Here is a 140,565-nt window from a genome sequence, read left to right on the forward strand (position 1 = left end):
GGAACAAAAAGGAGGAGTTCATACATGTGGTAGGGATTAACCACAGCCAGTAAGGAGGAAAGGAAGGGAGCGAGAAAAGGAGATGAAAGGGAGCTAGTAATGGAGAAAAGGACGCAAGGAAAGGTAGAAAGGAATCTAAGAAAGAAAAGGAGTTCACAAATGTGTTAGGGATTAAACACGGCCAGTAGATGGCGATAGTATTGCTTTTAGTGACTGGCTAGTTTCGTCACAGGCTGCTGCAGGGCTGCAGCTCCATACTATTGGTCATACCAGCTAAACTTGTGTTGTATGAAGCTTGCTGAACACGCACCAGTTCAAAATATCTTCTTAAACAAAAGATAGGACAATGTGTGCCTTCAATATCAAATGCCATACGGAAACAATTTATTATAAAACCGTTTGGAGAAACATCAAGTAAAAACACAAAATAGATCAATCTTGACACTTGTACCAAGGATGGCCGGCATCCCTACTCAAACAAAAGCAGACAGATGTTAAAACAAGGCAAAGTGATGTGAGCCCCCAAAATTGTTAGGATTCTCAGGTACACAAGCACTTCTCGGCAAATACATTCAATAGTCCAACCCAACCATAGGCATATTCACATCCTAGCCATCTATTTATTCAACATTTGCTTTTGTTTGAATAGGGCGCTAGGCCACACAGTTAGAACCACAAAAAGAAAAACTAGTCAGACAAAACTGGTTCCAAATAAAACATATGAACACCACCATATTCTCCACATTCACATAAAATGGACATTAGCACTGTCGCTCCAGTATTTCTAACCCAATCACAGAACTAAACGAAGGGAAAGAATGAATGTGGACATGTTTTTGCATATGTGTCCATTTGACCCTGTAAGTGTGTGACAATGTGTACAGGTACCCTGCCTTGTCTACAACTAAGTCAGCATAGAGGTGTTCGATAGCAGACAAAATGGAAAATGCATTAAAATGCGGGTTAAATGCAAGAGAGACAAACCACTGTAGACTAGTGGACTATGCGTAGCCTAACCGCCTTCACTCCCAGCCCTTGATGAACCACATGCATCCCTTATGGCGTAGATGACTAAAGAGATTCTTTACCGCGCAGTGGTGAGAAAGTGAAAAACATTAGACGTACACATCCCGAGAGTGGAAGATTTCATCCCAGTACACACAGAAAAAAGACCTACAACTATTAGGAAAACAGACCAGTTGTCTATTTGTGGTTCAGGGTATGAAGAGTAGAGGAGTCAGAGGAAAGTGCAAAAGTTGACTTTGCACACAAATGCTCTATTAGACACACTGTAGAAACCCCAGCATGGGCTATATAAACCCAGAGTACCATGCAATCAAGTATTATGTGTCCTTGTCTCATGCAGCATGCATCTAACAAAGGCGTAAACAAGAGAAAATGCATCATACTGTATTCTTATAGAACAGTTCGGAAGTTTTACAGTTCCAAAAAGACTAAAGCCTTTAAAAACAGTGTAGTGTTGAAATGCACAGACTGCAATACAATACCTACACAAGTACATAGAAATACAGGATTACAAAATACCATTTGTTGAAATTGTACATAGCATGTTCATTGTAAACAATTCTGACCGGCTTTGCGAGATAGCATGTCCTGGGTATAATTTCCTTTCACCACCGCTGACATCTGAGTAGTTCATCAAATCTGAAAATATAGACCTCTTTTGAGGATCTGTTGAGACTTCGAAAGAACCCCCTCCCACCGCCAACTTTTGATATATACAGACAGTTACATAACAGCAAGTACAATTTGACACAATATCAACCTTCAGAACTACTGTAGTGTATAAAAGGCCCAAAATGATGGTGTTCAACATATCTAATTGTACAATATGCATCGCAATACTGATGTGATTTCCCCAACAAGCTTCATCCTTGAGGCACATTTTTACAGCCATTGTTGTTCACACCACTTGTGCAACTGGTATGTTGGTATACTCCAAAATATAATAATAATGCATATGGCATTAACAGACTCCGATATCAAAATACATACATAAATACATGTACAGTACAAAGACCATGAAACTATCATCTGTTCCTAATATCTAAGCCCTGGGTTCTGACTGAAGGTATGTGACGCTCCTCCATTGTTGCCTCTTCCTTATGTCGTTTACAAAATTCATGTCAAAATATACATTTTCCTTAGTGCACTTTACCCCAATGTAAACATCAACACACAGAAGATGAAAGAGGAATGGGTTTCTTACGCATGGGCATTTTCACACGCACACTGGTCATTGTGCTCAGATATGAGTATAATATGTAGATAAAGGTCAAAGGCTGCATTGAGGATCATTTGAAAATATGCAAGCGGATCTTGTGGAAAGCTTAAACTGTTTATCTTTAGCTTGGCGGCGTCACCTGGACAGCTGAATTCTAGGATGTAGCCTAAAACAGGTTTGAGAGCAAAACTATCTATCTGTGTCTCATCAAAACAATATCCTGTCAACAATTGCCTCTGTGACAGAGATTAGGTGACAGCATTTGATAGGATTAAAGTTCCATGCTTTACTAGTACAAGCATTGGCAGCAAGCTCAAATTGCCATGCTACCATGATTTCAGCGAAATCAAGTGGTATAAACCCGGTTGTCCATGAGAATCAGCACAGAGGAACCAGGAAACCCAGAAGTGGATGAGGTCAGGATGAACGAACATAATGATGAGGTTAGGACAAAATATTGTGCAGTATAATCAACAGGTTTCAAAACGAACTAAACCTGGCTTTAATTTATATGTTAAATAAGATTGGAAGAAATACCCTCTTTGTGAGTTGGGTAAAAATGCTTAGAAATATAAACTAGCAAAATAATTGAAGCATTCGTAAAGGGGACTGCATTTTCCTGCTACTATCAAGCCTGCAAACAAGGGAATAAGAGCTATTTGGCAAACAAGAAAGGCCCTCATTCCATAAGATATGGGTTAAGAGAACAAAAACAAAACAAATCTGTTTCATGGCAGCTAATACCATTTGTTAGTAATACAATGTCTTCACATCAACCAAAACCTGACCTAGCCACAGTGCATTCGGAAAGTATTCAGACCCCTTGACCTTTTCCACATTTTGTTACGTTACAGCCTTATTCTAAAATGAATTAAATAGTTCAATCTACACACAATACCCCTTAATGACAATGCAAAAACAGGTTTTTAGATTTTTTTGCAAATATATAAAAAATAACAAAACTGATATATTTTACATAAGTATTCAGATCTCAGTACTTTGTCGAAACATCTTTGGCAGCGATTATAGCCTCGATTCTTCTTGGGTATGACGCTACAAGCTTGGCACACCTGTATTTGGGGAGTTTCTCCAATTCTTCTCTGCAGATCCTCTCGAGCTCTGTGAAGTTGGATGGGGGGGGGGGGGGGGCGTCGCTGCACAGCTATTTTCTCTCCAGAGATGTTAGATCGGGTCCAAGTCTGGGCTCTGGCTGGGCCACTCAAGGACATTCAAAGACTTGTCCTGAAGCCACTCCTGCGTTGTCTTGGCTATGTGCTTAGGGTCATTGGAGCAGGTTATCATCAAGGATTTCTCTGTACTTTGCTCTGTTCATCTTTCCCTCGATCCTGACTAGTCTCCCACTCCCTGCCGCTGAAAAACATCCCCATAGCATGATGCTGCCACCACTATGCTTCACCATAGGGATGGTGCCAGGTTTCCTCCAGACGTGACACTTGGCATTCAGGCCAAAGAGTTCAATCTTGGTTTCATCAGACCAGAGAATATTGTTTCTCATGGTCGGAGAGTCCTTTAGGTGCCTTTTGGCAAACACCAAGCGGGCTGTCATGTGCCTTTTACTGAGGAGTGGCTTCTGTCTGGCCGCTCTACCATAAAGGCCTGATCGGTGGAGTGCTACAGAGATGGTTGTCCTTCTGGAAGGTTCTCCCATCTCCACAGAGGAACTCTGGAGCTCTGTCAGAGTGACCATCGGGTTCTTGGTCACCTCCCTGACCAAGGCCCTTCTCCCCCGATTGCTCAGGAAGAGTCTTGGTGGTTCCAAACTTATTCCATTTAAGAATGATGGAGGCCACTGTGTTCTTGGGGACCTTCAATGCTGCAGACATTTTTTGGTATCCTTCCCCAGATCTGTGCCTAGACACAATTCTGTGTCGGAGCTCTTAGGGCAATTCCTTCGACATCATGGCTTGGTTTTTGCTCTGACATGCACTGTCAACCGTGGGGCCTTATATAGACAGGTGTGTGCCTTTCCAAATCATGTCCAATCAATTTAATTTATCACAGGTGGACTCCAATCAAGCTGTAGAAACATCTCAAGGATGATCAATGGAAACAGGATGCACCTGAACTCAATTTCGAGTCTCATAGCAAAGGGTTTTAATACTTATGTAAATAAAGTATCGTTTTTTAAAATTTTTTAATACATTTGCAAAAGAAAATCTAAAACACTGTTTTTGCTTTGTCATTATGAGGTATTGTGTGTAGATTGATGAGGGGAAAAAACGATTAAATACGTTTTTGAATAAGTGTGTAACATAACAAAATGTGGAAAAAGTCAAGGGGTCTGAATACTTTACGAATGCACTGTAATTAGTTCAAATAAGAATTGCCCTGCAGTTTTATATGATTCAAAATATACTTCAAACTGTTCAAGATGCAGTCGGGGATCTTAAGCACAACAAATTCGTAACATATTGTTTGAATTGGATTCGTAACATATCATACGAATTGGAAAAAAAAAAAAATAATGTAATGGATGGCGTTGTACCCAATTGGATGATGTAGTACACAAAAAAAGGGACCCGTTTTGGCTCTTTAGCACCACTGTCAAAACTACTGGCTGAGATTATACAAAAGCATCACTAAGTCTCAGCGTACGAGCCTAAATCAAAACATGAATGTGTAAAAAATGAATTCCTCTCAAACTACTCACTTCTTTGAACTACTATTAGCAACTACTATGTACCATGTTTAAAAATAGACATAACAACAAAATATATGGACACAAAACATGATTTAACCTTGGCTAGCCACTATCAATTTAACATTTTCCTTTTTTGGCCCCAAAAATCCACTTAGCTTATAAAAGTAATAAATAAGCCCAGGAAATAAAGTGCAATCTATTTCCTAGTGTTACATATTTACAAAACAATATCCTGGATCAAGTGAAATCTACAAAACAAAATCAATGTCGCAATTTGTTTGAGTTCCTTCGCAGGGGAAACACACTTTTGCCCAAACATTTCCTTCCTTCAACAGTGAGAGTGTCAAGGTGCATCCTTGGAAGATATGTGCTGCATGAAATGATTCAAGGAAATGTCACTTCCTTAGCTTCCCTTTCTGGGGGCTAGAGTCTACTGCGGTATCCCCAACCTTATCAGAGGCAGTTTTGTGCAAAGCAGCTGTCACTTCTGGTGCCTTACTGGAGCCGTTCACCGTGAGAGAGACATCCTTAACAAGCTGCTGTGTGCCAATGTTGTTATCGGTAGAGTCGGGCTCCTGTCTCTTGCCGTCCTCCTCCTCTCCGTCTGAGCACGGCTCCCAGTCATCCTGCTCTTCGCTCTCCGTCGAGCCCTGCACAGCAATCTGAGGCACCAGGGTGAAGCGTTTCACCTCCGTCACCTCCTCGCTGGGTTGGGACATGGGCGTCCAGGAGGCTGCCCTCTGCTGGAGCCGGTTGGCTCCAGGGGCAGTGAGCATCACGGTGAACGTGGGGTTTGTCTTCTGGTCGTCAGACTCGTCAAAGCTCACCTCCTGCACCGCCTCCTGCTTCTTGAAGGAGTCACGGCGCTCCGAAAGGTTGAGCTTCCTCATCACCACCAATTGCTCTGAACGCTCCGCCGCCCAGTCCCTCAGCCTCTGGCAGCCCCCGTAACCCCCCAGCAGCCTCCCGTGGTCCCCGAGGTAGGAGACCCCCCCGCCGCAGACCCCCTCCGCCTCCACGTCCTCCCCCTTGCCCTGGAAAGGCACCTCCAACGTGTGCCTGCGGTGGGGGTATGACTTCTTGTCAACGTGGTAGGCGCTGGAGAGCCTCTCAGCCGACTGCACCCTCTTTAGGAGGGGAGAGCGGGGCGGCTCTGCGCTGCGGGGGCGCACACAATGGCGGACAATGGTTGGGGGGGACAGAGTCTTGCCACGGACTGTGTGGAAGGTCTTGGTGATGCCAGGGAGGGGAGAAGGGGAGCGCTGGGGCGACAGAGGCTGGGGAGAGGAGTTGCAGGCCAGGGGGGACGGGGGGATGCTGCTGGTGGACTTGCGGCGACCCACCTTGGTGTAACGCTGGATACTCAGCTTGGAGCCCAGGCCGTGCAGGGAGCTGGGCCGGATGTGTGCAGCCGGGGAGCTGGGAGAGCTGGAGCAGGGAGAAGTGCTCTGTGGAGAGTTTGTGTCTGAGGGAGAGGTGAATACAGAGTAAGTTTACAGTCCACCTCAAAAGGGGCTATTGCATTGTCATGGACTAAGCGATATTGCAAGCAAAATGGGGAGATAAAAGCTTAAGTTAGTGGTAACAGTAGCGTAGTAATACAGTTGTGACTGTAGCCATAGTAGTAGTAACAGTAGTATTAGTAGTCCTAGTTAGTGTCAGTAGCAACATTGCTGCAGAAGCGTGGGCCTTGTCTTACCTGCAGCCTGGTGGTCGGGGGCAGGACTGCGGCAGGGGGTGGAGGGGCCAGGTGACAGGCTGTGTGTGGGGGAGCCTGGCAGGCTCTCGCTGGACGACACAGAGTGGTGCTGCAGTCCAGAGTTGAAGCTGCGGCTGCTGTGAATCACCGTGCTCTGCTTGGACAGCTTCTTCAGGATGCTCCGCCGCCTAGCTCAGTCAGTGGTTACAAAAAGTTATGAAGGGCTAGCGAAGTGCTTGCGAAGGGTTTTGAAGGGTAAATAGAGCCATAACATTATTATTATAGTATGTGATTCACAGCCTGGGAGTTTTTTTTTCTGTATATGTATGCTGTAAAAAAAATTCTCATTGAGTATAATTTTGTTTTCTAATTGATCAGGGTTAGGTCAACTTGTTTCACGATGATGACAGTAGAGTTATAGAAATGAGAAGGAATACTCTGTGCATTAAGGAGGTCTTCTACAGTATACCTTACGTTTCTTAACCTAAAGTCAAGGCTTAGATTTATTAACTCCATTTTGAAAAAAGGCAACACTGGTGAGGTATGCAGTTTGTTGTCATCCATGCGGTAGTGTGTAGTGATCTCGATTGAACACTGGGGGTAGATTCATGTCGACGGGCGTCAAGTTCCTCTGTGTCCACATCACTAAGGATCTATCATGGTCCACACACCAACACATGCCTCTTCCCCCTCAGGAGACTGAAAAGATTTGGCATGGGCCCTAAGATCCTCATAAATGTTATACAGCTGCACCATTGAGAGCATCTTGACCGGCTGCGTCACCGCTTGGTATGGCAACCGCTTGGCATCCGACCGCAGGGCGATACAGAGGGTAGTGCGTATGGCCCAGTACATCACTTGGGTTGAGCTTCCTGTCATCCAGGACCTCTATACTAGGCAATGTCAGAGGAAGGCCCTAAAGACTCCAGCCAATCAATTCATAGTCTGTTCTCTCTGTTACCGTACGGCAAGCGGTACCGATGCACCAAGTCTGGAACCAACAGGACCCTGAACAGCTTCTACCCCCCAAGCCATAAGACTGCTAAATAGTTAGTTGAAAAGTTAGTCCAGTAGCAATTTGGTTATCTGCATTGACCCTTTTTGCATGAACTTTTTGGACTCGTCGTATACACTGCTGCTACTGTTTATTATCTGTCACTTTATTCCTAGTTAAATGTACATATATTGCTCAATTACTTTGTACCCCTGCATATTGACTCGGTACTGGTACCTCGTGTATATAGCAAAGTTCGTTACTCATTGTGTATTTATTATTACTTTTATTGTTACGCAAATACTTTTCTATTATTTCTCTATTTTATTTCTCTCAGCATTGTTGGTAAGGGCCCGTGGGTAAGCATTTTTTCTGTTAGACTACACCTGTTGCTTACGAAGCATGTAACAAATACAATCTGACTCGATTTGTAATAGTGCCTTTTGCAGTACGACTCTTGCTGGATGTATTTATATAAATGTTTTGAAACAGTATCAACCCCCGCCAGGTTAATATTTCATAACAATACGGCAGCGATATTCCATCAAATTAAATGAGCACAAAAAACAAATCAAAATATTTTCCCCTCACCTGTCCTGATTGTCCCTTCTTTTGCTTTTCTTGCTGCGTCTTGCCATCTTTCCCTTGTGGCTGGTCTTTCGAGCTGGCCCGACCTTGATTGACGTGTTCTCCAATGCAGTAGTCTGAAGGGCCACCTTGCCGCCACTCTGTTGGTGTTTCACAAAAAACTATGAAGGATTGGATCCTCTAATATCACCAACAGTGTTGTTATAGGTTGACAGTAGGTATAGGCTCTAGGGTGTGTATTGTTTTATGTACCTTCAGAAGCAGCTCCATCATCTCTGTGTGGACCAGACCCTGCACGGACTCTCCATTCACGTGAGTGATGAGGTCACCAGCCCTCAGTCCTGCCTCGTGGGCTGGGCTGCCATCTTCCACACTCTGTAAAACAAAAGTTTTTTTTTTTTATTATCACAATTCCTCAGTCTTTGTGGGGTGATGCCGCCTTTTATTATGTAACTATTGGCTAATTCTGGAGCAGGATAGCAAAGGGGCACTCACCGAGACCATGTGGTGCACAGTGTAAACGTCGCTGTCGCCCATGTAGACGCGGATGGCCTGCATGGTGAAGCCGTATTTCTTCCCTGAGCTGTGGATGATGATGGGTGGCCGCAGGCTTCTGAGGCTAAGCGACAGGTCGCGGCTGGGGGACGAATCGCGGGATGAATGATTGGAGGAGAGCGAGCGCGAAGAGATGGGGCTGGGCTGGAGGCCGCCGGGCATATCATCTGGAATGGTACACAAAGGATGAGTTCAAGTTCAGGAAATGAGAAAAGGGATGGGGCAATGGTTGAATTTAGAACAAGCGCCTGCTCTTGTTTAGCATTTACAATCAACTTAACAGCCATTAGCTCTGTGCAAACACACCTGCCATACCACACCCTATTCAGCAATATTTGCCTGCTGGGCACTAGTAACCCTGTATGACTAACTTACACTATATATACAAAAGCATGTGGACACCCCTTCAAATTAGTGTATTCGGCTATTTCAGCCACACCTGTTGCTGACAGCTGCATAAAATCGAACACACAGCCATGTAATCTCCATAGACAAACATTAGCAGTATAATGGCCTTACTGAAGAGCTCAGTGACTTTCAACGTGGCACCGTCATAGGATGCCACCTTCCAACAAGTCAGTTCGTCAATGTTCTGCCCTGCTAGAGCTGCCACGGTCGACTGTAAGCGCTGTTATTTTGAAGTGGATACCTCTAGGAGCAACAACGGCTCAGCCGTGAAGTGGTAGGCCACACAAGCTCACAGAACGGGACCACAGAGTGCTGAACCGCAAAAGTCAACGTTACGATTGACTTTTGTAATGCATTACCCCCAACACAGACCTGCAGTGATGATGAGAGACAGGGCGGAGATGGAGGCAGACTTGGGGACTTTGCCCCCAAGCCTCGGTCTGTCTGGTGTCTGTCTATCTGGTGTCTCCAGCTGGTTTCCAAAGCGTTGGGGGGCTCTGTGGTTCCTGGGGGAAGAGTGTTTGGCCCCAGTGCTGTTGCTACGAATCCTGATCCGATGCAGGTTTGACACTACCACCTCAGCTGTAATACACAGGAATAAGGGTTCAAATCAAATTTGTTTGACCAAAACAGGCAATGTCCAAAGTATCTTTGCAAATAATTTGGTCTGGATGGAAGCTCACTCTAAAGAGAAATTTCATACACTTGAACTCTGTGTTTGTGCCTAGACTGCTTTTTGTTTTGACTGTTTGCCCTTTGATCAGTCTGCACCTGGCTTGGTCATGAATCCTCCTATCAACAAAAAGCAATATCACACAAATCTGTTTGTTTTTATGAAGAATGTTTCATGAGAAATTAAATATCTTATGTGATATTTGAATTTCTGTTGGTTTCCATGAGGCTGTGCAGACTTGAAGAAGAGTGGAGGGGCTTGGGACTGAGCTCACCTTCGTCGTCTGTGGAGAAGGCGAAGCGGGGCATGGTCTCCAGACTGTGGGTGCTGCTCATCACCAGGGGGCTGGTGCCCCTCTCAGAATGGAAGGAATTGGACGAGGCCCGAGGGCGCAGGCTGCAACACATCAACGGCAGTGTCAGTTAGGAGTAGAAGGGGCAATGGTGACATCCTATCTACAGCTAAAATAGTAATTTATGATGTGTGCAGCCATTGGTTAATGCACACCCTATTCAGCAAACATTTCTTGACTTTTCGGAACTAATCATCATTTTATGCACTTTCACCCAATGTTTTGGAGCGCGTCCAATAAAGACGTGTTTTAACTCTTACACAGGGAATCCTAACAGAAACATAGAGCTACAAACTCATCTTGGCTCTGCTCACCTGCCCCTGCGATCTTGGTGCTGGCGTTCCTGTCTCTGGATGTCTCCTCCCAGGGAGGGTGTGAAACGCCCATCCCAGCCCTCCTTGTCCTCACTGTGGCTGCGGTCCGATGAGAAGCTCAGGTTGGACGGTGTGGCCAGATGTTCTGTGCTGCTGTACACCTGAAAGCATGGAGTAGCCACATTAGCTAGGGTGGTCAAGTTTGGTGAACTTGGCACCAACAAAACCTTTTTTTCTCTTTCACAGATTTAAGGAGTTTTCCATTATATTGTATTTACAAAGAATTGCTCAACAAACGACTAATATTATTGACATTTGTAATATTTTAAAAAGGTACGTTCCGAACCTTGCTGAAGCGGTTTGACCAGGAGGAAAACTGACGGATTTCCAGGGAAGACTCTTCATCGTTGGTTTCGTCATCCTCATCTGAGGCCAAATGGTGGTAACGCTCTAAGCGAGCTGCAAACATGACAACACAAAATGAGTGGAACTCAGGAACAAGGACCGTACCGTAAAATCCGAACCAGGACATTTAGTGTATTTCAGGAAAACATATAGTTTTCATTAAACACAATTGACTAGTGAAAATATCAATAAGCATTAGACCGGCATGAAGAGCAAATATCACTACATCTGTGGAGATATACTGGCAATAGAAAGAATGGATCTTTGTCTTTAATGAGAGAACTTATGAAGGACTGCCCGTACTGTCAAAGTAGCTGGTGTCGTCCTCCGCTTCCAGCTGAGGGATGAATTCGGCTTTCAGTCGCAGTAGTCCGTTCCAGTCCAGACGTAAGAAAAAGGGGTGTTGTTTTACCTCAGGTGCTCCTCCTAGAACAATATTTAGTTTTCCGATTACGGTCGTGTGCAAATCTCAGAAAAATAGCCAACAGCAACACGTCAGACTAGGATGATGTGGAATGAAAGACGAGGCCTCGGGTTCCAATATCTAGACTAGCCCACCACTTAGAATGAAGCAATAGGGCATGCATTCTAAGTGGGATGCTAGTATGGACGTTGGAACGTAGTTTTGTTGTCTACGAACCTGTCCCCAGTCGCTCCAGAGGGCTCTGCCTCAGCAGCCGTGTGATCATGTCCTGGGCGTCTGCAGGTAAAGCATCATCCCCATCGGGCCAGATGATGTCATCTGTACATCGAGCAAGCAAACGTTAATGAGAGGATCTCCACATTAAACACAATTAAAGAAAGCCTACATACTGTACATATTCCATCAACGGAATACTTACCACTGACAACCTGCCCAAAGAGTTCCTCGGGAGTGTCCCCAAAGAAGGGCACACATCCAACCAGGAACTCATACAGGATGACTCCCATGGCCCACCAGTCTACTGGCTTCCCATAGCCCTGTCTCAGTATCACCTCTGGGGCTATGTACTCTGGGGTGCCACACACCTAGAGAACCACACCAATAATATTCAGTTATACCGTAACATTTGCATTCAGATTTTTGTAACACAATGGAGTTTAGTTACACAGTAGTTATGAGATGGTACACCTATACTGGGTTGAGTATTTGAAAGTATTTGAAAGTATTTGTATTCCAAAAAAAATTGTCTGGCATTTCGGTATATTGTTTTCCTATGCCTTATTATGGAGCTGAATGTATTTATAGTGAAAGGACAAATAAAGGGTTAAGTGGTTGACAAGACTCTCACCTGTTTGTCGATGAACTCCCTGGTGTCTTTCTCCATGTGACCCTCGTAAAGGTTAGTGGTCATGTTCATCAGGCCAATTCTGGACAGGCCAAAGTCGGTCAATTTGATGTGGCCCATAGAAGTGATCAACAAGCTGCAGGTGGCATAGAGAGAAATGTTAAAGCTACATTTTCTTCGACTTGAGGTACGGTACCTTCAGAAAGTATTCACACCCATTTTTCCACATTTTGATGTGTTACAGCATGAATTTAAAATGTATTACATTTAGATTTTGTGTCACTGGCCTACAAACAATAACCCATAATGTCAAAGTGGAATTATGTTTTTATAAATAGCTATATATTTTCTAAAAATTAAAAGGTGTAATGTCTTTTGTAAATAAGTATTCAACCCCTTCGTTATGGCAAGCCTAAATAAATTCAGGAGTAAAAATTTGCTTAACAAGTCACATAAGTTGCATGGATTCACTCTGTGTGCAATAATAGTGGTTAACATGATTTTTGAATGGCAACCTCATCTCTGTACCCCACACATAACATGATCTGTAAGGTCCCTGAGTCGAGCAGTGAATTTCAAACACAGATTCAATCACAAAGACCAGGGAGATTTTCCAATGCCTTGCAAAGAAGGGCACCTATTGGTAGAAAAAAAAGACATTGAATACCCCTTTGAGCAGGATGAAGTTATTAATCACTCTTTGGATGGTGTATCAATACACCCAGTCACTACAAAGATACAGGCGTCCTTCCTAGCGCCTAAGTTGCCAGAGAGGAAGGAAACCGCTCAGGGATTTCACCATGAGGCCAATGGTGACTTTAAAATAGTTACAGCGTTTAATGGCTGTGATAGAAGAAAACTGAAGACGGATGAACAACATTGTAGTTGCTCCACAATACTAACCTAAATGACAGAGTGAAAAGAAGGGAGCCTGTAGAGAATAAAAATATTCCAAAACATGCATCTTGTTTGCAATAAGGCATTTAAGTAAAACTGAAAAAAATGTGGCCTGAAAACAAAGCATTATGTTTAGGGAAAATCCAATGCAACACATCACTGAGTACCACTCTTTATATTTGTGGCTACATCATGTTATGGGTATGCTTGTCATCGGCAAAGACTAGGGAGTTCTTTTTTTAATGTACGGAATAGAGCTAAGCACATGCAAAATCCTAAAGGTAAACCTGTTTCAGTCTGCTTTCCAACAGACACTGGGAGACAAATTCACCTTTCAGCAGGACAACTACCTAAAACACAAGGCCAAATATACATCTATACTGAAGTTGCTTACCAAGACGACACTGAGTGTTCTTTAGCTCCTAGTTACAGTTTTGACCTAAATTGTCTTGAAAACTTATGGCAAGACTTGAAAATGGCTGTCTAGAAATGATCAACAACCAACTTGAAAGAGCTGAAGAATAAAATAAATAAATAAATGTGCCGATATTATACAATCCTGCTGTGCAAAGCTCTTAGAGACTTGCCCAGAAAGACAGCTGTAATCGCTGCCAAAGGTGATTCTAACATGTATTGACTCAGGGGTGTGACAAATTTGCAAAAATGTAGATGTTTTTATTTTCTTCACTTTGTCATTATGGGGTATTGTGTGTAGATGGGTGAGGGGGGAAAAAACGATTTAATCCATTTTGAATTCAGGCTGTAACACAACAAAATGTGGAGTAAGTCAAGGGGTATGAATACTTTCTGAAGGCACTGCTTGTAAAGAGGTTTAAAGCTTATTGTGGACTCACTTGTCAGGTTTGAGGTCTCTATGAACAATGCCGTAGTTGTGAAGGTACTCCAAGGCCAGCACAGTCTCAGCAAAGTACATCCGGGTCATGTCCACGGGAAGGGGGCCCATGTTCTTCAGCAGGTTAGCACAGTCCCCACCTGCAAGAGATAATCAACAGTTATGCTAAAGCTAGGAGAAATCATGGGTGGATCAAATTTGCCTTTCCAACTATACTGAACAAAAATATTATATATAAATGCAACATGTAAAGTGTTGGTCCCATGTTTCATGAGCTGAAATAAAAGATCCCAGAAATGTTTCATACCCACAGAAAAGCTTATTTCTCAAAAAAATTGGTGCACAAATTTGTTTACATCCCTGTTAGTGAGCATTTCTCCTTTGCCAAGATAATCCATCCACCTGACAGGTGTGGCATATCAAGAATTTGATTAAACAGCACGATCATTACACAATAAAAGGCCACTCTATAATGTGCAGTTTTGTCACACAACACAATGCCACAGATGTCTCAAGTTGTGAGGGAGCGTCATTTGGCATGCTGACTGCAGGAATGTCCACCAGAGCTGTTGCCAGAGAATTGAATGTTAATTTCTCTACCATAAGCCGCCTCCAACGTCGTTTTAGAGAATTTGGAAGTACGTCCAACCAGCCTCACAACCACAGACCACATGTAACCACGCCAGCCCAGGAGCTCCACATCCGGCTTCTTCACCTGCGGGATCGTCTGAGACCAGCTACCCGGACAGCTGATGAAAATGATGAGTATTTCTGTCTGCAATAAAGCCCCTTGTGTGGAAAAACTCATCCTGATTGGCTGCGCCCTTACCCAGTCATGTAAAATCCATAGATTAGAGCCTAATTAATTCATTTCAATTGACTGACTTCCTTATATGCACTGTAACTCAGCAAAATCGTTAATTGTTGCGTTTATATTTTTGTTCAGTATATTTCCATTCCAACATGACAGAGTCATGATAAACATATCGCTTTTGGGTTAGAATATCATATGACATTACCTTCCACATACTCCATCACCATGCACAGGTGGCGTCGTGTCTCAAAGGAGCAGAACATGGAGACCACAAATGGGTTCTCGGCGAAGGTTAGGATGTCCCGCTCCACAAACACCTGCTGGATCTGGTTCCTCAGGACAAGGTTTTGCCTGTTGATCTTCTTCATGGCGAAACGTTGCCGAGTGTCTCTGTGTCGGACCAGGTATACAGCCCTGCCAACCACCACAGGACAGGAGCCATGTCATACAAGACCTCCACATTGATAATCCATGACTACAGGGACAGTTCAATCCATAAAAGTGGAATTGTAGTTAATATTCAATAGTTTTCTAAATGTTTACTAACCATGACAGAAGTCTACAGTTGGCATTTTACTGTTAACCTTTAACTGACTATAACTGAAGTGACAGAGTGCACTGATTTCAAATCAACATGATAATAGCTAATTGGGAGTCCATGTTTTCAGTGATCAGCGTGGTTAACCACTTGCCTGTTTAGCGCTTACCCATAGGCTCCATTACTGATGAGCTTGATGGTTTCAAAGTCACTCTCCAGTGGTTTCCTTCGCGTCGGGGTGAGTGCCTGGGGACACTTGTTCTGCTGCAAACAGTGCAAACAATAAGAGAATTAAGAGGCAGCCATTATTCAAAAGGTGCCAGGGGACCCATTAACCCACTGGTGCCAGTATGATTACATAGCCGGTCTACCAAATAACGTCATGTAAATAAAGCTGCTTATTATGTTGTTAACTGAAAGTCCAGTTTATGTGATTCTGTTGGCAATCTCATGCTAAAAACCTAGTACATCACAGGCAAGCTAATGCCCAATTCACATTCGTGACATTTTTCATTACGCGGTAAGTCCTCTTAACGTAATCTCGTTCTGCTACTGGACGGAGAGCATAGGGTTTCACAATGCAAGGCAAAATGGAGGAGAGCCTAGTTTCTCGTCCGAGAAGGCATTTATTTTGGGAGATTGTAAAATAGGCCCTTTTCATTCAAGACAGGAGAAACGTACTGTTTCAGGTGATAATAAAACATGTTTCGTTGAGTTACTTTTTCCTCAACTTCTTTCTCTAACTTTCTATCAAGTCAAGCTAGCTTACAGAGCAGCTAGCTAGCTAACTAAAAGCAAGGCTAGGTTGAAAATACTGTAGCTCGTGATCTCCACCTAAAAATGATCAAAAACAAAAGTCCTTACCATCACAAAAACAGACATATAATATAATTGGCTTAACAGACAACATTTCTATTAAAATAGTACTCAATTATAGGAATGAGTAATTGTTTACAAGTTGCTAGTTATCCCATAAAGCCATCACCGAAAACCACATATATTTTCATCTTGTTCTGTGGTTTGGTAACTTCCTATTCTATTGACAGACTCTGGCTGCACTGAAGACGTTGCATAGTTTGGAAAAGTGTGCGTCACCCGTTTCGCAATGGAGCCTTCAACCGCAGGGGGGGGTGCTGCGATACCACTCCGTTAAGGAAAATTTCCCATTGAAATGAATGACATCTGGTGCAACGCAACGGACTGCTCAGGCGGAATGTGAATGAGGCATAACTCCTTACCTCCACAGACTCATCAGACTCCAATGTCATCGACGGAGCGGACTCATACTGCTCAAGCTGTACCATATCTAAAAGAGCAGGGAAGAAAGATATGATTTAACAGCAATGCAATGATATTGATTGGTACTGGATATCTGTCTCAAGTGCGGGAAATTCAGGTCAGTGTTATGGCAAAAGATATACCAATACCTTCGAGGGGGTCGCGAGTCAAGCCCAGTTGGTTGATGATGTAACGTGGAATATCGGTCTTGATGCCCTGGCCCTCCTTGGCATGACCCTCGGCTGCCTCCAGCAGATGATAGAACTCTTCCGGGTCAAATTCCTGCCAATGACATCCAAGGGCCATTAGATTAGATTGGATTAAAGTGAATAAAATCACTTAGTCATGAAAGAGCTTATTGGCAATACAGTGGCTTAAAAACCAGCGACAAAACAGATTAAGAGAGACGGCTTTCCAACGCTCTCAACAGAATCAATCGCATTTTCAATCGGAATGAGATTTTCTCTCCGTCTCACCAGGCACTCGAGCAGCCTCGCCGGTCGGGATATGATGATGAGAATCTTCTTCACCAGCTGGGTGATGACAGATACCTCCTCGCTCTCCGAGCGATCATACGCCTGAAATGCAAAGCCAAAATGTTATCAGCTTCTGAACAGAGCACAACATGGAGATGATCAACTGTGTTGAAGACTCAGAGAGCTCAAAAACAGAGGAGCCTTTATATCTCTTTCACCATAGCAAGACCGCAACCACATAGCATTAAAGCCAACATACTACGTCCAAATCAACCTAGCTACCTGCAGCATGACCACAGAATGCATTACTTGCAGACATAGGCCCTGTCTAGAAAGAAACCCTAGCCCCTAGGCACTTCTGTAGATCTGAGAGGACTGAATAAGTAAAACGGCGATAATTCCACCCAGGTGCCTAGGGGGAAGGGGCAACGGGTTGTTCTTTGTTCTTCCGTGGATAATCAATTCCAGAGAATAATTTGTTCTACAGAACACAAAATCAGGAAGCAAATGGATCTTAAGCCCTCGCACTATGCATCATTATTGGCTACCCCAAGCATCACAATCAGGTACCTGGGCGGCAGGTAGCCAAGCGGTTAGAGTGTTGGCCCAGTAACCGAAAGGTCGCTAGTTTGAATCACAGAGCCGACTATTTGAAAAATCTGTTGATGTGCCCTTGAGCAAGGCACTTAACCCTTATTGCTCCAGGGATGCCGTTGATAATGGCTGGCCATGACCCCACTCTCTGAGGTTATCTCAGGGGCAGTTGGATTATGCAAAAAACACTGTGATGGAAAATTTGATCATGTGAAGAGACAGCCTTGAAAATGTTCATAAATAATCCTTGGTTCCTGCCTGTGCTTGGTAAAGATATGAGGGGTGGCGACATGACCCCCTCCTTAGGACCATCTGGCAGAATGCCAAGAATATGGTCTATAAGTAAAGATAGGAGACGGTGCCTGACAAATGCCCGGAATCAACCCAATGAACTATGCCTATGTAAGCAGTATATAAGAGATCTAACGGGACTGCCCCGGGGGAGCTCACTTCAAACCGGTACTTTATGCATCTAAGTTTGACTGTGACCTCTCCAGCCTGCTGTTAATAAACAATGATTCATTTAAGATTGACTTCGAGTGTCCTTGTGTAGAATTTCCACGACAACACATTTGAAATAAGACAAATATAAGCACCCACCAAATTATTATTATGTTTTAGTTTGATTCACTTTTGATTCGCTGTCCTTCTGAGGCCAGTTGCAAGTGACTGGACAGCTGGGTCACAATGTACAGACACCAGACCTGGGTTCAAATACATGTGTATTTGAGTATTTTCAAATAGTGTGGCCGAAATCTACTACTGCTATTTGAAGTATTTTCAAATAATTTCCTATTTAGCCTAATACTTATTAGGGTCAAATGCATTGGAGTATTTATTTGTATTCGAAAATACACTGTGTATTTGAGTATTTTCAAATACATGCCAAAACTTTCCTAGTGTATTTCAAAATACGTTCCAATATTCAACTACTTGTATTTTCCAAAGAAATTATCTGAATACTTACTTTTAAATGTATGTGAAAGTAATCGAAATAATTGAAATAGTATTTGAACTCAGGTCTGATACACACACACACAAAGAGGACGATTAACTACACTGAACAAAAATATAAACGCAAAATGTAAAGTGTTGGTCCCATTTTTCATGAGCTGAAATAAGATCCCACAAATATTCAATATGCACAAAAATATTATTTTTCTAAAATTTTGGCCACAAATTTGTTTACATCCCTGTAAGTGAGCATTTGTCCTTTGCCAAGATAATCCATCCACTTGACAGGTGTGGCATATCAAGAAGCTGATTTAACCACATGATCATTACACAGGTGCACCTTGAGCTGGGGACAATAGAAGGTCACTCTAAAATGCGCAGTTTTGTCACACAACACAATGCTACAGATGTCTCAAGTTGAGGGAGCGTGCCATTGGCATGCTGACTGCAGGAATGTCCACCAGAGCTGTTGCCAAATAATTGAATGTTCATTTCTCTACAATAAGCCACCTCCAACATCATTTTAGAGAATATTTCAGTATGCCCAACTGTCCTCACAACCACAGACCACGTGCATGACGTCGTGTGGGCGAGTGGTTTGCTGATGTCAACGTTATGAACACGGTGCCCCATGAATGCACAGAGATACCGTGACGAGATCTTGAGGCCCATTGTCGTGCCATTCATCCGCCGCCATCACCTTATATTTCAGCATGATAATGCATGGCCCCATGTCGCAAGGACTTGTACACAATTCCTGGAAGCTGAAAATGTTCCAGTCATTCCATGGTCTGCATACTCACCAGACATGTCACCCATTGAGCAAGCTTGGGACGCTCTGGATCGACGTGTACGACAGCGTGTTCCAGTTCCCGGCAATATACAGTAACTTCACACAGCCATTGAAGAGGAGTGGGACAACATTCCACAGGCCACAATCAACAGCCTGATCAACTCTATGCGAAGGAGATTTTGCGCTGCATGATGCAAATGGTGGTCACACCAGATACTGACTGGTTTTCTGATCCACGCCCCTACCTTTTTTTTAAAAAAGGTATCTGTGACCAACAGATATATCTACATTCCCAGTCATGTAAAATCCATAGGTTAGGGCCAAATACATTTATTTCAATTGACTGATTTCCTTATATGAACTGTAACTCAGTAAGATATTTGAAATTGTTCCATGTTGCGTTTATGTTTTTGTTCACTACATTTACCACCCGTTACATAAAGTGAGTTTGCCTTCAAGGAAAACTGTCTGCTTGGGTTAGAGTGGTGAGAGCAAGACTGAGTTTCGATATAAGGGGAACTCTGGGGAAGAGAATGCACGCTGCTCTGGATAGAGGAGCTCTGGATAGAGGAGCAACCCCACGGAGCCACATGAGAAAGCCTCAGTCATGCTGTGGCCTCCGTGAGGGCAAATTTGATCCCTTAATAACAAAACAAGCCAAGGCAATGAGGACGAACGTCTGAAAAGGGAGGAGAAAAGCGATGTGTCCTTAACAGATGTGTGAAATGTGGGCAGAAATATTACACACACACACACACACACACACACACACACACACACACACACACACACACACACACACACACACACACACACACACACACACACACACACACACACACACACACACGTATCCCCAAGAAAATGCATCAGACAGGACGTTACATCAACAAAGGAGAATATTCCTTGGCTGTATTCTGAGGGCCTCCTGATTCAAACGGTGAGTCCTCATCCTTGGCTGCACTAGCTAAACCATACAAATAACATGCCATCCAAAAACAACTTATTTATTCCTCAGGGGGTTGACATATCATATGCAAATCATAAAACAACTGGATGCCCAAGGGTAGTCTGAGGAAACACATTTTAGACTCAAGTGCTGGCAGTTATTGTCCGATCACACTGATAAACCTAGACGCAAAAGATATTTGTGGATATCCCACCTCGTGGAGCAGCTTCTCCAGTTTCTCCTGCAGCTCCACAAAGTAGCGTGAAGTGACCACGCCCGTGTGGGACTTGTCCAGGCAGTCTCGGACCAGCTCCACCAGCTGGTGCTGGATGAAGCCCAGCACGCCATCGGACAGTGGGAGGGTGCTGTCTGGGGAGCAGGCGGTGACGATATCCAGCAAGCGCTCTTCCATCTGTGCTGTGGCCTAAAGGGACAGCAAACACACACAACATTATACCCCAAAAAAACACACCTAAGCATTAGTTTAGTAAGATCAGAAATAGTGAAAATGCATTCAATCAAAGTCTGGAACCAAGTGCAATCCTCAGTAGCACCCAAAACAGGGTAGCCATGGTTAAGTGATCCTTCTGGAGCGCCCAATACTGCTAATTATCTTCAGACATGTTATGGCGACCATGGTTAGTCCAAGTGCAACGTTCAGAAAGTCAGATAAGTCAGAGTAATCACATTCCCCAGAAGCAGAGGGGAAATTAGCTTTCTGATTATGGCAAATACAAACAGACATTGCTTCCTGTACAACAAAAGGGGGAGGAGACAACATGACGTACCTTAGGGAACCGTTCTTTGTAAACATGGTTCATCATGACGACCTCATTGTCGAATGAACCCATTGTTCTTCCGGGGCTAAAACAGAAAAGGACACAGATCTTGTCAATGTTTATTATTCCAATCCAACCAAATGGACTGGCAGAGCTCGCAAAAATCTGTGAAGCAGTCGGCATTGACAGTTCTTATTGGGTGGTTGCAATATTTTGAATAACGGCTAAGATGATCATCCCAAGTGAAGATTCATTGTGGAATAGTGAATGTGCAACATTCAGACAAAGATACAAATCTAATCCCTTCAAAACATCTAATCGACACATTTTATTTTGCTTCCAAACTCATTTCCTGTTTCACTTTGCTGCTTTAGATTATTTTTTTGAACTCTTCAGTATTAGGTAAGAGAACAGCTGGTGTAAGACACGGACCACATCTACACTGTCTGTCTGGCCCATGTAACAGACCAACAGGCCCTTCCCTCTCACGTTGTCCCGCCTAATCTCATTGTCCAAGAGTTAGGGGTACGGTGCAGAAATGCATCCCAGCCACAGACCCATTCAGCGCAATGAAAGAGGCTTCTGTTGCAGCAGATGGCAGCCTGACCACCACACACTGCAGCCCGCCCCCTCCCCCTAACTCACCCCCTGAGAACCTCCAGCCTAGCTGGTCCCCGCAGTGCTCTGCACCCACCCACCTACGCACTGCACGCCATGCCACGACAACACAGGGAGCTCGGGCGGAACATGGTACACAACACTGCTCGCCTTAAGCCACGCAGCTGCACCACCTCTGCGTCCTAACCTATGCTTAATCTGACCCTACGAGAGTCCCACAAATTGGTGCAGTATGTTACTTATTACAAAACAGGCTCATTTTCTACAATATTATACCACACTAGAACAGTGAAGGTGGGAACTGCAATCCCACTGTGTAGTGAGTTTAGCTAGAGGTCAAATTGAGTCTTACTGAACATTAGCAACTGCAAAATACTTTAGCTTTACTTTGTTACAGGACTGAATACATTTTGACTGACCACACTGTCAGAACTAGTAGCAGGGTTGGATTGTATGAAGCAGGATCAATAACTAGCTAACGCATTGATTCTGCTTTGTGAAACAGCCCCCAGGTAAGGGGATGTAGATGAATACATTGTCTCCATTCGTCAGTTCACTGTGTAAATACTCCACTGACTCATGCTCTCGGCCACACCTAAGTTCTATATCGCAACACAAAGGGAGGCGAGTTAATTAAGAACCAGGCAAAACAATGAGATCCTGGTACGGTACAGTCAAATCTAGGTTTGACTTAATACATTGTTTTTGAAGATGTTCCAATTTGCATGTAATACATTTCCAGGTCTGATAAAACATTTTAAAAATCCACAAAAATGTACGTAAGGGTGATGATGCATTAAATCTCATTTTGATGATATGGCACATTAAAGTTAAGGCGAGGGTTAACGGACGGCTACCTGAGGCTGCGGGACCGAGGGCGCATGATCGGTGAGGGTCGCACTTCCTCGTCGGTCACGCTCTCTGAGCTGCGGAAGTGCTTGAACAGGAAGTGGAGCTCGTCTTGAGTGGGCTGGTAGGGGAGCTGGTGCAGGCGCTCCTGGGAAGAGGAGGAGGACTGGAGGAAAATTAGTACTTTTAACATTCAAACGCCAACACTTATTCCTGAAGGATGGAGGATCAGTATCATAATTAGGACAAGAGAATGGTTATTTTTTGTGGCTTTTGAGGCTGAGTACATTATTTTCCTGATTATTTTTATGAGATGAAAGGCAATCTGGCAATCTGTCAGATGTTTTGCCCCATGGGTCCTGAATAGCAGTAGATCATGGTGACTTGGCCTGCTGCATCTGTGATGCCCCTTTTCTGCCTGCTCATACAGAGGTCACTGAGGATCACTGAAAGGCCTATTGTCCCAGTCTGACCTTGCCGCATATGCCGACCTTTCCCTTATAAAACTACTCACAAATGGAAGAACACATGGCCTGTTCTCATCTTAGACCCTCATCTAATTTTTGCACCACCACCCTTCTCCTTCAGAATGGAGACCTTTGATTTTCAGTTTTTTTTCAACCTAATTCAGCCTTGAGACAATTTTTTTCTTGAGCGGATGGTCAGGGGGCCGGAACATAATTACAAATAATCTGAAGACTGCAAATCGAAAGCAATAAGTCCAAACATACAGTGCACTCGGAAAGTATTCAGACCCCTTGACTTTTTCCCGCTTTTTGTTACGCTACAACATTATTCTAAAATGGATTAAAATGTTTTTTTAACTCATCAATCTACACACAATACTGCATAATGACAAAGTAAAAACAGGTTTTTAGAAATGTTTGCTAATTTATTACAAATAAAAAATGTAAATAACACATTTACATAAGTATTCAGACCCTTTACTCAGTACTTTGTTGAAGCACCTTTGGCAGCGATTACAGCCTCGAGTCTTCTTGGTTATGACATTACAAGCTTGGCACACCTGTATTTGGGGAGTTTCTCCCATTCTACTCAGCAGATCCTCTCAAGCTCTGTCAGGTTGGATAGGGAGCGTCGCTGCACAGCTATATTCAGGTCTCTCCAGAGATGTTCGAGGTCCTGAGCACTCTGGAGCAGGTTTTCATCAAGGATCTCTCTCTACTTTTCTGCGTTCATCTTTCCCTCGATTCTGACTAGTCTCCCAGTCTCTGCCGCTGAAAAACATCCCCACAGCATGATGCTGTAACCAACATGCTTCACCGTAGGAATGGTGCCAGGTTTCCTCCAGACATGACGCTTGGCATTCAGGCCAAAGAGTTCGATCTTGGTTTCATCAGACCAGAGAAAATTGTTTCTCATGGTCTGAGAGTCCTTTAGGTGCCTTTTGGCAAACACCAAGCAGGCTTTCGTGCCTTTTACTGAGGAGTGGCTTCTGTCTGGAATAAAGGCCTGTCTGGTAGAGTGCTGCAGAGATGGTTGTCCTTTTGGAAGGTTCTCCCATCTTCCCAGAGAAACTCTGGAGCTCTGTCAGTGTGAGCATTGTGTTCTTGGTCACCTCCCTGACCAAGGCCCTTCTCCCCCGATTGCTCAGTTTCTTCCATTTAAGAATGATGGAGGCCACTGTGTTCTTGGCGACCATCAATGCTGCAGAAATGTGTTGGTACCCTTCCCCAGATCTGTGCCTCGACATAATCCTTTCTCTGAGCTCTTAGGACAATTCCTTCAACCTCGTGGCTTGGTTTTTGCTCTTGACATGCAATGTCAACTGTGGGACCTTATATAGACAGGTGTGTGCCTTTCCAAATCATGTCCAATCAATTGAATTTACCACAGGTGTACTCCAATCAAGTTGTAGAAACATCTCAAGGATGCTCAATAGAAACAGGATGTATTCAGACCCATAGCAAAGGATCTGAATACATACACAAATAAGGTATTTCTCTTTTTTATTTTTAATAAAAACCTGTTTTTGCTTTGTCATTATTGGATATTGTGTGAAGATTGATGTGGATGTATATATTTTTTTTATCTATTTTCGAATAAGGCTGTAACATAACAAAATGTGGAAAAAGGGAAGTGGTCGGAACACTTTCCCGAATGCACTGTATATAATACCTGACTAAAACAATCATTTTGAACCTTGCTGACATTTGTATACAATATATCTCTCAATTATGCGTGGGAATAATTTGGAACAGATTTCCAAAATGTAAATCACTTGGAGCTGATTTTCTGGTGTTTTCACAGTTGTATTTAAAAAAATTAAATCACACGCGGGCCGAATTAGGCTGCCAGTTTGTGAACCCTGTCCTACTGTCTCACGCAGCACGTATAGAGTGAAAAGGTACCAGGTTTATCCTCACTAGGGTAGGGGGCACTATTTTCACCTCCGGATAAAAAGCGTGCCCAAAGTAAACTGCCTGCTACTCAGGCCCAGAAGCTAGGATATGCATATAATTGGTAGATTTGGATAGAAAACTCTAAAGTTTCAAAAACTGTTAAAATATTGTCTGTGAGTATAATAGAACTGATATGGCAGGCGAAAACCTGAGGAAAATCCATCCAGGAAGTGCCATTATTTTTGAAATGGCTGTTTTTCCAATGAAAGCCCCATTTAAAGGGATAGGACCCAGATTCCGTTTCCTATGGATTCCACTAGTTGTGAACAGTCTTTAGACATTGTTTCAGGCTTTTATTCTGAAAAATTAGGGCGAATGACCACTTTGAGTGAGCGGATAGTGGGATGTCCCCAGAGCTGTTTTCTGCGCCCGACCGAGAGCGCGCCTTCCTTGTTTTTCTTTTATATTGAGGACACTATTGTCCGGTTGAAATATTACCAATTATTTCGGCTAAAAACAACCTGAGGATTGATTATAAACATCGTTTGACATGTTTCTACGAACTTTACCGGTACTATTTGGAATTTTCGTCAGCCTGTTGTGACTGCCTTTGAGCCATTGGATTACTGAACAAAACGCGCCAACAAAACGGAAGTTTTTGGATATAAAGAGGGAATTTATCGAATATTGTGTAACTAGGAGTCTTATGAGTGCAACCATATGAAGATCATCAAAGGTAAGTGATACATTTTATTGCTATTCCTGACTTTTGTGACTAATCTACTTGGCTGGTATGTAATGTTTTGTGTGCTGGGCGCTGTCCTCAGATAATCGCATGGTATGCTTTCGCCGTAAAGCCTTTTTGAAATCTGACACCGCGGTTGAATTAACAAGAAGTTAATCTTTAAGCCGATGTATAACACTTGTATGTTTTATGAATTTTTATTATGAGTATTTATGTTTTTGAATTTGGCACTCTGCAATTTCACCGGATGTTGGCCAGGTGGGATGGTAGCATCCCACACCCCTAGAGAAGTTATCTGTCTGTCAGAAACGTAGATGCTGGTGGATTTTTGAGCATGAGAGTTTGTATTAGGTTTGTTGGGGCGTATGGGGAGCAGAGGCCTAAACTCTCACCTGTCGCTATAAAGCCCCCACAGTTTTATTCTCTCATAGAATATTTGATGTTCACATCTTATTCTGTTAATTCTGTTCATGCTTAACCATGAACAATATCCGCAGGGTAAGTAAAAGATAAGATGAGGGCATTTAAGTGCGCACCCCTTCGGCACAGGAGCACTGATAACGCTCTTCGAAGCATCAAATCCTATTACGAGCACAAATACAGAACATTAGCTCATCACGTCACACTCAAATACATTCATGTACTATGGGCCCATTATCACTAGACCGCAGGCTAGGAGCCAAACATAAATGACTCATTCAGACACATGATGATTCAAGACGGGATTTGTCCCGTTTGATCACATGGTCACAGTGTTGTCTCTTTCAGCCACAGACGCATTTCTTATCCTATTCAGATCTTGTTGAATGGTTTATATGGTGTTGTGAAACTGCAGTTTGATATGGACCCTGTGGGAGCTGGGTGAGGGTTAGAGACTTACAGAGACTGTGGAACTGGGCGGGTTGCTTCCATAGCCGGAGGAGGGGAGGGACGCTAATGACCATCTTCTGCCTTCCGCTCTGGAGAAAAACAGACATTGTTATGTTACCTTGTACATTTGCATATCATATCAACTGCCTTATGACACGTTACGTCTTCCCCGCACTACACTGAAAGCCTTGTGTCTTGCTATTACTCTGTTCTTCGTGATGTAATATGCATTCGGGGATTGTGTAATGTAATTACTATGCACTTACAATGTACAGTCAGGTCCATAATTAATGGCACCCTTGATAAAGATGAGCAACCAAGACTGTATCAAATAAATAATACTAATACTGAGCTATACTGTATGCTCAAAAATGTGAGAAATTATATTATTTTATACTAATACAATTGCTCCGAGGAATAGATTGTTTAACAAGTAATCAAACAAATCTAAAGAAGATAGGGGTCAAAATTATTGGCGCCCATGTTTTCAAGACTCCAGCACCCTCCCTTTGTGAGGATAACAACACTGAGCCTTCTTCTAAAACGTTTTATGAGATTTGAGAACACGTTGGGAGAGATCTTAGACCATTCCTCTCTACAGAATCTTTCCAGATCCTTGATATCCTTCGTCTGCTCTTATGGACTGCCCTCTAATTCAAACCACAGGTTTTCAATGGGGTTCAACTCCGGAGACTGAGATGGCCATTGCAAAATGTTGATTTTGTGGTCAATTAACCATTTCTTTGTACTTGGGGTTATTGTCTTGCTGGAAGAGCCACTTGCTGCCAACTGTCACCCTCCTGGCAGAGGCAACCAGGTTTTTGTCTAAAATGTCCTGGTACTTGGTAAAGTTCATGGTGCCGTTTCTAAAGTCCCCTGTATCGAGGACCTGTGTGGTTCTGGTACTGGTTCCGACTGACATTTTCACTTATAAATTGATCTGTGGCTTGCATTCAGCGGTAGCCCTGGTTCTCACGGACTCATGAGTCTATCTATTCCGCCTGTGTAGGATGTGAAATCTGACAGCACTTAAAGCTGGGATTTCCCTCCTACCATTTCATTTCATCAATCAACTCCTGGCTGAACCCTACGTCACAGCCACTGACAAAGCACATGCCTGCAACCTTACATCGTAGCCAGCAGGAGAGTGGTTTCGTCGCTCGAACACATTCAGAGATCGATTTCTAGCCAACTTTATCAAAGTAATCTAAAATAGATTTTAAACAAAAAAACACTTCCTGCATATGGTTCTGTTTTTCCAACGCCAAACCAACCACTGGTGTGTGTGGCCAAAGAGCTCTATTTTCATGTCATATGACCATAGCACCGGTTCCAATCCAAATGGCAATGCAGTTTCTCTCTGATGTTATGGCTATTTTGCTTTCACTGGTCCTGTGGCCAGTAAACGGCATCATTGACCTTAATAGCTCAATATAGCTGCAATATGGCTACAATAATAGCTGCAATATAGCTTAGTGTTTATATTTTACGCAAGGTATTTTTTGCTGTTCTTTATCAAGGGTGCAAATAATTACGGACCTGACAGTATCTGGGCTGATGAAGGACATGGGGATTTGATCTTTTCAGAAAAAGTGGTAACCAAATAGAGGCAAGGCAGGAGAAAGGCATGAAGGACAATAGGATAAGAGAAAAACCTACCTGTCAGCGCGAGCCATGTGGCTGAGGTCACGACAGCAGGAGAAGCAAGAGAGAGATTACAGGGGAACATTTTAACCTGTTACAGGTTAAGTTTGCATCTTTCTACAGTCTCATGCTTAGATTGAACATGACTGCGATAGTGAGCCACTGACCTGTGACATTTCAGTTGACGAATGAAGTCTGACACAATTGGCTAATGTGTCAGCCTTCATTTGTCTAGCATGGGGAGTACAGGTTCAACATGAATTCAAAGAGCAAAAAAAAATGCTGTAGCACTTATTTGCTCTTTCTAAAAACCAGGGATACGGGCAACGGAAATGATCAGGGGGCTGAAATTATAAAGGGTCTTATCATTTCAGTGCAGTTCTTTTTCAGCCCATATCAAATTTCCAGAGACATTGTGTAAAACCATATATTTTCCTATCAAATCTGGGTTTAAGAAAAATTGGTTATGCACATTTCTCTACATGTTGCATAACCAATAATGAGTTGCCATCAGGAATCAAAGCCAGGGTTGTGAATAAAGGGATGTTGAGTAACTGCGAACACACTGCTGGCCAAATGTGGTTTTAAAGCGGATCAAAATTAAAGCCTACTAAAAACAAATTGTTCCAGCTTAAAGGATTCAGCAGCTCCTAGTTGAACGTTCTGACTTTTCCAGCCCGAAAACAGTTTCCTGATGGCAACAGTTGTCGACAGTCTTCAACATTGGGTACATCTTCTTAATGAGAAAACATTGGAATAAGAATGATTTGGTATAAATCCACATCCCATTATTGGTTTCTGCAATGTCTTGATTTCTGTGTGGAAACATGTCTGGATGTTTAAAAAATGTCTGATGTTTGCGGGTATCTGTTCGTATATGAAGTTCTCTTGTTTTTATGTTCACCTGCCCGGGGACTGCAACACATATTTTCTCACGTATACTGAGACTAAAGTTTTTGTTGTGCATTGTCACCACTCAAATAAACGTAACAAATAAACATATTTTATAAATACAAAAAAACGATTTTATATTGAAATATCCTTTCCCCCCCCCCACACACACACACACACACACACACACACACACACACACACACACACACACACACACACACACACACACACACACACACACACACACACACACACACACACACACACACACACACACACACAGCATCTGAGTGAAGCAGGAAGCTAACCTAGCAGGAAGGATGTGATCTCCACTATGACTCAACCAACCATCCAACCACAGCCTCCAGCTCTCTGCTTTATTTATAGTGCCTTCAGAAAGTATTCACACCTCTGGACTTTTTACACATGTTGTGTTACAGCTTGAACTTAAAATGGATTAAAATTAGATTTTGTGTCACTGGCCTGGTATTATGTTTTGAGACATTTCTACAAATTATTTAAAAATGAAAAGCTGAAATGTCTTGAGTCAATAAGTATTCATCCCCTTTGTTATGGCAAACCTAAATAAGATCAGGAGTAAAAATGTGCTTAACAAATCACATAATACGTTGCATGGATTCCCTCTGTGTACAATAATAGTGTTTAACGTGATATTTGAATGACTATGTCATCTCTGTGCACCACACATACAATTATCTGTAAGGTCCCTCAGTCGAGCAGTGAATTTTAAACACAGATTCAACCACAAAGACCAGGGAGGTTTTCCAATGCCTCACAAAGAAGGGCACCTATTGGTAGATGGGTAAAAAAAATAATACATACATTGATTATCCCTTTGAGCATGGTGAAGTTATTCATTACACTTTGGATGGTGTATCAATACACCCAGTCACTACAAAGATATAGGCTTCCTTCCTAACTCAGTTGCCAGAGAGGAAGGGACTCTAACGGCTGTGATAGGAGAAAACTGAGGATGGATCAACATTGTAGTTACTCCACAATACTAACCTAATTAACAGAGGGAAAAGAAGGAAGCCTGTACAGAATAAGAAATGTTCCAAAACATGCATGCCGTTTGTACCACTCTCCATATTTACAAGTATAGGGGTGGCTGCATCATGTTATGGGTATGCTTGTAATCGTTAAAGACTGGGGAGTTTTTGGCATAAAAAAAGGGCCTTAGACAGAGGAGGAAAATGGCCCTTAGAATTCAGACAAACACACACAAATAAACATCCAGAGAGCTTAAGTATAACCAGCTAAGGGTTTTTTTTTTTTTTAAATGTCCTCAGCAATCTACACACATCACCCCATAAAGACAAAGCGAAAACAGGTTTTTATTTACATAAGTATTCAGACACTTTGCTATGAGACTCGAAATTGAGCTCAGGTGCATCCTGTTTCCATTGATCATCTTTGAGCTATTTCTCCAATATCATTGGAGTCCACCTATAGTAAATTGAATTGATTGGACATAATATGGAAAGGCACACACCTGTCTATATAAGGTCCCACAGTTGACAGGGCATGACAGAGCAAAAACCAAGCCATGAGGTAGAAGGAATTGTCGGTAGAGCTCTGAGACAGGATTGTGTCCAGGCACAGATCTGGAGAAGGGTACCAAAAAATGTCTACAGCATTGAAGTTCCCCAAGAACACAGTGGCCTCCATCGTTCTTAAATGGAAGAAGTTTGGAACCACCAAAACTCTTTCTCGAGCTGTTAGCCCAGCCAACCTGAGCAATCGGGGAGAAGGGCCTTGGTCAGGGAGGTGACCAAGAACCCGATGGTCATTCTGACAGAGCTCTAGAGTTCCTCTGTGGAGATGGGAGAACCTTCCAAAAGGACAACCATCTCTGCAGCACTCCACCAATCAGGCCTTTATGGTAGAGTGACTACACGGAAGCCACTCACCAGTAAAAGGCACATGACAGCCCGCTTGCAGTTTGTCAAAAGGCACCTAAAGACTGTAAGACCATGAGAAACAAGATTCTCTGGTCAGATGAAACAAACATTGAGAGGATCTCCAGAGAAGAATGGGAGAAACTCCCCAAATACAGGTGTGCTAAACTTGTAGCGTCATACCCAAGAAGACTCAAGGCTGTAATCGCTGCCAAAGGTGCTTCAACAAAGTACTGAGTAAAGGGTCTGAATAATTATGAAAATGTGATATTTCAGGGGGTTTTTGTAATAAATTAGCAAACATTTCTAAAAACCTGTTTTTGCTTTGTCATTATTGGGTAATGTGTGTAGATTGAAGAGGGGGAAAAAACAATTTAATCCATTTTAGAATAAGGCTGTGACACATTGTGGAAAAAGTCAAGGGGTCTGAATACTTTCCAAATGCACTGTATGTCTGGATTTGATCAGCATGAAAATTCAAACCTGATGCTACCTGAGCCATATATTAAATACATTTTATGAGCCCATAGATGTAGCTAGCTATATGCTCTCTTGGGTAAATAAATGTAACTAGCTCCAGCAGGCTAATCTTTCTGAGTGTGAACTGTATTACTGTACTGTATTATATGGACTGGAATTACGCACATTGTTCAAACCATGATAAAGCTGAAAGAACATGCGATTCTGGTGCACCAGAAAGTATATGCTAGAGAATTTGATTACAATTGTGAAATATAATAGGGCATATTTGTATAATCAGTAGGCTGACGAATATATACCTTTCATATTTCCCCTAATGTTATTGGCCTACCTCCTCTTTCTCTCTCTATTGTTGCGTCATTCTTTCCTCACTTTCAACAGTTTTATTGTCCTTATCTTCATCATTCTAATGACATGCTTGAATAATATAGGACTAGAATTAAACGCAGACGGCTTTCACCTCTCTTCACGAAGATTTAATGGTTATGGGTCTGAATAAATAACTGCAATAGCCTACCGCCATCGCGTGTACGCTCTTCTTTCAAACTACCAGAGTTCTGTTGGCCGCTGTATTTAACGTTCAGCAAAAAAAAGAGCTTGCGCCCCTCTTCGAATAGTCTATTGGTATAAGAAATGCTAAAAAAAAAAGAATGTCCAGCAAGCTATTCTAGTCAAGCTTTTCCTGCATGGGACTCCAAGAGCTAAGGAGTGTTTTTTAACCTGTTAGGGCTAGGGGGCAGTATTGACACAGCCGGATAAAAAACGTACCCGATTTAATCTGGTTACTACTCCTGCCCAGTAACTAGAATATGCATATAATTATTGGCTTTGGATAGAAAACACCCTAAAGTTTCTAAAACTGTTTGAATGGTGTCTGTGAGTATAACAGAACTCATATGGCAGGCCAAAACCTGAGAAGATTCCATGCAGGAAGTGGCCTGTCTGACAAATTGTGTTTCATCTTGGCTCTTTTTATTGAAGACTGAGGATCTTTGCAATAACGTGACACTTCCTACGGCTCCCATAGGCTCTCAGAGCCCGGGAAAAAGCTGAACGATATCGAGGCAGGCTCTGGCTGAAACACTTTATCGCTTTTGGCAAGTGGCCGATCAGAGTACTATGGGCTTAGGCGCGTGCCCGAGTCGACCGAATGCTTTATTTTCTTTTGTCTGTTTACCTAAACGCAGATTCCCGGTCGGAATATTATCGCTTTTTTATGAGAAAAATGGCATAAAAATTGATTTTAAACAGCGGTTGACATGCTTCGAAGTACGGTAATGGAATATTTAGAATTTTTTTGTCACGTATTGCGCCATGCTCGTCACCCTTATTTACCCTTTCGGATAGTGTCCTGAACGCACAAACAAAACGCCGCTGTTTGGATATAACTATGGATTATTTTGAACCAAACCAACATTTGTTATTGAAGTAGAAGTCCTGGGAGTGCAGTCTGACGAAGACAGCAAAGGTAATAACATTTTTCTTATAGTAAATCTGACTTTGATGAGTGCTAAACTTGCTGGGTGTCTAAATAGCTAGCCCTGTGATGCCGGGCTATCTACTGAGAATATTGCAAAATGTGCTTTCACCGAAAAGCTATTTTAAAATCGGACATATCGAGTGCATAGAGGAGTTCTGTATCTATAATTCTTAAAATAATTGTTATGCTTTTTGTGAACGTTTATCGTGAGTAATTTAGTAAATTCACCGGCAGTGTTCGGTGGGAATGCTAGTCACATGCTAGTCACATGCTAATGTAAAAAGCTGGTTTTTGATATAAATATGAACTTGATTGAACAAAACATGCATGTATTGTATAACATAATGTCCTAGGGTTGTCATCTGATGAAGATCATCAAAGGTTAGTGCTACATTTAGCTGTGGTTTGGGTTTATGTGACATTATATGCTACCTTGAAAAATGGGTGTCTGATTATTTCTGGCTGGGTACTCTGCTGACATAATCTAATGTTTTGCTTTCGTTGTAAAGCCTTTTTGAAATCGGACAGTGTGGTTAGATTAACGAGAGTCTTCTCTTTAAAATGGTGTAAAATAGTCATATGTTTGAAAAATAGAAGTTTTTGCATTTTTGAGGAATTTGAATAACGCGCCACGGGATTACACTGGCTGTTGAGTAGGTGGGACGCAAGCTTCCCACCTAGCCCATAGAGGTTAAGGAGAGGCCAGCGGAGCACAGGTGCATGCGTATTGCGCAAGAAATGGAGGCTAAAAGTCAGAAGCTTATTATGCATAAACCATTAACTAGCTAAATATAAGGCTAATACTGCATTGAATGTATTACCTGAAAGAGGTAGGCTAGGACAAATATATACACTGTATAGGGCTACATAGAGCTGCTTCCTGTGCTTGGCCCTCCTATGTAGAACATAATAAACGGCTCCCTATCCACCAGATGTGTACCAAACTCACTAGAAGTGGCAGTAGTAAAGCCTCTCTTGAAAAAGCCAAACCTTGACCCAGAAAATATAAAAACTAAAATCGGCCTATATCAAATCTCCCATTCCTCTCAAAAATGTTTGGAAAAGCTGTTGCGCAGCAACTCACTGCATTCCTAAAGACAAACAATGTATACGAAACGCTTCAGTCTGGTTTTAAACCCCATCATAGCCCTGAGACTGCACTCGTGAAGATGGTAAATTACCTTTTAATGGCGTCAGACCAAGGCTCTGCATCTGTCCTCGTGCTCCTAGACCTTAGTGCTGCTTTTGATACCATCAATCACCACATTCTTTTGGAGAGATTGGAAACCCAAATTGGTCTACACGGACAAGTTCTGGTCTGGTTTAGATCTTATCTGTCGAAAGATATCAGTTTGTCTCTGTGGATGGTTTGTCCTCTGACAAATCAACTGTAACTTTCGTTGTTCCTCAAGGTTCCGTTTTAGGACCACTATTGCCTTTCACTATATATTTTAACTCTTGATGATGTCATTCGGAAACATAATGTTAACTTTCATTGCTATGTGGACGATACACAGCTGTACATTTCGATGAAACATGGTGAGGCCCCAAAATTGGAAGCCTGTGTTTCAGACATAAGGAAGTGGATGGCGGCAAATGTTTTACTTTTGAACTCGAACAAAACAGAGATGCTAATTTTAGGTCCCAAGAAACAAAGAGGTCTTCTGTTGGATCTGACCATTAATCTTGATGCTTGTACCACAATTAAAACTGTGTAGAACCTCGGCGTTACTCTGGACCCTGATCTCTCTTTTGACGAACATATCAAGATTATTTCAAGGACAGCTTTTTTCCATCTATGTAACATTGCAAAAATCTGAAACTTTCTGTCTAAAACTTTATCCATGCTTTTGTCACTTCTAGATTAGACTGCAATTCTCTACTTTCCGGCTACCCGGATAAAGCACAAAATAAACTTCAGTTCATGCTAAACACGGCTGCTAGAATCTTGACTATAACCAAAGAATTTGATCATATTAATCCAGTGCTAGCCTCTCTACACTGGCTTCCTGTTAAGGCAAGGGCTGATTTCAAGGTTTTACTGCTAACCTACAAAGCATTACATGGGCTTGCTCCTACCTATCTTTCCGATTTGGTCCTGCCGTACATACCTACACGTACGCTACGGTCACAAGACGCAGGCCTCCTTACTGTCCATAGAATTTCTAAGCAAACAGCTGGAGGCAGGGCTTTTTCCTATGGAGCTCCATTTTTATGGAACGGTCTGCCTATCCATGTGAGAGACGCAAACTTGGTCTCAACCTTTAAGTCTTTATTGAAGACTCACCTCTTCAATAGGTCCTATGATTGAGTGTAGTCTGGCCCAGGAATGTGAATGTCAACGGAAAGGCACTGGAGCGACGAACCGCCCTTGCTGTCTCCGCCTGGCCGATTCCCCTCTCTGCACTGAGGTTCTCTGCCTCTAACCCTATTACGGGGCTGAGTCACTGGTGCTCTTCCATGCCGTCCCTAGGAGGGGTGCGTCACTTGAGTGGGTTGAGTCACTGATGTGATCTTCATGTCTGGTTTGGCGCCCCCCTTGAGTTTGTGCTGTGGGGGAGATCTTCGTGGGCTATACTTGGCCTTCTCTCAGGGTAGTAAGTTGGTGGTTTGACGATATCCCTCTAGTGTTGTGGGGGCTGTGCTTTGGCAAAGTGGGTGGGTATATATCCTGCCTGGTTGGCCCTGTCCTGGGGTATCGTCGGGCAGGGCCACAGTGTCCCCCGACCCGTCCTGTCTCAGCCTCCAGTATTTAAACTGCAATAGTTTATGTGTCGGGGGGCTTGGGTCAGTCTGCTTTATCTGGAGTATTTCTCCTGTTTTATCCGGTGTCCTGTGTGAATTTAAGTATGCTCCCTCTAATTCTCTCTCTCTTTACCGGACGTGCTACCTTGTCCCGGACCTGCTGTTTTCGACTCTCTCTCTACCGCACCTGCTGTCTCGACCGTCTGAATGATTGGCTATGAAAAGCCAACTGACATTTACTCCTGAGGTGCTGACCTGTTGTACCCTCTTCAACCACTGTGATTATTATTATTTGACCCTGCTGGTCATCTATGAACGTTTGAACATCTTGGCCATTTAGTGTTATAATCTCCATCCGGCACAGCCAGAAGAGGACTGGCCACCCCTCAGAGTCTGGTTCCTCTCTAGATTTCTTCCTAGGTTCCTGCCTTTCTAGGGAGTTTTAGGCTGGACTTCTGTATAGCACTTTGTGACATCGGCTGATGTAAAAAAGGCCTTCATAAATACATTTCATTGATTGATTTCAATCTAGAATCGGATGATCTATTTTGGATGCAATATGAATGAAGTTGATGGAGAGAGAGAAAGACTGCGAGAGAGTGGTCGCCCATGCACAGATTTAAAGCAACAATATTCGAGTGATAGGCTGTGTTAAAACTCTGCAGCTGCAATGAAAAAAAGTATAATCTTTACAAGAGAAGCATATAACTTAACAGTTCAATTTCACGCCATGCTAGTCATAGAAATAATTTATTATAATTTACTGGTTTCTCACAGTTATTTATTCCAGGAAAAGGGAGTGGTTTTGGGCAGTAAATGTCGGTAAATGTCGGTAACAGGGTTTCCGCCATTCAACCCTACCACATACCTGCGAGCAAATGGGAAGTTGAGGGAGGCACTGGTGGACACATTTCGGGGGCTGTCTATGGGACTGCTTGCAGCTGAAAAGAAACAAGGGATGATTACCATCATTACAATTAATTAAGCTCGGATAATAAGAATAGGTAATTATAGTGATTGAAACCCTATTCATATTTTCAATAAGGACGAAGCAAACTGTATGGAGGCAAGTCTCAGGTACTGTAAGTAGCTAGACTGAATAATATCTCAAATAGGTCTGGTTTATGGTGCCAAACATAGCAGCAGTTACCATCAAAGGGCATTAATGGAGAGGAGGCTATGCGCTGTTGTAAAGTATAATTTTGTTTGTCTTTGACAGTGCCTGGACCTTTGTGTACTCGAGACACAAGAGTTCATTAACATGGGAGCATTTTGCTACCAATTAATTAAACTGTAAACATAATGAATGCTTAATTGTGCCCCCTAATCAGATAAGTCTCGACATGATAGAACTTGAAAGAGAATGTCTGCACATCTCTGGCATGTAGGGCCCTCGTACACAACTCTATTCATAGGGTGCACCTGCTTGACAACCAGAAGTGATACAGTGCCTTCAGAAAGTACTCATACCCCTTGACTCATTCCACAGCCTGAATTCAAAAGTTATTAAATATATTTTTTTTCTCACCCATCTACAGTACACACAATACCCCATAATGACAAAGTGAAAACATGCTCTTAGAAATGAAATACAGAAATCTCTCATTTACATAAATATTCACACCCCTGAGTCAATACATGTTACAGTAACCTTTGGCAGTGATTACAGCTGTGAGTCTTCCTGGGTAAGTCTCCAAGACCACACCTGGATAGTACAATATTTGCACATTATTATTTTTCAAATTCTTCAAGCTCTGGTTGTTGACCATTGCTAGACAGGCATTTTCAAGTCTCGCCATAGATTTTCAAGATTATTTAAGTCAAAACTGTAACTAGGCCACTCAGGAACATTCAATGGCATATTGGTAAGCAACTCCAGTGTATATTTGCCCTTGTGTTTAAGGTTATTGTCCTGCTGAAAGGTGAATTTGTCTCCCAATTTCTGTTGGAAAGCACACTGAACCAGGTTTTCCTCTAGGATTTTTCCAGTGCTTAGCTCTATTCCTTTTCTTTTTATCCTAAAAATCTCCCTAGTCCTTGCCGATGACAAGCATACACATAATATGATGCAGCCACCCCCATGCTTGAAAATATTACGAGTGGTACTCAGTGATGTGTTGTGTTGGATTTGCCCCAAACATAACGCTTTGTATTCAGGACTCAAAGTTTATTTCTTTGCCACATTTTTTTCAGTTTTACTTTAGTGACTTATTGCAAACAGGATGCATGTTTTGGAATATTTTTTATTCTGTACAGGCTTCCTTATTTTCACTCTGTCATTTAGGTTAGTATTGTGGAGTAAATACAATGTTGTTGATCCATCCTTAGTTTTCTCCTAACACAGCCAGGAAACTAACTGTTTTAAAGTCACCATTGGCTTCATGGTGAAATCCCTGGGCGGTTTCCTTACCCTCCGGCAACTGAGTTAGGCAGGGCGCCTGTATCTTTGTAGTAACTGGGTGTACTGATACACCATCAAAAGTGTAATTAATAACTTCACCATGCCCATAGGGATATTCAATGTCTGCTTTTTTCCCCCAATAGGAATTGGAAAACCCTGGTCTTTGTGGTTGAATCTGTGTTCGTAATTAACTGCGCGACTTAAGGACCTTACAGATTATTGTATGTGGGGTACAGAAAATCATGTTAAACACTATTACTGAACACAGAGTGAGTCCATGCAGCTTATTATGTGACTTGTTAAGAGTTTTACTCCTGAACTTAATTTAGGCCTGCCATAACAAAGGGGTTCAATACTTATTGACTCAAGACATTTCAGCTTTAGATTTTTTATTAATTTGTCAAAATATCTGAAAACATAATTCCACTTTGACATTATGGGGCATTGCGTGTAGGCCAGTGACACAAAACCTCAATCTAATGCATTTTAAATTCAGGCTGTAACACAACAAAATGTGGAAAAAGTCAAGGGGTGTGAATACTTTCTGAAGGCACTGTATACACTCCCATTGATTCAAATGCTAAAGGGAAACACAAAAACCCACCCCTTTACCGAAGAGCCAATTTTTTTATTTTCTGACCAATAATGTGTATTTCTCCTCCTTTATTTTCTACAATCAGCACAGCATATATCGAAAAATGCTTTGCGGTCCCAATGATAGTGAGAGAAATCCAAAATACTGATACTTGCACTTGCTATGTTGTAGTAGGACAGCCTACTCTAAAACATTCAAACGTGTCAACGTGTAGGAATAGTTCTACATAGTGTACTACAGGCTACAAACATTGGAGACAAACTTCTGTTCCTGTGATGGTTCTTACCGGTGTGGACGGAGAGTGGCGAGAGAGGGCGTGACAGAGTGGGCGAAGGTGTCCCCAGGCCAAGACTCTTCCTGTTGCTGCTCCGGCAACTGTGGAACATAAACAGGAACAGAGATGTCAGTCACCAGCTACAAAACACTTCAGTCATCCATCTGGCAGTGCTTCAAACATGAGTTAGTTCCGCTATTCAAATAGCAATAGGAATAGTTCAAGTGATGTCATAAAAATGTCTTTAAGCACAGCAAATATACCAGTCTAAGCCAGAGGGGGGGAAAAGATCATAAAAAACTGGCTTGTTTCTATTCTGGGAGTGGCAAAGATGCAATGCTTTCAACATGAGTAATTGGCTATGACTAGCAAGCAATGCAGGGATTTTTCTGCCATTGAAATCCTTGGGCGGGCCACCTAAGCGGTTTTTGGGGTTGCCTAAGTCCAAACAGTGTAATAAACAAACGTTGTCTAAACGTAAACAACTAAAACAATATATAAAGTATGTAGAACAGATAATGGACACCTATATTATTTTATCATCTTTGAGAACTAAAAGCTAGACCGTCAGAATTGAAATTTCCAAAAACAATGAATTTAGCAGCATTCATTTTGTTTGAGCAAAAGAACACAGCATTATCTATGACATAATGCATAGAATTGCAGGAAACTAACTTTTAAACTGCAAAACTTATCTCTCAAAACTTCAATATAACCAAAATCAACACAATTGCAAATGGCTATTGTTATTAACTGTGAAGCAACAAAATATGAGGGTGAAACACTTATAACAAAACATCCACTAAAAATCTACCACTTTGAGCATAGGCCTATGTACATCAACAGGAGGCATACTCACAGACAGAGAGTCAGACAGTTTATTATAAAAACTGTGAGAGGAGGAGTCAAGTAAATCATCTCATCGATTTTAGCAGAATGGGCACCATAAGGGTCAATAAAGGACAGATGAGCATCACTTAGAGTGACCTATATGGAGAAGAGGCGGCATTAGCGCGGCAAGTGGCCTAGCAGTTAGAACGTTGGGATAACGTTAACACTAACGTTAACTCCATAACTGTTTCAGGATCACCGTTGATAATGGCAGACCCTGGCCGTGACCCGACTCTCCAAGGGGTGTCTCGCGATATGCAAAAAACATTTCCAATTCACACATACGTATTATTACACATATGTACATGTATGAAATAGGACAAATATCAAATATAAGCACCCATCAAATTATTGTAAGTGACTGCCATTGGTCATCCAGATCTAGGATGTTTTGCACAGCAGTGAGCAACCCAAAATTCTACGTGAAACAGGAATATGCCTATTTATTCTGCATAGTATCATTGTTTTGGATCTAACAAGGACTATACTTAGGTAATTCATTATTGAATACACAACTATTTTGTTCCCTTTTTGTTATAACAGTATTACAGACTTAAACACGAATGACCTATAGGCCTATTTGTTTTGCCTTTCCATAACTATAGTGTAGCCAACGATACATATTCACAATCAGCACATTTTCTAAGCACTGACCACGTTTAGCTGCACGCTCTGAAACAAAAACAATGGGGATAAGACCGCGCATGGCATCAATATCGAAACCAAATGGGAGCCAATGAATGAGCGTCAACATCGGCTATGTTATCACTTACAAAGTAATGGCAAACATGTTTTTATCTAGTTACATTGTTTCTGAATATGTGAAATTGACACAATGCAAGTTGAGGTCAAGCATGTGTCCATCTGGATGGCCATCTACAGACGGGTTATTTCAGAGACTTGTCTGAGAACATCAGCAAGGCCAATACAAGAAAATATCCTTTAAAAAAAGAATAGAAAACACATTAAAAGGACCATAATTGTCTGCCGTTGAGCTTTGTTCCATAACTACATAAACCAGAACCTTTCCTACCTTTTTGATCGTTTTAGCATTGATCCTGTTACAAAATGAGACTTGTTGTGGGTTGGCACTGCGGTCCAGTAACTTGGATCCGACATGGTGGATGTTGTTTAGAACGAAAAAGAACACACATTCCGATCCAAAATAAAGAATTATTGAATCTCCTTCTAGATGGTAGATACAGGACCCGAGAATGGAACCCACAAAACCACGGGTAGACCCTCCAAACGCCGTGGCAGTATGTTGTGTTCCCTGGACTAGCTAGTCCGCGTGGCTATCATTAAACTTCTTCATGACTGAAGAAGCCAGCTTTCAGCGCCACCTTCGTTTTATTTTTGCCACATATCCAAGCACCTAGGCCTACATCTTCTGCCTGGATAGTGTTCCCGGTGGACATGAGCTAGTCTCTCTGCTGCCAAAACTCCATCGTGACTGATATAGTCTACTACCATAGACACAGTAGACTTTTCACTAGTATTCTGTTCAGCACAAACGATGACGTCACTTCCCTGCATTAATAAAGGAAACCTTTAAAATAAAGGCATTTCAAAACATTGCAAGGTGGTTACCTCTTTCAAAAGATATTAAATTTTTATTAATGTCGATTTTTATTGTGCTTATAAGCAAATGCAAGAAGGAATTTATGGGAAATGTTTTAAATATGTAAAACTTGAGACCACTATGGAAAAATACAATGCTCAGACTGGTATGTTGACAACATTGAGCTTTAGTGAAAAACATTTTTGTTGGTGCCTATGTAAAAGTGGGGTTGGGAGCACTCAGTAGGGTCTGTAGAATCTACATTGAACAAAAATATAAACGCAACATGTAAAGTGTTGGACCCATGTTTCATGAGCTGAAATAAAAGATCCCAGAAAATGCACAAAAAGATTACTTTTCTAAAAAAATGTGCACACATTTGTTTACATCCCTGTTAGTGAGCATTTCTCATATTCCAAGATAATCCATCCACCTGACAGGTGTGGCATATGAAGAAGCTGATTAAACAGCATGGACATTACACAGGTGCACCTTGTGCTGGGGACAATAAAAGACCACTCTATAATGTGCAGTTTTGTCACACAGCACAATGCCACAAATGTCTCAAGTTTTGAGGGAGCGTGCAATTGGCAAACTGACTGCAGGAATGTTTCCAGATAATTAAATGTTAATTTCTCTACCATAATCCGCCTCCAACGTCATTTTAGAGAATTTGGCAGTACGTCCAAATGGCTTCACAAGTGCAGACCTCGTGTATGATGACGTTTGGCCGAGCGGTTTGCGGATGTCAAAGTTGTGAACTGAGTGCCCCATTGTGGCGGGGTGGTTATGGTATGGGCAGGCATAAGCTGCGGACAATGAACACAATTGCATTTTATCGATGGCAATTTGAATGCTCAGCGATACCGTGACGAGTTCCTGAGGCCCATTGCCGTACCATTCATCCGCTGTCCTCATCTCAGGTTTCAGCATGATAATGCACAGCCCATGTCGCAAGGATCTGTACATAATTCCTGGAAGCTGAAAATGTCCCAATTTTTCCATGGCCTGCATACCCACCAGACTTATCACCCATTGAGCACGTTTGGGATGCTCTGGGTTGACGTCTATGACAGCGTGTTCCAGTTTCCGCCAATATCCAGCAACTTTGCACAGTCATTGAAGAGGAGTGGGACAACATTCCACAGGCCACATTCAACAGCCTGATCAACTCTACATGAAGGAGATGTGTCGCACTGCATGAGGCAAATGGTGGTCACACCAGATACTGACTGGTTTTCTGATCCACACCCCAACAGATGCATATCTGTATTCCCAGTCATGTGAAATCCATAGATTAGGGCCAACAGAATGTATTTCAATTGACTGATTTCCTTATATGAACTGTAACTCAGTAAAATCTTTGAAATTGTTGCATGTTGCGTTTATATTTTTGTTCAGTATATACAGTATATGGTGTAATTTCATGGGGCACTGAATAATACGGAGTGTTGCTGGCATTTTACTTCAACCATTCCATAGGTCATAATGCAAATATATATGAACTATATATTGGCTTAAAGTGAAAAAATTATTCTGGAGGCATGTATTCTGGAGGCATGTGTTCTCTAAAAATGATTTGTGATAATGATGTAAAAAGCATGTCAAACATCCATCCTCACGATGAGGTTTCTATGTGAAAATTACCAGAACAATTTTTTGTTGTTGCCAAATACCAAAAATCTCCAAAGAAGATTCCAGTACGAGTTAGGGCTATAACTCAAAGCGCTTATCAGACACTCACTAATCATTAAGCAAATTCTGTTGTTCTAGTGAAATGTAGCCCAAATAAAGTAATGGTATAAATAACATTTTCATTTGAACTAAAAAGTTGGTTTTACGTTTGTTTTTTGAGAGTTGAGTGTGCATAGTGCTGCTGGGTATTGAAATAACATGAAATAACACCATATATATATTCCACAGACCCAAATGAGTACTCCAAACCCCAGTTCACATCAGCACATAGAACAGTTTAGTTTTTTACCTATAAGCCGATGTGTAATGCATATACAGTGATTTGCATTGTGGCCAATGTAATGGGCCAAGTAAAAGGCCTGCAACACTCCGTATTACTCAGTGCCCCATGAAATGACACCATATATAGATTCTACAGACCCTACTGAGTACTCCCAAATCCACTTTTACATCGGCACATGGAGTAGTATTTTCAAAGGCAGTGCACATATAGAGTTGAAGTCGGAAGTCTACATACACCTTAGCCAAATACATTTAAACTCAGTTTTTCACAATTCCTGACATTTAATCATAGTAATAATTCCCTGTCTAGGTCAGTTAGGATCACCACTTTATTTTAAGAATGTGAAATGTCAGAATAATAGTAGAGAGAATAATTTATTTCAGCTTTTATTTCTTTCATCACATTCCCAGTGGTTCAGAAGTTTACATACACTCAATTAGTATTTGGTAGCATTGCCTTCAAATTGTTTAACTTGGGTCAAACGTTTCGGGTAACCTTCCACAAGCTTCCCACAATAAGTTCTGTGCATTTTGGCCCATTCCTCCTGACAGAGCTGGTGTAACTGAGTCAGGTTTGTAGGCCTCCTTGCTCGCACCCGCTTTTTCTGTTCTGCCCACAAATTTTCTATAGGATTGAGGTCAGGGTTTTGTGATGGCCACTCCAATACCTTGACTTTGTTGTCCTTGAGCCATTTTGCCACAACTTTGGAAATATGCTTGGGGTCATGGTCCATTTGGAAGACACATTTGCAACCAAGCTTTAACTTCCTCACTGACGTCTTGAGATGTTGCTTCAATATATCCACATAATTTTTCTTCCTCATGATGCCATCTATTTTGTGAAGTGCAGCAGTCCCTCCTGCAGCAAAGCACCCCCACAACAACATGACGCTACCACCCCCGTGCTTCACGGTTGGGATTGTGTTCTTCGGCTTGCAAGCCTCCCCCTTTTTCCTCCAAACATTACGATGGTCATTATGGCCAAACAGTTCTATTTTTCTTTCATCAGACCAGAGGACATTTCTCCAAAAAGTACGATCTTTGTCCCCATATGCAGTTGCAAACCATAGTCTGGCTTTTTATGGCGGTTTTGGAGCAGTGGCTTCTTCCTTGCTGAGCGGCCTTTCAGGTTATGTCCATATAGGACTCGTTTTACTGTGGATATAGATACTTTTGTAGCTGTTTCCTCCAGCATCTTCACAAGGTCCTTTGCTGTTGTTCTGAGATTGATTTGCACTTTTCGCACCAAAGTACGTTCATCTCTAGGAGACAGAACGCGTCTTCTTCCTGAGCGGTATGTTGGCTGCGTGGTCCCATGGTGTTATTACTTGCATACTATTGTTTGTACAGATGAACGTGGTATCTTTAGGCGTTTGGAAATCGCTCCCAAGGATGAACCAGACTTGTGGAGGTCTACAATTAATTTTCTGAGGTCTTGGCTGATTTCTTTTGATTTTCCCATGATGTCAAGCAAAGAGGCACTGAGTTTGAAGGTAGGCCTTGAAATACATCCACAGGTACACCTCCAATTGACTCAAATGATGTCAATTAGCCTATCAGAAGCTTCTAAAGCCATGACATCATTTTCTGGAATCTTCCAATCTGTTTAAATGCACAGTCAATTTAGTGTATGTAAACTTCTGACCCACTGGAATTGTGATACAGTGAGTTATAAGTGAAATAATCTGTCTGTAAACAATTGTTGGAAAAATTACTTGTGTCATGCACAAAGTAGATGTCCTAAACGACTTGACAAAACTATAGTTTGTTAACAAGAAATGTGTGGAGTGGTTGAAAAACTAGTTTTAATGACTCCAACCTAAGTGTATGTAAACTTCCGACTTCAACTGTATATACACTTTTGAACGAGAAATTGCCAAGAAACTGAAGATCTCTTACAACCCGGTGTACTACTCCCTTCACAGAACAGTGCAAACTGGCTCTAACCAGAATAGAAAGAGAAGTGGGAGGCCTCAGTGCACAACTGAGCAAGAGGACAAGTACATTAGTGTGTCTAGTTTGAGAAACAAAAGTCCTCAAGTCCTCAACTGGCAGCTTCATTGACCACGTGACTGGGACAATGCTGGGGGAAAAGGCCAAAAAACTGTACAGATAATGCATTCATCAAACAACAGTGTTTCACGACACATCAGTGACATTGCAGGAGATGTTTTGATACAATTACTGCTTTGCATACAAGCCAGTGAATTCTATGCGTTACAGCTGGATGAGTCAACAGACGTGGCGGACCTGGCACAGCTCCTGGTATATGTCCGTTACATTTATGGGGGTCAATTAAGGAAGACATCCTCTTCTGCAAACCACTGGAAACCAGGACAACAGGAGAGGATATTTTTAAAGTAATGGACAGCTTTGTGACATCAAATGGACTTTGGTGGTCAAGATGTGTTGGTATCTGTACTGATGGTGCAAAAGCCATGACAGTGAGACATAGTGGAGTGGTAACGCGCATGCAAGCAGATGCTCCCGACGCCACTTGGGTACACTGCAGCATCCAGCGAGAGGCTCTTGCTGCTAAGGGAATGCCTGACAGCTTGAAAGACGTTTTTGGACACTCCAGTAAAGCAAGGCCCCTGAACTCTTGTGTATTTTCTGCACTATGCAATGATATGGGCAGTGACTATGTAATACTTTTACAACAAACAGAAGTGCGCTTGTTATCAATGGGCAAAGTATTGACACGTTTTTTTTTAAATTGAGAGACGAGTTTAAAGTTCTTTACTGACCATAATTTTCACTTGTCTGACCACTTGCATGATGACGAGTTTCTCACACAACTGGCCTATCTGGGTGATGTTTTTTCTCACCTGAATGATCTGAATCTAGGATTACAGGGACTCTCCGCAAATATATATTCAATATGTGGGACAAAATTGAAGCTATGATTAAGAAGTTGGAGCCCTTCTCTGTCTGCAGTAACAAGGACAACACACAGGTCTTTCCATCATTGTATGATTTTTTTGTGCGCAAATGAACTCAAGCTTACGGACAATGTCAAATGTGATACAGCGAAGCACCTGAGTGAGTTGGGTGTGCAATTACGCTGGTACTTTCCCAAAACGGATGACACAAACAACTAGATTTGTTATCCCTTTCATGCCCTGCATCCAGTCCACTTACCGATATCTGAACAAGAGAGCCTCATCAAAATTGCAACAAGCGGTTCTGTGAAAATTGAATTTAATCAGAAGCCACTGCCAGATTTCTGGATTGGGCTGCGTTCAGAATATCCTGCCTTGGCAAATCGCACTGCTAAGACACTGATGCCCTTTGCAACCATGTACCTATGTGAGAGTGGATTCTGGGCCTTCACTAGCATGAAAACTAAATACAGGCACAGACTGTGTGTGGAAAAAGACTGAAACTCTCTCCAATACAACCCAGCATTGCAGAGTAATGTGCATCCTTTCAAGCACACCCTTCTCATTAACCTGTGGTGAGTTATTCACAATTTTCAATGAACAAATAAGGTTTTATATGTAAGATGGTTAAATAAAGAGCAGAATTATTGATTATTATTATATTATTATTAGTGTCCTGGTCCTATAAGAGCTCTTTGTCACTTCCCATGAGCTGGGTTGTGACAAAAACTAACACTCATTCTTATGTTTAATAAATGTATTGTATAGTGTGTGTGTGGCAGGCTTACAATGATGGCAAAAAAACAACATTTGAGAGTGTGCTGACCCTGGTGCTAGAGGGGGTACGCAGCTGGAGGTTGAATGTTTGAAGGGGTTCGGGACTATAAAAAGTTTAGGAACCACTGGTGTAGAGAAAGAAATTGATGCACAACACTTTAGTGTTGTAAAATAAAGAAATCTTGGTGGTCAAAAAAATAATTTGATCAAACTAAAATGAAGTTCAACCAAATGTAATTTCAAAAACTATTACTGGGATATTACAGTTCCTCTGTGAACAGAACTGAACAATATTCTTGGTAGTTTTGCCAAATTATCAGGATACAGATGATTTCTCACTATATGTATTACAATAACCTAGTGCTCTACATAGCATGCTGTATGCCGCTTCGGTTTGCCATATCGTTTTCCTTTCCTCTGCAGTGTACCATTGGGGGTTGCCAGGCAACCACCATAAGCCAGGGGACATTTCCTCCGAATGACTTCCAATAGTTAAGACAATTTCAGGCAGCTGCATTTTGCACGTTGCAACATTTTATCTAAACAATATGGTTCAGAGTTTTAACGTTTATTGTTCAACAAATTAGGCAATGTTACTGCGATGAAAAATGTGCTTTCATCAGTGAAATGAAATTAGCAAAAATACTGTCCGTAAATGCAACGTCTGCTTTAAAGCTATCTTCATAATTCCTCACAGGAGCTGTTCTCAAGCCAACCGGCCCATTCTATAAAGTGGGCCTGATGCCCTTGTGTGGCTGTATGTGGCTGTGTGCTGTATGTGGGCTGTCTTTCTTACCTCCAGGGATGTAGGGTTTGTAAGGGGCTGCAGGGGCTGCATGGGCTGCATGGGCTCAGTAGAGTTGGGCTCTGGCAAGTGTGTGACAAACTGTAAGGCAAGACACGGTCACATGGATCAGTGTGCTGACTCAGCACGGTTGCTGTTGCCTACCAGTGCCTGGGTAATCGCTGAGATGCACCCCAAGGTCTCACTTTCATTGGCTGACATTATAGGTCTGTGATAGACACTCGGCAACTGTTTGCAAATGACACCAACTTACTTCCCAGCCGTGTTTTGGGATACTTTTTCCAGATAGTACCTGATTGTATGGATAATAGTCTGTCATCGAATAGCCATTTCAGTGTTCTGTACAAGACACCAGATCGATGTCCAGGGCATGTCACAGCATGATTTCTTGCTCACTTGCTTTCATTTTTAAATTTTATTTAACCTTTATTTAACCAGGAAGGGCTCATTGAGATTTGAAATCTCTTTTTCAAGAGTGTCCTCGCCAAGAAAGGCAGCACCAAGTCGTTACACAATTACAGACAGACAACATGAAAAACTGCAAGTAATCTAGTAAAAACCATAGAATTCACAAGAGTATAAAAAAAATCATAAAACAGCAAATTAAAAACATTGACAGGTCAGGTAATCAGTCTCAAAATCCTTCATCAGTGATTTAAAAACACCAATCGGGACAAGTTCTTCCAGTTTAAAAGTATTTTGTAAGGCGTTCCAAGCTGATGGCGCAGAGTACATAAAAGCCCTTTAACCAAATTCAGTTCGGACATTTAGAACAGTTAGCAGGATAAAGTCCTGCGAACGAAGAGAGTACTCACCACATTTCTGAACAATAAAAATTCCCCAAATAAAATGGTAGTGGACCCAAAATGGCTTTGTAAATAAAAGTATACCAGTCACTGAGCCTACGAGTGACTAGAGAAGGCCAGCCAACCCTGGTATATAAAGTGCACTGGTGCGTAAGGGTTTTGCAGTTTAGAACTAAATCTCAAAGTTCCATGGTAAAGGGTGTCAATTGATCTCAAACACTGAGCGGAAGCATTCATATATAAAATATCCCCATAGTCTAGCAAAGGCATAAATGTAGATGATACTAGCCTCCTTCTGGCTTCAAAAGAAAAACAGGCCTTATTCACAAAATAAAATCCCAACTTCAGCTTCAATTTTTTTTGTAAGTTGTTGAATATGCAATTTAAAAGAAAGGCCGTCATCAATTAAAATTCCAAGATATTTATATGAGGTTGCAGTCTCAATCTCATTGCCCTGACAGGTAGTAATAGGTGAAAGGTTCAGAGATCTATTTCTTGCATTAGAAAACACCATTAGTTGAATTTTGTCAGTATTGAGGACAAGCTTCAATTAACACAAGGTATGTTGAACAGTATAACAAGCAGTTTGCAAGTTCTGGAAAGCTTTTGTGAGACAAGGCACAACAATAAATAACAGTATCACCAGCATAAAAGTGAAGCTGTGCATTTTGCAAATTTTTGTCTAAATTATTTATATAAATAGTGAATAAGAGGGGACCAAGTACAGAGCCCGGGGGCACACCATTATAGACAGACAGATAGTTAGCAAACCATGCAACTGCATGCTCCGAAAGACCTACACTCGACAATCTCTGCCTCAGTATGGCATGATCAACTGTATCAAAAGCCTTAGAGAGATCAATACAAAGTGAGACACAGTGCTGTTTTTGGTCAAGGGCTTCAGCGATATCATTTAAAACCTTCATGGCTGCTGTAATTGTGCTATGCTTCTTCCTGAAGCCCGATTGGTATATTGATAAAATTGAGTTAGTAAATAAAAACTATTTTAGCTGTTCACTCACAAGGGTTTCAAGTATTTTCACTAGGGGTGACAGATTTGAGATTGGCCTATAATTATTTAAAAGAGTTGGATCTCCTCCTTTTAAAAGTGGTAGGACAAATGCTGATTTCCAGATCTTTGGAATTTTATTACATTCCAGGGTTAGATTGAACAGATATGTAAGTGGTTCAGCTATGAAATCAGCTGCCAGATTTAAAAAGCAGGGATCAAGAAGATCAGGACCTGCAGGCTTTCTCTGATCTAAGGATTTCAGGGCTTTATGTACCACCTGCACTGAGAATGGCAAAAAGCAAAACGTTTGACCAGCTCTCGCTGGTTCATCCACACAGAGTTGTACAGAGACAGAAGACACTGAATCAAACAGCCTACCAGATGATACAAAGTGCTCATTGAAACAATTCAGCATTTCAGTTTTGTCATATGCAGCAACAGCAAGCAAGTCCAGCAGCAAGTCCTTCAATACACATGACAGTCATTCATTAACATTACTGTTTCCAGACATAGACTTAATAGCCTTCCAAAACGTTCTAGGGTCATTCAGGTTATCAGTGGTAACAGACATAAAATTTCAGACTTGGTCTTCGTGAGAAGAAAATTACACTTGCTTCGTAACTGTCTAAAAAGAAGCCAATCAGCATCAGAACATGATTTCCTTGCTTTAGCCTAGGCTAGATTACATTCGTGAAAAATACAAGACAGCTCAGAAAAAAAACATAGATTATCCCTCCCTTTAACTCTGGACCTGCGGAATGGGGCATGTTTGTTGACTATTTGGAAAAAAACATCATGAAAGAATTTACAGGCAGTTTCCACATCAGGAATAAGCTCAATCTTGCTCCAGTAAAAATAAAACAAATCATGAAAGAAAGGCTGCTCATTAAAACTCTTCAAATTTCTCTTACGAATAAAGCGTGGGTTTGTCTTAGGAACCTTAGTATTTCTAACGGCAACAATAGCACAATGGTCTTGCTGTTTTCAGTCAAAGCAGAAGTTAAATGAACAGACCTTTCAGACCATTGATTACTTTGGCCTGGTTTCCCCATTAAAAGGTTATTGTCCAAGTCTAGCTCTATAACACTGGTTGTCTGACAGGTCTAGCCTAATGTCCCAATGCAGACACCATCTGAGAATCTAAATATATAGCGTGTCAGATATATACATACCGGTACACAGTCTTATATTTACATTTGACATTTTAGTCATATAGCAGACGTTCTTATCCAGAGCGACTTACAGTTAGTGCATTCATCTTAAGATAGCTAGTTGGGACAACCACATATCACAGTCATAGTAAGTATATTTCTCCTCAATAAAGTAGCTATCAGCAAAATCAGAGCTAGTAAGGGGGAAATTACTAAATTGGGAGTGTTAGTTCACAAAAGGCTTTTTTATGTGGGGGGGGGGGGGGGGGGGGGTTGTCAGGTCTGGGCGTGAGGAGGGGGTAAAGGGGGGGGGGGGGGTGCTGTGGGACAAAAGACCAGATGTGGCAGAACGGAGTGCTTGGGTTGGGGTGTGTGGTTTGAGCATACCCTAAAAGGTAGGAGGGGCAGTTCCTCTTGCTGCTCCGTAAGCAAGTACCATTTTGTAGTAAATCAAAACTTTGACTGGAGCCGGTGGAGTGTGTGGAGAAGCAGGGCAACATGGGAAAACTTGGGAAGGTTAAACACCAGGCGGGCTGCAGCATTCTGAATAAGTTTCAGGGGTTTGATGGCACAAGCGGGGATCTCAACCAACAGCAAGTTGCAGTAGTCCAGACGGAAGATGACAACTGCCTGGATTAGGACCTGCGGCTCTTCCTGTGTGAGATAGGGTCGTACTCTACGGATGTTGTAGAGCATGAACCTGCAGGAGCGAGTCATTGCTTTGATGTTTGCAGAGAACAACAGGGTGTCCAGGGTAACACCAGGTCCTTTGCACTCCGGGAGGGGGACACTGTGGAGTTGTCAACTGTAATGGAGAGGTCTTGGAGCAGGTAGGCATTTCCCGGGAGGAAGAGCAGCTCCGTCTTGTAGAGGTTGAGCTTGAGGTGGTGGGCCGACATCCAAGCTGAGATATCTGCCAGACACGCAGAGATGCGTGTCGTCACCTGGGTGCCAGAAGGGGGGAAGGAGAAAAGCAGTTGAGTGTCATCTGCATAGCAATGATAGAAGGGCAGCAGGTAGCCTAGTGGTTAGAACGTTGGACTAGTAACCGAAAGATTGCAAGATCGAATCCCCAAGCTGACAAGGTACAAATCTGTCATTCTGCTCCTGAACAAGGCAGTTGACCCACTGTTCCTAGGCCGTCATTGAAAATAAGAATTTGTTCTTAACTGACTTGCCTAGTTAAATAAAAGTAAAATATATATTTTTTTATTAAAAGATACCATGTGAGGATATGACAGAGCCGAGTGACTGGTGTATAGAGAGAAGAGGAAAGGGCCTAGAACTGAGCCCTGGGGGACACCAGTAGTGAAAGTACATGGTGCAGACACAGATCCTCTCCATGTGACCTGGTAGGAGCGGCCTGCCAGGTAGGATGCAATCCAAGAGTGTGCCAAGCCTGAGACCCCAGCCCTGAGAGGGTGGAGAGGAGGATCTGATGGTTCACTGTGTCGAAGGCAGTGGATAGATCTAGGAGGATGAGAACAGAGGAGAGAGTCAGCTTTGGCAGAGAGAGCCTCCATGACACAGAGAAGAGCAATCTCGGTTGAGTGACCCGTCTTGAAGCGTGACAGGTTAGGGTCAAGAAGATCTTTCTGAGAAAGATAGTGAGAGAATTGGTCAGAGACAGCAGGCTCAAGTGTTATGGAAATAAAAGCAAGAATGGATACCAGTCTGTAGTTTTCTATGTCAGAGGGGACACAGCCAATGGTCAGGGATGAGTTGATGAAGGAAGTGAGGAATGGGAGAAGGTCAAAGTTGTCCGCAGAGAGGGAGGAGGGAGGGGGTGGAGGACTAAGGAGACAAGGTGTCGCCTTCGGCGTCAGCTAATGGGGAGCCTAATAAATAAAAAAGCATAGGCTGAGATGAACTTGGTGTTCTTGACCGCAGATTGGCAGTTCCATGGAGGGAGGAGAAGGTGGAAAATAGTTTCCTAGGGTTAAAGGAAGAAGCTTGAAATTTAGAGTGATATAAAGTAACTTTAGCAGCAGATACAGAGGAAGAGAAGGAAGAGAGGAGGGAATGAAAGGATGATAGGTCCTCCGGAAGTTTCATTTTTCTAAATTTTTGCTCAGCTGCCTGCAGCCCTGTTCTGTAAGCTAGCAATGAGTGACTCAGCCATGGAGCAGGAGGGGAGGGCCGAGCCGGACAGGAGGAAAGGAGAGAGTGCAAATCATAGGATGCAGAAAGGGAGAAGAGTAGAGTCAAAGAGATAGAATCAGGAGACAGGAGGGAGAAGGATTTAGCAGAAGGGAGAGATGATAGGATAGAAGAGGAGAGAGTAGTGGGAGAGAGAGAGAGCGAAGATTGCGACGACTCATGACCATCTGGATAGAGGCTGAGTGGCTATGGTTGGAAGAGAGGGAGACAGAAAAGGAAACAAAGTAGTGATCAGAGACCTGGAGGGCAGTTGAAGTGAGATTAGTAGGCGAACAGATGAGGTCAAGATGAGGTCAAGCATATTGCCTGCCTTGTGAGTGGGAGGGGACTGGGGAAGGTCAAAAGGGGCAAGGAGGGGAAAGAAACAGTTGGAAAGAAATTAATCAAAAGCAGGCATCAGGAAGTTGAAGTCGCCAAGTACAAAGAGGGGTGGGACATCATCAGGAAATGAGCTTATCAAGGTTTCAAGCTCATTGAGGAACTCTCTAAGGGCACCTAGTGGGAAATAGATGGCAACAATGTTAAGTCTGAGTGGATAAGTGACAGTGACGGCATGGAATTCAAATGAGGAGATGGACAGGTGAGAGAGGGAGACAAGAGAAAATGTCTACTTTGGAGAAATGAGTAGCCCTGTGTCACCACCATGACAACCAGATGCTCTCGGACTATAACAGAAAAACGTAATCAGATGAAGTGAGAGCAGCTGGAGTTCTCTGGGGTGACCCATGTCTACATCAGGGCCAAAAAGTCAAAGGACTGAAGGGCAGCATGTGTCAGACCCCAGTAAGACAAGCTGTCGCCATTGGCAATGGCTAATGGGTATCCTATTTTTATTTTTTTAAAGCATAGGCTGAGACGAACTCGGCGTTCTTGACCGCAGATTGTCAGTTTCAAACGCTGCAAGAGACCAGGAATTCCACATGGGTTGTGTGAGCAGGTTACACTAAATTAGAAGGGTTGCAACCAAGGGTTTGGAGTGTCTGTAAAGCCTACAGGGAAAGGAGCAAACAGGTATAGAAAACACACACATAGTTACTAAAGCTACAAAATAGCAAAATGAGATCATCTGAAAATAACTAGGTAAGATACTCAAGTGAGAGAGTGGTGTGGAACCTTCCTCTTTTATTTCCTACCTCAAATAACTCAGCAGAACTGTCTTTGTTTCGGCGACGGTCTTAGTTTTGCCACTGACAGCTGCCACTGATAAAACAGGGGAGACTGAATTACTAACACTAATTCAGAGGTGAAGAGCACATAGTCTAGCGGTTAAGAGCTTTGGGCCAGTAATTGGAAGATTGCTGGTTCAAATCCCTGAGCCGGCAAGGCAAAAACAATTGCCGTTCTAACCTTAAGGGAGGCGGTTAACCCCGAAAAACAACTGCTCCCAGGACGCAGATGAGGTGGATGTCGATTAAGGCAGCCCCCATGCACTTCTCTGATTCAGAGGGGTTGGGTTAACTGTGGAAGACACATTTCAGTTGAATGCATTCAGTTGTGCAACTGACTACAGTAGGTATCCCCTTCCCCCGTCCTCACCTCCCAGTAGTGATTGTCTAGGGGAGGAGAAACCACTCCCCCTCCAATAGAGCCACTGATTATGAAGACAGCAACAGTCACAAATGTCCATAAACCTTAATCCTGGTTGATATGTCAACAATCATCTGCAAGTTAATCGCAGTCAGCAGTTCACACATAGGGAACACAGACAGCACTTAAAGTAAATGGCCCTAGCTAGCAAAAAGACAACAACTGATTAAGACGTCTTCTAGACCCTCTAGATATTGAATGGAGCCTGAGAAGCTGTTCTTGTGTTTTGAACATACAATAAACTCATGCTGTCCTCTGTATTCTATAGTGGGGCTGGCACAATTACGTTATAACCGTGTAACCGACAGTTATGGGTGAAAACCGTTTAAAAAAAAAAAGAACTGTCATAACTGTTTTTGTTTGTTTTGTGGAACGAAGAGCTGACTGAAGACGGCAAGCCCAGGCATCCTTGCGTTTGAGTCTTGTTTCTGCGATAACATGGATTCTTAACAACGTGATGAAACTTTCTTGCTCCTTGCTGAAACAAGCAAGGTGTTCTAGCAAACAAGCCTTTGGCTACCTAGGCTGACACCCCCTCCCTGCAGCAGCAGCACACATATACATATCATCTATTTATATGGAAGCACATGCAGTCGGGAGCGGAGGAGAACATTTAAAAATATATATTAAAAAATAAACAATAACCGTCCTCGAAATTCCATGACCGTCACAGCCCTATTCTATAGGAAGACTTGCTATAGAAGCACACCCCAAAACATCCGCCATCTTGCTCACATGTCAAAATATGACCGTTCAGCTATAATACCGTAGCAGGCTGTCCGTCAGAAGTTGCTGACGCTGCTGGAAGGCTGGCTTTATTGATTTTCATGTACAGATCTGTGCTTTGCTATCACAAATGCACAATGTTGATATGGTTTGAGTGCTGCTGCAGCAGAGGGCTCTTCAGATCCAGTGCAGAACATAGCACTGGCTTCTGCAGCAGCGAGATGAGCCTGTTGTCATAGTAATAAAGAGAGATGGTTGGAAAACAAGCCTCTGCACAAAGACACTGCACTGTGCTAACTCATAATTACCTATCACTCACAGTCACGCCTCATCATTTCAAAATATTTTTTTCTCACCCCTCCAACCCATCTACAATGCTCTGAATTAGATTGTTCCACATTGTGTGTCACCTCATTGTTAATCGTTAGATTGCAGCTCTCCACCTACTTAATTAGTGCGTGAGGTGCTATGTTTATATCCTGTAGAGGTAGACGTTTAGGGGAGCTGTATTTGCTGCAACACACGGTCAAACCTGAGAGCTCCCATGTTTTGCTTTCATTTTGTGTTTAAAAAAAAACTTTGTGTGAAGCGTTCTGTGAACACAGGGGTTGCTTCGAAAAGGGTCTCTGCAGTGCGCTCATGTTGCTCATCGTGCTGCACCCACAAAACTGGGGGGTCAATACCCTACGCTGAGCCTGTGATCCATGGGAGAGTCAGATTTTGGAGAAAAAGCTCCTACGCTTTATGGATCAGCGTCTAGTGGGCAGCAGGCAGGCAAACAGGCAGCCCCTGGCTACATTGGCTCAGAATGGAGAGTGGGTGGAAAGAAGAGAACTGCTGCAATGCTAATCCTTTGAAGGAGGCAAGAATCACAGTAAAGCGTTTGGAAAATGGGTGCATATTTCCAAAATGACAGACATTTGTGTAGGGAGTGAGTGATATGTGAAACACGTGTTTGACACTGGCCTGAGTCAAAGCTATGTGACATCTTGACAATAATTCTGAAAAGGGCAAATAATCTGTGAGGTAACTTTGAAAAACATCTAATCTAATGTATTTCTGGATTGAATGTAGACAAATTCCTATCCCCCCACCCACCAACAAAGTGAGAAGCATCCCTCAAATTCAGAATGAGTTTATGATCTGATAATTGGTTCAATTTCAACAAGGTATAGTATATACCAACATCCATAAATTCACCAACATAAATATGCCACGTAGGCTGGCTATAGTAGCTCATCTTGCAGAACTATCTTAAATCATTGGTCAAATCTCAATAGACAAAGAGACGTTTCTGAGTTCTACACCACGATAATCACTCACTCAATGCGTGTTCAAAACTCCTGCAGCCTACAAGCTGAGTGGGTCTCATTGGGAAACACACTAGGTGTCTGTAGGTTCCATACTGCGTGTTCCATACTGCGTGCCAGAAACTGGTTGCAACTGGTATAGAGTTGAGAAATACATTGGCACACCACTGTAGCCGGTTGTCTTTTCTTATCAAGCACATACTGTAGGCTAGCTACTATTAGGGCTTCAATCGCTGTAAACTCTCAGAAAAAAAGGATTCTTCGGCTGTTCGCATAGGAGAACCAATATTTGGTTCCAGATAAAAAGAACTTTTTGAATCCAGGTAGAACCATTTTGGGTTCCACGTAGAACCCTCTGTGGAAAGATTCTACCTGGAACCCAAAACGGTTCTACTTGGAACCAAAAGGGTTCGACCTGGAACCAACAAGGGTTCTTCAAAGGGTTCTCCTATGGTGACAACTAAAGAACCCTTTAAAGGTTCTAGATAGCACCTTTTATTCCAAGAGTGTACCATATCTATCAGTTCAAATACTCACAGAAAAATAAGCATGATTTGAGTGCATCAGAGTACAGTAGTCTATAGGGATTGTAGCCTATTATAACATCTAAGACACCAATTGATTATATATAGTCAAACATAGGCTACAGTAGGCCCTACATACATGAATAATAGAACATTATATCCAAAGGTGCACTTGGGCTACATTTACTTACCTTAATAAAATATAAGTGATTTCCCATGGTTCACCCGACAACATGAATGAATGGTCATGTAGATCAATGTGCATAAGTTATACACTATATAAAAGCATGCAAACTTACTCCAAAGTAAGGGAGGGGATTTTCAGCTTGTCTCTCCTCGACTTCATCCTTCTACGACTCCTGCCAAGAGGGACCTCAATTGACTGCTGCTTGCACTTCACTTGTCACCGTGCGACACTGGTGATTTTGCGAACAGTTTCTCTATCATCGTGCGGCGGGACCTAAAAACAACTGTCAAGTAGCTATCGTTTATCAGTGGCTTCAGCACATCATCACTAACTGGTACAAACACAACATGTCAATGAAGGCAAGCTCAACATAGGCAATCCGTTTCTGAAAAGGCGCGCGTCAAGTGTGTAGTCCAAAGCGCACCAGTGAAGAACTGAGGAGCAACAGCGCGGTTGGAACCGCGGTCACCACCAGGGACGGACTTGGACCAGAAATCGGCCCAGGCATTTCTATCACACCAGTGCATTTTTTTCCCTCGAGGCCCCCACACCGGTCGATTTTTTATATAAAGGCCACCAATATTAGCCATATAATTACAATTTTGCGCTAAAAAAATAACAACAATTTAGACAGGGCCACCGTGCTAGAAATGGACCAGCCCATCTGGCATTTGCCAGCACACGGTGCGAGGGTAATGGTGACGTGTTGATCAAGGTAATCAATCGGCCCTGGAGAAGGTGTTGGAAGAGAAAAGTTGTGTTGAGAGTGTAAGATTAATTTACCTCCTAAGTTAAAGGGATAGTTCATCCAAATTACAAATTACATTTGGCTGTCCTTGCCCTGTAAGCAGTCTGTTTACCTGGCCACTGTTTTAAATGCTATTTTTTTTCCATTTGTGGCACGAACCAATGCAAGTCAATGGTAAGTTACCGATATTAGAATTTTTTACACTTCCTGTCCAAATCATCTATAGTAACTTAATTGAGTTAGCATACACAATACATTTTTAGACGCTTTAGGGTGATTTGGACATGAAGCACTAATATACAGTAGGTACCATTGACATTCATTGGATTTGTGTCACAAATGCTAAAAAGGTTACCATTAAAAAAAAATGTGGTCAGCTAAACAAAACCAAAGCATGGATTTCTGTCATACCTTGATAAAAGGGTTCCAAAAGGGTTCTTAGGCTGTCCCAAGAAGAACCATTTTGGGGTTCCATATAGAACCCTCTCTGGAACCAAAAAGGGTTATTCAAAAGGTTCTCCTATGGGAACAGTCGGAAAACAGTTTTAGGTTCTAGATAGCACCTAAGAGTGTAGACCGTTTACATGGTAAGGAAACCAATGACCTATTGACATTTGAGTGAACTATCCCTTTAAGTCTATTTGAATTGATAAAAATCCGGCTAAATCAATGACGGTGTGCAATCTGAAATAACATGCAAATTGATGTGCATAATTATAGCCCGGGATAGCCGTCAGTAGGCAATTTACTGACGCACCGACAACATAATCACAAGCTGTTGCTCAAGATGAGGACTGTTGGTAGCCTATCCCAAAGCTGCTCCAGGAATTCCTCTCAGTCTACTATGCTATCACCAGAACCAGATCTACTCTGTATATTAGTCTCTATAAGATTTTTGTGTGTGTGTGTGCATGTGTGTGCATGTGTGTGCGTGTGTGTGCTCCTGTGTGCCCTTGTGTGCAGCGTATGTTTGTGTGTGTGCGTGTGTGCTGTGCATGTTTGTGTGTGTGTGCTGTAGATGTTTGCACGTGTGCGTGAGTGTGCATGCGAGCATGCATGTGTGTGCATGTTTGCATAAGTGTGTGTCTGGGCATGTGCTTGTGCGTATCTGTACTAATTAGGTTTAACGCTTATATCTTATTCTACAAAAATGTAGACAACATTGGTTACTAAGGCAGCACATGGTTACTGGTGGTTGCTAGGAGCCTGCGCATACTCCAGATTTGACCCTGTGATATTCAAAGCTTGCTTGGAAATGCACATTTTGGAATACCACCCTTAAACTCCCCCTCCCCTGAACATCCCCCCTGTATTCTATTAATCAAACCACAACTCTCTCTCAAAAGCACAATGTATTAAAGCATTGTCACATTAACTAATGGGATATTTAGTGTGAAACATTGACATTAGAAGGAAGAACAGGAGATCCTATGTTCACAGAGGACATAAGTGAAAATGGAGGACATAAATGAAAATGGAGGACATAAGTGGAGGTTTCCTGTTAATGCTTTTCTCTTGTTTTGAGAAGCTTGGTGCTTGGAACAGCTAAAGAGAACAGGTTCCTCTGTTACCATGGTGACAAGGGCTATACCTCCGCCTCACTCTTTTCTAACTATCTCTTCCCCATCCGGATGGACATTTAGGCAGAACAGAAAGCAGAGTGCAATAAGTGAGCCACAGCTAACGTTGCTTTCATATTTAGTAATGAATTGAATTGAACTTTATTGTCAAGATATTTGAATAAAACAGCCATTAAAACAGCATTTCAAAAGGCACAGGAGCATGATTCCTCTGGATTTTGAGTTTGCTTCACGTTTGGATTAATTCAATTCAGGTCCTGATATTGTATGTCACAATTAGCAAAAAAGAAAACAGATTTGTGATCCGGTCTTTGATCAGATTGATTCCAACAAAATGAAGTACTGAGAATTTCTTCACGATTGTGTCATACAATCTGAAAAGGCACCAGTTTTTCTTTAATGAAAAGAATCAAATGAGTCAGCAATGATATACAGTCGGGTACAAAATTATTGGCATCCCTGATGAACATTAGCCAAAAAGACTGTATAAAATAAATAATACAAATACTCAGCTATATTGTATGCATAAAATATAAGTTTTACTCATAAAACTGAAAACAAAATATTGATTTAACAAGTAAAAAAAAAAAATAAAAAAAAGAAAGGGGTCAAAACTATTGGCGCCTCTGTTTTCAATACCTTTCAATATCTCACATTGCGAGGACAACGGCACTGAATTTTTTTCAAAAATGTTTTATGAGATTAGAGATCACATTGGGAGGGATCTTAGACCATTCCTCCATACACTCTTAGAAAGAAAGATGCTATCTAGAACCTGAAAGGGTTCTTCGGCTGTCTCCATAGGAGAACCTTCTGAAGAACCCTTTTTCGTTGCAGGTAAAACCCTTTTTGTTCCAGGTAGAACTATTTTGGATTCCACAGAGGATTCTACATGGAACCCTAAAGGGTTCTACCTGGAACAAAAAACAATTCTACCTGGAACCAAAAATGGTTCTCCTATGGGGACAGCCGAAGAACCCTTTTGGAACCCCTTTTTCTAAGAGTGTACGGAATCTTTTCATATCCTTGATATCATTCAACTGTCCTCTTCAATTAATAACCACAGGTTTTCAATGGGAGACTGAGATGAGATGATTTTGTGGTAAATTAACAATTTCTTTGTGGATTTCGATGTGTGCTTGTGGATATTGTCTTGTTGGAATATCCACTTACGGCCAAGTTTCAGCCTCCAGGTAGAGGCAACCAGGTTTTAATTGACCACAAAATCTGAGATGTCTGCCAGGCATAAAGAGATGTGTGATGCCACCTGGTTGCCAGAAGAGGGAAGGAGAAAAGTAGAAGAGTGTCATCCGCATAGCAACTCCTGTGGAGGGCTGGCACAGTGCACGCTGACACGGTCGCCAGGTGTACGGTGTTTCCTTCGACACATTGGTGCGGCTGGCTTCCGAGTTAAGCGGGCATTGTGTCAAGAAGCAGTGCGGCTTGGCTGGGTTGTGTTTCGGAGGACGCATGGCTCTTGACCTTCACCTCTCCTGAGTCCTTCGGGAGTTGCAGCGATGGATACCACAAAATTGGGGACAAAAAGTGGTCAAATAATTAAAAAAAGCAACGATAGGAGAGACCATGTGAGGATATGACAGAGCCGAGTGACTCAGTATATAGATAAAAGAGGAGAGTGCCTAGAACCGAGCGCTGGGGGACACCAGTAGTGACAGCACGTGGTGCAGACACAGATCCTCTCCACGTCACCTGGTAGAAGCAGTTAGGATGCAATCCAAGAGTGCGCAGCGCCTGAGACATCCAGCGCTGAGAGGGTGGAGAGGAGGATCTGATGGTTCACAGTGTCGAAGGCAGTGGATAGATCTAGGAGGATGAGAACACTGGAGCGCTTCGGCAGAGCAGAGAGCCTCTGTGAAAGTCGTGAGGCTAGTGGTGAGTGAAGTGAGGAATGGGAGAAGGTTTCCGGAGATGGTCTGGAAGAGGGGATGGTGTCAAGCAGGCAGGTTGTCTGGTGGCTAGTCATCACTAGACACAGGATTTCATCTGGAGAGAGAAGGGAGAAAGAGATAAAGGCGTAGGGTAGTTCTGTGTGAGTTGGACCAGTGGACTCAACAGGCTGAGTGAGTAAGGAGCTGAACTTTTTTTTCTAAATTCGTCTGCAGAGAGGGAGGAGGGAGGGGGAGGAGGTGGAGGATTAAGGGGGGAGGAAAAGGTGGAAAAGGGTTTCTTAGGGTTAGAGGCAAAAGCTTGATATTTAGAGTGATAGAAAGTGGCTTTAGCAACGGATGCAGAAGAAGCACAACCATGAAAATCTTTCAAACATGTCACTGAAGCAGAGCAAAAATGTTGTGGTATATTTCTCAAACATGGGATTTTTAAAAGCATGGGATTTCTTTAAAATTTTGAAAAATGTCATAAAATGTACAAAATCAAATGAAAAAACCCTATCGACAGGAAGAAGTATTGTATTTCCCAAAATAAGATGACTTAAACTAATACACACACACAAACACAAAGAGACACACACACACACACACACACACACACACACTAGGGTTGAATGGCGAGAACCCGGTTACCGAAATTTACCGCCAAAAACCACTCCCTTTTCCCAGGATAAACAACTGAGAGAAACCGGTAAATTATAATAACTTATTAATATCAACAGCAAGACGTGAGGCCTTTTCTCTGCTCTCTGCATTATCAATTATCAATGCTCATGGTGGGGACGGACAGCCCACCTCAGTATGGAGTGCAGTTCACAATGCATCTCATCATGGTAACTTTTTTCTTGTGACAGGTAGGACCTACATTTGATGCAGCATAGCCTATGCTTAAGTAATATAAGGACCGTGTGTCTACCTTACACATCTCCATCTGGCTTTTGGAGGTCACCATATTTTTTTATTGTAGATGTATTTTATTTTACTGCAGCTGCAGAGTTTTGAAACAGGCTATCACTCGAATATCGTGAGAGCAGTCTCTCTCTCTCCATCAATTTCATTCAAATTGCATCCAAAATACATAATCCTGTTCAAGATATACAGTATATATGTCCAAGCCTACCTCTTTCATGTAATAAAATCAATGCAGTATTAGCCTTATGTTTAGCTAATTAATGATAGCTCATGCATAATAAGCTTCTAACTTACCATTCAAAAGAAATTTCCTTGTTTTTTAAAGAAAAGCACATTTTTTGTAAATTAAAATTACATCAAATTGATCAGAAATACAGTGTAGACATTGTTAATGTTGTAAATGACTATTGTAGATGGAAACAGCTGATTTTTAAAGGAATATCGACATAGATGTACAGAGGCCCATTATCAGCAACCATCACTCCTGTGTTCCAATGGCACGTTGTGTTAGCTTATCCAAGTTTATCATTTTAAACGGCTAATTGATCATTAGAAAACCCTTTTGCAATTGTGTTAGCACAGCTGAAAATTGTTGTGCTAATTAAAGAAGCAATTAAACTGGCCTTCTTTAGACTATTTGAGTATCTGGAGCATCAGCATTTGTGGGTTTGATTACAGGCTCAAAATGGCAATAAAGAAAGAACTTTCTTCTGAAACTCGTCAGTCTATTCTTGTTCTGAGAAATGAAGGCTATTCCATGCAAGAAAATGGGTTTCCATGGCAGAGGAGCCGCACACAAGTCTGCGCAATGCCAAGCGTCGCCTGGAGTGGTGTAAAGCTCACCATCATTGGACTCTGGAGCAGTAGAAACACGTTCACATTCTTTGGAGTGATGAATCACACTTTACCATCTGGCAGCTCCACGGACGAATCTGGGTTTGGCGAATGCCAGGAGAATGCATAGTGCCAACTGTAAAGTTTGGTGGATGAGGAATAATGGTCTGGGGCTGTTTTCATGGTTCAGGCTAGGCCCCTTAGTTCCAATGAAGGGAAATATTAACACTACAGCATACAATGACATTCTAGAAGATTCTGGGCTTTGTCATGGAAAATTACATAATTAGTCATGCTATCCCGTGTTTTACTGCTTAAAGAATAGTCTCTTGTTATATGCTTGTGTTTTTTCTAACCTGATACAAACTTGACTTTGTGGGACAGAAAGACACATGTATAGAAACTTTCAGAAAGGAGCACATTATAGTGTTTGCTGAATGCAGTTAGATGGTTGAGCCCTCGGGCTAGCAACCTCGTGCTATGTTAAATCTGCACAGACAACTAATTGCCTATTACACACTATCTGCTGACTGCCACTCATACAAAAAATATGTATTTTTCTATAAAAGTAGAGATCCGACTATGTTTGTTAAGCTTTCAACTCTTAAGCATTCTTGGTGATGGTTGATTGCTTCATTTTTGCAAATCTTGTAAAATTGTTGTTTGAAAGAATCTCCAGTCTCTCTCTTCCTATAGAATTGCTTCCAACTTTTTGGCAACAGTTTGGGGAAGGCTCTTTCCCGTTTCAGCATGATAATGCCCCCATGCGCAAAGCGAAGTGCATACAGAATTGGTTTGTCAAGATCAGTGTGGAAGAACATGAATGGCCTGCACAGAGCCCTGACCTCAACCCCATCGAAAACCCTTTGGATGAATTGGAAAGCCGGGCCTAATCGCCCAACATCAGTGCCCGACCTCACTAATGCTCTTGTGGCTGAATGGAAGCAAGTCCCCACAGCAATATTCCAACATCTAGTGGAAAGCCTTCCTGAAAGAGTGGAGGCGGTTATAGCAGCACAGTGGGGACCAACTCCATTTTAATGCCTATGACGTTGGAATGAGATGTTCGACAAGCATGTAGTGCATTTCTTCTTATACTTGTGAGGACTTTTTGGGGACCAATAATTGATTCACAATTATAATCCTTTTTTCACTAACTCCTAACCCTAACCCTAAACCTGACTTAGAGTAACTGGGTTGTGAACTCTACTGTAGATCTACCATGCAGACCTGATGGCCATGGACTTCATGGGAGTGAAAGGAATTGTATTATATCTGTCACATCTGCTCTGGTGTTCATCCGGTGTCCTCTTGACCTGCAGTTACTCCCCCTGTACACTCTCTCTCTCTCTCCCTCTCTGTGTGATTGTGTGGTTGGAGACAGGTGTGCTGGAGTCAGAGCAGATCCCTACCAGCTGCAACTCGTTCCATAATCAAGACCTGTACAAATACTCAGTCCTGCCACTTCCACTCTGCCAGATCATAATCTCTGCTCAGTCAGTTTATGATTCTAGCCATTTATGATTATTCAAGATCCTGTTACGCTGCTGTGCCTGTTTCCCTGCCTGACACAGTATATCCTCTCATTGCAGTTACCGTTCTGTCTCTGGCTCCTGTTCCACATCTCACCACCCAATTGCCTTGCTCTGGATTTTGCTCACCACCACTATCTTGGATTCCACTGAGGACCTGTTTACCCTTTTCTACTCAGCTAACTCCAACCTCAGTCTCCACATCTGGTTTTTCTGCAACTCATCCGAGCTTCCCCAGATCTGCACTCCATATCTCCCTGTGTAACAATAAATATTTTGGTTCATTCATCCCTGTTTCCTCATCTGAGGCTCTTGGGTTCCCCTGTGTCGCTCCGCTTAACAAATATCTGTACATTGGAACACCTGTAATTACAAAAGTACAATGATTCATGTTTTGCTTGAGATTAAGAGTCAGTGGTAGACACTTTGTAAGTGCATGAAGAGATCAATTGTACAAAAGCCATACAAATGCCTGTTTGAAACTATACTTTCAGTTTCTGTTGATACTATGTTCCAGTCTTACTTCTGATAGCACATGATAGCAATAGGGAGAAGGATTGGGAAACTAACTGCAAATAACAAACGGAACTCTGCCTAGCAGAAATATCTTTGTGTTAGCAGCTTATATGGTATTCAAGTTAAGGGGCGTCATCCTGGGCAGGGTGAACCCCAGTAGCATAGAGTTAAATAGGATCAAAACAAGCAAGTGTTAATAAGAGTTAAAGTTGAATCAACTCTGGAAATGTAACACTTGGTGAAGAGTTAATTTTACACTCTGTGTGGAGTGGGACCATGTTATCTGAGGCAGTGTTACATGTGTGTCGTTCCATGAAATGAATGCCCTTTGTGTCCCTTATTTTAAGTAGAAATTGTGCACCAATATTGAATTTGTCACGTTTGTTATAAGAATGAGCGGACCAAAGCGCAGCGTGAGTAGAGTTCCACATATTTATTGAGGTGAAACTTCAAACAACAAATAAATAAACGTGCAGTTCATAGAACACATAGCACTAAACACAAACAATATCCCACAACGCAGGTGGGAAAAGGACCACACTAAGTATGATCCCCAATTAGAAGCAACGATCATCATCCGCCTCCAATTAGGAACCATACTCACACCAACATAGAAATTAAAGACTGGAACACCCCCTAGTCACACCCTGACCTAAAACACCATAGAGAACCCCGAGGGCTCTCTGGTCAGGGCGTGACAGAATTTTAAAAGACCTATATTCAATGAAGTGCCCTTTAATATAAACCACATGGGAAATTAAATAAATCCCTCTGTGACTTCCAGGAAGATTTTAACCCACTTAACCCCAACATTTCTCCAAGTTTTCACCATCATTGTAGTTATTTTGTTCCTTTGACAAAGTCATTTCTGAAGATTATTATTGTTCAAGATAGCATGCACAGGTCGTCGCAGGTCTGTGGAGATCTTTACAATTGCTGTAATAACTTGAGTAGAATCTCGAACGGCATTGATCTCTTGCACCATGTACTTTCAATGTAATCTCAATTGCAATCCAGGACATTTGGTGATTGTATTAGATGAAGCAGAGGGATAACACATTCATCTCTTGTATAAATAAATAAAATATCTGACATTGTATTCCAATTTGAAGTTTGCTGTGCTTTAAAATTGTTGAAAGCGCAGTGATAGACATTTGGGGGAGATCTAAACCAAAAATCAGTAATTGAAATAAATTCATTAGGCCCAAAACTATAGATTTCATATGACTGGGAATACATATATGCATCTGTTGGTCAAAGATACCTTAAAAAAAGGTAAGGGCCTGGATCCGAAAATCAGTCAGTTTCTGGTGTGACCATTTGCCTCATGCAGCGCGACACATCTCCTTCACATAGAGTTGATCAGGCTGCTGACTGTGGCTGTGTGAAGTTGCTGGATATTGGCATAAAATGGAACATGCTGTCGTACACGTTGATCCAGACCACCCCAGACATGCTCAATGGGTGACATGTCTGGTAAGTATGCAGGCCATGGAAGAACTGGGACATTTTCAGCTTCCAGGAATTGTGTATAGATCCTTGCACCATGGGGCCGTGCATTATGATGCTGAAACATAAGGTGATGGCGGCGGATGAATGGCACGACAATGGGCCTCAGGATCTCATCACGATATCTCTGTGCATTCAAATTGCCATCGATAAAATGCAATTGTGTTCGTTGTCCATAGCTTATGCCTGCCCATACCATAAACCCACCGCCACCATGGGACACTCTGTTCTCAACGTTGGCATCAGCAAACTGCTCGCCCACATGATGCCATACATGTGGTCTGCGGTTGTGAGGCTGGTTGGATGTATTGCCAAATTCTCTAAAACAACGAGGGAGGCGGCTTATGGCAGAGAAATTAACATTACATTGTCTGGCAACAGCTCTGGTGGACATTCCTGCAGTCAGCATGCCAATTGCACGCTCCCACAAAACTTGAGGGATAAAACTGCACATTTTAGAGTGGCCTTTTATTCTCCCCAGCAGAAGGTGCACCTGTGTAATGATCATGCTGTTTAATCAGCTTCTTGATATGCCACACCTGTCAGGTGGATGGATTATCTTGGCCAAAGAGAAATGCTCATTAACAGGAATGTTAACAAATTTGTTTCCAAAATTTGAGAGAAAGAAGCTTTTTGTGCGTATGGAAAATTTCTGGGATCTTTAATTTCAGCTCGTGAAACATGGGACCAACACTTTACATGTTCCGTTTTAATTTTTGTTCAGTGTAGATTGTTGAAAGTATAGAGATAACACATTGGAAATTCAACAAACTTTTGACTGTCTGTAGGTTGTAATGTCATTTATCAACGTCTCAACCAAATATTACCCAGTTATCCACGTTGAAATGACGTGGTGTGCGCTGTGGAATTTGCACATAGAAATCTAACGGAATGCACCTTTAATGTGGAATAGGTACAAAGTGCGGTATAAAGTGACTAAGCTAATGTTAAAGAAATGTAGTCATTTCAGAGAAAATGGAAATCCAATTTGAGGATGTAAGAGATGAGACATTTCTCAGAATTGCCCACGCCTTCAGCTGATTGCCTGAAAAGTCCTACCAAAGTGTCTTCATTCAGATTGGTTGAGCAAACCGTTGCAAAGCAATTTTTCTAAACCTCAGTGATGAGTGATGCTTTTAATATAAAAGAGTCCATCAAAGCCTAAGCTGCATGGCAGGGTTAGCTTGGGAGTGGTGTGTAAAGTACTTAGTGGATTCTTAGCCTGTATTTTACACAGAATAACAGAATAGAATATAGATTATGCTTCTGAATGTGGGAAAGGTAAAGTAGGTCATTTTGTGTCACTGCAGATGATTGCAGTGGCCAACATCCTCTCTGAAACATTAAGTCAAGGTGGGGTTTCTTTTTTTAACCTGCCAACAGTCAGCACGCTTCCCTCCCCAACATTATGGTTTGTGGTTAAGAGACAACATGTTCTGCCCTTTTATCTGAAAAAGAACAAGGGCATGCAGACATTTCTCGCCCCAACAGTTTCATTTACAAGAGTAACTGAAACAGGTTTGAGGAGCTGTCGACGGCTGCATGGAACCGTGTTAACAGTCTAGCAAACCCAAGTCTCTTTGGTCATACGCAAGCTGATCAACCCTGGATTTGTCACCTGTTAGGAGACTTTACACACTAACTCCGTCAAGGGGTTGTTGAGGTGATGGATGCAAAGGAACACTGGTTCTTGCAAGGATTTCTGGTTCTTGCTATGGTAATAGCTCAAGGTATGAATCTTTCTCTCTACTCAGTCTCAGGGGCTTCAAGTGGCTCTTGGCCCAGCGTCAATTCTGTTCAGCTTATCTCCGTAGTGATACAATTATCATACCACCAGAACCATAAAAGACAAATAAGAAGCATTTACTGTGATCAAAGTTTGACGTGAGGCTGAAGATTATGGTTAGCTTATCAGGGTGCATCCAACCAGTTTGTAGAGTCACAAGCTTGATTTAGTCATTACGTGCTAGGAATATGGGACCAAATACTTAACTTTTGACTATAATTCAAAAAATCTTTTAGGGGTGCAAATGTTTTATTTATTTTTTTAACAAAAATTACTTGTTAAACAAAATCTCTTTCTCTGAACAATTGTATTAGTATAAAATAATACAATTTCCCAAATGTTTTGCCTACAATAATATACCTCAGTATTTTAATTATTTATTTTATACAGTCATTATTGCTCATCTTTAACAAGGGTGTCAATAATTTCAGACCCCATGTATTCATACTACTGAACAGGACAGCAACTCACTGAATTTTTTTATATTTTTATTTAAACACTTTTTACATTTCCTTTATAAAGGGGCAACTAGTAAATGTCCTTCTAGTCCTCTGTGCTACAAAAAAACTGAAAGTGCTACCATCTATACATGTGAATGGGAGACGTCTGAGTCTATGAAGAATGCAACCTATGAGCTTTTTTACAGGTAAGTTAACTAGCTATGCATGCTTGGGGACTTTCCATAAGTTACACAGACAGAGAAGTTTTATTATGACACCGGAAACCCAGCAAGTGCTGGGGATGCAGGGGCTAAACAATGTATGAGAAAATGAAGAACTCCTAATTAAAGAGCTACCTGTATATACATTGTAACAATTGTATTATAGCAAACAAAAAGGAAATAGTGTTGTGATATGTGAGCGCGTGCACGTTACGTTCACTGGCAGATAAAGCAAGACAGAGAGTTTGACAGTAGGAAGACAGTTCATTCTCAAGCACAAGGCAGTACTATCAACCTTAGTAGATCCCCAGGTAATAACATTTTTTGATCGTACAAATATCTGTTCAGTGTGTGAACCAAATGTTGCTCTCATCCTTAATGTTTTCAGCCGCTCCAATTCCACTGAAAGTAGATCATTGGGCAGTAGTAGGAAGAGCTATATCTGTGTGCAAGACAATACAGTGCTCAACAAAGCGTTGGTGGATATATGGGTGGTCGCTTACATGGGCAACTGGAGATGCCAGTCACTCAATACCACTGTTACACTTTCTGAAAGAGGTAAATCATTTTTAAAAACTTTTATTCTGTGTAAAATGCAGGCTAAGAATCCACTAAGTACTTTACACAACTGACCACGGTATGATTTGAATCCCAAGATTCATATTGTAATCTTAGTTTTTTGTGTAACATTATTTGCTTTCTCGAGGCAGTTAAGTATGAAGCTCCCCAAAGTATGTCTATGGCGAGATCCTCCAACAATCTTACCCTCAGCTGGGATAACAAGAACGGTAATAAAGGTAATCAGGGCCTTGCACAGACCTTTGGGAGATTAGCTAGTTTTATGTGTTACAAGTAACGAGACTTAAGTTTACATTTTTTGGTTTGTAAACAAAACCAATCTGAAAAAGCAATTTGTCATATGTGCACGTGCCTGAAGATGCTGTCATAGAGGTCAAGTTCAGAAGACTAGAGGAAACCTCAGGGACATGGGTGAGACCTCTTCTCTTCCTTGCAGCAATGCTCTCATTCATTATTTTCTGATTCGTTTAGTATTTTTGCCTCAATTAATTTCACCTTGTCTCTGTTGGTCTAGAAGACATTTAAGAAAGAAGTCAAACAAGGTGAGCTCCTTTCAGTTTCATTTTAAGATCTTTTGAAATATAAGCAGCCACATTATTGTAATGTTTATTTAGTTATTTTACTGCAGTGTGGGTCTCAATAAAATGGAGTATTTGAAAAGTGCAAAGCTATCACAACTAGAGTGAGACTTGCAGTAAACCTGTGCTTGTCTGTACAGCCATGGTCACTCTGGAGAATCTCCAGAACGAATCTGTGTACGAACTACAGGTCAGACAAATGTCCAAGCATGTCAAACATCCCCTGTGGAGCGACTGGACTCCAATCCTGGACGTTCCCACTGGTGAGCAATGGATATTTAAATAGTCTGTGCAGCAGCCTACAGTGAAACTCACCAGGGTTGATGGCAATTCTATTCGAAATCAGTCAATTCTGTTCACATAGAGATGATGATTGGAAACAGTGGCAAGTTTTTAAATTCATGAATTGAATTTCAATCTCCTGTATTGTCAGAATTTTTTATTGACTCTATGTCCCGAAATGAAGACATGTTCCTAGCTTTGCCCTTCTAGAATTGCAGAGGATGTACCATTTCTGGTTGTAACTGTCATTTTGCTGCAGAAATACCAAATCCCCCAGAGGTTAACTGGACAGTAGAGGATTTTAACAATGGTACTCGACTACTCAAGCTGACTTGGGGTGTAAGTTACAAAATGCTACAAAACATTGAAAATTAAGTAACATTCTAGACTCTGCTGGTTACAATTAGGCTCAAATTGTGTTTCAAAGAGTTGCATCACTTAATTCTATTTGTGTACCCCTGTGTCTTCCAGACACCACCTTATCCAGTCTCTATGCAGGTGAATTACAACCTCTCTCTCCATATTTGGCCTTGCCTACTAAAGCGAAAGAACTTCACCAGTGTCACTACCACTGAGATCAGTGTTTATGTGACTTACTCTGCTGTCAGTGGTGACATTAATGCCTTTAATAAAGTGGGAAAGTCATCCCCGACACATATCCTTGTCCCAGCAAAACATCTTACATTTCCCAGCAAGTGTAAGTATGTGTGTGTGTGTGTGTGTGTGTGTGTGTGTGGTGTGTGTGTGTGTGTGTGTGTGTGTGTGTGTGTGTGTGTGTGTGTGTGTGTGTGTGTGTGTGTGTGTGTGTGTGTGTGTGTGTGTGTGTGTGTGTGTGTGTGTGTGTGTGTGTGCGCGCTTATGCTTCATTTACTTCTACACAATGATGTTAATTCCTTAAATCAAAATGTTGTTATTTCATTTCCAATTAGCTTGGCCTAATGACAGACTCATCCCACTCAATTATGCGCATGGCTTTATGAAATCCTGCCTGGAGTGGTACAAGTTAACAGACGGAGAAACGCGACCAGAAAAAGTGAATAGATCAAAACTAAATGGAACCGTGGAGAAAAAACTAAAACATATCAGAGAAAGTAAGGGGGAACGGGGGGAAGAATAGGACATTTCTGTGTTCGTTTTACTGTGCTTTACCAAGTGTGATATATCAAGATATACAGGTGGTATGTCTCGCAAACTGAGATAATAAACACGTCTGGTTTTGTTTCAGAGATGGACGACTATGTACGTTACTATTACCTCGTTCACAAACAAACGGATGGAAAGCCACACTCAACAGAGATGTGTCTCATGTATAAAAAGGAGGGTGGTAAACTAAGCTCATATAAAACAAATCTGACTGTCACAGCAATGCTTGTATGCAGTTCTTTCCTACATAATAATGTATACATTATCTAACACGGATGTCTTGTTTTCAGCACCCAGTAAGGCACCTGATCATTTCACTGCTCCTATTCTTAATGTTACAACCAATTCTGCAATGCTGCATTGGAAACCTATTCCTGTGCCAGACCAGCGAGGTTTCCTTACACACTATGAAGTCTGCTACACAAGGAGAGGCCCAAAAAACGAGTCACACATTGAAACTGGTAAAGTCCTACTCCTAACGAAATGAGTCGATGCCCTGTGATAAATGTGTAATTTATGTAATTGTGTAATTAATGTATATAGATGAATATCGCATTTTTGTCTCTTATCAGAGTGTCACAACAGCTTTGCATCAAAAACAGAGTATCTTGTTCAAAACCTGACACCTGGGTCCATCTACTACATCCATCTCGCTGGAGCAACAGCTGCCGGTTCAGGACCAACGACAACTATCGAAATCGCGACAAAGCCTCTACCCCAGTCCGTTATTGGTAGGAATTAGGAATGTATTATTTTTATGGCACAGACTAGACCAGAGAACCAGCAAAAATGTTAAACTATTTTGAAATTATGAGAGTCCACATTCATGTTGTAATTGACTTTATCACTCGTGATTTTCACTTTTCAAATGAGTGATATGTGGATGCTGCCTGCATTGTTTTTCCCCACAGACTCAAGATGCTTATCGAACTCAACAACATAAAATGTAATAATTATCTCCTTTATCTTTTCCAATAAGGTTGGATCATAGCTGGCATAATTGTTTTAATTGCAATATTAATAACAGTATGCTTGTTCATCATCAAGAGGTAAGCTGAAAATATATACTTTTTAATAACATCCGATCTTCAGGATTAGCAAGAAAGCCTAGTCTTTCAGGGATGAATATTTATTGTTCATTTTTCAATGACTTCAAAAACATTTCAAACATCATTCTAAACAGCATCTATAACTTTTGTTCTAATTCTAAGACATAAAAGAAAGATCTTCCCACCAATACCACGTCCTGTGGTCGCAGAGTCGGTGAATTATCGAGCGAGGAATCAGGTCAGATCCTTTTAACAATTGACATATTTAGGATCGTGTTCAGACTTTACTGTGTAGAACTCTGCATTTTCCCTAAATGTCCTGCTTTGTAAGAAGTTAGACATGTATTTCAAGTCAGAATGCACGCAGCACATGATTGAACTGAAACCGAATTGAAAGTAGACATCATGTGACATGGTTTGATCTTTTACACTAAATCACAAATGATAAAGTACCATAGACATGATTGAGCCCTGTCAGGCTGCCATCATAAAAGGTAGGGTTAGCTATTGTGTCTACAGAGGTGCTCAGGTCTATATGAATACATTGGTGGGAGGAAAGCACCTGCTGAGCAAGGAAAGCACAAACATGGTGAGAAGAATCTTCCCTTGGCACTCAGTCGCCACAAACCTTCCATAGATTCCACAAACAATAATGTACCCCAAACTTATTAAATAGCTGGTTTATCAACTCAACTTTTTACAAAACATGTGAAACTGATGCGTTATAGGTGTAAAGCATAAATATCTGGTGCACGACTTTATGCGTGTGCTTAACTTGAACCTTTGTCCAAGTCATGTATTGATGCTGACATCATTGAGACATTGGCATGATTTGATCCTGAATGGGTATCCCTTTGTCTCAACAGAACATGTATGAGAAGGAAGAGGTGCATGAGCTGCAGCTACATGACAACTGCAGCCAAGAGCCCAACCCCGAGGAAGCCACTGTCCTGGAGGTGTCTGAGACACACGAGTGTGAAGACACGGACGAGAAGTGCCTGGGAGAATCCAGCACCCCAGTCAGTGACCTGCTGAGCCCTGATTACAAGGGCCAGGTGCTACGTCTAGAAACCCCTGATTCAAGCCAAGGAGAGATTGACTGTATGGTCACCATGTTGATGTACAGGAACGGTCTGGTCTTTGATATGAAAGCATACTCCACCGAGGATGTCGGGATCCCACTTTAGAGATCACTGCTGTAGCACTCGCTTGAAGCCTGTAATTATAATGTATGACCCCATTATTATGGTGTATTGTCACTTTCTATTGGTCCTGACTAAATAACAGCCATTTTGAGTCAGTTGAGAGAATCGACATATTATAAGCCTTATAATAATACATTGTAAAGGTTTATTCTTGTTTCTAACAAGTGCATCCTTTAAGTACAGTGTTAGCAACACTGGCAGAGTGTGGTGACAGTGGCCTGGCTGGGCCATTTAGCACTTTGTCTGTTCAAATGTTCAGGCTACTTCATTAACAGATAATTATTATATTATTGTGGACATTAAACCTATTTTATTTTTTATTATTATTTATTTTTTTACCCCCTTTTTCATGGGGGAGATTGTTAGCAGTTACTGTCTTGTCTCATCGCTACAACTCCCGCACGGACTCGGGAGAGGCGAAGGCACTGCTTCTTAACACAGCACGCATCCAATGTGTCGGAGGAAACACCGTACACTTAGCGACCTGGTCAGCGTGCACTGCGCCCGGCCCGCCACAGGAGTCACTAGTGCGTGATGAGACAAGGATATCCCTGCCGGCCAAACCCTCCCTAACCCGGACGACACTAGGCCAATTGCGCCGCCCCATGGGCCTCCCGGTCGCGGCCGGCTGCAACAGAGCCTGGGCTCGAACCCAGAGTCTCTGGTGATGCAGTGCCTTAGACCACTGCGCCACCTGGGAGGCCCGCTAAACTTATTTTCTTGACAATAAGCAAAAACAACATGGAGAAAAACAACAGACAACTTCATGTACATACATTTCCACAAACATTAATGGCATCACACTTGCTCAGACCCACATGTTCCCACCGTATCCACACAAACAAAGATGTGTAATGGGTTGGCACTCAAAAAGATATCGCATAAAGCTTACAGTACTTCATTATTCAATGTTTTAAATTATTTTCACTGCATCAGACGTTTCGGCTTTACAGCCTTCTTCATTTTGTCCACGCCTAATGTTGTTTCTAATGCTCTGCCCCGTGTGACTTCAAATTGTGTTATGTTGTTTCTGTCTATAGCCAGATTTTTGTCAATATTTAAATAATAAAGCATTTGATTCTTCCATTCTCTTAAAGATGGAGTATCATTTGACTTCCAGTATTTAAGTAATAGCTTCTTCCAGAGGCGCAACTTTCACTGGGAACGGTGGGATATGACCCCCCCACATTCTAAAATTGCATTTCCCCCCCAGTTTTATCATTGCACTGTGAAACAAAAAAGCATCATCGGTGTGCTTTATGACCATGCGGACGCCTCAGAGTGGTAGGCTGTTTGGCTAACATTAGCTAGCTAGCTCACTAACTGTAGGTATTATTTTTGCCTCACTCACACTAGACCTGAATTAAATGATGAAACCAGTGTTCAAACGTTTCTTGACAGCGCAATGTGAGTTTTTATTTGAGTCAGTATAGCAATGCAACGTTATTGATTATGTTAATATAATCTCAGACATAAATTACTGCAGAATAAGACCATCCATAGAGCATCCTATATGCCAGTGAAACTGAATAACATGCACTCAGAAATGTAATTCCTCTGCTGGAAGTGTAAAACACAAAAGGGGACATATTTGCATATGTTATGGTCTTCGGAAGGCTGGCTGAAATCTGGCAAAGAGTATGTTCCTTTATCTCAGCATGTTAACAGATTCTCCCTGTTTTTGTTTGCTTGGAAATGTTGATACCAGAGACTGTTCTCAGAAGAAACTGTGTAACCTAGTATTTATAGCGCCTAAGAAACGCATTGCCATTAATTGGAAGGTTGGTTATGGTCCCACAATGTCACAATGGATGGCAGAAATGTCAAGTTATGCATCACTAGATTTGATTTACAACAAGATTAAGGGTATACTGTGCAACTTTCATAAGGTCTGGGTGGCTTATATTTCGCACTAGCGGTTCTGGGGGGGGGGGGGGCAGGGGGGCAGTGCCCCTGTGACAACAATTTTGGACCCCCTGAAGTATGAAATAACGTATCTCAGGTCCACAATGTCAGATGACAGATTAAGCAATTTAGGTGTATTAAGTATTGAGTCAAGGAGGGCAAAGGCCTTGAGTCTAGATGAATTTGCTGATCTTTTTGCAAAAAAAACCCCACAAAAACCGGAGAATACAGTTGATGTGACCTGATATTGAATATGTAATGCAAATGAAAATTATAATGGAAATGCAAATAAATTGTTGAATGATTATAAACATGGTCTTTTGCCTGCTAATGCCTGCAATGCAGTGAAGAAAACGATATGACAACAATAACGTCTAATGTAACTGGCCCCTCTAACAGTACAACTGGCCCCAGCTTGGCCCCCCAGTGGTCTAGAACCGCCACTGTTATATAGAGTAGCCTACTGTATGACAAAACGGGTCTGTATTGAAAATATTATACTTTTTTTAGTCGAGCAGTCGCAAATATACATATAATTTTTTTCATGGCACACGAGACACATATCTGATTTGCCCCTGTCTCAGTGGACTAATCCATTGAGGAGGCCGCGGGATGCCACAGTCCAAGAATATGGGGAGTGTGGCTCATGCACAAGGCACGTCTCACTCCCGCTATTTTGTGGTTATTCATTGTTTCATAATAACTTAATTGTGTGCATTGTTTGCTGTGTCTGTCAATTCCCCATTATATACATCACCAGTAATAGCCTACATTTACCGTTAGTTCCCATAATTTCTCATCTGCAATGTTTGCTTGGTTATGGTAATTTCTGTTAATGCATTCAATATATTATTATTACAGTCATTTACCGTTCTCATTGTTGGAGTGGATATGTGTTTTGCAGAACTCAACATATGCTACACTTGTCTTTTGTTTTTAAAATCAATTGAGAATGACAATAGTTCCTCAAAGTATTTGAACAATATTTCCAGTTTTCTCCCTTTCGATAACCCCTCAGCATGAAAGGGAAAAATGTAATGCTCTAATCCAGTGGAAATGTCATAAAATACCTGATTACTTCTTATCCCTTACACAAATAGCCTACCACTGGCACACAGATTGGTAGAAATGGTAAGATAAATTGGCACTCCAAATGGAAAAGGTTGTCGACCACTGGTGTAGCCTATTACCGGCAACTTCAGGAGCATAAGGAGGGTCGAGAGTTTTTTTTTCTGGTTAGGATATCTTGATCTCTGGCTCCCTCTTGAATCATTTGTGTGTCTTCATTATTTAATCAAACAGCGTGCTTAAAGCATCAGACACGTTCAGGACATATAGCCTAGTTGATTTTATTAAAACACATAGGGTGTGTCTATACACAACCAATCGCTTGGTCGAAAGAAAAGACTACTCTTGGTGGACCAAGATGTTTTTGGTCGGGGACAGCCCAAGTAGAAAGGCAGGAAATTAGTTTTAGATGCCACAAATAATTATGAGGGAGGACCCCCTGCCAGGTTATGTCCCCCACCCCACTTCTAAAACCAAAGTTGCGCCCCTGGCTTCTTCAATATAAGTGCCCAAAATAATATTGTCCAGCCCATTGGGTATCTCACCGCACCCCCATATACCATGTCTTGAAATATGCAGATAGACGGGTTAAAAGTACATTTACATTGTAAAACTTCTGAGAGCCAGCTTTCTAACTCTGCCCATAATTTCTGGACTTTATAGCACCCCCAGAAAGTATGAATTATTGAGTCATTGTTAGTTTTACACTTAAGACATGACTCTGCCGTTGTGCTGTAGAATTTGTGAATCCTGTCTCTTATATAATAAATTATATACACTACCGTTCAAAAGTTTGGGGTCACTTACAAATTTCCTTGTCTTCCATGAAAACATACATACCCTTTTTCAAATCACAACCGGCCATGATTGGGAGTCCCATAGGGCGGCGCACAATTGGCCCACCGTTGTCCGGGTTTGGCTGGTGTAGGCCGTCATTGTAAATAAAAATGTGTTCTTAACTGACTTGCCTAGTTAAATAAAGGTTAAATACAAATATTACAATTAAAAACCATTTCTGTATGGACCTCGCTTTGTGCACGGGTGCATTGTCATGCTGAAACAGGAAATGGCCTTCCCCAAAGTTGGAAGCACAGAATCGTCTAGAATGTCATTGTATGCTGTAGCATTAAGATTTCCCTTCACTGGAACTAAGGGGCCTGGCCCAAACCATAAAAAACAGCCCCAGACCAATATTCCTCCTCCACCAAACTTTACAGTTGGCACTATGAATTCAGACAGGTAGCGTTCTCCTGGCATCAGCCAAACCCCAGATGGTGAAGCGTGATTCATCACGCCAGAGAACACGTTTCCACTGCTCCAGAGTCCAATACCGGCGAGCTTTACACTCTCCAGCCAACGCTTGGCATTGCATTTGGTGATCTTAGACTTGTGTGCGTGTCACGGCTGTCGTAGGAAGAAGTGGACCAAAGTGCAGCGTGTGTGTCGTTCCACATTTTATTTTAACTGTGAAACTATGCAATACATATAAATAAACTGAATAACAAAACAAACCGTGACGCAGAGTTGAAACATACACAAACTCAAAAACATCTCCCAAAAACCAAGGTGGAAAAAAACCCTACTTAAGTATGATCTCCAATTAGAGACAACGAGGACCAGTTGCCTCTAATTGAGATCATCCCAAACAAAACCCCAACATAGAATTACAAAACTAGAACCTGAACATAGAAATAGAAAACATAGAAGAAAAAAACCCTGTAACGCCCTGACCTACTCTACCATAGAAAATAACATTTTTCTATGGTCAGGACGTGACCGTACCCCCCCCAAAGGTGCGGACTCCGACCGCACCTAAACAAAACAACAACAAAACCCCCCCCAAAAAGAAAAAAAAGAAAAGGGAGGGCATGGTGGGTAACTATTGTCTATGGCGGCTCTGGTGCAGTACACATAACCTTCTCATCCCGCGGATCCTCCCACAGAGGAGGCGGCTCCGGTTCGGGGCGTAACCCCCGCTCTGCCCGCTGATCCCTCTGCTTCTGTGCCACCGGACCGTGGATCGTCATCGGAGGAACCGGACTGTAGATCATCGCCGGAGGCTCTGTACTGCAGACCGCCGCTGGAGACTCTGGGCTGCAGAACGCCGCTGGAGGTTCTGGGCTGCAGGCCGTCGCTGGAGACTCTGGGCTGCAGGCCGTCGCTGGAGACTCTGGGCTGGGGAACGTCGCTGGAGGGTCCGGGCTGGGGAACGTCGCTGGAGGGTCCGGGCTGGGGAACGTCGCTGGAGGGTCCGGGCTGGGGAACGTCGCTGGAGGGTCCGGGCTGGGGAACGTCGCTGGAGGGTCCGGGCTGGGGAACGTCTCAGGAGGGTCCGGGCTGGGGAACGTCTCAGGAGGTTCCGGACTGTGGGCCGTCTCAGGAGGTTCCGGACTGTGGGCCGTCTCAGGAGGTTCCGGACTGTGGGCCGTCTCAGGAGGTTCCGGACTGTGGGCCGTCTCAGGAGGTTCCGGACTGTGGGCCGTCTCAGGAGGTTCCGGACTGTGGGCCGTCGCCGGAAGCTCTGGACTGGGAACTGTCGCCGGAAGCTCTGGACTGGGAACTGTCGCCGGAAGCTCTGGACTGGGAACGGTCGCCGGAAGCTCTGAACTGGGAATGCGCACTGGAGGCCTGATGCGTGGGGCTGGCACAGGTGGCGCCAGACTAGTAACACGCACCTCAGGGCGAGTGCGGGGAGTAGGAACAGGACACCCCGGACTGGGTAGGCGTACTGGAAGCCTGATGCGTGGGGCTGGCACAGGTGGCGTCAGACTGGTAACACGCACCTCAGGGCAAGTGCGAGGAGCAGGCACAGGGCGTACCAGGCTGAATAGACTCACTGGAGGCCGGGTACGTGGGGCAGGCACAGGATATACTGGGCCGTGGAGGCGCACTGGAGATCTCGAGCGTAGAGCTGGCACGACCCGTTCTGGTTGGATGCTCAACCTAGCTCGACAAATGCGGGGCGCTGGCACAGATCGCACCGGCCTGTGAATAACACGGTGCTTGCTTCGTCACTCGCTCCCCACGGTAAGCACGGGGAGTTGGCTCAGGCCTCCAACCTGACTCTGCCAATCTCCCCATGTACCCCCACAAAAAATTATTTGGGGCTGCCTCTCGCACTTGCCTCGTGGTTGGTATAGTGCCTCGTAATATCGCCGCTCCGCTCTCGCTGCCTCAATTTCCTCTTTAGGACGGCGATACTCCCCAGCCTGCCTCCAGGGTCCTTTCCCGTCCAATATCTCCTCTCAAGTTCATTTGTCCTGCTGACCACGCTGCTTGGTCCTTTGGTGGTGGGAGAGTCTGTCACGGTTGTCGTAAGGAGAAGTGCAGCGTGTGTGTCGTTCCACATTTTAGTTTCACTGTGAAACTTTGCAATACATACATAAATAAATTGAACAAACAAAAACAACAACCCGTGACGCAGAGTAGAAACATACACTAACTCAGAAATATCTCCCACAAATCCAGGTGGGAAAAAAACCTAGTTAAGTATGATCTCCAATTAGAGACAACGAGGACCAGCTGCTTCTAATTGGAGATCATCCCAAACAAAACCCCAACATAGAAATATAATACTAGAACCTCAACATAGAAATAGAAAACATAGAGAGAAAAAAACCCTGTCACGCCCTGACCTACTCTACCATAGAAAATAACATCTTTCTATGGTCAGCACGTGACAGTGCGGCTGCTTGGCCATGGAAAAACATTTTATTAAGCTCCTGATGCACAATCCCACGTGTGCCACCCTTTGGGATTCCAGTTGTGATACAGCCTGGGATCAAACCCAGGTCTGTATTGACACCTCTAGCACTGCGATGCAGTGCCTAAGATCGCTGTGCCACTCGGGAGGCCGTACAGACGAATTTTATGGGTTACATTCTTTAGCACTCGCCGGTCCCGTTCTGTGAGCTTGTGTGGCCTGCCACTTCGAGGCTGAGACCTGGTTGCTCCTAGGCGTTTCCACTTCACAATAACAGCACTTACAGTTGTCCGGGGCAGCTCTAGCAAGGCAGAAATTTGACTAACTGACTTATTGGAAAAGTGCCATCCTATGACGGTGCCACGTTGAAAGTCACTGAACTCTTCCGTAAGGCCATTCTAATGACAATGTTTTTCTATGGAGATTGCATGGCGGTGTGCTCGATTTTATACACATGTCAGCAAAGGGTGAGGCTGAAATAGCTGAATCCACTAATTTGGGGAACAGTGTTTCAACATACTTTTGTATATTTGTGGAAGTTTCTACATGTCTGGTGAGCCTATTAACAGTAGGGGCTGTAACTCTGAGCTAGATGCTGGATGTGACATCCAGCATCCGCTATAGAGTTACATCTAGCATCCGGCACAGAGTTACATTCAGCATCTGGCTCAGAGTTACATCCAGCATCCGGCACAGAGTTACATTCAGCATCCGGCTCAGAGTTACATCCAGTATCCGGCACAGAGTTACATTCAGCATCCGGCTCAGAGTTACATCCAGCATCCAGCATCCGGCTTACAGTTGCATCAAGCATCCAACTATGAGCTGAATGCAACACACTTCAAAATAAGAGTCACCCTATATGTCATGCCAAAATAAAAATTCTGTGACTTCCAATTTCAAAATAAGAGTCCCCCAATTAGTCATGTATGTTTTTAATGTAGATTTAATTTAATTTCAGTGGTAATATAAAAACTCAGTGGAGAATGTCAAACATGTTTACTGCCAAGGCACAGATATAAATTAAACTCAATGTCGCTGTTAACCCACCCCTTTGTTTGTGTTAGCCCAACTAATGTTAGGTTGATCCTGAACAGAACAGACGCATCTACGTTTGCATCTATGTCGTATCGTTGACTCCTGCTTAAAATGTGACATTGTCTGAAATACATTCCACAAAGTTATTCCAGTCTCAGTCTCTTCCCTGGGTGAAACAGTGTGAGCTCCCACCAGATATGTACTGTATAAACAGGCATAGCTCCCCATGCTCTTGTTTAAACCTGGTCAACACACTTATCCCTCTTTTATTTTTTTATTTTTTTATTTCACCTTTATTTAACCAGGTAGGCTAGTTGAGAACAAGTTCTCATTTACAACTGTGACCTGGCCAAGATAAAGCACGGCAGATTGACACATACAACAACACAGAGTTACACATGGAATAAACAAACATACAGTCAATAATACAGTATAATTTTTTTTTTAAAGTCTATATACAGTGCGTGCAAATGAGGTAAGATAAGGAAGGTAAGGCAATAAATAGGCCATGGTGGCGAAGTAATTACAATATAGCAATTAAACACTGGAATGGTAGATGTGCAGAAGATGACTGTGCAAGTAGAGATACTGGGGTGCAAAGGATCAAGATAAATAAATATATACAGTATGGGGATGCGGTAGTTGGATGGGCTATTTACAGATGGGCTATGTACAGGTGCAGTGATCTGTGAGCTGCTCTGATAGCTGGTGCTTAAAGCTAGTGAGGGAGATATGAGTCTCCAGCTTCAGTGATTTTTCAGTTCGTTCCAGTCATTGGCAGCAGGGAACTGGAAGGAAAGGCGGCCAAAGGAGGAATTGGCTTTGGGGGTGACCAGTGAGATATACCTGCTGGAGCGCGTGCTACGGGTGGGTGCTGCTATGGTGACCTGTGAGCTGAGATAAGGCGGGGCTTTACCTAGCAGAGATTTGTAGATGACCTGGAGTCAGTGGGTTTGGCGACGGGTATAAAGCGAGGGCCAGCCAACGAGAGCGTACAGGTCGCAGTGGTGGGTAGTATATGGGGCTTTGGTGACAAAACGTATGGCACTGTGATAGACTGCATCCAATTTGTTGAGTAGAGTGTTGGAGGCAATTTTATAAATGACATCGCCGAAGTCGAGGATCGGTAGGATGGTCAGCTACATATACAATACCTTCAGAAAATATTCATACCCCTTAACAAATTACATTTTTTGTGTTACAGCCTGAATTCAAAATGTATTAAATATTTTTTTCCTCACCCATCTACACACATTACCTCATAATGATGAAGTGAAAACATGTTTTAAGAAATGTTTGAATATGTATTGAATATGAAATTTCCATAAGTATTTACACCCCTGAGTGAATACTTTGTAGAAGCACCTTTGGCAGTACAGCTGTGAGTCTTTCTGGGTAAGTCTCTAAGAGCTTTCCACACCTAGATTGTGCAACATTTTCCCATTGTTCTTTTCAAAATTCTTCAAGCTCTGTCAAATTGGTTGTTGATCATTGCTAGACAACCATTTTCAAGTCTTGCCATAGTAAATTTAAGTCAAAACTATAACTCGGCCACTCAGGAACATTCACCGTCTTTTTGGTAAGCAACTCTTGTCACATCCTGACCAGTAATAGGGCTTATTTGTTATTATAGTTTGGTCAGGATGTGGCAGGGGGTGTTTGTTTTATGTGGTTCAGGGTGTGTTTTGTGTATGTGTTTAGGTAGATGGGGTGTTAGTATTTTTCTATGTTCTATCTAGTCTATTGTAGTTCTTTGTTTAGTTTATTGGGGTTGTACCTTCAATTGGAGGCAGCTTGTTATCGTTGCCTCTGATTGAGGGTCCTATATTTGGGAGTTTGTTTTCATGGGATTTTGGTGGAAGATTGTGCTTGTTTAGCTGTGTGCCTGACAAGACTGTCCAGTTCGTTTGTGTTTTGTATACGTTTATTGTGTTTCCCTTCTTCACCAAATAAAAAGAAGATGAGTATATATTTTCCCGCTGCGTCTTGGTCTTTACCCTACGACACCCGTGACCACTCTACAGTGTAGATTTGGAATTGTGTTTTAGGTTATTGTCCTGATGAAAGGTGAATTCATATCCCAATGTCTGGTGGAAAGCAGATTGAAACTCTAGGATTTTTCATGTGCTTAGCTCCATTCCGTTTCTTTTTTTGTCCTGAAAAACTCCTGTCCTTAATGATTACAAGCATTACAAACATAGCACGATGCAGCCACCACTATGCTTGAAAATATGGTGAGTGGTACTCAGTAATGTGTTGTATTGGATTTTCCCCAAACAAAACACTTTGAATTCGGGAACAAAAAGTGAATTGCTTTGCCACATTATTTGCAGTATTACTTTAGTGCCTTGTTGCCAACAGGATGCATGTTTTGGAATGTTTGTATTCTGTACAGGCTTCCTTCTTTTCACTCTGTCAACTACAGTAGGTTAGTATTGTGGATTAGCTACAATGTTGCTGATCCATCCTCAGTTTAAAAAGTCACATTGGCCTCATGGTGAAATCCATGAGCGGTTTCCTTACCCTCCGGCAACTGAGTTAGGCAGGGCGCCTGTATCTTTGTAGTGACTGGGTGTATTGATGCAACATCCAAAGTGTAATGAATAACTTCACCATGCTCAAAGGGATATTCAATGTATATATTTTTTACCCTTCTACCAATAGGTGCACTTCTTTGCGAGGCATTGAAAAACCTCCCTTTGTGGTTGAATCTGTGTTTGAAATTCACTGCTTGACTGAGGGACCTTAACATATAAGTGTGGGGTACAGAGATAGATAGAGGCAGTCGTTCAAAAATCATGTTAAACACTATTATTGCTCACAGAGTGAGTCCACGCAACTTATGTGACTGGTTAAGCACATTTTAACTCCTGAACTTATTTAGGCTTGCCATAAGAAAGGGGTTGAATACTTATTGACTCAAGCATTTCATTTTAAATTAATTTGCCATCATACATTTCTAAAAGCATAATTCCACTTTGACATTATGGGCTATTGTGTGTAGGTCAGTGACCACAAATGTCGAGGAGATACGACACCACGATGGTGTGACCACACTTAGCACCTCCTTCTCCACTTCCCTCGCCTTTCCTTCCGTGTCCTCCTCGTCGCTGCAGGACGATTCTCAGATCTCTCCAACTGTCAGGAACACCCTTGATTTTGTGGAAATGCACTACCCCGTTGATTTACATTCAGCTGACTAAGATTTCTCCATAAGAATTCCCATTCAGTTCCTGAACTAAGTGGAATTGTGAGTGTAGAGCTCCCTAGGGGAGCCATCCTTACCTTTACTTGACGAGAACTCAGGCTTAGAGATTCAGTTCACTTCATGGATCTCCTTTCTTGCCAAAGTGTGACTGGGATTCAGAAAGATTCCACAATTCAGTTATATAGCAATGCTCTAGTCGTTCATGTGTTACTACTGCCACCTAGTGGTGCTTTAGATTAGTCCCTTTATGTGTAGTAAACTGTGCAGTAAATGATGCCTTTACAGTTTATATTGTAAATGGTGTCAAGTTATGTCATTGTATAATTGCTGTATATTATTCCTGATATTATTCCTGGCACTCTGCATTCTGCTTCCTCCTATATCTTGCCATCGTTGCGTTCTGACCAATGCCCAGAGGCGAACACACCCAAACCAAACCAGAAACCTACGAATAATACAGTCTTTAGCCTTCCATTACACATAACATTTGTAAACTGACCAGAATTTCCTATAACTATACAACACAAAAGTAAGATGCACAATGCTTACAATTTAAAGTCTGCAAATGACCTCCCTAAACATTGGTCTTTCTTGACTGTCAGGTCATCATTGCAGCTGGCAATATCACCTAGATAGAAAGAATAAAGAAAAGGAAAAGTTAGGAGCAATTACATAGGACCGAAGGCCAAGGAGGGTCATTGTTGATTTGCTTGAGAGAGAGAGAGAGAGAGAGAGAGAGAGAGAGAGAGAGAGAGAGAGAGAGAGAGAGAGAGAGAGAGAGAGAGAGAGAGAGAGAGAGAGAGAGAGAGAGAGAGAGAGAGAGAGAGAGAGAGAGAGAGAGAGAGAGAGAGAGAGAGCTGCAGGGCCAGATGGATTACCAGGACATGTGCACCGGGCATGTGCTGACCAACTGGCAGGTGTCTTCACTGACATTTTCAACATGTCCCTGACTGAGTCTGTAATACCAACATGTTTCAAGCAGACCACCATAGTCTCTGTGCCCAAGAACACGAAGACAACCTGCCTAAATGACTACAGACCCGTAGCACTCACGTCCGTAGCCATGAAGTGCTTTGAAAGGCTGGTAATGGCTCACATCAACACCATTATCCCAGAAACCCTAGACCCACTCCAATTTGCATACCGCCAAAACAGGTCCACAGATGATGCAATCTCTATTGCACTCCACACTGCCCTTTCCCACCTGGACAAAAGGAACACCTATGTGAGAATGCTATTCATTGACTACAGCTCAGCGTTCAACACCATAGTACCCTCAAAGCTCATCACTAAGCTAAGGATCCTGGGACTAAAAACCTCCCTCTGTGTCACGTCCTGACCAGCAGAGGGAGTAATTGTATTATAATTTGGTCAGGACGTGGCAGAAGGGTATTTGTTTTGTATGGTTGGGGTTGTGTGTATTATTAAAGGGGTGTTTGGTTTATGTAGTCTGGGGTTTGAGTATATGTTCTAGTGTTGGTTTTCTATGGTTTTCTAGTCTGTCTATTTCTGTGTGGCTCCCGATCAGGAACAGCTGTACTTCGTTGTTCCTGATTGGGAGTCATATTTAAAATGCTTGTTTTCACCTGTTTAGTTGTGGGTAGTTATCTTTAGCACTGCTGTTACTTTAGCATGTTAAACTGTCTTCTACTGTTCTTCGTTTTTGGTGTTCACTTTATTAAATAAATAATCAAGATGAGCATCCACATTCCTGCTGCGTTTTGGTCGTCCCTGCCCAACGACACCCGTGACACTCTGCAACTGGATACTGGACTTCCTGACGGGCCGCCCCCAGGTGGTTAGGGTAAGTAGCAACACATCTGCCACGCTGATCCTCAACACTGGAGCCCCCCAGGGGTGTGGGCTCAGTCCCCTCCTGTACTCCCTGTTCACCCACGACTGCATGGCCAGGCACGACTCCATCATTAAGTTTGCAGACGACACAACAGTGGTAGGCCTGATCACCGACAATGACATCCTACCCATGCTAGATTACGGAGAATTTATAGATTGGCAGGTAAAGGTGCTCTCGAGCAGCTAGATGTTCTTTACCATTCGGCCACCAGATTTGCTACCAATGCCCCTTATAGGACACATCATTGCACTCTGTACTCCTTTGTAAACTGGTCATCTCTGTATACCTGTCGCAAGACCCACTTGTTGATGCTTATTTATAAAACCCTCTTAGGCATCACTCCCCCCTATCTGAGATACCTACTGGAGTCCTCATCCTCCACATACAACACCTGTTCTGCCAGTCCCATTCTGTTAAAGGTCCACAAAGCACACACATCCCTGGGTCCCTCCTCTTTTCAGTTCGCTGCAGCTAGCGACTGGAACGAGCTGTTGTCTCTACCTTCTTGCCCTTCGCGCTGTTGTCTGTGCCCAATAATGTTTGCACCCTGGTTTGTGCTGCTACCATGTTGTTGTCATGTTGCCATGTTGTTGCCATGTTGTGTTGCTACCATGCTGTGTTGTCATGTGTTTATGCCATGCTATGTTGTTGTCTTAGGTCTCTCTTTATGTAATGGTGTGGTGTCTCTTTTGCCATGATGTGTGTGTGTGTGTGTGTGTGTGGTCCTATATGTACAGTATATAGTTTTTAATCCCAGCCCCCATCCCCGCAGGAAGCCTTTTGCCTTTTGGTTGGTCGTCATTGTAAATAATAATTTGTTCTTAACTGACTTTCCTAGTTAAATAAAGGTTAAAAAAAATACAGTCATGTAAAATACAGTTCATATGAGGAAACCAGTAAATTGAAATAAATGAATTAGGCCCTAATCTATGGATTTTACATGACTGGGAATTCAGATATGCATCTGTAGGTCACAGATACCTTAAAAAAAGGTAGGGGAGTGGATCAGAAAACCAGTCAGTATCTGGTGCGACCACCATTTGCTAATGCAGCGTGACACATCTCCTTCGCCTAGAGTTGCTCAGGCTGTTGATTGTGGCCTGTGAAATGTCATTCCACTTCAATGGCTGTCTGAAGTTTCTGAATATTGGCGGTATAACTGGAGCACGCTGTCGTACACGTCGATCCAGAGCATCCCAAAAATGCTCAATGGGTGACATTTCTGGTCTGGTGAATACGCAGGCCATGGAAGAACTGGGACATTTTCAGCTTCCAGGAATTGTGTATAGATCCTTGCAACATGGGGTCGTGCATTATCATGCTGAAACTTGAGGTGATGGAAGTGTATGAATGGCATGACAATGGGCCTCAGGATCTCGTCACGGTATCTCTGTGTATTCAAATTTCCATCGATAAAATTGTGTTCATTGTCCGTAGTTTATGCCTGCCCATACCATAACCCCAATGCCACCATGGGGCACTCTGTTCACAAAGTTGACATCCGCAAACTGTGAGGCCGGTTGAACATACAGCCAAATTCTCTTAAACAACATTGGAGGCGGCATATGGTAGAGAAATGAATTTTAAATTCTCTGGCAACAGCTCTAGTGGACATTCCTGCAGTCAGCATGCCAATTGCACACTCCCTCAAAAAGTTAAGACATCTGTGGCATTGTGTTGTGTGACAAAACTGCACATTATAGAGTGGCCTTTTATTGTCCCCAGCACAAGGTTCACCTGTGTAATGTTCATGCTGTTTAATCATCTTGTTGATATGCCACACCTGTCAGGTGGATGGATTATTTTGGCATACCAGATATGCTCACTACCATTTGAGAGAAATAAGCTTTTGGTGCATATCGTAAATTTCTGGCATTTTTTATTTCAGATCACGAAACATGGGATCAACACTTTAGGTGTTGAGTTTATATTTTTGTGTGTTCAGTGTACATGCCATTCCACATCTATTTTGGGTTATAATCATGTTATAATGCTCATATAATGCTGAATATATGTTCATTCATACCATTGTTATCAATCAACTGCATTACACATTACAATAATTCGAATTCAGATGCTAATCTGGTTGACGACACTAGCTAGCTAACCAAACCATTATGATGGTTATCTAGCATATTAGCTAGCCCGACTGCTACATCAGCAATAACAGCCGAGTGTAATCATAACGAATGCCTTAAACAGCAGTCCAAAACTACATATGAAATGCACAGGCAAATGCAAATCACTGTGGAATTCGTCTAGCTAGCTGATTACACTCCTGTTCCTTGTTATATCTGTGCAATGGTTTTCCCAGACCAAGACTTCCTTGCATTCACAAAAGTACACAGTTGCGCGCGCGCTCAGTGCAAACCCGAAAAAAGTCCCAGCACAACAGAACATTTACATCTGGTGCAGAGATCACCATATTTTAGCACGGGGGAAAGTAACATAATTGGCTTATCGATAGGCTTGATGCGTTTATTTTGTTATGTCTTTGACCTACTGCTACATTAGAAAATGGCGGAGTCGGATGGTGGGGATTTCGCCTCGAATCGTCCGCAGAACAGGTGAGGATGACACTCGTGGTGAAATCAATATGGGAAAACTGTATGTAGACCAAAAGGCAGCCAGAGATAAATGGGCATGTGATAGGCCTACATGACATCCAGGAGAACATACCGGGTAAGGAATTAAACATTTTATAAATGTCAAACATTGGGCGAGAGGACGTTCGGGTGGATTTTCAAGAAAATCCCGAGGATACTGGCCTTTTTGCATGAATTGTCATATCTTTGCAGATTGATTCATTTATTGTACATTGTATCCATGGTAGGCTACATTATAGGCTAAATATTGCCAATGATAAGGTATGAGTAAGAAAGAATGTTAGGCTACCTGTTTGGAATTCTGTCGTAACATTGTTACGTTCATAGTTACAGATCCAGCTCCAGGATAAAGGGATTTAAGGGTGCAGTTGAAATCGGCGAAGGGCTATATATTTTGGGGGTTCTTGTATTGGAATTATATTGAATTCTTCTTATATCACGTTATACCACAATAAACAAAGTTGAAATGCAGAGACTCCGAGATCATTGGGTGCTTTTTTAAAGTGACAGGTTGTCGCAAAATCTGTAACCTATATCCGCTGCGCGTATCAGCATAAAAGATGGGCCTTCTAGCAGTCGTAAGGACAAATATTCAGCAGGAGGCAGGTAGAAGTGCCAATTAGTGTTGGGTTTATTTACACAGCGCTGGTGTTTCAAAGGTGACGGTGATATTTACAAATATCTGAAAATGTCACCATGCAAAATAAAAAGCCTCATCAGGCAAAACCTGTCTTAACCAGTAAAGCACAGGATACAGCCTGCGCTTGAGGTACCCAAAAGTGAACTATTCTTGGCGCGCAGGACAGGTATATCAATGCATGCTAAAGTGCGCGCATTCACGCCATTAAACATGACGGAGAAACCGGACACATGCTCTCCAAACAAAGACAATTAAGAAATTGACTGTTAATGGTACACGCAATTAAATAAATCACAAGTGTTGCGCAGTTTGTGAGCTCTCCAAACAACTTTCCACTTGGAGAATGAGAATGATATTAGGCTATATTTAATGAATTACACACATTTCTGTAACCAAACATTCTAAATTAATGGGGGACTATGTTGTGATTAACAGTAACTTCACTGATTTAATATATATTTCATGGGGCATTGATAAACATTGACAAACAATGAAATCGAACGTTCAGCTGTCCACTAACCTTTTGGTGATGCATTCTCTCCATAACAACACACAGTGGACACTGGGGTTGTCTCCAGACCATCCACTGGGGTTGTCTCCAGACTTCCATGTCACACCCAGGAACATTTTGCCGTGCGGTCATTTTCTCTCCAAGCCCGGGGAAAGGGTCAGAGCACACCATTTTCTCTCCAGGTTGCGGAGAGAGCTTGGTCATAATCAGTGTCAGTCAATGTCCGGATGAAAACCTCATACACCCCATCACAGGGCAGACACTCCTGCAGAGCACCCCCCATAGGAACACCAGAGGAGCAGGAAGGAGACAGACAGGCCTCCAACACTGCATCCTCAACAGGGCCTGACTGGTAACCTTGACCCCGCCCTTGTAAATCAAATATTACAGGCAGAGGCGTATCACGTTATTCACTTAGCCTACCACAGAGATGAGAAGTGTTTTTCCCACTTTCTATGGAAACCCAAAGGATTCACACCTAACTGCCCCCGTGGCTTTCCATAGCCCTACTACACACTCCGCGGTGCACTCTGCCCATTGTGCTGGCGCAGCGGAGATACCAATTTTTTTTATGCACCAACCTGTCACTCAATCATCTGAACTTTTTAGCTATTTTTATATAGGGACATACAACTAAAACTGAGGGGGCACAAGTTTGAACTGAGGGGGCTAAGCCCCCTTTAGCCCCCTCATGCATCTGGATAAGCAAATTTCCTCTGGCAGGTGCAGCACTGCAACACATTGCATAGTCCCTATTTCTTCAGCATCAAATGAAAAATGTTATGGCCTACTGTATTTAATCCGTCACTTATTGATTTTAATGTAGCCTATAGCTAGTTTTTAGTTTGACTTTTCTTTTTTTTATTACAAATATATAACTTTTCAGTTGTGTCTTGTCAACCAAACCCAATCAAGAATTTGTCTCAAAACAGCCAAGCAGTCATAATTATTTGATTTCATTAGGTTTAATTGATAAGCTTGAAACATGTAACTGACTAGCCTTCTGCCAGTTACCAGAGGCACAGTCAGTCATACTGTAAGTCACCACTATAATTGACACACCACTTCCCGCATGTAGTCTATATATTGGATAAATATGTAGGCAACTTCATTCTATTTAACAAAATATAATGTTTCAACATAAACTGTGAGTTACAGTTATAATTTACCCCCAGGTATCAAAGACAGGCAGCCTATACTACTATTATCCATTGAGAAGGTCATATCCTCACTCAATATCTAGTGAGCTTAAATTGTCCTGAAAGTGGTGAACAATTCAAGATATTCTCTAGTGTTTAAGGGATATATATCACCATTAACACAGGCTTTGTGCTCTGAATACAAAAGAAGGCATTTATTCAAATGTAGCAGCTGAATAATTGAAAAGAAAAGGGAGTTGAGATGAGGGTGACGATGCAGCTGCTGGGAAAACGGATGGACAAAGTGCAGGAGAGCAAGAGCTCAGCACTGTCACTGATGCTACAACAGGATCAGTAAACTCTGACAAGCATCCTAGAAGCTTAATTGGCAGAAGATACGTGGAAATACTTTTTAAAATACCCTATTCTGATAAACTGATAGTGATAGGCCTTTTCTCTTCCAGTATGGCTAACCAGAATAGCACCCTGCGTTGCACGTTCTCAGCCCCAAGCCATAGCGCCACTCTCCTGCAGGGCTTGTCGGTCCTGCGAGTCCAGGGGCAGCTCCTGGATGTGGTGCTGGCCATCAATGAGGAGCGCTTCCAGGTTCACAAGGCAGTGCTGGCCTCCTGCAGTGACTACTTCAGGTGAGACTGACGCTGTGTCTCCAAATTGGCTTCTGCTACTCGTCTCCTTTCCTTTCATCTGCACTGGACACTGGATGTATTCTCTGACTATAGTGATACACTGACCGATAAAGAGAGACCCAGGTAAAGAGACGTACAAATCAAATCATTATACAGATGTAGAGGTGAAGGGAAGAGTGTGATTGTGTTGGTGAATTTGGCCTTGGTGTGAAATAATGATACATCAAAAGCTGAGTCAGATGAGAGGCATTAGTGGAGAGAAAGATGAATTGGTACAATATGTGGAACTGATAGGGAGGGACATAATAACATTACAGGTGTACAATGTGCAATGTGAATATGTTTAAATGAATAATCTGATGTTCTTGTCCTGATGTTGCATGGCAAGTAGGGGAGTGGTTCCGTGTCTAATTTACCCCAGATTAATATGTTGTTTAGAATGGGGGGGAGGCCAGCACAGGAGGCCAGCACTGCCTTAACATAAAGACAGTTATTTAAATGGCTTTCTCACTTACCTTGCAGAGCCATGTTCACCGGAGGCATGAGGGAGTCAAACAAGGACACCATTGAGCTGAAGGGCTTGTCCGCCCGCGGCCTGAAACACATAATTGACTTTGCTTACAGCGCAGACGTCACACTTGACCTGGACTGCATTCAGGATGTACTGGGAGCAGCTGTCTTTCTCCAGATGGTCCCAGTCGTGGAGCTCTGTGAGGAGTTCCTCAAGTCGGCCATGAGCGTAGAGACCTGCCTGAACATTGGCCAGATGGCCACCACCTTCAACCTGTCCTCCCTCAAAGAGTCTGTGGACACCTTTACCTTCCGCCACTTCCTGCAGATCGCGGAGGAGGAGGACTTCCTGCACATTCCCATGGAGCGCCTGGTCTTCTTCCTGCAGAGCAACAAGCTGAAGAACTGCAGCGAGATCGACCTGTTCCACGCTGCCATCCGCTGGCTGCAGCACGACGAGGCCCGCCGGGCCGGAGCCAACAAAGTGCTCTGCCATGTTCGATTCCCCCTCATGCGCTCCTCGGAGCTGGTGGACAGCGTGCAGACGGTGGACATCATGGTAGAGGACGTGCTGTGCAGGCAGTACCTCCTGGAGGCCTTCAACTTCCAGATCCTCCCCTTTCGTCAGCACGAGATGCAGTCCCCTCGGACCATGATCCGCTCCGAAGTAGTTTCGCTCATTACCTTTGGTGGGACACCCTACACTGACAATGATCGTACTGTGAGCAGTAAGGTGTTCTATCTTCCAGACATTGCAGCGCGTCAGTTCAAGGAACTAACGGAGGCGGAGACAGGTTCCAGCCACGCCTGTGTATCGGTGCTGGACAACTTTGTTTACGTAGTAGGCGGGCAGCACCTGCAGTACCGCAGCGGCGAAGGGGCGGTGAACATCTGCTTCCGCTATGACCCGCACCTGAGCCAATGGCTGCGCATCCAGCCGATGCAGGAGGGGCGTATTCAGTTCCAGCTCAACGTTCTTCAAGGACAACTCTACGCCACTGGGGGGCGCAACCGATCTGGAAGTCTGTCGTCCGTAGAGTGCTACTGTCCCAAGAAAAATGAGTGGACCTACGTGGAACCACTGAAACGCAGAATCTGGGGCCATGCAGGAACTCCCTGTGGTGACAAGCTTTACATCTCAGGGGGTTACGGTGTCTCGGTGGACGATAAGAAAGCCCTGCACTGTTATGATCCCACATCTGACCAATGGGACTTCAAATCGCCCATGAACGAGCCCAGAGTGCTTCATGCTATGATCAGCGCCAAAGACCGTGTTTACTGCCTGGGCGGTCGTATGGACCACGTGGACCGCTGCTTTGACGTCCTGGTGGTTGAGTATTATATTCCAGAGAATGACCAGTGGACCACTGTTAGCCCCATGCGAGCAGGACAATCTGAGGCAGGCTGCTGCTTGTTGGACAAAAAGATCTATATCGTTGGAGGGTACAATTGGCATCTAAACAATGTCACAAGCATCGTGCAAGTGTACAACACAGAGGCTGATGAGTGGGAGAGGGACTTGCACTTCCCTGAGTCTTTTGCAGGAATTGCGTGTACGCCGATCATACTTCCACAAACCACCACGCAACGGTAATCCCTCCGCCCAAAGTGACTGTGACAATTTGATTCCATGGGTGATTCCTCATGAAACCGAAAACCCCCAAAATACCATGATTTGGGGGATTTTCAGTCAATTTAATCCACAGAAGGGTCCTTTGGAAGAAGGATGGATGACACATACAGTGCCTTCAGAAAGTATTCACACCCCTTGACTTTTTCCACAACTTGTTGTGTTACTGCCTGAATTTAAAATTGATTCAATTTGGATTTTGTGTCACTGGCCTACACACAATACCCCGTAATGTTAAAGTGGAATTATGTTTTTAGAAATGTTTACAAATGAACAAAAACCTGAAATATCTTGAGTCAATAAGTAGTCAACCCCTTTGTTATGGCAGTTGCATGTACTCACTCTGTGCGATAATAGTGTTTATCATGATTTTCGAACGACTACCTCATCTCTGTACCCCACACATACAATTATCCATAAGGTTCTTCAGTCGAGCAGTGAATTTCAAACAGAGATTCAACCACAAATGCCAGGGAGGTTTTCCAATGCCTCGCAAAGAAGGGCACCTATTTGTAGGAAAAAAAGCAGACATTGAATATCCCTTTCAGTTAGCTCTAAGGCAGACATTGAATATCCCTTTGAGCATGATCAAGTTATTAATTACATTTTGGATGGTGTATTAATACACCCAGTCACTACAAAGATAGAGGGGTCCTTTGTAACTCAGTTGCTGGAGAGGAAGGAAACCACTCAGGGGTTTCACTATGAGGCCAATGGTGACTTTAAAACAGTTACAGAGTTAAATGGAGAAACCTGAGGAGGGATCAACAACATTGTAGTTACTCCATAATACTAACCTAAATGACAGAGTGAAAAGAAGGAAGTCTGTACAGACTAAAAATATTCCAAAACATAGATCCTGTTTGCAATAAGGCACTAAAGTAAAACTGCCCCCCAAAAACGGCAAATAAATTAACTTTCTGTCCTGAATACAAGACAATATTGAATGTTCCTGAGTGGCCTAGTTACAGTTTTGACTTAAATCGACTTGAAAATATATGGCAAGACTTGAACATGGCTGTCTAGCAACGGTCAACAACCAACTTGACAGCTAGAAGAAGAAAAATATTAATGTTCAAATGTTTTACAATCCAGGTGTGCAAAGTTCTTGGAGACTTACCCAGAAAGACTCACAGCTGTAATCACTACCAAAGGTGATTCTAACATGTATTGACTCAGGGGTGTGAATACTTATGTATGTTTGATATTTCATATTCAATAAATGTGCAAAAAATTCCCAAAACATGTTTTGAATTTGTTATTATGGGTTATTGTGTGTACATGGGTGAGATAAAAAAAAAAAAAAAAGTTTTTATTCATTTTTAAATTCAGGCAGTAACACAACAAAATGTGGAATAAGTCAAGGGGTATGAATAGTTTCTGAAGGTACTGTATTTGACATTTGTATCTTAACACATAATTGAGAAATAATGAATTGAAGTTGGAATATTTGTGACATTTTCGCCTTAACTATGCCTCCTTAAAGACTCCATAATGTTTCATCTGTTAAGATGTTGCTATAATATAGGCCACAGTGTATTACTTCATCTTCCATCCTATGGTTGAGGTCCATGTGCTACATTATAATGAACTGTTTGAAATGATGTGAAGGCCAGAGCTAGTGTAAATGTATTAGTGGCCTTTTAATGGAAAATAAGTGTTAGCTCTAAGGACAGACTTGCTTTCAAATAGGTAATTATTGACATTTCACTGTAGTTTTGGGTGTTAAATAAAATACTTAAAGCACTACCCACAATCAAAAACCTATTAACAGATTTGCAGGATAACATTTCTACATTTGTGCCATGCATCAAGGAAGTATGTTTCTATTAATTGGCTGGGCAAATACATAGTCATTTTGCAGGGTTAACTTAAAACAAAACAAAAATTACAACAGATTTGATGACAGATTAGACTGCATGGGACCCGTAAGCCTTGTTAACATTGAAGTTACTCAAATTAAATTTTATTGCATATAGCCGATTAGAATCTGTTCTTTTTCCTGCAGTCTGAACAGGCAAAAAGCACATGTAATCGGATATTTCAAGACACATTTCAAACCTTCGTAGGCAGTTTGAAGTCAGATACAAATCTTATTCCTGGCCATGCGACTTGTGTCTGAACTGTCAAATCTGATTTGCCCTCGTGTGGTTTTTAGACTGCTATTTGGCATATCTTGTTGCTTGCTAGCTACTCTGACAGTTTGACAAGAACATGTGGTATCTAACTAGCTTGTTAATTGTATACAAACAAATTAGTGAATGTGCTAGAAAGCTAAACAGCTACCTAGCTAGTTGACTGCTGTGGCTAGCCAAAAAGGACTTGTTTTGAAAATACTTGTCTTAACCTTTTGAGGCTTAAAAAGTGTTCTTACACTATGATGTTGAATCGGGAAACGTCCATGGGAGTCATTGTTGTCACCTTAGCTTGCTACATAACTTCTGATGCTTCGATCTGCTACCATTTCTCTCAAGCTGTCTACGCATACAATTTGATGCATACGTTCGATAAATCCAAAGTGTCCACCACACAGAATGCACTGCAACTGCTTCTGCAACGCAATGCTGCAAGGCAAACGCAGCGTTCCATTGGAAATTAATGTACAGTACTGGTCAAAAGTTTGGACACACCTACTCATTCAAGGGTTTTTCTTTATTTTTACTATTTTCTACATTGTAGAATAATAGTGAAGACATCAAAACTATGAAAAAACATATGGGATCATGTATTAACCAAAAAAGTGTTAAACAAATCAAAATATATTTTAGATTCTTCAAAGTAGCCACCCTTTGCCTTGATGACAGCTTTGCACATTCTTGGTATTCCCTCAACCAGCTTTACATGGAATGCTTTTTCAACTGTCTTGAAGGAGTTCCTACATATGCTGAGCACTTGTTGGCTGCTTTTCCTTCACGGTCCAACTCATCCCAAACCATCTCAATTGGGTTGAGGTCGGGTGATTGTGGAGGCCAGGTCATCTGATGCAGCACTCCATCACTCTCCTTCTTGGTCAAATAGCCCTTACACAGCCTGGAGGTGTGTTTGGTCATTGTCCTGTTGAAAAACAAATGATAGTCTGACTAAGCGCAAACCAGATGGGATGGTGTATCGCTGCAGAATGCTGTGGTAGCCATGCTGGTTAAGTGTCCTTTGAATTCTAAATAAGTCACCAAGAGTGTCACCAGCAAAGCACCATCACACCTCCTCCTCCATGCTTCACGGTGGGAACCACACAATGCGGAGATCATCCATTCACCTACTCTGCATCTCACAAAGACACAGTGGTTGGAACCATCAGACCAAAGGACAGATTTCCACTGGTATAATGTCCATTGCTTGTGTTTCTTGGCCCAAGCAAGTCTCTTCTTGTTATTGGCGTCCTTTAGTAGTGGTTTCTTTGCAGCAATTCAAGCATGAAGGCCTGATTCACTCAGTCTCCTCCGAACAGTTGATGTTGAGATGTGTCTGTTACTTAAACTTCAGGGAACATTTATTTGGGCTACAATTTCTGAGGCTGGTAACTCTAATGAACTTATCCTCTGCAGCAGAGGTAACTCTGGGTCTTCCTTTCCTGTGGCGATCCTCATGAGAGCCAGTTTCATCATAGTGCTTGATGGTTTTTGCAACTGCACTTGAATAAACTTTAAACGTTCTTGAAATGTTCCGTATTGACTGACCTTCATGTCTTAAAGTAATGATGGACTGTCGTTTCTCTTTGCTTATTTGATCTGTTCTTGCCATAATATGGTCTTGGTCTTTTACCAAATAGGAATATCTTCTATATATCACCCCTACCTTGTCACAACACAACTGATTGGCTCAAACACATTAAGAAGGAAAAAAATCCACAAACTTTTAACAAGGCACACCTGTTAATTGAAATTCATTCCAGGTAACTACCTCATGAAGCTGGTTGAGAGAATGTCAAGATTGTGCAAAGCTGTCATCAAGGCAAAGGGTGGCTACTTTGAAAAATCACATATATTTTGATTTGTTGAACACTTATTTGGTTACTACATGATTCCATGTGTGTTATTTCATAGTTTTGATGTCTCCACTATTATTCTACAATGTAGAAAATGGAATGAGTAGGTGTGTCCAAACTTTTGCCTGGCTACTGTACTTCTTGTGTACCAAAATGCAATGACACTGTCGGTGTGATCGAGGCGTGAGGAAGCACGAGCACCACCACCAATCAGCCTATACCACTGACAATGTCTGGAGTTAATGGAGCAGGTGTGGATATAGTCCAAGCTATCTTATGAAACACGTATTCCAAACTATCTTATGGCAGCTCAATTGTTTTTGAAGTCCTGTGTGAGTGCATGAGAATATCCGTGGTTAGTGCTCCTTATGAAGGAATTCTGTAGGCTTCTTGCATTTTCTCTAAAATGTTATATTGTGTATAATCAATACTGTAGATCAGAATGAAGTGATTTTGCCTCGTCCAACTCTTGCAGTGTTTAGTTGTGATGAACAAGTGGGGGTGGGAGGGTACTGGTCAAGTGGCCAGATCCGAAGGCCAAGTTACATTTGTGTCACCCCCTTCTCCTAGCTCCTACACAAAAGGACTCCATAGGTGTGAGAAATAGGGTGATGCTTTAACCTATCTTCAAATAGACATAGGCCTACTGCATTCACCTATCCAATCCTGCCAGAACTGTGAAGCCCAAAGAGCTAAAGGCAAGGGGCTGAAATTCATGTAAGGGGACCTCCTGATTGAAAGAACAAGCACAACACACAAGCAGTGAGGATATGTGATTATTGTCCTGTGTATTTCTCCCTTTAGTATAGTGTATATGGTAAAATGTTAGTATAATGAGGAGTAGCCTATTTGTGAGACTTTCAGTATTGTATGCACAACTGATTGTTAATGTATTTTACTCCTTGTAGACTGTGTTGACAGTGGTGAGACAAGCTTATAATGCAAAATCTTATTTGGAAGCACAACATGGCCCTCGTTGAAATATGTTTTGGTTTTGAAAATTTCACCTGTTTGCCTCACCTGTTCTGATGTTTTGTATCATAGTTAGCTTAGTTAGTGCACTTAAAAGCACATAGTTAGCTTTTAAGTGCTTTATAAGTGGAGTCCATTGTTATCCGAGGAGAATGTAGACCTTTTCTGCCATTGAAATCCTTGGGTGGGCCACCTAATTGTTTTTTCCGGGACTCCTAAGTAAAAAAAAAAAAAAATGGGGTAAAAAAAGCATTTTATCATTTTTTTTTTAAACATTTATTTTATAAATGGAAAAAAGCTTTCAGTGTAAACTTTAACGATTAAAACCAGATAAGGTATATAGAAAGATAATGGACATATTTTTCAATAATATCATATTTGAAAACTAACAATCACCAAAATAAAACCTAGACAGTCAGGGATAATTGGAAATGCTAAAAACTATTAATCTAGCCATATTGATTTAGTTAATATGTTTGAGCAAAAGAACACAGCATTATCCATGGCGAATTGCAGGAAATTTGCATTAAAACTGCAAAATTGTCACTCCCTCCATGGCAGAATATGTAGAATCACAGGGAATTAGCTTTAAAATGCAAAAATGTATCTCAGCGGAGATAAATTTCTCCGTGGAGAAATTGGTTTAGAAATGCCTCTACAATGCCTCATAACCTTAAAGCTGAGATCCGCGATAGGCGAAGCAGCTGCCCCTAGATGCATTTGTTATTGTTTTGAGGAAATGAGCATCCAGCTAAAAAATCTATGATGTCCAACGGGGAAAATTCAGTGTCTGTTGTTTGAAGTAATGTCTTTTGTAATATCGCAAACAGATGTGTTCAATTTCACCGCTATGGATTCCAGCTTTAATTAAAGGTGTTACATGAACTGAAAACAGCATTCAGGTGTTGTAAATGAATGTATCATTTTTCAAAGAACAACTAAATCTTCATGGGATGGCAGATTAATGTAAATTGAAGACAAGTGAAACCTTATTCCCAATCGTAGAAAATTCTACTTGACCCATCACTGAAACTGTGAAATACAAGACCATACCAGAATGTGTTAAATCTTATGAGCTCTTCCTCTTTCTTATACAGTACTGTAATACAGATGTGATATGTAGATTGTACACATTCTTTTTGTGATCAGCATACTAATCCTTTTGTCATTTGTGTAAGTGTTTTTTACAGAACATTCTATTGAATAAGATGTTGAGAAATGCCCTTGCTCCAGAGCTTCATGCTTTAAAAGTGTGTCAGAGGACAACATGCGCTTATGAGATTATTCATAATTAATGTATGATTTATATGAAGTGCTATTTTTGCCTTTCTATACTTGACCATACCCTGTATTTAGCTAAATACTGTGCATTTAAACTCCAGCATCACTGTAAATGTCACAAAGACATGAATCCCAATATTTCCTGTCAGTCAATTATAGGCCTACTGTATCTGGACAACTGATCAATTTGGTATAGTCCATTTCAGTTTATCTCTGTTCATCATGACCCTGATACAATTCCAAGGATTTGATTTATCCATTACTGGTATTTCAACTTTGGTAGAGCAATATCTTTATTTGTACCAAAAAAATGTATGATTAGTAAATATTCGAAAAAGTAGCATGCACATATCTGCCATGTGTCCTTCATACATTCTGTAATCTACTTCAAAGGATACTGTGGCGAATTTGTAATCTCATTGTGTATCTGTGAATTTGCCATCCATGGTTTTGACAGAACAGGTGTGTGTATGTGTGGGGTCCAGCACTTGTGGACCCTATTCCAACTAAACTACTGAAAGAGCTGCTTCCTGTGCTTGGCCCTCCTATGTTGAACATAATAAACTGCTCTCTAACCACCGGATGTGTACCAAACTCACTAAAAGTGGCAGTAATAAAGCCTCTCTTGAAAAAGCCAAACCTTGACCCAGAAAATATAAAAAACTATCGGCCTATATCGAATCTTCCATTCCTCTCAAAGATTTTTGAAAAAGCTGTTGCGCAGCAACTCACTGCCTTCCTGAAGACGAACAATGTATACGAAACGCTTCCGTCTGGTTTTAGACCCCATCATACCACTGAGACTGCACTTGTGAAGGTGGTAAATGACCTTTTAATGGTGTCAGACCGAGGCTCTGCATCTGTCCTCGTGCTCCTAGATCTTAGTGCTGCTTTTGATACCATCGATCACCACATTCTTTTGGAGAGATTGGAAACCCAAATTGGTCTACACGGACAAGTTCTGGCCTGGTTTAGATCTTATCTGTTGGAAAGATATCAGTTTGTCTCTGTGAATGGTTTGTCCTCTGACAAATCAACTGTAAATTTCGGTGTTCCTCAAGGTTCCGTTTTAGGACCACTATTGTTTTCACTATATATTTGACCTCTTGGGGATGTCATTCGAAAACATAATGTTAAATTTCACTGCTATGCGGATGACACACAGCTGTACATTTCAATGAAACATGGTGAAGCCCCAAAATTTCCCTCGCTAGAAGCCTGTGTTTCAGACATAAGGAAGTGGATGGCTGCAAACTTTCTACTTTTAAACTCGGACAAAACAGAGATGCTTGTTCTAGGTCCCAAGAAACAAAGAGATCTTCTGTTAAATCTGACAATTAATCTTGATGGTTGTACAGTCGTCTCAAATAAAACTGTGAAGGACCTCGGCGTTACTCTGGACCCTGATCTCTCTTTTGAAGAACATATCAAGACTGTTTCAAGGACAGCTTTTTTCCATCTACGTAACATTGCAAAAATCAGAAACTTTCTGTCCAAAAATTATGCAAAAAAATGAATTCATTCTTTTGTTACTTCTAGGTTGGACTACTGCAATGCTCTACTTTCCGGCTACCCGGATAAAGCACTAAATAAACTTCAGTTAGTGCTAAATACTGCTGCTAGAATCCTGACTAGAACCAAAAAAAATGTATCATATTACTCCAGTGCTAGCCTTCCTACACTGGCTTCCTGTTAAGGCAAGGGCTGATTTCAAGGTTTTACTGCTGACCTACAAAGTATTACATGGGCTTGCTCCTACCTATCTTTCCGATTTGGTCCTGCCGTACATACCTACACGTACGCTACGGTCACAAGACGCAGGCCTCCTAATTGTCCCTAGAATTTCTAAGCAAACATCTGGAGGCAGGGCTTTCTCCTATAGAGCTCCATTTTTATGGAATAGTCTGCCTACCCATGTGAGAGATGCAGACTTGGTCTCAACCTTTAAGTCTTTACTAAAGACTCATCTCTTCAGTGGGTCCTATGATTGAGTGTAGTCTGGCCCAGGAGTGTGAAGGTGAACGGAAAGGCTCTGGAGCAACGAACCGCCCTTGCTGTCTCTGCCTGGCCGGTTCCCCTCTCTCCACTGGGATTCTCTGCCTCTAACCCTATTACAGGGGCTGAGTCATTGGCTTATTGGTGTTCTTCCATGCTGTCCCTAGGAGGGGTGTGTCACTTGAGTGGGTTGAGTCACTGACATGGTCTTCCTGTCTGGGTTGGCGCCCCCCACCCCTTGGGTTGTGCCGTGGCGGAGATCTTTGTGGGCTATACTCGACCTTGTCTCAGGATGGTAAGTTGGTGGTTGAAGCTAACCCTCTAGTGGTGTGGGGGCTGTGCTTTGGCAAAGTGGGTGGGGTTATATCCTTCCTGTTTGGCCCTGTCCGGGGGTATCTTCGGATGGGGCCACAGTGTCTCCTGACCCCTCCTGTCTCAGCCTCCAGTATTTATGCTGCAGTAGTTTGTGTCGGGGGCTAGGGTCAGTCTGTTATATCTGGAGTATTTCTCCTGTCTTATCCGGTGTCCTGTGTGAATTTAAGTATGCTCTCTCTAATTCTCTCTTTCTCTCTTTCTTTCTTTCTTTCTTTCTCTCTCTCGGAGGACCTGAGCCCTAGGACCATGCCTCAGGACTACCTGACATGATGCCTCCTTGCTGTCCCCAGTCCACCTGGCCGTGCTGCTGCTCCAGTTTCAACTGTTCTGCCTGCGGCTATGGAACCCTGACCTGTTCACCGGACGTGCTACCTGTCCCAGACCTGCTGTTTTCAACTCTCTAGAGACAGCAGGAGCGGTAGAGATACTCTCAATGATCGGCTATGAAAAGCCAACTGACATTTACTCTTGAGGTGCTGACATGTTGCACCCTCGACAACTACTGTGATTATTATTATTTGACCATGCTGGTCATTTATGAACATTTGAACATCTTGGCCATGTTCTGTTATAATCTCCACTCGGCACAGCCAGCAGAGGACTGGCCACCCATCATAGCCTGGTTCCTCTCTAGGTTTCTTCCTTGGTTTTGGCCTTTCTAGGGAGTTTTTCCTAGCCAACGTGCTTCTATATCTGCATTGCTTGCTGTTTGGGGTTTTAGGCTGGGTTTCTGTACAACACTTTGAGATATCAGCTGATGTAAGGAGGGCTATATAAATACATTTGATTTGATTTGAAATTTGATAATGTCCCCCTCTGGTGATACCTTGTTCACTCAGTTCATTGTGTCATTCGTATATTGAGTGGCTTTTAATAAAACTTCTTGAAACTTCAAGAAATAGAATGTTTTCCAGTTTTTTTTTTATTTTGTCAACCAAACCATTCCTATAAATCGTCATATGATGCAAAGCATCATCATCATTATCATCGTCGTCACCGTTTTTGCTTACTGAAAGTGCTCTATCTTCTTGAAAACTTGACTGCTGACATTACATGTTTTTTTTTAGGGGGGGGGGGGGGGGGGTTGTACTAATGAACAATTTACTAAAATATAGTTTAAGTGAACTATCACTTTAAACATCATTGTCCTTTGACATATTTTTGGGCGTTTCCACACGTAGTTCTGAGCTATAGTTCGAATCAGAGTTCGATTATTTGTTAAATTGTATTTTTTTTTATTTGGTCCAGGTGGTTTCACATTGCCTATGCTGGTATAGCCCTGTCTCCCCCCAATCTACACCCATAAATTCTCCGCTACCAACATAATGATCAACAGATATCAAGTTATGGTACTGTGTGCAAGTCATCAAATGCTTGCAGTCAAACAATCAATACTGCACGCCCCTGGTTCTTTTCTGGTATTTGGTCCGGACTGCGTTCTCATCTGCAGTGAACCGCACCGAGGTACGAACGGAATCTGACCGAGACCAACCTTTTTGAGCGAACCACGGTGCGGTCGAGTGCGGATAGTGTTCACACCAGTCCAAACGAACCGAACCGCTCCAAACCAATTTGCTGTGAAAGCTCACAGAGCCCAACATACAAATCAAATACACACGGTAAGTCCTGATTTAATGATGTGATAATACTCATCATTAGATTTCCAGGAAATAGAAAATGGTATGCAGTATGCGATATGTTATGTAGCTAGCTAGACATTTACATTTGTATTTTTCATTTCATAGCATAATTTACAGTACGCGCGTAATGACGACAAACCATCGTATCCAAGCGTTGTGCGTAATGTCCCATTGAGAAGAACAGCAAAAGATGGCGAGCTCAAACAATCCACGTAAATTTAGCGAGAAAATCGCTTTACATAATCAGAAACAGGCGGAGGAGACTGCGGCTTTCGAAGAAGTGATGAAAGACCTAAACATTACTAGAGCTGCACGGGTAAGTGCCTTGTTTTGTTGATTAATTACTGTATGCAGCTTGGCTCGTTAGCCAGTAACGTTAGCACGTTTTTATGACAAGTTGTTTTTAGCCAGCTGGCAGTGACAAGCAAAAGTGGCCGATTGACTGCATTCGCAGTTAAATATCTGTATTCTGATAACCATTATTTAGCAAATGTTTAACCTAGCTAGCCAGCTAGTGTAGTGAACTGTCTTTGTTGATGTTTGCTAGGTATGGTGGGCAGCCAGGTAGGCTAGCTAACTAGGCTCTATAGTTAGCAAGCACCTGCTTATACATAGTCAAATTGCCATGCATCATAAACATCAAAAGGTTCAGAGTATCAAGCTAGATATCGATACTATCTAGCTAGCTAGTTACCATCTAGAATTTGCAATGAAAACTGAACATGCTTAGCTTGCACAGTTCGACTCACTCAGTCAAACTGGTGTGTATTTGACACTGACAGAACACCGCACTAGCTAGGAGGGTACAGCTAGCTAACTCCAATGTTGACAATGCAATGGAGTTACATCCACCATAGCTAGATCACCACAAGCCATTTTGACAGAATTCCCCATTCAATTGTTTTCCCATGCATGTCGGGCAATGGGTTTGCATGTTTACAAAGTACCAACCCTCCTTTGATAGTAGTTATATAAAAAAATATCGCCTAGTCGGACCATTATTACTGTTCCGGCTGGTAGGCGTTATTGTAGGTAGGGAATGTTAAGTGTAGCACAGATGATTTCCTACCAAGCTTTAACTGGGAAACTTCCTCAATTCCCGACTTGGAAGACGTGTCTTCTAAACGTCCATGTCTAGTTGCAGGGGGTTCGTTTGAATTTAGAAAATGCTAAGACATACACATTACCAGGCAAATATTTTTTGGGGGATATTTACAATATGCTGGCCTATGGCCTAAACCCTCCTGCCGAACTATCTATAAACCATTTATAAATAAATTATCTGGGCTTCTGAAAGGACTGATCTTTATAATACACTAAACAAAAAATATAAACGCAACAAACAACGATTTTAAAAGATTTTACTGAGTTACAGTTCATATAAGGAAATCGGGTCAATTGAAATAAATTCATTAGGCACTAATCTATGGATTTCGCATGACTGGGAATACAGATGTCTGTGACCAACAGATGCATTAAAAAAAAAAACAAGTTAGGGGTGTGATCAGAAAACCAGTCATTATCTGGTGTGACCACCATTTGCCTCATGCAGCATGACACCTCTCCTTCGCATAGAGTTGATCAGGCTGTTGATTGTGGCCTGTGGAATGTTGTCCCACTCTTCAAGTTTCTGGATATTGGCGGGAACTGGAACACTCTGTCGTACACGTTGATCCAGACCACCCCAGCCATGCTCAATAGGTGACATGTCTGGTGAGTATGCAGGCCATGGAAGAACTGGGACTTTTTCATCTTCCAGGAATTGTGTACAGGTCCTTGTGACATGGGACAGTGTATTATCATGCTGAAACGTGCAATCGCCTCAACAATGTGCCTCAGGATTTTGTCACAGTCTCTGTGTGCATTCAAATCGCCATCGATAAAATGTAATTGTGTTCATTGTCCATAGCTTATGTCTGCCCATACCATGGGGCACATATTCAGCTTCCCTGAGGTTTTTGACAGGTTGTGCAAACCCAAAGTTTCATCAGCTGTCCCGCTGGTGAAGAAGCCGGATGTGCAGGTCTTGGGCTGGTGTGGTTACACGTGGTCTGCGGTTGTGATGCCGGTTGGATGCAACATGTAAAGTGTTGGTCCCGTGAATTTCTACACAAACTGTCAAACAGTCTCAGGGAAGCTCATCTGTGTGCTCGTCGTCCTCACCAGGGTCTTGACCTGACTGCAGTTCGGCGTCGTACCCGACTTCAGTGGGCAAATGTTCTAAATCGATGGCCAGTGGCACGCTGGAGAAGTGTGCTCTTCATGGATGAATCACGGTTTGAACTATACCGGGTAGATGGCAGACAGCGTGTATGGCGTTGTGTGGGCGAGCAGTTTGCTAATGTCAATGTTGTGAACAGAGTGCCCCATGGTGGCAGTTGGGTTATGGTGTGGGCAGGCATAAGCTACGGACAACGAACAAACGTGCATTTTAATGATGGCAATTTGAATGCACAGAGAGACCGTGACGAGATCCTGAGGCCCATTGTCGTGCCATCACCTCCTCCTGTTTCAGCAGGATAAGGCACGGCCCCATGTCGCAGGGATCTGTACACAATTCCTGGAAGCTGAGAATGTCCTAGTCCTTCCATGGCCTGCATACTCACCAGACATGTGGCCTCCTGAGTGGCGCAGAGGTCTAAGGCACTACATTGCGGTGCTAGCAGCGTCACTACAGACCCGGGTTCAATCCCAGGCTGTATCACAACCAACTGTGATCAGGAGTCCCATAGGGCAGCGCACAACACCTGCACAGGATCGGTACAGCCGAACATCACACCTGCGGGACAGGTACAGGATGGCAACAACAACTGCCCGAGTTACACACGGAACGCACAATCCCTCCATCAGTGCTCAGACTGTCCACAATAGGCTGAGAGAGGCTGGACTGAGGGCTTGTAGGCCTGTTGTAATGCAGGTCCTCACCAGTCATCACTGGCAACAACGTCGCCTATGGGCACAAACTCACCGTCGCTGGACTAGACAGGACTGGCAAAAAGTGCTCTTCACTGACGAGTCGCGGTTTTGTCTCACCAGGTGAAGGTCGGATTTGCGTTTATCGTCGAAGGAATGAGCGTTACATAGAGGCCTTTACTCTGGAGCGGGATCGATTTGGAGGTGGAGGGTCCGTCATGGTCTGGGGCGGTGTGTCACAGCATCATCGGACTGAGCTTGTTGTCATTGCAGGCGATCTCAACGCTGTGCGTTACAGGTGAAGACATACTCCTCCCTCGTGGTACCTTTCCTACAGGCTCATCCTGACGTGACCCTCCAGCATGACAATGCCATACTGCTCGTTCTGTGTGTGATTTCCTGCAAGACAGGAATGTCAGTGTTGGTCAGCGAAGAGCTCGGATCTCAATCCCATTAAGCACGTCTGGGACCTGTTGGATTGGAGGGTGAGGGCTAGGGCCATTCCCCCTAGAAATGTCCGGGAACTTGCAGAAGCCTTGGAAGAATGGTAACATCTCACAGCAAGAACTGGCAAATCTGGTGCAGTCCATGAGGAGGAGATGCACTGCAGTACTTAATGCATTTGGTGGCCACACCAGATACTGTTACTTTTGATTTTGACCCCCCCCCACCTTGTTCAGGGATACATTATTCAAGTTCTGTTAGTAACATGTCTGTGGAACTTGTTCAGTTTGTCTCAGTTGTTGAATCTTGTTATGTTCATACAAATATTTACACATGTTAAGTTTGCTGAAAATAAACTGTTGACAGTGAGACAATGTTTATTTTTTTTGCGGAATATATATATTACGCTCTCACACAGACTGAGTGTACACAAAATTAACAACACCTTCCTAATATTGAGGTGTCGAAAGCTTGACCATTCTTGATTTTATTTATTAGGATCCCCATTAGCCGACGCCGATGGTGAAAGCTAGTCTTACTGGGATCCGACACATAACGAAAAGTAATTACTGACAAGTCTTTACAATTTGCATACAGTACATTTAAAAACATGTAGTGTGCATGTGTGTGCATTTATCAGTTACACATACAGTCATGGCCAAAAGTTTTGGGAATGACACAAATATTAATTTTCACAAAGTCTGCTGCCTCAGTTTGTATGATGGCAATTTGCATATACTCCAGAATGTTACGAAGAGTGATCAGATGAATTGCAATTAATTGCCATGCAAATGAACTGAATCCCCCCCCCCAAAAAATCCACTGCATTTCAACCCTGCCACAAAAGGACCAGCTGACATCATCTCAGTGATTCTCTCGTTAACACAGGTGTGAGTGTTGACGAGGACAAGGCTGGAGATCACTCTGTCATGCTGATTGAGTTCAAATAACAGACTGGAAGCTTCAAAAGGAGGGTGGTGCTTGGAATCATTGTTCTTCCTCTGTCAGCCATGGTTACCTGCAAGGAAACACGTGCCGTCATCATTGCTTTGCACAAAAAGGGCTTCACAGGCAAGGATATTGCTGCCAGTAAGATTGCACCTAAATCAACCATTTATTGGATCATCAAGAACTTCAAGGAGAGCGGTTCAATGGTTGTGAAGAAGGCTTCAGGGCGCCCAAGAAGGTCCAGCAAGCGCCAGGACCGTCTACTGAAGTTGATTCAGCTGCGGGATCGGGGCACCACCAGTACAGAGCTTGCTCAGGAATTACAGCAGGCAGGTGTGAGTGCATCTGCACGCACAGTGAGGCGATGACTTCTGGAGGATGGCCTGGTGTCAAGAAGGGCAGCAAAGAAGCCACTTCTCTCCAGGAAAAACATCAGGGACAGACTGATATTCTGCAGAAGGTACAGGGACTGGACTGCTGAGGACTGGGGTAAAGTCATTTTCTCTGATGAATCCCCTTTCTGATTGTTTGGGGCATCCGGAAAAAAGCTTGTCCGGAGAAGACAAGGTGAGCACTACCATCAGTCCTGTGTCATGCCAACAGTAAAGCATCCTGAGACCATTCATGTGTGGGGTTGCTTCTCAGCCAAGGGAGTGGGCTCACTCACAATGTTGCCTAAGAACACAGCCATGAATAAAGAATGGTACCAAGACATCCTCCAAGAGCAACTTCTCCCAACCATCCAGGAACAGGTTGGTAACGAACAATGCCTTTTCCAGCATGATGGAGCACCTTGCCATAAGGCAAAAGTGATAACTAAGTGGCTCGGGGAAGAAAACATTGATATTTTGGGTCCATGGCCAGGAAACTCCCCAGACCTTAATCCCATTGAACTTGTGGTCAAAAACCCACAAATTCTGACAAACTCCAAGCATTGATTATGCTTGGAGTGGCCCAGAAGTTAATTGACAGCATGCCAGGGCGGATTGCATTGGTGTTGAAAAAGAAGGGTCGACACCGCAAATATTGACTCTTTGCATCAACTTCATGTAATTGTCAATAAAAGCCTTTGACACTTATGAAATGCTTGTAATTATACTTCACTATTCCATAGTAACATCTGACAAAAATATCTAAAGACACTGAAGCAGCAAACTTTGTGGAAATTAATGTCAGTCTCAAAACTTTTGGCTACGACTGTACATGTCAGTACATGCACTCAAGGCTTAAAATTTATTCTTTAACTGGTCTCCTCCCCTTAATCTATACGGATTGAAGTGGATTTAACAAGTGACATCAATAACGGATCACAGCATTCACCTGGTCAGTCTGTCATGAAAAAGCAGGTGTTCATAATGGTTTGTACACTGTTCATGTGTGTATATATATACAGTGCCAGTCAAAAGTTTGGACACACCTACTCATTCAAGGGTTTTTCTTTATTTCTACTATTTTCTACATTGTAGAATAATAGTGAAGATATCAACTATGAAATAAAACATTTGGAAAAATGTCGTAACCAAGAAAGTGTTCAACAAATCAAAATATATTTGCCTTAATGACAGCTTTGCACACCCTTGGCATTCTCTCCACCAGCTTCACCTGGAATGCTTTTCCAACATTCTTGAAGGATTTCCCACATATGCTGAGCACTTGTTGGCTGCTTTTCCTTCACTCTGCAGTCCAACTCATCCCAAACCATCTCAATTGGGTTGAGGTCGGGTGATTGTGGAGGCCAGTTCATCTGATGCAGCACTCTCCTTCTTGGTCAAATAGCCCTTACTCAGCCTGGAGATGTGTTGGGTCATTGTCCTGTTGAAAGATTATAGTCCCACTAAGCCCAAACCAGATGGGATGGCGTATTGTTGCAGAATGCTGTGGTAGCCATGCTGGTTAAGTATGCCTTGAATTCTAAGTTAATTACTGACCGTGTTACCAGCAAAGCACCATCACACCACCTCCTCCATGCTTCACGGTGGGAACCACGCATGCTGAGATCATCCGTTCACCTACTCTGCGTCTCACAAAGACACGGCGGTTAGAACCAAAAATCTAAAATTCGGACTCATCAGACCAAAGGACAGATTTCCACCGATCTATTGTCCATTGCTCGTGTTTCTTGACCCAAGCAAGTCTCTTCTTCTTATGGTGGCCTTTTTAGTAGTGGTTTCTTTGCAGCAATTCGACCACGAAGGCCTGATTTACGCAGTCTCTTCTGAACAGTTGATGTTGAGATGTCTGTTACTTGAACTCTGTGACATATTTTTGGGGGGCTGTAATCTGAGGCTGGTAACTTTAATGAATTTATCCTCTGCAGCAGAGCTAACTTTGGGTCTTCCTTTCCTGTGGCGATCCTCATGAGAGCCAGTTTCATCATAGCGCTCGATGGTTTTTGCGACTGCACTTGAAGAAACTTTCAAAGTTCTTGAAATGTTAAGTAATGACGGACTCTCGTTTCTCTTTGCTTATTTGAGCTGTTCTTGCCATAATATGGACTTGGTCTTTTACCAAATAGGGCTATCTTCTGTATACCACCCCTCCCTTGTCACAACAAAACTGATTGGCTCAAACGCATTAAGAAGGACAGAAATTCCACAAATGAACTTTTAACAAGGCACACCTGTTAATTGAAATGCATTCCAGATGACTACCTCATGAAGCTGGTTTAGAGTGTGCAAAGCAGTCAAGGCAAAGGGTTGCTTCTTCGAAGAATCTGAAATATTATACACTGCTCAAAAAAATAAAGGGAACACTAAAATAACACATCCTAGATCTGAATGAAATAAATAATCTTATTAAATACTTTTTTCTTTACATAGTTGAATGTGCTGAAAACAATATCACACACAAATAATCAATGGAAATCCAATTTATCAACCCATGGAGGTCTGGATTTGGAGTCACACTCAAAATTAAAGTGGAAAACCACACTACAGGCTGATCCAACTTTGATGTAATGTCCTTAAAACAAGTCAAAATGAGGCTCAGTAGTGTGTGTGTGTGTGTGTGTGTGTGTGTGTGTGGTGTGTGGCCTCCACGTGCCTGTATGACCTCCCTACAACGCCTGGGCATGCTCCTGATGAGGTTGCGGATGGTCTCCTGAGGGATCTCCTCCCAGACCTGGACTAAAGAATCCGCCAACTCCTGGACAGTCTGTGGTGCAACGTGGCGTTGGTGGATGGAGCGAGACATGATGTCCCAGATGTGCTCAATTGGATTCAGGTCTGGGGAACAGGCGGGCCAGTCCATAGCATCAATGACTTCCTCTTGCAGGAACTGCTGACACACTCCAGCCACATGAGGTCTAGCATTGTCTTGCATTAGGAGGAACCCAGGGCCAACCGCACCAGCATATGGTCTCACAAGGGGTCTGAGGATCTCATCTTAGTACCTAATGGCAGTCAGGGTACCTCTGGCGAGCACATGGAGGGCTGTGCGGCCCCCCCAAAGAAATGCCACCCCACACCATGACTGACCCACCGCCAAACCGGTCATGCTGGAGGATGTTGCAGGCAGCAGAACGTTCTTCACGGCGTCTCCAGACTCTGTCACGTCTGTCACATGTGCTCAGTGTGAACCTGCTTTCATCTGAAGAGCACAGGGCGCCAGTGGGGAATTTGCCAATCTTGGTGTTCTCTGGCAAATGCCAAACATCTTGCACGGTGTTGGGCTGTAAGCACAACCCCCACCTGTGGACGTCGGGCCCTCATAACACCCTCATGGAGTCTGTTTCTGACCGTTTGAGCAAACACGTGCACATTTGTGGCCTGCTGGAGGTCATTTTGCAGGGTTCTGGCAGTGCTCCTCCTGCTCCTCCTTGCACAAAAGCGTAGGTAGCGGTCCTGCTGCTGGGTTGTTTCCCTCCTACAGCCTCCTCCACGTCTCCTGATGTACTGGCCTGTCTCCTGGTAGCGCCTCCATGCTCTGGACACTACGCTGACAGACGCAGCAAACCTTCTTGCCACAGCTCGCATTGATGTGCCATCCTGGATGAGCTGCACTACCTGAGCCACTTGTGTGGGTTGTAGACTCCGTCTCATGCTACCACTAGAGTGAAAGCACCGCCAGCATTCAAAAGTGACCAAAACATCAGCCAGGAAGCATAGGAACTGAGAATTGGTCTGTGGTCACCACCTGCAGAACCACTCCTTTTATTGGGGGTGTCTTGCTAATTGCCTATAATTTCCACCTGTTGTCTATTCCATTTGCACAACAGCATGTGAAATTTATTGTCAATCAGTGTTGCTTCCTAAGTGGACAGTTTGATTTCACAGAAGTGTGATTGACTTGGAGTTACATTGTGTTGTTTAAGTGTTCCCTTTTATTTTTTTGAGCAGTGTATATTTTGACTTATTTAATCCTTTTTTGGTTACTATGTGATTACATGTGTTATTTCATAGTTTTGATGTCTTCCCTGTCATTCAACAATGTAGAAAATAATAAAGAAAAACCCTTGAATGAGGTGGTGTCAAATTTTGACTGGTCATACATACATACATACATACATACATACATACATACATACATACATACATACATACATACATACATACATACATACATACTGATTGCCCCCCATCTATCTTCAGAGCTCGTGCTACTAGGTGACCTAAACTGGGACATGCTTAACACCCCAGCCATCCTACAATCCAAGCTTGATGCCCTCAATCTCACACAAATTATTAATGAACCCACCAGGTACAACCCCAAAGCCGCAAACACTGGCACCCTCATAGATATCATCCTAACCAACGTGCCCTCTAAATACACCTCTGCTGTTTTCAACCAAGATCTCAGCGATCACTGCCTCATTGCCTGCACCCGTAATGGGTCAGCGGTCAAACGACCTCCACTCATCACCTTCAAACGCTCCCTGAAACATTTCAACGAGCAAGCCTTTCTAATCGACCTGGCCCTGGTATCCTGGAAGGATATTGACCTCATCCCGTCAGAGGATGCCTGGTTATTTTTTTTAAATGCCTTCCTCTCCATCTTAAATAAGCATGCCCCTTTCAAGAAATTTAGAACCAGGAACAGATATAGCCCTTGGTTCTCCCCAGACCTGACTGCCCTTAACCAACACAAAAATATTCTGTGGCGTTCTGCATTAGCATCGAACTGCCCCCGCGATATGCAACTTTTTAGGGAAGTTAGAAACCAATACACACAGGCAGTTAGAAACGCCACAGCTAGCTTTTTCAAACAGAAATTTGCTTCGTGCAACTCCAACTCTAAAAAGTTCTGGGACATTGTAAAGTCCATGGAGAATAAGAACACCTCCTCTCAACTGCCCACTGCACTGAGGATAGGAAACTCTGTCACCACCGATAAGCCCACTATAATTGAGAATTTCAATAAGCATTTTTCTACGGCTGGCCATGCTTTCCACCTAACTACCCCTACTGCATCCAACAGCACTGCACCCCCCACAGCTACTCGCCCAAGCCTCCCCCATTTCTCCTTCTCCCAAATCCATTCAGCTGATGTTCTGAAAGAGCTGCAAAATCTGGACCCCTACAAATCAGCTGGGCTTGACAATCTGGACCCTTTCTAAAATTATCTGCCGAAATTATTGCAACCCCTATTACTAGCCTGTTCAACCTCTCTTTCGTGTCGTCTGAGATTCCCATAGATTGGAAAGCAGCTGCTGTCATCCCCCTCTTCAAAGGAGGTGACACTCTTGACCCAAATTGCTACAGACCTATATCCATCTTACCCTGCCTTTCTAAGGTCTTCGAAAGCCAAGTCAACAAACAGATTACCGACCATTTCGAATCCCACCGCACCCTCTCTGCTATGCAATCTGGTTTCAGAGCTGGTCATGGGTGCACCTCAGCCACGCTCAAGGTCCTAAACGACATCATAACCGCCATCGATAAGAAACAATACTGTGCTGCCGTATTCATTGACCTGGCCAAAGCTTTTGACTCTGTTAATCACCACATCCTCATCGGCAGACTCAGTAGCCTTGGTTTCTCAAACGATTGCGTCGCCTGGTTCACCAACTACTTCTCTGACAGAGTTCAGTGTGTCAAATCGGAGGGCCTACTGTCTGGACCTCTGGCAGTCTCTATGGGGGTACCACAGGGTTCAATTCTTGGGCCAACTCTTTTCTCTGTATACATAAATGATGTCGCTCTTCTTTGGACACTGTGTTAACAACCCTCCAGACGAGCTTCAATGCCATTCAACTCTCCTTCCGTGGTCTCCAACTGCTCCTAAACACAAGTAAAACTAAATACATGCTCTTCAACCGATCGCTGCCTGCACCTGCCCGCCTGTCCAGCATCACTTCTCTGGACGGTTCTAACTTAGAATTTGTGGACAACTACAAATACCTAGGTGTCTGGTTAGACTGTAAACTCTCCTTCCAGACTCACATCAATCATCTCCAATCCAAAGTGAAATCTCGAATTGGCTTCCTATTTCGCAACAAAGCATCCTTCACTCATGCTGCCAAACATACCCTCGTAAAACTGACCATCCTACCAATCCTCGACTTCGGCGATGTCATTTACAAAATAGCCTCCAATACCCTACTCAACAAGCTGGATGCAGTCTATCACAGTGCCATCCGTTTTGTCACCAAAGCCCCATATACTACCCACCACTGCGACCTGTACGCTCTCGTTGGCTGGCCTTCGCTTCATAATCGTCGCCAAACACATTGGCTCCAGGTCATCTACAAGACCCTGCTAGGTAAAGTCCCCCCTTATCTCCGCTCACTGGTCACCATAGCAGCACCCACCTGTAGCACGCGCTCCAGCAGGTATATCTCTCTGTTCACCCCTAAAGCCAACTCCTCCTTTGGTCGTCTCTCCTTCCAGTTCTCTGCTGCCAATGACTGGAACGAACTACAAAAATCTCTGAAACTGGAAACACTTATCTCCCTCACTAGCTTTAAGCACCAGCTGTCAGAGCAGCTCACAGATCACTGCACCTGTACATAGCCCATGTATAATTTAGCCCAAACTACTACCTCTTCCCCTACTGTATTTATTTATTTAATTTATTTTGCTCCTTTGCACCATATTATTTATATTTTAACTTTGAACTTTCTTCAAACTACAAATCTACCATTCCAGTGTTTTTCTTGCTATACTTTATTTACTTTGCCACCATGGCATTTTTTTGCCTTTACCTCCCTTATCTCACATCATTTGCTCACATTGTATATAGTCTTTTTTTTTTTTTTTCTACTGCATCATTGATTGTATGTTGTTTTACTCCATGTGTAACTCTGTGTTTTTTTTTTTATGTTGTCGAACTGCTTTGCTTTATCTTGGCCAGGTCGCAATTGTAAATGAGAACTTGTTCTCAACTTGCCTACTTGGTTAAATAAAGGTGAAATAAAAATAAAATAAAAAACATACATACATACAGTATCAGTCAAAAGTTTGGACACCTACTCATTTAAGGGTTTTCTTTATTTTTACTATTTTCTATACTGTAGAATAATAGTGAAGACATCAAAACTATGGAATCACATAGTAACCAAAAAAGGATGAAATAATCAAGATATATTTGAGATTCTTCCAAGTAGCCACCCTTTGCCTTGATGACAGCTTTGCACACAGCGGTCTAAGGGACTGCATCTCAGGGCTAGAGGTGTCATTACAGACCCTGGTTTGTATCACAACCGGCCGTGATCGGGAGACTCATAGGGCGGCGCACAATTGGCCCAGCATTGTCCTGGTTAGGGGAGGTTTTGGCCGGGGTAGGCCAGTGTAAAATAAGAATTTGTTCTTAACTGACATGATGATACTCGTCTCGATCAATGAGAGAATATTTGAAATAGACAAGATGGCGGCATACACATTTTCGGATTACTTCATGTAGTAAAACATGAAAAAAATTTAACTGAGCATTTCCTAAATTCAAACGAATCCTCTGCAACTAGACGTGGAAGTTTAGAAGGCACATTGTCTTCCAAGTCGGGAATTTGGTCAAATTCTCTGTGCTACGCTTAACTTTACCTACCTAATAACTCCTATCAGCCATCTGGAACAGTAATAACAGTAGGACTATGCTGTATTTTTAATAGCTGCTTTGACAGCACCTAAGAACCCCCCCCCCCCCCCCCCCCCCCCCCCAGCACCTAATATATGTGTGTGTGTGTGTGCACGCTGAGGTTTGACAAATTTGCAAGGTTTGAACTTTGATGGCAGATACTGATAACATGGGATCAACTATCCTCTTGTAGACCTTTTAGTAATACGTGCAATGCAAATAATTGACTCGTTTCGGTTGGTTCATGGCAGTCATTCTTGCCAGTCTGATTTAAAAAAAATAAAAAAACAATGTCCATGTTAGTCTTTATTCATCCCCATAAAATCAGGCCTTTGTTTAATCCATCGTTCATGCAATTCATTAAAGCAATTGGTGATCTTAAACATTTAGTAGTTATTGCCAGGTGTATGGTGGTGAACCTACCCATTATGAATATCATAAAGGAATGGTTTAGGAGTACAGAATGGATTTATGTTGTGGTTTTACAACATGGCTATTATAAAAAAAGAAATCTAATTGAAGAAATAGAAACACCATTTGACAAATCCAAGTATCCATCATTACACGGCGATGTCTTTCCTTATGAGATTGACACCCTCCAGCTATTAGGCTTAGGCCTACAGACTTTGTCCACACAGTGTTGACATTGCACCAACCTGATACTACCTCGAATCAATTAAGATATGAACAGTTTATGGGCCCATATTAACCTATGTCTTATCTCATCTGGCCTTTTTTAGATGTGGTCTAGTCTATCTTTAGCACTGTGGAACGTTTTCTATCAATATTTTGTGTGTAATCTTTCATGTATCAGTTTACACATCCATTCATGCTTTCATACATTTTTATTTTGCACAGTTGCAGTTACAGAAGACCCAGTATTTGCAACTAGGGCAGAATCGTGGACAGTACTATGGAGGCTCACTGCCCAATGTCAATCAGATTGGAAATAGCAACATTGACCTGCCTTTTCAGGTGAGCTCACAGCTTCTCTATCAGTTGGTAAAATGTTGTTTTTAATTTGCGTGATACAACAATTAAATCTCACCTGAGGGAAATTTTATCTTTCAGAGCTTCCATGATAGGCTAAGATTCACCCTCGCGTTACCCTATATTGTTAACAAGAATCCAATTCAAGAGACTTCTCTAGTATTTTACAATTTTGAAGACTTGTCCTGCCTTATCAGTATCGATCCACTGCATTTGTCTGGAAAACCAAGTCTCAGAAGAAAGCTAAATTTGAGCATCAGACACTCTCACCCCATCTTGAAATGTTTAAAAGATTCCCAAAAAACACATACAAGGAGCCTTTGTCATTGCTTTCTATATCATGGCTTTCCATTTATTTTAAACATTTTTGCTAACTTGAGTATGATGGCCCATAGCTTGACCCATTTGAAATGAATACATTTGCACCATATTATATCAAGACATTTTAATTTACATTTTTTTTGTGTTTTCAAATGCCCAATTTTTCTTGTATGGTTGATTTTTGCGTATCCTGTCCAGAATTCCGCTTTGGACACCAGTCGGTCGACCAGGCATCACGGGCTGGTGGACCGTGTTTACCGCGATCGGAACCGTATAACCTCGCCCCATCGCCGGCCCCTCTCTGTGGACAAACATGGCCGCCAGATATCCTTTGTGTGCACTCAGTTTATTTTGGATTAGAACAGAATGGTCTTTACTAAACTTTGACTTAAAACAAGTACTAATTAAAACGGCGTGTGTCATTGTCAGATCATGCTCACAGTTAGACTTCAGTAGATGAATGCTGATAGGTAACTTGACCATTAAATTATATAGGTTTGATTTTATATTTCACCACCATTTTCATCCTTAACTGAGGTCCACATTGACAGCTGCCCCTATAGCTCCGTGTACCTCTCACCCCCACCGGATACCAGTTGGAGGAGGTAGGTCATTAATGTCCTCCTATTCAAAAAAAATAAACAAGTGTTTTTAGCAATTTCATCTACATTCAGGGAAAACACAGTACATGCAACGTCTTTGTAAATTGCAATTTTTCAAATAGAAATGGCATGCTCAATTGAACTGATATTAAGTTTTACCTAGAGTCTGCCACAGCATGCCAGATGTGAGGTTTGAGAATTAGGGGCCACGGAGACATTTTGTTGACCTTCGTTTGTTCTAATGCCACAGGACAAACTCTGACTCAGCACTACACCAGAACACCATGAACCCTGCGCCCCAGGATGCGTTTGCAGGGGGATCACAAGAGCTCCAGCCTAAACGAGGTAATGGACGATTCACTCGCATGGACAAGGAACAGCTTCTATTTATTCAGGCCTGATTCCATTTATTCATGTATGAATCCACATGTCCATGAAAAGGATAAGCCACTGTGAAATCGTCTGGATAATTTATGACATGAAGGTGTTGTGTTCCACTAACAGTTTTTGTCCTTGTTGGAGCAGCTATTCTCTTTCGGTGAAGCGATCACATTTTGATTTGTGTTCAACCAACCACTGCTTACTGATGAGGGAAAGATTGTTGTAGTATTTTGAATTATGTTGTGCTAAACAAAGTCAAGGGAGCTTATCTCCTCTGGGAATGGTCTCAATTGAAATTCCTCAAGATGACACGTGAAAATAGAGCTATAAATATGGTCTTCTGAAAACTGGAAGTAGCTAGCTACCTGTCATGGAGATCTACCTGTTGTTTTTACTGTCCCCAAAACCATTACGCAGTTTCATTTCACTACAGGAAGAATGCTACACTGAAAATAATGCAATCTGGGTTGATTTGAATTGAGCTTAGTACCTTCAATTGCCATTTATTTGACTCTTTCCCCATTTAGTGCTGCTGCTTACAGTGCCTGGGACTGAGGAGTCTGAATCAGATGCAGACAAGGATACACAGTGGGATAACAAAAAGGTAAAGGAGCGAACATGTAGCCTAGTTGAATCAGTGCTTGCTCACCATTTTAGGGCTTTAAAAAAATATATATATTTGACTGAGTGTACTTTCCCTTTAGAATGACTCATCAAGAACCAAGTCCTGTGAAGTCCCTGGGATCAAGTGAGTAATTGCTGCATCGTTCATCTGAATATGGTGCTCCAGCAGGACCAGACCATGTAGAAAGGTGCTTTGTGAGAAAGAGCTGTCCAGGGCATGCTTAGAATGAATTATGTCCAAAGACGAAGAGAACATGGGTCTGTGTGAGAGAGGACCTATGACACCATATGACTAGCAACTGTTATTTCGACACACACAACAACGAGAAACGTCATCATTCATAAAAACCAACAAATAAAAGTCATTTTATAATGGATTTTCTTTTGCCTAGTGCTGTTTTAGGAAATATGTGTACCTTTTTTTCTTTCTCCCCTCTAGTATATTTCCATCACCAGATCAGGAAGTGAACACGTCATTGATCCCGGCCACGCTCAATACGGGAGGCTCCCTGCCTGATCTGACCAACATCCAGTTCCCCCCACCGCTGCCCACTCCGCTGGATCCAGACGACACTGTGGCGTTTCCTTCCCTTAACTCATCCAACAGCACAGGCAACCTGACCACCAACCTCACCCACCTCGGCATCAGTGCTGCCAGCCACGGTAAGTCATCGATGGTGAAATGAATGTGGCAAATTTTGATATTCAGATAAAAATGTAACCAAGGATACTCTACGGATTTTCATAAAAGCACCAAGCAAGTTCTGTAACCACCTGGTATGGCATCTGATTGTAAGGCGCTACAGAGGGTAGTGTATACGGCCCAGTACATCACTGGGACCAAGCTTCCTGACATCCAGGACCTATATACTAGGCAGTGTCAGAGGAAGGCCCAAAAAATGGTCAAAGACTCCAGTCACCCAAGTCATAGACTGTTCTCTCTGCTACCGCACAAAAAGCGGTACCGGAGTGCCAAGTCTAGGACCAAACGGCTCCCTAACAGCTTCTACCCCCAAGCAATAAGATTGCTGAACAATTAATCAAATGGCCACCTGTACTACATACATTGACCCCCCCCCTTTGTTTTTACGCTGCTGCTACTCGCTGTTTATTATCTATGCATAGTCACTTTACAAATTACCTCGACTAACCTCTACCCCCGCACATTGACTCTGTACCGGTACCCCGGTTTATTTATTAAATCATTTCTTTGCTCTATTTCTTGTTCTGCATTGTTGGGGCTTGTAAGTAAGCATTTCACGGTAAGGGCACTGCTGTATATGGCGTATGTGACAAATAAAATTTGATTTGTTAGGGAGTATTTCTCTTTTGCCCAAGCTAATCCATCCAAGTGACAGGTTTGGCATATCAAGAAGCTGCTTAAACAGCATGATCATTACACAGGTGCACCTTGTGCTGGGTACAATAAATGTGCAGTTTTGTCACACAACACAATGCCACAGATGTCTCAAGTTTTGAGGGACCGTGCAATTGGCATGCTGACTGCAGGAATGTCCACCAGAGCTGTTTCCAGATAAGCCGCCTCCAACATCGTTTTAGAGAATTTTGCTGTATGTCCAACCGGCCTCATAACCACAGACCACGTCTAACTCAGTAAAATATTATAAATTATTGCATGTAGTGTATTTGAGGAAGAACCATTCATTCAATACTGAAAAGATTTCACAGAATGATTATGCATCAAGTTACAGAAACTGCATTTTCCAAGCTTAGGAAAGCTAGATGGGTGGGTACTTTATTACATAGTGATTGGCATATGTAGACGATTGCCAAAGTCAGATAAACATACAGCACAATTCACTAGAACATCTGTTCAATGTAGTTGTGAAAATGTTACATAGCATTGCAGAAATGTACATTGCAGAAATGTTAAGTTGCACAGCAGCGCCCAGAATGAATTTAGCTGTAATTCAGAGAAGTCAGTTGTGCCTGTCCTGTTGTGTCTTGGCAGGGATCACTACCACCTCTCAGCCTACCATGACTGTGGCGGCCCAGCGTAGGCAGCCCACCCTGATCCCCCTAACCCTTAACGCAGACCCCCAGCCACAGCAGTCCCCGCAGCAGCTCTCTCCCACGCTGTCGCCCCCTCTCAACATCCAGGTGAGTAGACCCAACGTGACCATGCTATCCAATCCCTGGACAGCAGGGCTAAGCATTATTACAGACTAAAACCTAAACGTCCCTTGTTGAATACAATTATATTTTAACTTTGCTCTACCGATTTTGTCCGTGGGGTTGGCTTTTATATAGGGCACATTTTATAATAGTGCTGGAGTTGGCTAAACAACTAATGTAGACAGAAATTAAATTATAACTCAACCTTAACTTCAAAAGGAGAACTGGTGGAAGTATTTTTCTCTTACATGGCTAAATCCCAATTGGAGGTGAGCAAGCACTGCCTGGCAGATATGGTTTGGCCTCGTTTCCTGGAATGACTCGGCTAGCAAATATCCCTTGAGTAATTGAGTGCTTTCAATTGCTCAAAGAAGGCATTCAATCACAATGCTCCGAGTGTGAGCTACTTTCAAATGGAAAATAATAATACTCCTCCGCCCATGGCTCTAGTCTCGACTGTTACCTGTTCAGACCATGACCTAAGAAAATCTTTATACAACATACTAAGCCTTTGTGCCACTGGGCAAAACCTAGATCCTCACAAGATATTCAGCCACTCTTGTAATACTGAGTGTACAAAACATTAAGGACACCTTCCGGATATGGCTTGGAACCTAGGGCTGTGGCGGTCATGAAATTTAGTCGAGCCGGTGATTGTCAATCAAATAACTGCCGGTCTCATGGTAATTGACCCTTAGTTAACATAAACACATTTAGCATCTCCTGGCTTCCACGCATAGCCTACAAGCCACTGGTGTAGACCTTGGAACATGTACATTTTAAAAAGTCTATTAAATCCATGTAATATAGCCTACAACTTCACAATAATTGTTTATTTTTTTTTAGACAGGTCTAAAGAAGCATGATATGAAGAAAATATAGACTATTTCAGAAGAACAGAATCGAATACTCTGAGTTGTCCTTATGTTAGGCCCTGATCTGGCTACACTAGTTCATTTAGCAGACAAGATTTGGTTAGAATTCCGTGGCATTATTTTATAGTATGAAGAATACAATTGAACATAGCTGAATTAAATAGAAAATATTATTATCTCTAAACGATTTGAGGAAGTGCGAACATGAGGCTATTCTGTGTTGAGCGGGTAACAAAGAAATTCCTATAGTTGAAGTCGGAAGTTTACATACACTTAGGTTGGAGTCATTAAAACTCGTTTTTCAACCACTCCACGAATTTCTTGTTAACAAACTATAGATTTGGCAAGTCGGTTAGGACATCTACTTTGTGCATGACACAAGTCATTTTTCCAACAATTGTTTACAGACCTATTATTTCACTTATAATTCACTGTATCGCAATTCCAGTGGGTCAGAAGTTTACATACACAGTTGACTGTGCTTTTAAACAGCTTGGAAAATTCCAGAAAATGAAGTCATGGCTTTAGAAGCTTCTGATAGGCTAATCGACGTCAATTGGAGGTGTACCTGTGGATGTATTTCAAGGCCTACCTTCAAACTAGGTGCCTCTTTGCTTGACATCATGGGAAGATCAAAAGAAATCAGCCAAGACCTCAGAAAAAAATTGTAGACCACAAGTCTGGTTTATCCTTGGGAGCAATTTCCAAACGCCTGAAGGATACTGCGTTCATATTTACAAACAATAGTACACAATTATAAACACCATGGGACCACGCAGCTGTCATACCGCTAAGGAAGGAGATGCGTTCTGTCTCCTAGAGATGAACGTGCTTTTGTGCGAAAAGTGCAAATCAATCCCAGTACAACATCAAATGACCTCGTGAAGATGCTGGAGGAAACGGGTACAAAAGTATCTATATCCACAGTAAAATGAGTCCTATATGGACATAACCTGAAAGGCCGCTCAGCAAGGAAGAAGCCACTGCTCCAAAACCGCCAAAAAAAAGCGATTTGCAACTGCACATGGGGACAAAGATCGTACTTTTTGGAGAAATGTCCTCTGATCTGATGAAAGAAAAATAGAACTGTTTGGCCATAATGACCATCATTCTGTTTGGAGGAAAAAGGGGGGATGCTTGCAAGCCGAAGAACACCATCCCAACCGTGAAGTACGGGGGTGGCAACATCATGTTGTGGGGGTGCTTTGCTGCAGGAGGTGCACTTGACAAAATAGATGGTGACATGAGGAAGGACAATTATGTGGATATATTGAAGCAACATCTCAAGACATCAGTCAAAGTTTAAGCTTGGTCGCAAATGGGTCTTCCAAATGAACAATGACCCCAAGCCTACTTCCAAAGTTGTGGTAAAATGGCTTAAGGACAACAAAGTCAAGGTATTGGAGTGGCCATCACAAAGCCCTGACCTCAATCCTATAGCAAATTTGTGGGCAGAACTGAAAAAGCGTGTGCGAGCAAGGAGGCCAACAAACCTGACTCAGTTACACCAGCTCTGTCAGGAGGAATGGGCAAAAATTCACCCAACTTATTGTGGGAAGCTTGTGGAACGCTACTTTGAAGGTTTGACCCAAGTTAAACAATTTAATGGCAATGCTACCAAATATGAATTGAGTGTATGTAAACTTCTGACCCACTGGGAATGTGATGAAAGAAATAAAAGCTGAAATAAATAATTCTCTCTACTATTATTCTGACATTTCACATTCTTAAAATAGAGTGGTGATCCTAACTGACCTAAGACAGGGGATTTTTACGAGGATTAAATGTTAAAAATGAAGTTAAAATGTATTTGGCTAAGGTGTATGCAAACTTCTGACTTCAACTGTATATGCTTAATTGAGTTTTTTATGTAACTTTGGTTGTGATACAAATCTTGGGCTATATGTTTTGATTGTTAATACATTCTGCATGATTCGACTCTAAAAAGTATTGTGAAAGGCATGAGCTCTGCTTTGTTTTTTTGCCCAGGCTGTACCCACTTCGTCAGTTTCTCATTCGCAATTTGACAAGCACTTGATAATGCCTCGAATTTCCCGACTGCATCCCCTTTGTGTGGCCGTAATGCCCCCTAAAAATATCCATGCCTTTTATGGCCGTTGTGCCCTTGGACTGAAATAGTAGTAATTATAATTCCCTTCTCACAGCTGCATGCCGAAGCACCTCTCACTTACGTGGTTCTCCGTCACGTGATCGGGTCTATCCCACAGGGTACAAGTGAAGACAGACACATCAGGGACGCAACTGCGCGTGTCCATATCCAATTCCGAGGCGCATAGTGAAGATATAGGAAGAACTGTCCACATTTACGTTTCGTCAGGCATCAAGATGAGTAGGCCTAACGAACGGCAAAAGCACTAGCATATGTTAATCTACTATCCCCCATAGTGCAAAAGTTGACCTATTCTGTGTGAGAAATAAGTATTACATATATATAGTCTGGGACAGTTCTGGGATGCAAAGATCCCAAATGAATACAACTAGCATTAAAAAAAAATATGTTTTAAGCAATGAACCTGACACAGCAGATGAGAACGTTTCGCTTAAAATGTTGATACACTATTAGGCAATTTCTTCATGTTGTAAGCGCATCAACGCGCCCACGGCAGTAAGCTATAAGCGCGACTGTTCCATTAGCGTGGGAAAAAAACATTCTCAAAAGTGACCATAAATGCCATTATGCATGTAATGCTTTTATTATAAAGGTGCATTTTTATGGTGAAAATGATCTCCCCCAAACTTGAAACGCACTCTGTGTGTGTATGCCAGTTAGGCTCTACACCCGTTCTAAAGCGGAGAAATGTGCTTAATTTTAATAGGTTATTTGGCCACTTTAATGTGATACAAACCTTATCAAAACATATAGGCCTATGGGCTAGGCTACATGAGGTGTGATTTGAAAAGGTTGCGCAAAAAAAGCATGCATGTTTCTTGCCTTAAGCTGAGCATCATTCACAAGTGATGGGCTAATATTGTCACCATCACAATATTCCTGATTTAATCTTGTCTTTACATACGCTAAATAATATTTTTTTTGATTGAGAATGGACCATTGTCATGCACTTGTCTGGGAACGGGCAGCGGGGGAAAATATAGGACGCTTTTCCCGTCGTCCATTTTCATGCCAGCCTGGTAGGCTATACTCCTGTTGTAAAGTGAAGCAATGTGCTTAATATTAGGGAAGTTGAGAAATAAATATAGTACAGGCCATCACTCTGTTTTCTCACACAATTGCATAGCCTATAGAAATGTTGCGCAACATGAGCTCATGGGCTCTCATGAAGTGTTTGATTAGATTTTCAATTACATTTGCATTGATGTCAGAGTGATTAGAGGGACAATAGATTGTTGAGTACCAGGCAGTTAGCAAGTTTGGTAGGCTGCTTTTTATTTATTTATTTATTTATTTATTTATTTAACCTTTATTTAACCAGGTAGGCTAGTTGAGAACAAGTTCTCATTTGCAACTGCAACCTGGCCAAGATAAAGCGTAGCAATTCGACACATACTACAACACAGAGTTACACATGGAATAAACAAAACATACAGCCAATAATCGGTATCGGCGTTGAAAAATCATAATCGGTCGACCTCTAGTATGTTTGGCAGCATGAGTGAAGGATGCTTTGTTGCGATATAGGAAGCCGATTATAGATTTAATTTTGTATTGAGATGCTTAATGTGAGTCTGGAAGGAGAGTTTACAGTCTAACCAGACACCCAGGTATTTGTAGTTGTCCACGTATTCTAAGTCAGAGCCGTCCAGAGTAGTGATGACCATCAGCAGCATCAGAGCTTGGAGAAGCCTAGTTACCGTGACTAAATGATCATGTGGAATTTGGCTGCCATCATGACTAGTGACCGCCAGTGTGGCGATAGTACGGTCACCGTAACAGCCCTAATTTCACCCCCCACCCTTGCCCTCAGAACAGCCTCAATTAATCAGGGTATGGACTCTACAAGGTGTTGAATGCGTTCCACAGGATGCTGGTCCGTGTTGACTACAATTCTTCCCACAGTTGTCAAGTTGGCTGGATGTCCTTTGGGTGGTGGACCATTCTTGATACACACGGGAAACTGTTGTGTGGAAAAACTCAGCAGCGTTTCAGTTCTTGACACAAACTACTACCATAACCCATTCAAAGGCACTTCAAATATTTTTCTTGCCTATTCACCCGCTGAATAGCACACATGCTCAATCCATGTCTCAATTGTCCCAAGACTTAAAAACCCTTCTTTAACCTGTCTCCTTCCCTTCATCTACACTGATTTCTATTGAATTTGACAAATGACATCAATAAGGGATTATAGCTTTCACCTGGTCAGTGTATATCATGGAAAGAGCAGGTATTCATAATAATTTGTACAATCGGCATAGGTCAAATGATGAAGTGGATTTAACAAGTGACAATCATTGTAGATGAAAGGGAGGAGACAGGTTAAAGTAGGATTTTTAAGGCTTGAGACATGGATTGTGTATGTGTGCCATTCAGAGGGTGAATGGGCAAGAGTTCAACAGTTTCCTGTGTATCAAGAATGGTCCACCACCCAAAGGGCATCCAGACAACATTTCACATGGGCCAGCGTCCCTGTGGAACGCTTTTGAAGCCTTGTAGTCAGTCCATGCCCCGACATATTGAGGCTGCTCTGAGGAAGGTTGTTCCTAATGTTTTGTACACTCCGTGTATAACTACGTTGTATGATTTATGCATGACAAGGATATGAGATTGACTTTATTCAGTCAGTGCGACACAATTGCGAATGATAAAAAGTAGCCTTGTTTAATTTAAAGCTGCAGTATGTAACTTTTTTGGTGACCTGACCAAATTCACATTGAAATGTAATTTATAAAACTGTCATTCTCATTGAAAGCAAGTCTAAGACGTGGTAGATATTTTCTGTGCGCTATTTCTGTGCATCCCGTTCTTAAGTTTCGTTTTTGCGTCTTTCGGTTTTTTACACCAGTGTCAAACAGCTGAAAATATATTTTTGGTTATGGAAAATATATTTCACAACGGTTTAGATGGTACAATAATTCTCTGCGCTATACTTGCTTTTTTTGTCACACATAAACTGAAATAAGGTGAACTATTAGCATTTTTGCAACCAGGAAATGGGGGAGCGATTTCTGCTTAGTGCACCTTTTTTTAAGTGGAAAAAGTACGCGGCTGAAAATGTGTGTATAGCCGGCGTTAGTGGAAAACACTGCTAACAAAGAGCGGTGCGTTAGTTACCTAACTGTAAATAAGTTAGTTGTTTCACCTGTTAGTTAGCTAGCTTACTAAAATGAATTGCATTTTAATTTATCAACCGCTCCTACACTATTTTGCTAGATACTGTAACCTTGTCCAAACACTGTCAGATACCTTGTTTTCATTGTTTCACCCCAAAATCTTGGCCTCTTTAGCCTGGTAAAGTTGTTTTTGTTTTTCTGTATCATTTATCAGGCAGTGGCGATGGAGGCCTTGACTCTGGAGCAACAGCTATCCCAGTATGCTTTCTTTAGCCAGCTGACAGTGCAGGCCCAGGCTCAAGTGCTCAATGACCTGCAGCAGCAGGCCCTGCCCCAGGGCATCAGGCTGATCACCCTGGCCACCACCACTGCCCCAACAGCCACCCAGTCCTCCCCGGACAGCCAGATCCAGACGCCCGCAAGCGTCAACGTCAACTCGGTGAGTCAAACACTCTGTAGAAAGAGGACAGGGGGGGGGGGGGGGGGAGTGTGACCTGACAAGTTCCAAGAAAAATAGTGTTGTAGTCCTTGTTTCGTTAAATGTTCTAAAGACTTAATGAACATCTCAGTGCAGACGCCTCTTGCACTAAGATGCAGTGCCTTAGACCGCTGCGACACTCGGGAGCCCTTATAGCCGCTTAACATAAATTTGTTTTATTTTGGAGGACAACAGGTAGAATGACTTAAGATCTGTGAAATTTCTTTACCCAAGTTTCTTCTGTTGAATTGAGTTTCCTGCTTGTCATTACCTTGACTGTTGAACACTTGACTTCCTTACTCATACCCAGTGAAATTCTAGCTTCTACAACATTTGGTTCACTTCAGCAGTGGCTGATTTGCTTTTAGTTTTTGTGTTTTTTCATTGGGAGTGAACTGGTCTGTGGATAGATGGTGTAGTAGTAGTAGTTGCTTAAGACTGAGCCCACCCCAGACTGTCCTTGGGACCTTCTCTGTGTGCTCTTGCTAGTGTTTAGAAATTCTGCACCGGTTAACACTCTTCCCTCCAACAGTACCGCAATCAGACAGGCTCTCCGGCCAATCAGTCTCCAACCTCCCCAGTCTCCAATCAAGGCTTCTCCCCGGGCTTCTCCCCTGGCGGCTCGCCTCAAGTAAGGGCGAAACCACCAAGCTGCCTTGTTGGGGGAGGGTTTTTTGCCTGGAATTGGCTGTAATTGGTCCAGCTGCTACTCATCCCAGCCTCTCGCTCCCATCCATGGTGTCAGCAATCCCACCCCCATTTCCTCTCCTCCAGACCACTGCTCGATGTCTGCTTATCATATTGGCTCAGGTCTTTGAGTGTTGTCGCATAGCAGCTTTTTGTGTTTTTGCTTGAACCAAATGTACACAACATGGCCAAAAGTATGTGGACACCCCTTCAAATTACTGGATTCGGGCTATTTCGGCCACATCCGTTGCTGACAAGTGTATAATATTGAGCACACAGCCATGCAATCTCCATAGACAAACATTGGAAGTAGAATGGCCTTACTGAAGAGCTCTGTCACTTTCAATGTGGCACCGTCATAGGATCCCACCTTTCCAACAAGTCAGTTCATCAAAATTCTACCCTGCTAGAGCTGCCCCAGTCAACTGTAAGTGTTTTTATTATGAAGTGGAAACGTCTAGGAGCAACAACTACTCAGCTGTCACGCTTTACCATCTGGCAGTCCGACGGACAAATCTGGGTTTCGCAGATGCCATGAGAACGCTACCTCCCCGAATGCATAGTGCCAACTGTAAAGTTTGGCGGAGGAGGATTAATGGTCTGTGGCCGTTTTTAATTGTTCGGGCTAGGCCCCTTAGTTCCAGTGGAGGGAAATCTTAACCCTACAGCGAACAGTGACATTCTGTGCTTCAAAATTTGTGGCAACAGTTTGGGGAAGGCCCTTTCCTGTTTCAGCATGACAATGCCCCCGTGCACAAAGCGAGGTCCGTACAGAAATGGTTTGTTGAGATCGGTGTGGAAGAACTTGACTGGCTTGCACAGAGCCCTGACTTCAACCCCATCGAACACCTTTGGGATGAATTGGAATGCCAACTGCGAGCCAGGCCTAATCGCTCAACATCGGTGCCCGACCTCACTACTGCTCTTGTGGCTGAATGGAAGCAAGTCCCCGCAGCAATGTTCCAACATCTAGTGGAAATCCTTCCCAGAAGAGTGGAGGCTGTTATAGCAGCGAAGGCGGGGGACCAACTCCATATTAATGCCCATGATTTTGGAATGAGATGTTTGACGAACAGCTGTGCACATACTTTTAGCCATGTAGTGTATGTCCTGTGAATATGTAGCACCTACCTGGAACCTTAATTATGATTATTTTTAGTTTTGGATAGTCCAACCTGTTTGTAGCAGCTTTGGTTGTCTCCTGTTGACATGATTCATTTTTGGGGGAAATGTCCTGTTAACAAGGCTGTTTCAGGTGTGAGAAATGGGTTTAACTCTTTATATACTGAACAAAAATATAAACGCAACATGTAACGTGTTGGTCCCATGTTTCATGAGCTGAAATAAGATGCCATAAATATTCCATATGCACAAAAAGCTTTTCTCTCAAATTTTGTGCACAAATTTGTTTATATCCCTGTTAGTGTCCATTTCTCCTTTGCCAAGATGATCCATCTACCTGACAGGTGTGGCATATCAAGAAGCTGATTAAACAGCATGATCAGTTCCCAGGTGCACCAAAATGTGCAGTTTTGTCACACAACACAATACCACAGATGTCTCAAGTTTTGAGGGTGCATGCAATTGGCATGCTGACTGCAGGAATGTCCACCAGAGCTGTTGCCAGAGAATTTAATGTTCGTTTTAGAGAATTTGGCAGTACGTTCAACTGGCCTCACAACTACAGACCATGTGTAACCATGCTAGCCCAGGACCTCCACATCCGGCTTCTTCACCTGCGGGATTATCCGAGACCAGCCACCCGGACAGCTGATAAAACTGAGGAGTATTTCTGTCTGTAATGAAGTCCCTTTGTGGGGAGAAACTCATTCTGATTGTCTGGGCCTGGCTCCCCAGCTGTGCCCCTGCCCAGTCATGTGAAATCTATTATATTAGTGCCTAATTTATTTATTTAAATTGACTGATTTCCTTATGAACTGTAACTCGGTAATATAGTTAATTGTTGCATATTGCGTTTTATTTTTGTTCAGTGTAGTTCTGTTTGCTGCTGTTCCTGTGAAAGATCCTACCTTTACAGCTGGCTACAGTAATGTGATCTTCCTTGGGAAACTAGCTTTATATACTGTAACTGTATATGTTCCACTTATTGTTTTTTTGTTTTTTTCTGAATTCCAAAATTTGTTTTGTTATATTGCCAAACTTTGGCAAGTAATTAGGCTTGAAAAGTGGATACGTCACAACATTTGTGAAATGTAAGTATTACTGGCACAAGTCAGTTTTAAAGGCATGAAACTGTGTTACAGTTGCTAGCAGAGAGAAGCTGCAGAAGCTAATTAACTTCACCCCAAAGTTAGCCTAGCTAGCTAGCTAGCAAAAGTCACTTGCATTTGTTTGCAGTCAGTTTGCTAATAGCTACTGCTCCAGCACTGTTTTGCTAGCTCATCCCTCTAAAAATGACAAGATGGCTCATTCTGCAGTTATATTGTGACATTTCTCTTTTCTAAACAAGGGCCTATTGCTCTTGATTTTTTTATGTTATTGTTCAGCTGTATCAAATCTTACTGCTGAAACATTTATGTGGATGTGGCTGTTATGAATCATGCATTCTATGGTTCATTTTTAAAACATGGTCTGAATAGGCATAATAAAGTGTTATCAGATGCTAGTGTCTATGCAGTCATGAACAGCCATTTGCTAACGGTGCTTGAATTGACTAGCTTGTGGATTGCCTCATGCTTGTGCTTTTTGTGATGTTTCATGACTACTGTTCCCTTATATCCCTCAGATACCCAAGAAGAAGGCTGTACTGATTAGCTGTAGGCCTATTAGTTTCCATAACCCATTTATTTTTACTCTAATCAGTGGTCAAATGTCTCTTTCAGCACATTCCAGTGGTGGGCAGTATATTTGGGGATTCGTTCTACGATCCGCAGATAGCATCTCGGCAGACCAATGCTCTCTCCCACCAGGTGACTTAACCCACATCAAACTAGGACATGAATTTCACTGTCTCTATTTTCATTGCAACTCTTATCCATATTAGAAATTGTACGTGATCTCTATATTCTATTACCTAACTTCACTTATTAAATGTATGTTTCTTTCACTTGCCTAGCTCGAGCAGTTCAATATGATTGAAAACCCCATCAGCTCCAATAGCCTATACAACCAGTGCTCCACCCTCAACTACACACAAGCAGCCATGATGGGCCTTACAGGGAGCAGCCTGCATGACTCCCAGCAGTTGGGCTACAGTAGCCATGGCAACATCCCTAACATCATTCTCACAGGTACTGAGCAGCAGCTGAGTCAATTAGCGAGCCTGTCATGTAATTTAACTTAGTCTAGGCTCTGTACACCTAATAAAGGGATTCATTCATCCTGGCTTGATTATAGTGAATTGTTTTATGAAGGTTGGCCAGTATGAGGAAAACATGTGTTTTGTTTAAGTGAATTGTATTTCGTTTTTCTCTTGTTATAGATTCTTTGAGTGAAGACTGTTACTTAAACAATATTGGTAGTTATCTAGCAGCTGCTTTGATTTACAAATGTCAAATGTTTTCCCAAATGTTGCATTTTAGTCACAGGTGAGTCTCCACCCAGCCTCTCTAAGGAGTTAACCAACTCACTGGCTGGTGTTGCAGATGTCAGCTTCGACGCGGACTCTCCCTTCCCGTTGGACGAGCTGAAGATCGACCCTCTCACCCTGGATGGACTGCACATGCTCAATGACCCCGACATGGTTCTGGCTGACCCTGCCACTGAGGACACGTTCAGGATGGACAGGTTGTAATGTAGAATACTGGCTGTGGCCAACAAAAAATAACCCTGGTAAGAAAGGGAAACGAGGCATGGTGGGGGTGAATCATCTCCCCAGTTTCATGGCCATTCAGCTATCTGATCTCACCCTCAAGTCCTTTCAAATAATATGCCATCAAAAACCATTGTAGAGAAGGACATGCAATGACTTGTTGGGTTTGGGAAGGGCATTGCTGTCATTTCCAATGAGATTGTTGGTTGGTCAGAGCTTTGCTAGCCTGCTGCGTTTTTATATATATATATATATATATATATATATATATATAGTTGAAGTCGGAAGTTTACATACACTTGGGTTGGAGTCATTAAAACTCGTTTTTCCAACCATTCCACAAATTTCTTGTTAACAAACTATAGTTTTGGCAAGTCGGTTAGGACATCTACTTTGTGCATGACACAAGTCATTTTTCCAACAATTGTTTACAGACAGATTATTTCACTTATAATTCACTGTATCACAATTCCAGTGGGTCAGAAGTTTACATACACTAAGTTGACTGTGGCTTTAAACAGCTTGGAAAATTCCAGAAAATTAAGTCATGGCTTTAGAAGCTTCTGAAAGGATAATCGACATAATTTGAGTCAATTGGAGGTGTACCTGTGGATGTATTTCAAGGCCAACCTTCAAACTCAGTACCTCTTTGCTTGACATGGTGAAATCAAAATAAATCAGCCAAGACCTCAGAAATAAAATTCTAGACCTCCACAAGTCTGGTACATCCTTGGGAGCGATTTCCAAACGCCTGAAGGTACCACGTTCATCTGTACAAACAATAGTATGCAAGTATAAACACCATGGGACAACGCAGCCGGCATACCGCTCAGGACGGAGACGCGTTCTGTCTCCTAGAGATGAACGTACTTTGGTGCAAAAAGTGAAAATCAATCCCAGAACAGCAAAGGACTCTGTGAAGATGCTGGAGGAAACCAGTAGAACAGTATCTATATCCACAGTAAAATGAGTCCTATATCGACAACCTGAAACGCCGCTCAGCAAGGAAGAAGCCACTGCTCCAAAACTGCCATAAAAAAGCCAGACTACGGTTTGCAACTGCACATGGGGACAGAGATTGTACTTTTTAGAGAAATATTCTCTGGTCTGATGAAAGAAAAATAGAACTGTTTGGCCATAATGACCATCGTTCTGTTTGGAGGATAAAGGGGGAGGCTTGCAAGCCGAAGAACACAATCCCAACCGTCAAGCATGGGGGTGGGAGCATCATGTTGTGGGGGTGCTTTGCTGCAGGAGGGACTGGTGCACTTCACAAAATAGATGGCATCATGAGGAACGACAATTATGTGTATATATTGAAGAAACATCTCAAGACATCAGTGAGGAAGTTGAAGCTTGGTCGCAGATGGGTCTTCCAAATGGACAATGACCCCAAGCATACTTCCGAAGTTGTGGCAAAATCATTTATGACCACAAAGTCAAGATTTTGGAGTGGCCATCACAAAGCCCTGACCTCAATCCTATAGAAAATGTGTGGGCAGAACTGAAAAAGCGTGTGTGAGCAAGGAAGTCAACAAACCTGACTCAGTTACACCAGCTCTGTCAGGAGAAATGGGCCAAAATTCACCCAAATTATTGTGGGAAGCTTGTGGAAGGCTACCCTAAACGTTTGACCCAAGTTAAACAATTTAATGGCAATGCTACTAAGTGCTAATTGAGTGTATGTAAATTTCTGACCTACTGGGAATGTGATGAAAGAAATAAAAGCTGAAATCAATCATTCTCTCTACTATTATTCTGACATTTCACATTCTTAAATAAAATGGTAATCCTAACTGACCTAAAACAGGGAATTTTTACTAGGATTAAATGTCAGGAATTGTGAAAAACTGAGTTTAAATCTATTTGGCTAAAGTGTATGTAAACTTCCGACTTCAACTGTATATATCTTATTACTTATATCCCACCATGTCACAGCTGAAAAGATTTGATCTCCTTTTGATTTTATTACATTTTTATTTTTTACAACTGCATTTTGTGATTTGAAAAGCAAAAGGCCACTAGGAAGGTGAGCTGCACCATACCTATCATGAATACTGTGTACAAAATTGTGTGCAACATCCGTTATTTCTGCCCTATAATTGAAATGTATTCTTTCCCTACCCACCACAACAGCTTTATACTTCACACTCAAAGCTTTATTTTTATTGACAACCGAATGTTAATATTTGCGTTTATGTGCGTTGGATTGTTGTATATTGAAATATGTATTTATTGAAATATTTATTAATTTAGTTTTAATGTCTTTTTATTATGTTGCATTTCAAAATGTGTTTTGAGTTCGATACCAAAATTGCTCTGTTGTGGTCATGTTGTACATACTGCACTGATGTTATTTATTTATTTTTAACCTACATACTGTATTTAGTAAGGTACTCTGTTAACTTAAGGAGTACAAATCCTCCCCATATTTGCTCATAAGCTCTAACGAGTGCCAGATGCTAAGACCGCTTGCTAGATAGAATTAGCTGCGGCCTCTTAAAATATAGCATACGGTCTGCAGGTCTTTTTATCACTTACATGGGCCAGAAATTGTTGCGTTTTGTCTTGTGCCAACTCTGTTGTTTTAAGTTTTGTCATAATTAATGGGAAACATGCACAACAGATCCTTGCATTTAGCAGCTGATAAGGTTAAGCAAATGTGACAATGAAAACACTGTAAAGGCAAATTCCCAAAACAAGATGGCCATATTTTTCCTTTTGCGTGTTGAAAATGGATATCCAGATTGAATGCCTCCTGAAAATCTGAAGGATACAAACTCCTCAGAGACCTATTGAACTTGTCACTGTGAGATCACCTGATTTTTGCCTTACAAATTGAGTATTATACTGTTTAAGTCTTAACTAACGTGACAATGTATTTTCTTAACTTCTCGTAAGGTTTTCTTGTATTTGAGAGGACTTTTAACTCCTAGTCAGTGACTATATTTGTTATGTAGTGTAAAGTTTGACAAATCACTGTACTGTATTTTTTACTGGTACACTTTCTAGCCAAATTCTTGATGATTTTGTAAAAAAAGCAAATGCTGGATTCAAATTTGTGATGGAGAGTGCAAATATGGGTAGGGTTTCTGCTTCTTTAAAGGGAAACTGACAAAATGCACAATCATTTTGTGCTCCTTACCCCAGATTTTGGTAGAAAATTGTATGAAACAATTACAATTTTACTTATATATTATATTTGGTTATTCCCTCCAGATTAGGGCTGGTAGAAAACAAGCTGAACATTCAGTTTTATGCACACAGTGAAAGTAGTCTCAAAAAGACATGTAGAACTTCACAAAAGTGGTTAAAGTTGACAGAGATTTTGTCCATACACCAATTTGTAGAGCTGAAATGCTTCTTGCTTTTTATTTTACTCCATCTTTCCCTCCGATTCATATTCAAACATTTTTGTTTTGAAAACTAATATAGTGGTTGGAAGTAAGTCACTAGATTGCAAGTTGGCTAAATTGAGCGTTCTATGGGCTGAGATCGTTTTCATACTCAAGGCGTCGTGTCAACTGTTTATTTGTTTGAAGAACATTATCAAACTTATTTTTCAGTTCACCTTTGAAATGTTGATAGCTGTGTGGGATCATGTTTCTATTGTACAATGTATTGTGTGTGTGTATATACAGAAATATGTTAATTTAATTTACCTATGTGGGAAGAGGCATATTGCCCCAAATATAATGTACATATAACAAAAAAGGAATTAAGGAAACAGTTGGTTTACGTCATACCTCAAAGAAATATTGTTCTTGCAGACACGATTTTAAGGGTTCATGTTCATTTTATTCTTCATTGCCTGTTGACTTGTTTATTAATCACAGACTGTTTGGCTTTAATAAGATTTGTGATTCCTATGCAAATCAGAATAAAACATCTGACCATTGCATTAGAATAGGAAATAGATATAGATGATTGTGTGTGTGTGTGTGTGTGTGTGTGTGTACATATGTATGCGGTGTGTGTATATATCACACAAACTTCACTTTGAGCCAAACTGCAATACGCATGTATGATACTTAGTGCCATTCAGATTATCTGCAAACAAATGTTTGAGTTCATTTTTCTTTTTCAAGACAATTTTGTACATACTGTACATAGGCTACAGCGGAAACAAATCGACTGCATGACAAAAATGAAAGTGAACCTCAGAAAAAGGCCTTAATTTGCTAAGCAGGATGATTTAAATCAATGTAAAACAGTGAAACGCCCAGTCAAAACGGATGTATGTCAATTGTTCCTAATGATTCACTTAAACAGTTTACTTTTCAGAGGACTGTGTTACCTCCATTTCTGCATAATGCTAGCTCGTTGCTGAAATAAGAATGTATTTGTGTAACATAGTCTTGGAATGTGTCTGTTTCACTGATTGACATGAACCAAAAGCATTTTCATTGAGTCCCTTTTCTCACCATCTACTTCTTATTCAGTTGAGTTGGCTGTTACTTGCTTTAACATCTAGTTCTTCACTGTAGCACCTCACTGTGTGTGAGTCAAATTGGCAGTTGGTCCTATAATGCGAACCTATTGAAAATCCCGTTTTCATAATGCATCAGATGCCAAGGGATCTGTAGACTCTGTCTGAAGATTTCAGACCTCAAAGCTGTCTAATGTTGAGATGAATCTGTTTTTAAAAAAGCGGGCTCATGAGTTTGTGAGAACTTCCGTCAAAGTCGGAATCGACTTTGAATTTCCTGATCCAGAAAGAGTTATAGCCTAATCAAAAACAATGGCAACAAATCCTCCAACTCTAACCGGCTTCCTTGCAGGTAACTCAACTCATATCCTGAACTTGTAAATTCACATCCTTGTCACGTTCTCCTACAAGGATCACATCAACATGATATATGTGGATAAAAGTCCAATAGTTGATGTGATTATAGCATGTATGCTGTAATTAGTTTGATGCACTGATACACTTCCTGTCATCAAATGACTGCCCCAATTACTGGGCTTCAAGTGTAAACTGAGAGCCAAAGACTGCAACCATGATGGAATAAGAGATTACGCATTGTTTCCATTCATTTAAGACTAAAGCCTACTCTGAATATCTGGATCTACAGAACATAAGGCCAGGGGCATGGACTCATTTTGACGTAAGACCACTTTTGAAATGTAGAAACTTCTGTTGATTTTGGAGTGAACTGACACTTTAATGATCTGGCAAGAGTAATAACAGTTTCACGAGCTACTTAAAAATGGCACTTATACAGCTGCGATCAAATATATTGGCACCCTTGAACGATTCCATTTATTCTCATCAGCTGAAATTGAAGAAAACTGTTGGCGTTAACAAGTATATTTGATTTATAACTGCACAGGACCAAAAAAAGAAACATCCAACCTGAAATTAAGCTGTATTACTTAATAGTCAAAAATGGCCTGGACTAAATTATTTAAAATTCAAATTAGTTTGGTTGGAGGCAAGTGATTCTTGTTAAGGTTGTAATTTATCTCCATCTGTGGTAAGTTCCAGATGTCTCAGGGTAAAAAAAACACAAAAAAAAACAATCATCCAGTTTTTAAAAGAGAACAGAATGTTCTGCTCCATTGTAAAGTGCAAGGGTGCCAATATATTCGACTGCAACTGTACTCCGTATTGGCAGTAAAACTTGACGGTCGAGAGCTTACTGTCAGTTGCGTGACATGACTGATGTTATAAGTGGTCCCTATTGTTGATGCTGGTTTATTGCAAATGATTCAACACTATATCATGTTGACTTCAGCAGTATAAATATGAACTACGGCTAGTCATGTGCCATCGTGACTGCCGAATCAAGTCTAAACTGATATCAGTTACTGTGACTGCATAAGACATATTTTAAGTAAGGTTTATGACAAGTTTTTATGTTGTATGTGTTCTTATTCTGTTGCTTTTTCACTTTATTTGTGGCCACCTGCCTTGTGAATGTGAACAGTGACTGTTCTGTCAATGCTGACTGTTGTACCCTAGAAAGCATATTATCTTTTATTTTTTTAATTTTTATTTTTTAAAGCCTGTAACAGTTTGGAAGCATATTCCTTATTTTGTAATGCCAACCCAGAAAGGGCTTATTCCAATGCAGCTTGTTTTCCAATCATGTTAAAAAAGGAATAGCACCCAATGTATATTTATTTGTCAATAGATATACCATACAACTCTGCATATGCATGGGAAATGGCAATCAAATACGGTGATGTGGACTCCTGTTTTGACAGTAATTATTACAATACACTGACTGAAGTGAGCATGAAAGGAATTCAGCCTTGTGGGAATTGGTGAGCAGTATCTTGATTCTCACTGAGCTTACTGTCACTGCCAGAGTACCTGTCCCCATACATTCTCTCAACTAAAGGTGAATGAAAGGGATAATTATATTTTCTGTCCCATAATTTGAAATGGATTCATATGAATCTAAATAATTTCCTCCTGTAGAACGGTGCAGTTGAAGTTGGGTACCCTAAAATGCCACTTTTGGCAAGTATTTCCAATTCATAATGTAAAGAAAATCTCTCTTATAGGAATTCCCTGGTCAGCTTTAAGTGGGTGTCACATATTTAACTATTGTCCTGTAAATCATATTCTGAGATGTATAGTAATTCTTTGTTTCTATGTCAAACTCCTTTTATGTGATCCTTTGTAAGATAAACTGAATGTGGGAGGCATCTTTTCTCGGTACATAGTCTCGATTTTTGCAGAATATATAAATGAAAAATGTCATTTCACCAAGGTTTACTAAGTGTGGACATGCATGACGTTTGAACTATTCTATATTTTATTGTCCTTGTTATGTTATTTATATTTTGTAATCTGTATTTCTGTATGTGTTTTTAAAAGATCATTTTGAATACCTGTGCATGTTTTGTGATTTTCGGTCCCAAACTTTTAATCAGTACTCAAAGCAGTTTCTCATGACTTCACAGTTTCTCTCCAGTTAATGTAGTGAGGAGAAAGTGTAAACCATTTTTCGTTACAGTTTTGACCTAAAGGTAAGTCCTATATATTCAGTATTTGCTAAAGCAAAATAACAATTGTGTGGTTCAACATTTTATTAATTGATCACATGCAATCTAATGCATAGCCCCCCCCCCCCTCAAAAAAAGTTTGTCCGCTCACAATGTAATGCACATTTTCTGGGCACACCCGGATTATTCAAAACACACACAGCTATCTTCACATTTCTATATTGTTGACAGAGTAGTAGTAGTAGACATAAAGAAAAGTCCCCTGAGAACTGGAATTATTGGGGCGCAAATGTCACAGGGAAATGTTGTCATTGTTGGTGGTGA

The 140,565-nt window shown here is 42.2% G+C and overlaps 4 protein-coding genes across 19 annotated transcripts; 3 read left to right on the top strand and 1 right to left on the bottom strand.

The window, feature by feature from the left end:
- Window positions 1-351: 351 nt before the first annotated feature.
- LOC106613636 (microtubule-associated serine/threonine-protein kinase 3) lies at window positions 352-57,764 on the bottom strand. 4 transcript variants are annotated; one of them, XM_014216094.3, is made up of 28 exons: window positions 57,437-57,764; window positions 47,853-47,942; window positions 38,981-39,069; window positions 36,567-36,639; window positions 28,193-28,213; window positions 26,544-26,622; window positions 22,564-22,721; window positions 21,098-21,173; window positions 20,524-20,733; window positions 17,020-17,121; window positions 16,693-16,825; window positions 16,504-16,571; window positions 15,435-15,529; window positions 14,933-15,141; window positions 13,915-14,053; window positions 12,167-12,299; window positions 11,738-11,903; window positions 11,536-11,637; window positions 11,199-11,321; window positions 10,837-10,949; window positions 10,491-10,651; window positions 10,099-10,220; window positions 9,524-9,733; window positions 8,684-8,910; window positions 8,441-8,563; window positions 8,192-8,328; window positions 6,607-6,794; window positions 352-6,372 (listed from the first exon to the last, which is right to left on the bottom strand). In XM_014216094.3, the coding sequence occupies exons 1-28, from the start codon at window positions 57,481-57,483 to the stop codon at window positions 5,303-5,305; spliced, it is 4,464 nt and encodes a 1,487-aa protein (XP_014071569.1). In that variant the 5' UTR covers window positions 57,484-57,764; the 3' UTR covers window positions 352-5,302. The 4 variants fall into 4 exon arrangements, with proteins under 4 accessions (XP_014071569.1, XP_014071570.1, XP_014071571.1 ...); XM_014216095.3 differs by lacking the exon at window positions 28,193-28,213; XM_014216096.3 differs by lacking the exons at window positions 47,853-47,942; window positions 57,437-57,764 and adding an exon at window positions 40,893-41,359.
- A 10,533-nt stretch (window positions 57,765-68,297) lies between these two features.
- il12rb1 (interleukin 12 receptor subunit beta 1) lies at window positions 68,298-76,361 on the top strand. 8 transcript variants are annotated; one of them, XM_082956757.1, is made up of 16 exons: window positions 68,298-68,592; window positions 69,171-69,294; window positions 69,698-69,867; window positions 70,020-70,097; window positions 70,247-70,299; window positions 70,406-70,430; window positions 70,607-70,729; window positions 71,008-71,087; window positions 71,220-71,445; window positions 71,678-71,839; window positions 71,974-72,072; window positions 72,182-72,352; window positions 72,464-72,622; window positions 72,871-72,940; window positions 73,103-73,178; window positions 73,807-76,361. In XM_082956757.1, the coding sequence occupies exons 1-16, from the start codon at window positions 68,529-68,531 to the stop codon at window positions 74,125-74,127; spliced, it is 2,001 nt and encodes a 666-aa protein (XP_082812883.1). In that variant the 5' UTR covers window positions 68,298-68,528; the 3' UTR covers window positions 74,128-76,361. The 8 variants fall into 8 exon arrangements, with proteins under 8 accessions (XP_082812883.1, XP_045543366.2, XP_082812884.1 ...); XM_014216098.3 differs by having other exon boundaries at window positions 68,299-68,592; window positions 70,020-70,106; window positions 70,403-70,430; XM_014216099.3 differs by having other exon boundaries at window positions 68,299-68,592; window positions 70,020-70,106.
- Window positions 76,362-89,196: 12,835 nt separating this feature from the next.
- Window positions 89,197-101,422, top strand: LOC106613638 (kelch-like protein 26). Of its 3 annotated transcripts, none has more exons than XM_014216104.3 (3): window positions 89,199-89,489; window positions 92,283-92,465; window positions 92,988-101,422. In XM_014216104.3, the coding sequence occupies exons 1-3, from the start codon at window positions 89,440-89,442 to the stop codon at window positions 94,567-94,569; spliced, it is 1,815 nt and encodes a 604-aa protein (XP_014071579.1). In that variant the 5' UTR covers window positions 89,199-89,439; the 3' UTR covers window positions 94,570-101,422. The 3 variants fall into 3 exon arrangements, with proteins under 3 accessions (XP_014071582.1, XP_014071579.1, XP_014071580.1); XM_014216105.3 differs by having other exon boundaries at window positions 89,458-89,604; XM_014216107.3 differs by lacking the exon at window positions 92,283-92,465 and having other exon boundaries at window positions 89,197-89,489.
- Window positions 101,423-104,605: 3,183 nt separating this feature from the next.
- Window positions 104,606-140,126, top strand: LOC106613639 (CREB-regulated transcription coactivator 1). 4 transcript variants are annotated; one of them, XM_045687413.2, is made up of 14 exons: window positions 104,607-105,169; window positions 118,027-118,143; window positions 118,678-118,803; window positions 119,023-119,084; window positions 119,332-119,426; window positions 119,990-120,066; window positions 120,167-120,210; window positions 120,526-120,749; window positions 122,059-122,207; window positions 128,562-128,786; window positions 129,358-129,456; window positions 132,356-132,442; window positions 132,589-132,763; window positions 133,118-140,126. In XM_045687413.2, the coding sequence occupies exons 1-14, from the start codon at window positions 105,044-105,046 to the stop codon at window positions 133,264-133,266; spliced, it is 1,755 nt and encodes a 584-aa protein (XP_045543369.1). In that variant the 5' UTR covers window positions 104,607-105,043; the 3' UTR covers window positions 133,267-140,126. The 4 variants fall into 4 exon arrangements, with proteins under 4 accessions (XP_082812886.1, XP_045543369.1, XP_082812885.1 ...); XM_082956759.1 differs by having other exon boundaries at window positions 104,609-105,169; window positions 133,055-140,126; XM_082956760.1 differs by lacking the exon at window positions 118,027-118,143 and having other exon boundaries at window positions 104,606-105,169; window positions 133,055-140,126.
- The last annotated feature ends 439 nt before the right edge of the window (window positions 140,127-140,565 follow it).

This window comes from Salmo salar, chromosome 10 (genome assembly GCF_965601325.2).
Source record: "Salmo salar chromosome 10, fSalSal1, whole genome shotgun sequence".
Taxonomy (NCBI): Eukaryota; Metazoa; Chordata; class Actinopteri; order Salmoniformes; family Salmonidae; genus Salmo; species Salmo salar.

Bases quoted from the DNA above. Each gene is read 5' to 3' on its own strand.
- LOC106613636 (XM_014216094.3), bottom strand. From the start codon at position 57,483: ATGAAGTCGAGGAGAGACAAGCTGAAAATCCCCTCCCTTACTTTGGA. The intron at 21,174-22,563 runs GTAGCCGTCCGT...TTTCTGTTTTAG, and splicing joins CCTCGGTCCCGCAGCCTCAG to CCCCGGAAGAACAATGGGTT. The intron at 11,322-11,535 runs GTTCGTAGACAA...ATATTGTTCTAG, and splicing joins TCTGGAGCGACTGGGGACAG to GAGGAGCACCTGAGGTAAAA.
- il12rb1 (XM_014216098.3), top strand. From the start codon at position 68,529: ATGGATGCAAAGGAACACTGGTTCTTGCAAGGATTTCTGGTTCTTGCT. The intron at 70,107-70,246 runs GTAATCAGGGCC...ACGTGCCTGAAG, and splicing joins TAACAAGAACGGTAATAAAG to ATGCTGTCATAGAGGTCAAG. The intron at 70,730-71,007 runs GTGAGCAATGGA...ATTTTGCTGCAG, and splicing joins AATCCTGGACGTTCCCACTG to AAATACCAAATCCCCCAGAG.
- LOC106613638 (XM_014216104.3), top strand. From the start codon at position 89,440: ATGGCGGAGTCGGATGGTGGGGATTTCGCCTCGAATCGTCCGCAGAAC. The intron at 89,490-92,282 runs GTGAGGATGACA...TTTCTCTTCCAG, and splicing joins TCGAATCGTCCGCAGAACAG to TATGGCTAACCAGAATAGCA. The intron at 92,466-92,987 runs GTGAGACTGACG...CTTACCTTGCAG, and splicing joins TCCTGCAGTGACTACTTCAG to AGCCATGTTCACCGGAGGCA.
- LOC106613639 (XM_082956759.1), top strand. From the start codon at position 105,044: ATGGCGAGCTCAAACAATCCACGTAAATTTAGCGAGAAAATCGCTTTA. The intron at 118,804-119,022 runs ATATCCTTTGTG...ACTGAGGTCCAC, and splicing joins TGGACAAACATGGCCGCCAG to ATTGACAGCTGCCCCTATAG. The intron at 120,067-120,166 runs GTAAAGGAGCGA...CTTTCCCTTTAG, and splicing joins CACAGTGGGATAACAAAAAG to AATGACTCATCAAGAACCAA.